Below are 121,929 nucleotides of genomic sequence, written 5' to 3'. Positions count from 1 at the left end.
CGCGTCCCTTCACCGCGGGGGCCGACGTTGACGAAGACGAGGAGGCTTTTCGACTTCTCTTCAACTCCTTCGAATTGCCGGCGTTCTCGTCCGCAACTGAGCCGCCTTTTCGGTGCGCAGGACGGGCTGCCGGGGCAGGCGTGGGCAACAGGTAGCTCGTGATGTCGCCGTCGACGAAGGAGGGGCTGAACAGAGAGACTTGCTGCAGGGCTGCCCAGTAGACGACAGTTGTGCGTGCCCTGGCGAGTGCTTCCGCACGATACGACGCCGATGTAGCAATGTGTGCATCTCGATCTGCTTCCGGCCCCTTCCCGTTCGCGGTGACGGATTCTGCAGTGCCCACCGCAGAACCGCTCGTCAAGCGAGACGTGCAACTCTGCACAGCCCCTAGCGCCTCCGCGAGCATGTCGACCAGCCACAACCCGCACAGCGCCCACACCTCGCTGGGGGTGACGGACCAGCTACACACGTCGTCGTACTTGTCAGGAATCGGCTTCGCCATAGCAGCTGCGCGCAACCGCGCCTGGCGGGCGCAGAGGCGCTGAACAAATGTGCGCATGAGGCAGTCGAATAGCTCAGAGCCGGTGCTGCCCTGCCGTGGATACTCGACGTTGCCGAAGCGCGCTGGCTTCGCTGTGCCGGCCGCCGCGCGAGTGCCGAGAGGCTTTTCCGCCCTCTGCTGTAGGCCTTTCGGCGGCGCTGTGGCCTCCGAGGATACAGTACTGCTTACATGTCCTTGTGCTTCGCTGGCGTAGTGGTGCAGTGTGTAAGCCGTGCAGGCGCGGCGCAGGTCGTGCTCCACACCACCGCCGCTCACGACGATGGCGCACAGGAAGCTGTGAGCGCGAGGTATCTCCTCATCCGGGTGTGGAGGGCCACCGTACGTCTCGACGTACTCCCTCTTGAGTCGCGCAAACATTAGCTGGTCGTCTGTTCCGTCTGCTGACGCGGGAGCAGACGCTTCGAGCGAGCGATGGACAACACCCTCCTGCACAAGAAAGCGAACCGCCTCGCGACAGCCAGTGCCCATGAGGTTGGCAGTCACACCCATGAACAGGTTCGGGTAGACATGCTCTTGCTGCAACGTCTTCCCGTCCTCGCCGACATCGGGCGGCACCAGTACGTACTTGCCATCCTTTATCTGATACACCTTCGAAGGGGGCTGCTTTCGAATCATGCGCTGGGCGATGGAGCGGGCGAGGCCGTAGTTTGTCGCCTGGAATCCCATCGTTGAGTAGGAACCGATGATGTGTTGGGCCTTGTCGAAGCCCGACGTGGGGCCCCGAACTTGTGTCAGCTTCGCGACCGCCTGCGCCGAGGAGGCCGAGGACACCAGCACGGCAGATTCCGCAATATTCGCCATGCGTCACATCTAAATATTTTCCCTTTTTGTTTTACGGCTGCTTGTCTCTCTGTCTCACCGCCTCGCTGCGTGCGTGTGAGCGTGCTGAGTGCGCCTTTGCTTGCGAGAGGCACGGGTATGACGCTGCCGCGGTGGGGCGTGTCTGCGCGGTGAAGAGGGAGGGAGGGAGGGAAGGGGGGGGCGACGGATTGGACATCAGACGAGACAGTACAAGAGGAAGGCGGCAGGGCACAACACAAATGTGGAAGCTGCAAGGTAGGGCTAGGCAGGCAAAGAGACCGAGGCGACCACCGTCGCTGCTGCCTCTATCGCATGCGTGCCACCCCCCTCCCCTACGCGTCACCCATGGCGTCGCGCATCACGACCCGCGAACGGAGGTGCCACTGAGACGAAAGATAAAAAAGAAGGCGGTCAGTCGATGAGGCAACGACATCGCTCTTTCTCTCAGCCTATCCAGTGTACTCTGGTAGCTCCCTGGCAGCGTCGACGAGGGAGAGACTGGGAGCATAGCAGACTGAGGTGAGGCACTAGCACTAGCAGCCACCACCCCTTTCCAACTCTTAAGTACTGTCGTGACACGACGCACCCACGGAGGGCAGCTGAGGCGTGGTAAGATAGACGATGGGCAGGCCTCGCTCTGTCTGCTCAGCTGCAGCCCGTCTATGTGCGCTTTCCAACTTTTTTCTTGCCTTCTGCTTGCTCTTCGGTTTCCATTGGAAGGGAGAGGCGTTGGAGACGGAAAGCGCGCTTTACAGCGCTCGTGAAACATCTTCGGCAACGCGTGCATTTCGCTACCGTGGCGCATGAACTGCACGCCACCACCGCCCCTCCCCCTCTGGCCCGTGTCACAGGCACCCATCGCGTGGCGCAAAGCAGCGGGAGACGCGCGGGTACGGCGATGCGCCGGCTCAGTCGTCGGAGCACGGCCCCTGCCTCGAACGCAGCCCACACCCCGCTTCCCACGTCGCTTCATAGCCGCTGCCCGCATTATGCCCGTCGCCCCCCTCTCTGCCGCATCCCTGCCGGGGTGGCTCAGACTCTCCGCCAAGTAGTCGGTGTGAGGGCCGGGGATGTGTGTGTGTGGTGGGGAGAGGATGCGTTGGAGTCACACTGACACGTTGCCTCCCATATGGATGACGCAAGCGTGTGCACTGTCACCGCTCACTCCGACGCCACGCCACCCAGGACCCCGCTACCGACATCAGCAGCCATACATTGCTCTGCCATTCCCACGACATGGATGCTTGCGCCGCGGTCTCCGGTGAATCCATCCGCTCCGCCGTCGATGCCGCCACTAGAATGAGCCGGCACACGCTGTTTCCGCCCTGCGGCGACGCCTTGCGTGCATGCCACGGGTCGAGCACGGAAGGGGAGAGACGGAAGCGCGGCCGCGGATCCTCCTCCGTGGGTGTGCCGGTCCGCGATGGAGCTCCTCAGAGACGGCAGCATCCATGTCCTCCCAGACCCGCCGCCACTCTCCCCACACCAGCACCCGCTTCGTCTCCCGGCAGCGGGCGCGGGCGGGGCCCTCGAGGCGATGGGTGCACTCCTCGGACACCTGCACCACCTCCCGCAGCAGCATCATGATTGGAACCATCCGCGATCAGAATCTCCACGTGCGCAGGACTTCCGCCTTTTCCCAAATCGTTGAAGCTCATGGTGTGCAAGCGAGAGCCGGCGTAATCCGCCTGCAGCGCCGCAAACGTGAGGCGGCGCGAGGCTTGGCCATACACGAAAAGCCCGTGCTCAGCGACTGCTCCAGCACCAGCCCGTCGGAACTCAACGGAAGCGGCGCTCCCTCTGCACCGTGAAGGCCGAAGCCACACACACACCAAATCCCTCTCCGACATAGTTCCTATTGCGTGAGTGAGGGACCCCTATGGGGGTGGGATCAGTGGAATATGATAATGACGGACTCGTGGGCGTCCAAAACTTTCCGCAGGTGCTGGAGCACCCACCTGCTGGTTTGTGGAGGGAGACAAGGAGGCGCGGAGGAGGGGCGAGCGAGAGTTGGCCGTCAGCGTTCTCTGTCCCAGGCACGTCTTTGGCATAGCAGACATAACGCATACTACATACTACATTCATATACATATATACACGATATACACATGCGTAGACGCATGAATTACGCACACCTGCATGATTGCACAGAGCGCACGGACGGAGAGACGAGCGTGCCATGGGCGACAGGACCAAGAGAGAGAGCGAGAGCGAGAGAGGAGAGGATCGTACGGATATCGGAGACGGGACAAGACGAAAAAAAAAGGGAGAAGGGAAGGAGAGAGAAGCATAACGAGAGACACGGATTTCTCAGGGAGGCGCCCGCATTCTTCCACACACGCATACATTCACGCACCACATAAAATTCAGGCGAGCAGGCAAGCGGGCAAACCCGCGCTTGCAGACCGCCGAGAGAGAGGGAACACTACATACATATACATGGATATATATATATATATATATGTATGTATGCGTATAGACGCCAGAAGATGAACATCGAAATCATGAGTGACAAACAAAGGAAAAAAGAAATGTTGGGAGGGGTGGGGGTGGGGAGACGAGACCGCGTGCACGTGAAGGAAGATGCTCAAGGGAAATACGGGTTACACATACACAGATCTACACATATCTATGCGGGGCGTTAAGGCTGTCGAGACAACCGCGATAACTCGCCATTCACCGGGTGGCGCCGAACCCGCAACGCGAGTGACGGCATGTTTCTATCTGCTGAGGGACGCGTTGCGTACTCGGGCCATCACGGGAAGAGCTGCCGCGGATGACCGCGCACAAACACATCAAGGGCACCGACTCAGGTGGACGAGTCTTGACGTGGAGGCGGTTGTAGTGGGATGTCGGTGGGGGATAGCATGGAAGGGGGGAGACGCGGTAGAAGCCCCCCCCTCCCCAGAAAAAAAACAACGACAACAACAGGAACGAAAAGTGCTAGAACGAGAAGCACTCATGCGGCCACAGATGGCGCGCTGCTGAGTCACGCAGTCGCTCAAACGCACACACAGAGACACTGAGGTACACCTTCGCTTGACATGCCATTCCCACCTTCCATGTCTGCTGCGTGCGCGCTTCGATACCTCGTGCTCCTTGTGCGGCACTCCATTGATCCGTTTTGGTGCATTCAGCCTGCACGGTGCTCGCCCCTTCTCCCTCCCCCTCACCCGTCCCCTAATCAGGAACGCCGCCGCCTGCCCTTTCCTTTCTTAGCTTGCGCCGTTTCTTCCCTTTCCTCGCCTGCCTTTTCCCCATCTGTGAGCTGCCTTTCACTCCTTCGCTCACTCAAACACAATGGGTTTCTCGTCCTCCAGCAGCCGCCGCTCCTCATGCTTCATGGCATCGCCGAGCTTCTGCGCGGACGACTTGGACGACGAATGATTTCTATTCGGCTTGTTCTGCCGACAAGATGTGATGGGCGCGTCGTACGTCGCCAGGGCACCCCTGACGTACTCGGAGGACGCGCCGGCGGTGTGGCAGGACGGCACATCCTGGTACAGAACTCGCCGCGCGTTTTGAAGCTCCTTTGCGATCGCGGTCTTCATCCAGCCCACAATGAAGGTCGGCGCCCAGCCGTTCGGGCTCATGCAGGACACGTACGTGCAGTACGTCTTGCGGCCGACATGTTGGAAGCGCCAGCCGAACACGACGGCGCCGCGCACGCAGTTGTCCTTCTCGATGGTGATGCCGGCCGTATCGCGGTAGTCAACGCTCGTGCCGTAGATGTAGTAACACCGCTGCTCCGGAACATAGCGCTTCTCGACAAGGTAGATGAAATCTCGGGCCGCCACAGGAGGCGGGGCGCTGTACCGGTTGTACTCCACATGCCAGTCGCGGATGCCCATGCGGCAGAGTTCCTCGAGGTGGTCGTTGTCGTTGCCGATGTACTGCGCCGGCAGTTCGGGGTTGCGGGCGATGACGTCATACTGGCAAAGGTTGTTCGAGTAGCGGTTGCGCTCCTCCAGGCTTTGGGCGTGCATGAAGGTCAACACCTTCGCCGGTGACACGCTGTCGAGCGTGAGCGTGACGCGGGCAAAGTTGTACGAGCCGACGTGGGGACGAGTAAAAAGACGGATGTCGCCCTCGCGATCGGTGAAGTCTACCAGCTTAAAGGGCTTGTGGGCCTGCACGTCTGAGATGGTGCTGTGCAGCAGCGGAAGGTCATCGCTCAGAAGGTCTTGAACAGCCGCGTACGTATCGTTCAGGACGCGCTCCGTGGTTTCCGTGTCCTCGCAGTCTTCGATCACCTGCAGAGGGAGGGCGCACGGGTAGGGAGGCTGCTCAGAGCCAGCGGCGAGGCCGGTCTTGGACGCCGCCTTGTACGCGGCGTCACCGATAGAAGAGACGAATTTGAGCATGTCAGTAGACGGCAGTCAAGAGACGACGTGGCGGATCGGTGTGCAGTGCCTGGAAGATGAGGAAATAGGAAAGGAGGGTGAAGAGGAGGGCGGAGGCGAGCGAATTGGGCAAAGGGCAAGAGACGGCGGCTTGGCGCACCACGTCGACGGAGCGGGCTGAGTAATGCCTGCAGCGGTGCGGCAGATAGAAGATACAAGGCAAGCAAAACAACAACAAAAACAGCCGAATGATAACAATGAGGGAGCGCGCGGCGCGAGAAGTCACGTCTGACTCACTCAGATGGACGCAGACGCACGCAGAGAGAGAGAGAGGGTGATGGACACGCAGGAACAGAGAAGACCAGCAAAGCAGAACCCCCTCCAAACAACAAGGAGCGAAGAACACACGATGATATGGCAGAAGACAGCAAAAAAAAAAGAAGGATGATGGGGGAGGGGAGGGGCAAGAGAAGTATCCAAAAAGGCAACCGAAAGAATTAGAAAGAGAACCTCCTAAAAAAAAAAGGGACAAGAGGGATGACGGGAGCACTGTTCTTGTCGCGACGTAGAAGAGGTTAGGAGAAAGGAGGGGGAGGGGGATGCGGTTCCTTCCGTTAACGTTCGCCGTTTCGGTGCTAACCGTTCTCGTTAAAGCCTCTCCTGTTTCTTTTTGAGTGTGTGCTGTGTGTGTTGCTCGCTGAGCCGTTTGACACCGTACGCACTTGCACACGTCACACGCGTCAGGAAAACACGCGCGACCGCAAAATCGCGCTCGGTTTCGGCCACCTTCCTTAACCAACAACAATATAGTGCTTATATATTTAGATAAAGATCGTACTGCACCCTACGCCCTCCCGTGTACAGTCGTACAGACAGTGCCGACAGGCACACACGCACACGTCCAGGCACGCGCAAGAACAAAACAGAAAGAGCAGCAGCTGTGCGTGTGTCGGCCGGAGCGGAACGTCGCGGCGGTGAGCAAGGGGAGGAGGGAGAGCAGCGAAGGGAAAAGCGAAAGAAGACCCAAGGCGCAAACACAAACGGAAACGAAGACGAAAACAGAGAGCGCGTCCGCGGCTGTTTCCTTGTGTGTGTGTGTGCGCAACCGCGTCAGGGAGATGAGGAATGAAGAAGGCTATGCTGTTGTGACAATCATCGTAGCTGAGCAGATGCGTGCATTGCATGTATGTGCATGTGTGCAGTATGTGTCGGCCACGGAGAACGGGGAGACGATGCGGAGAAGGTAGGGTGGCGGCACAAGGATGGAAGGAGAGGCCTCGCCGAGTTCGGTACGGCGCCAAAGACATGATGCGTCGGCGGGAAGAGGTGCAGTAACAAGTGCGACAAGCGAGGAAGAGCATGAGGCCCAGCCACAGCGCCCCGTGGACAGCGGCGTGCTTCGTGCTGGTACGCTCGCCGCCGAGTCTTTTTGTTCTCTTTTGGGGCGTCAACCCTGATAACGTTTCGTAGCGCACGCGAGACGACACGCCATCACACAGCTGATGAGCGTGCAGCCTGCGCTGGCGAGGGCACAAGAGAGGACGGCGTATGTGAGACATGCGTGGCTGTGTGCTTGCGTGGGGGCTGCACTTGCGAATTGATCTTGCCACACCAACGTCGTGTCCCTCATACCACCCATACAGACAAGCACAAGCGCGTTTAACAGTCAAGCACTTTCCTGTGAGCCGTTCGAGGCCTTCCTCGCTGACGGTATAAAGAGGCACTGCGCGCCATTACACCGCACGAGCAGGGGGGAGGGTAATGAGAGGATGCCGGCTCATCCACCTCGCAGATATGGACGGCTTTCGCCTCCTCCTCCACACCACAGCACAGGTTGTTGTTTTCTGTAGCCCCCCCCCTGTGATAGGGAGCCCCTTCACCATCGTTCCTGCTTAATCGAGGCTGCGCTTCCACGCCAGCCGTAGCACGTGGCGGAGAGAGCGCATCCACTTCCCCATGATGTCCTCCGCCATCTCGTTGCGCAACACCACGGCGATGATGCGGCGACGCTGCGCCTCGACCTCGTCGGCGTCCACGCCAGCCTCCACGTCGAGCGTGCCTTTGCCGGCGCCGTTGTTGCCATCATTTTGAATGCGCTCCAGTCGCCGATTGTAGCCGGAGAAGTCCAAGTACGAAAGGAAGAGACCGTTGGCTGGCGCCATCGGGATGCCTCGCCGCACGCCCTTGCGCAGCAGGACGTCGCGGATGTAGCTGTCAGGGAGGCCGCCGGCGGCAATGCAGACCACCGCGCCAATCATCTTGCGAATCTGGTTCAGCATGAAGCTCTGTCCATCCAGCTCGATGCGCACAACTTCAATGCCGCCGGCGTAGACGTCGCGAATGTGTTGACGCATGCGCTCCCGCAGCGCCGCGTCCGCACTCTTCGGGATCTGCCGCTTTCCTTGCTCGGAGACAGACGCGGCGGCGCCCTGCAGCTCCGCCGTCTCGCCTTCGGTCATCCACTCTTCATACGTCACGGCCACCCGCTCGTCGGGGGAGTAGAAGTGATTGAGAGACCAGCTATTAATGCTGTGCTGCAGCAGTTCCTCCTCTGGCGACACAACGAAAGGGTCACTCACGACGACGCTGCGGATGAAGCGGTAACACGAAGCGTCGTAGCTGCGGCCGCCCGGGGTGAAGTTGTGGTAGCAGTGCGTCCCCTCGTACTCGTGGAAGAGGTGGCGAACGTGCTGCAGCTGTTCCACGGGGAGGCGGTAGTTGGCGACGTGGCGCATCGCGTCAGCCGGTATGCTGCGGAAGAGAATCATGGACTCAAAGAGACCATCGTGGAAGTGTGTCGCGTAGTTGTCCTCGTACGGGCGGGCCTCTGCGGCGCGCTCCAGCGCGGCCTGCACCTCCGCGTCGCTGTCTTGACTCTCCACGTCGCTCTCGTCCTTCCCCTCCTCGCCATCGTTCAGCGCGACTGTGCTCGTCGGCCTGGCAGGGGTCTCAGAGTACAAGACTAGGGGCTCGGTGTGCAGTGGCGCCGTGGCCTCAGCTGCGGAGACATCACCCTTCCCTTCCAGCGGTGACGTCGAGTCTGGCGGCGCGGCCCCAGTTGTTGCCGCCGCCACAGCACGTGCAGCCACCTTGGCATTCTTGCGCTTCGGGAAGTGTCCCTTGCTCTTGCGCGCGCTGTTCTTGTGCTTGCGACGCCGCGCCTCTTCTTCCTCGTCCGTCACCGTGGCGGCGCGCGGGGGGTCGCGCTTGCCATGCTTGCCGGGCACAAAACCCACCTCCTTTAACGTTGGCTTGGAGGGCGCCAGAAAGGCTGGAAAGTACGTCTTGGTGTATTCCGCCGCTGTCATAAGCGCGAAGGTGGGCAGGTAGTACTCGTAGCGGCGCCCGCCACAGTTCAGGTAGGCGTTAAAGCTGCGAGTCACCGGCACGACGGCGTAGACGTGGATATCGCGGGGAAGGGCCTCGTTCAGCAGCCGCTTGGCCTCGTCGCAGCTGAAGACGGCGGCCTGCGCGCTGTTTGCGTCGTCTTCGACGTCGCCGTCTGCGTTGTAGACCTCACCAGCGGCCGCGCCTTCGGCGTGCTCCTGCAGGGCTGCTACACGCTTCTTGGTATACGAGGGGTCGTAGGGCAGCATGACAGCCACGGACACGACGTTGCGAAGCGCATGCACACCCTTGTCGGTGCGGCTGGCCCGCTCGAAGTTGAGCAGCTGCTGCACCTTTACGTTGGAAAAATTCACTTCGCTGATCATGTCCGTCTCGAAGAGCGCCTTCATGAGCGCTTCCTCGACTGTCGGATACTCCGGAAGGTGGTTCCACTGCAGCCCGCAGTAGCACTCACCGACATAGCCGAAGATGATGCCGACTTTCTGCTTCCTGCGCACTCGCTTGAGTCCGTCAGGGACGCGGTAGTACTTGTACGGGGTGCAGCCTGGAATAATCGGCTCGAGTGGCGGCGCCTTCGGTGTCGGCTGCCCCGCCACCTTTGCCTCCTCTGCAGTTGCAAGAGTCACAGCATCTGCGCTGGGGTTCGGCATGATAGTGCTACTGTGTGTAGGGGTGGTGGTAGGGCGGCGACGGAGGGCCAAACACGGAAAGGCGGACGCCTCAGTGCGCGCGCTCTGGTGCGTGTGCGTGTGTGTGTGTGTATGTGCACCGGCGGTGATGAGGTGGCCGCTCCGGCGACGTCGATCTTACATAGGCGAAAACGCGCAGAGTTATGCGTGTGCACGTGCACGCAGCGATACGCGACCGTCGTGCGGAGAAGGGGCGAGACGGCGGAGCACACAGAAAATGTGCACTCCATGTGTGGGGGAGGAGAAGGACGAGAGGAAGGACGGGAAGAGATGGCGGTCATGCGGTCAAAGTCGCCGATACAGTTCGCCGACAGTGTCTCCTGCTGACGGGGGAAACAGAAAACCTCCGTCGCACACAAAAAGGTAGAGTGAAGGGATTTACGAGGGAGACGGAATGCTGGGCTCATACCACATGCGCGCGCGCCCCCCCCACGCAACCGAGCACGTCGCCTCGTCCACCTTCGCTTCTGATGAGCTGTCCAGTTGGGCTTCGTTCGTTTACGCGTGCGTGGCATCTGCGTGTGCAGCGTGGGGCTGCAGATTTGAGTTGGAACGAGAAACGAGAAACGCGCATGCACAAATTCACGATCGACTGAGGCATCCAAAGATGACGCGCGAGTCTATCAGTGAGGGAGTTGTCTGCACGCGTGAAACGACGGAGCGCGGACAAGCACGGACGCAGACAGATTCGTACAAGCGAGAGCGAGCGCCCACCCACGCCCACGCGCACACGCATACGAAAGCGTAGGCGTAAAACGCAAGAAAACACTTCGGACTTATTCGACACGTTAACGGCATCACAGTTAGCGAAACAAGTGAGAGGAACCAAAGCCAAAAACAAACACACAGCACGGCTGAGAGAGAGAGATAAAGAGGGCGGGGCGGGGGCACGTCACCGCACTCTTCTCCTCCCCCACATCCCCCCGCTTGCGCACACGCACACCCGCCGACGCATACAAACACCGACCCGCAAGTATGCGCGCGCGCACAGGCCTACACAAAGTGCATGCACGCAGACACGCGACACTCCTGCACTTCACGCCTTCGCCCGCTTCATCGCCTTCTTGGTCGTTGCGAGAGCAGCGTTGGACGCATGAAGCTTCTCGCTCTTAGCCTCGACGCGCTTGGCCTTCTTTGCCGACAGCGCCTTCTTCTTGTGGCTGCCGGAGTCGCGCGCCACGGTCACGTCGGAAAGCTTCTTGCTCTGCCGAAGCACTTTGGGCATGCCGCTCTTCCCCTTTTTCCTCTTCTTCGAGGTGACCGCAGCCTCGCCAGCGAGGGACACGCCCTCTCTGAAGCGCATCATGCCGTCTGGGCCAACGTCAAACATGTCTGCGACGTCTTCTGCTTCATCGCGACCGGCGCCGTCCTCTCCGTCGCTCGCGTGCAGCTCTCCGCTGGCGTCGAGATCCGCTTTCGAGGCGTCTGCCTCGCTCACGTGCGCTTCTTCCTCCTCTTCTCCAGCGGCGTCTTCTTCGGCGGCGGCATCGTCGATGCCGAAGAGCTGCGCAGGGATGTGCTCCACTTCCCCGCGCACTCCCTGTAGTTTCTTGCGCCCTGAATCGGTGAGCGGCACCAACAAAACGCCGTTGCGCGCACTCGACTGCACGACCCACCGACCGCGCCGAGGCTCCTTCGCCGCGGCAATGAGGAGTACATCGCCGTTGCTGCAGAAGCGAAGCGAGTTGACAATGGCTCGAACAGGCAGCTCTGCGACTAGCACCAGGTGCGGCTCCGTCCCCTTCCTGGATGAGGGTGCCGCGTCGCCGTTTCGGCCGTCATCTGTGCGCTTCCCCGGCGCCGTGGCCCCGGCGCCAACGCCGACAACGTGCCACACGCGTACCACTCCGTCGTAGCTGCCGGTAGCTACTACATCGGCATATGGCACGGCGGCCACGGCGGTGATGGGATTCGGATTACGCCGCTGCGCATCGACAGTGCCGAACGACGGCGCCGTCGCGTGCTCACGTGCCACTCGATCGCCATCGTCCTCCTCCGCGAGCTGCGCCGCTGCCTTTTCCAGCCCCGTGCCGTCGCCGATGAAGCCGTAGCCGTGCGCTGCTGGAACGACGACAAGGGGCTTGCGACGGTTCACGTCGAAGACCACGACGGCGCCGTCCCTCGCACCCGCGACGATGATGCTCTCATTAAGCATCGCCACGGTGTCCATAACCACGCTGGGAGGCGGCGGCGGCGGCGAGGCGGCGGCGGCGGCCGGGGTGAAGCTCTTCTCCGGCAGCCGGGCCGGCGCGTAGTTGTACGCCTGCTGCGTGGCCGCGTCCATCTTCCAGAAGCGCATCGTGCCGTCCTCGCCAACCGTCGCCGCCGTCTCCTTGCGCAGGCAATCCAGGAAATGGGTGGGCCCTTCATGACCGAAAAGCTTGTCGACGGCGATCATCTGCGGCACGGCCCACACCCGCAGCGTGCCGTCCTCGCAGCTGGAGTAGAGGGTGGCGGTGTCCATGCGGAACTGCAGCCCGGTGATCGGCTTACGGTGCATGCAGAGAAGTCCCTTGTGTGCCTTGGTGAGAGTCTCCCACACACTGATGGACCCGTCGATGGCCCCAGCTGCCACGTACGACGGGCACGACATGTCCACCGTTGTCTTTTCGAAGACATCGCGCGCCGTGGGGCGGTTCGCTGTCGTGTCACTGACGGCTATCGAGACGATGCCGGATGGCAGTACCGGCTCTAGAAGCACCTTGCGCCGCCGCTGCAGCTCCGCCTTGTCAGAGACTGACATGCCGGCCCCGCTGGTCGCGAGGGATATGTCTACAAGATACACCTTTCCGGACTTGTCACCATACACGATGCGGTCTGTACCGAGGGCCGCCACACACGTAATGGAGTTGCAGTTGTGGGCAATCCGCACAGAGTGCAGGTCGTGCGTCTCCGCTTGGTGGCCGAGGTAGTGTCGCACGGAGGTGGACATGTCGCGCTGCTTGACGCCGGCCGCCAGCCGCGCCTCCTCCATCAACTGCGCCCGGCGCTCGTGAAAGACGTCACCGTCGAGATCGTCCTCGAACGTCACTTCCTGCAGGCGCGTGTTTATGTGGTCCCCGAGGCTGCGGATCATGGCCGCCCGGTTGCCGTTGCCGCTGCCCACCGCCTCCGCTGCATCGGCGCTGTTCAGGACTGTGCGACTCTTCTTGGGATCGACAAAGTCGTCCGCGCCTCTTGAGGACGTTGATGCCTCCGCAGCCTTCTTGCGCGACGTGTGAAGCTGCGTGTTCTGCTGACTTAGCTTCTCATGCGCCTGGTGTTCCCTGCGCACAGTGGCGCTGATGGCTGCCCGCTTGGCCGCCTTCTTCTTGGACAACATTACAGCGTCGGTGCTTTCAACGTGGAGTGAGGAGGCGGGTTCGAGGTCAGGCCGACGCGCACGGCTGCTCAGGTAGGGGAAAAATACGGAGACCGACGTATACACGCAGACGCGCTCTGATGCGCGCTCCTATCACGCTGCTCCAGCCGGTCCCGTGTGCGTGTGTGAGGGCTGTGCGGAAGAGGCGTGTGGGTAGGAGCCGATGCAGCTGTCTTTGTGGTTGAGCGTAACGCTACTCGTGGCCCACAACTGAGGAGAAAAAAAGGGGCGACGATGCAGCGCACACTTCAAAGACGACTTAACTCGTTTTTTTTTGCAGGTCGATCGCACACAAGGAGCACGGGAGAAGAGAAAGGTGGAGCCGTGGACGGCGTGTAGGCGCGTAAGTCATGCACGACACACAACGCGCTGCACAGGGAGGCATTTCTGCATGTGAATGAGCCGGTGTTATCCCGGGTCGACACGGCGTGCGGAATACACCGCATACATGCGCAAAGTACGGTTTTGTTTTGTCTTCGGCAACGCGTGCATTTCGCTACCGTGGCGCATGAACTGCACGCCACCACCGCCCCTCCCCCTCTGGCCCGTGTCACAGGCACCCATCGCGTGGCGCAAAGCAGCGGGAGACGCGCGGGTACGGCGATGCGCCGGCTCAGTCGTCGGAGCACGGCCCCTGCCTCGAACGCAGCCCACACCCCGCTTCCCACGTCGCTTCATAGCCGCTGCCCGCATTATGCCCGTCGCCCCCCTCTCTGCCGCATCCCCGCCGGGGTGGCTCAGACTCTCCGCCAAGTAGTCGGTGTGAGGGCCGGGGATGTGTGTGTGTGGTGGGGAGAGGATGCGTTGGAGTCACACTGACACGTTGCCTCCCATATGGATGACGCAAGCGTGTGCACTGTCACCGCTCACTCCGACGCCACGCCACCCAGGACCCCGCTACCGACATCAGCAGCCATACATTGCTCTGCCTTCTCTACGTTGTAGTCACTCGGCCGCGCCACTGCCAGAGCTGGCACGGCATATGCAGGGATAAGGGGGCTGCTCGGGCTCTCACAGAGGGGGTAATGGGCCCTGAGGCATTAAGCACGGAGAGGCGCGGCCGGCCATGAGCGGGGCCTCTCACCGAGACTTGAAGAAAAAAGTAAAGAAAGGAGCAGCCGAGCAACGCGGAAAAGGAAAGGAGAACGCGAGAGGAAGATGAGGGGAGCACCGCCACACACGCAGACATGCGCCCAGTCACGCATACTCAAACCTTTCACCAACGCCGTTGCCATTCTCTGATGCGCAAGCGCGCTTCTCGAGGTTGTATCATCTCACCGACGATCACCGATCAGCTGACGTACAATGAAGTGGCTGCGCCGCTGCACTGCCATGAACAAGATGTGTGCCACCCAATACCACGCCATGGCCTCCGGTGTGGAAGCCGCGAACACAACCGTGAGCTCCGCTACGCCAAGCGCACGAACGGCCTCCACCCAGGCAGTATAAGATACGCCGCGGTGAGAGGCTGCGGCCACACTGAATCGGCCCTCCTTAAACTCTTCAGCGTCGCCGCCAGCGGCAGTGCCATCAGTTGGCACATCGAACGGATTCTTCGGCGAAAAGAATTGCTCGGCCAGTGCCGCCAGCGTGGCCGGGGTCGGCTGAACCACTGCGAAGGCGAGGGCGCTGTTGTGGCGCACAAACAGCATGCAAGGAGCTGAAGAAGAGGCGGGTGCAGCACGCAGCTGCGCCTGGTAGCGCGCCGCAAGCTGCCGGAACTCCTTCACATTCTCCACGGTGGCGATGTTGAGCAACGGTGACGGCTGACTCTCAAACAGCAGCCGAATGCTCGCTGAAGGACAGTCGAGCGCGCGCGTGGCTGCTGCGGCCGCCCGCGTTGTTGCCTTGGACTCTTCGCCTTGAGCAGCGTTGAGGAAGGATGCGTCGCCGCCTTGGATGACCACGCCATACCACAGCGGCACCCCGCCAGTGCAGCCAGGCAGGTCACGCGAGGAGCAGGTGGTCACCGACATGTGGGACGAGGACAGGAGTTCCGTCAAGGGGGCCGGTGTACGGTAGTAGAGTTCTTCCTCCAACCGATAGTAAAAGCTGTCCCCCACGGCGGGCGCGTAAAGGATCTGCGCGAAGCGTCGGGTGCTGCGAGACAGCGCCGTGAAGTCATCCTGCGAGGCAGACACGTGCAGGAGCATTAAATCGAGCTCCGTGTGCTCTTCCCACACCTTTGGCCATACCGTCCTGCCTTGCTGCTGACGGAGCTCCCGCGCGTAGCGAGTGAAGTTGACGGCGTAGCACCAGAGGTAGCCGGTGCTGTTGAAGCGCGGCAGACACACCGGCACCCACGCCTCCCCCAGCTGCCGCAAGATCAGCGAGCGAGCGTAGCGGTACAGGAGAAGCGCGTCGTCGACATGAAGACAGCCGCAGAGCGCAGTGTCAGGTCCCAGTGCAAGGGGCGCGGACACAGAGACCTTCGGGTCTGCGGCGTAGGTCTCGGGAGGTCCGACGGCGGCCACGAGGTAGTTTTTAAAGTACAGAAAGCTGAACAGCTGGTGTGCCGGCGGCCCGACGGCGGCGTCGGCGCAGCTGCGGTAACAGCACAGCAGCGCTCTTTCCACAACTCGACGCTTCTCTACGCTGAGGGCCAGCGTGGCCACCGCGCCAACAGCGTATGTCAGCTCTGTCTGGTGGGACTCGATGAGCTCTCGAAGCGCCGCACGGTCGGCCGAGGTGTACGTGGCCATGACGTCCAGCCCGGGTGACCTCGCCAGCAGGGTGTTCACGGTGGGAAGCACGAGTAGGATGCAGTGGTGGACATGCCGTAGCTGCGCCAGGCAGCAGCTAGCCAGTGGCGGCGCTTCGCATTCTCCCTCCGCGCTCGACATCTCCACGGCGCCTGCTGGCAGTGAGGGGGCCACGCTGCGCACTGACATGAGGTAGATCAGCTCACCCTGAACGTAGAAGAAGAGTGTCAGGGCTTGCACTTGCGCGTTCACGTCACCTTGATGCGAGACCTGGCCGGACGTCGACCTTGAGCGGTAGTAGACCACCTGGCGCAACTCATCCCTCACGGCCGCAGAAGATACGGCGCCATCCGATCTGGGAACAGGCTGGGACGGCCCCCGGCTTTGCTCGTCGCCGCTCTCCTTGTCTTCGTGTATGTGCAGCAGCACTTGAAGGAGGGCACACAGTGGACTGAGCTGCTCTTCGCGGCCATGCTGAGAAAAGATGGGCTTGCCGGCCCGTGTCAACACCAGCACGTGCCGTTCATGCTGCCAGAGTACAGCCATCGGGTCATCCTTTTTGCCATCGTCGCTCCCGGCATGCAAGACAGCGGCTGGGCGGCTCATCGACATGGTCGGCGAGGGAGCCCTCCCGTATGGAATCCCCTCAGCGAGGCTGATGTGCGGGAAGCAACGTGAGGCGAGGTGAGATGAGGGTAGGGGCGGGGGGGGGAGGAGGAGGCGCAGGATGGAGTAGCCGGGGGTGGGGGTGCATTGAGATCATCGCAGAGAACCGAGAGACGTAAGAGCAGCAGGGACGGATGGCGCCGGCGGACTGGAGGCGCCATCGTACAGGGAGGCCAGCTCTCTTCACGCATTGCTTGGCTTATGCATAGAGAGAGAGGCGGACAGGCATGCAAGCAGGCACCCCCGCCTTTCTCCACCCTCACACCCCACACAACATACAAGGAAAGCGGCACCACTACCTCATGACTCGTAAGATGAAGTCTAGCACTGTGTGCACGTGTGACTGTCTCTGCGCTCCATGGAGCTTTTCCTGTGCATCCCTGTTTCGCTTCCACCCCTTCACTGCCATCTCCCCGCCCGCCGGCCCTCTCCCTCACGCGTCGGCGCTGCCCCCCACCAACCACCCAGTACTCCATGGATGCGCATGGATCGTGCGCGGATCGGCACCGCGTCTTGAGCGAAAGAAAAAAGAGACGCGAGTGCGTGCAGTGTGGGAAGGGGGGGGGGACGGAGTCGCAGGAGGAGGTGAGGGGAGAAGCCCCTTGCAGAGAGTGCTGCACTGATTGCTAGTGCTCCTTGTTTCGGTTCTGGGACTGTTGCACACCCATCGCGTATATGAGGGCTACTGGGAACCAGACAAAGAAACAGTACTGAGAATGGCATGGCGCGCAAGCAAGATTACACACACCCACGCAACCTCGCCCTGTCGTGCACACCACCGAGCGATACAGCTGGGCCACACACGAAAACGCAGATACGTACATATATATATATATGTGCACATATACACACACATGCCCACCTGCGGATGTGCGCAGAGGAAAAATGCAGACGAGGGAAGAAAGCAATACAGAAAGCATGATGAGGAGACGGAGTAGCAGACACGAAGCATCCATTGAACCCTAAAAAAGAAAGAACATCACCGCCTCCCTCCCTCGACGCGGTGCTAAGCTGCCGCATGAGTTGCGAGGCGTCTTGTGTTGAGGCATGCAAGCTCACGTGCACATCTCTGGGCAGGGGCATCGGTATGCATATATGGGTGTGATGACCACCCATGATTGGTGCGAAGGGGAGGAGAAGCACAGCCCCAACCGTTGGGCGTTACACACGTACACATTGCATCAACGAGTTGGCAGAACGCCGCCAGGAACGGAGCCAAACGCGGCCGCACGCTGCCTGACGAAACGGCCCGGGAAGAGGAAAAAAGGGAAAATAAAGCAACAGGGAACAGCGGATGAAAATATGCGGTGAACAGAAGAGGAGGGCAGGGGGAGGTGTGGCTGGCCTCACGTGGCGGCGGCGGTGGTGCACACAACGGCACGCATACGTACCCGGCCATGCACACACACACACACACGAGCCGAGCAGCGCCACCGACGGAGGTGGGAGGGTGGAGAAAAGGTTTCGAAAAGAATAACGCCGTATAGGGCTGTCCGGTGATCAACTTGGCGGAGTAGAACAAAGAAATGCGCCGCGGCATTGGTGGCGACAGGGAGAGGAAAGGAGATGGAAACACAGGGCGACGATACGTATGCACACACAGTCACCCCCGCCCTCCCATCGGCACATTAGTTGCGTGCGGACCTGAACCAATCGGTCGGGGAAGGGTGTGCACCTGTCTCCGTCATGCGTGGCTAACAGGGTACGCTGCGTGCATGAGGTCGCACCTCTTCGCGTCAGCGAAGACGACGGGCGACGGACATCGAATCACACGCGCACTGGACAGGGGATTCGAAAGAGCACAAACATTTTCAGCAGCACATACAAGCATGTGCATCATGCAGAGAAAAGGAAAGAAGAGGGGGAGGGGGCGATTCCGTAAGAGAACTAGTGAGAAGGCAGACGGGGATAGATGCGAAGATCAAGAGACTCGCACACCTGGACCTACAGACGTATGCATGTTGCTCTGTGAGGCGCTTCCTCCCCTTCCCCCCTCCCCACCAACACCGCCACCTGCCTTTTCCCAGCGTTGCCTACAACCACACAAACCCTTTACACATAGATAGCCCTTCACGCACACACACGCCTGCTCTTCCGCTGTGCCGTCGCCTTGCACACACCTCCTACGCTCCCTTCCTCGAGCCAGATATCCACCGTGAAAGAGAAGAGGTGACGCCATAGCGCCTACTGTGTACGTCGGGACACAGGCGCTCGGCGCTTGCAATGGTCTGCTCGCAATGCATCTGCGTCTGCACAGCTTGCGTGCTACCCTGCCCGTCGGCTGGATTTCTAGTCGGAATCAGCTCCACGACTCGACCTGGTACGCTGAGGGTGATGTCGAAGGCCAGTGCGCCTTGGTTCCCCGTCACAACGCCACGCTTCTTCCCCAGCTCCGTCGCCTTTTCGTCCGACAGGGGTTTGAAGCAAGGGATGATGATGTAGTCCCCCTCCGGCAGCGGCGGCAGGGACAGCACCGGTGCCTGCACCCCCGGCGACTCCAGACTCTGGTGCCATCTCACCCACGCCTCGATCGAGCCGCCCAGCCCCATCAGAAATGCGCGGTGACTTTCATTCTTGACCGTATGGCGGACAAATGTCATGGTGGAGAATAGGGTGCGCAGCAGCCGCAGTCGCTGTGCTGGACTCGACGTCAGCGCGGAGCGCACGACGGCGCGCAGCCGATCAACCGCGTAACTAGCGCTTGACCCTGGCGAGAACGAGGTGCTTTTCGCCGGTGCCGTGTTCTGCAGGTCCACATCGATGAACAGGTCGAGTTGCGGCACCGGCGCCGCCAGCGATCGCTGCGCGCTCTCTTGTGTGAAGGGTACGGAGTGGCCCTCGTCACCGTGCAACTCGTAGGAGAAGTTCGAGGACGTGAGGACGGCGCGCACCTCCGTGTCGTGTGGTATGAGGTTGCCCTTGATGCCGATGTTGCACGCGTGCGGCGAGATCAAAAAGCCGTCCGCGAAGGCCTGCAGAATGACGGAGCGCATTTGATCGCTCGGGTCCGGGTGAGACATGAGGAAGAAGCTCATGTTCGTCTTGTCCTTGTTTTCGCGGTCGGAGAGGGCGATGTTGAAGGAGGTGTGATAGTACTGCCGCAGCCGCCGCGGGTTCTGGACAAGAACTCCGTTCCGATCCAGCAGCACCGTGTGTGGCGATACACTGTCGATCACCGCGCCGTCCACGGACCAGGCACCGCTGCTCAGCACAACATCGCTGCCTTTCATAACGATCCCCTGCACAGACCGTGGCACGTACGCCTTGCCTCCTTTTCCCGCTGCACCGCCGCCGGTCTGCGTTTTGCGCTCGGCCGGCGGGTCCTTCTCCTTCGTGCACATGTCATCTCTGCCGGTCCGTCGCACCAGCAGTACTTTCATCTTGACCGTGGAGAGCGCCGGCCCAGCCTGCATCGACTGGCAGATGCGCAAGGCGAAGTACGAAGGCTTGTCAAGGTGGAAGTAGTACTGCGTGCCCGTGTACAACACCTCAAGCGTGGCGTCGTGCGGCAGCAGCACTGTCCGCGTGCGCGACTCGGGCACGGACCACAGCCCCTGCACCGTGCGGGAGTGAATGTTGGGGTGCTCTGGGATGGCGTGGATCGTGATCGTCTGCCTCGGTGGCTTGCGCTGCGCCTCCTCCTCGATGAGATCATTGACGTTCAGGTCTGCTGAAGCAACGTCCAGGTGTGAGAAGCCGCCGCCCATCGCCGCCTGCTTCGCCTGCTCCAGCGTGGCGTGATGAGCGTGTATGGCGAACATCGGGAGTTTGTTGGGGTTGCGCTCCAGCAGCGGATCGAGACACGTGAAGAGCGTTAGGGTGTACGGAAAAGTGCCCTTACCACGCGGCGGCCGGTGACGGTCGTGCACGTCCATGACGACCACGTACTCCCGCGTGCCCGGCAGGCAGTCGAAACCGAGTGTGATGAATTCGTTGCGGTTACCCTGCGCCATCGCCAGTGACTGCAGTCCGCGCGGCCCTTCGGTTTCGCTGACGATGCGCCGTCCTTGGCAGTCCCCGAAGCAGCACGTCACTCGACGGCCACGGCTGTCGCGCATCTTGCACTGCGTCAGAGACGGCAGCGTCGTCACCTCATACACGCGCAGCCGCACTACTGCCCCGCCCCCGGAGAGCTCATCTACAGTTTTCTTGTCAAGCATGTTGTTGTCGTGCGGCAGCGGGGACTGGTCCCCCGCGTGTGGGCAGAAAACGAGGAATAAGTGCGTGCACCGGTCGACCAGGTGCGAGCAAATGTGAAACTGCGGCTGCCGCGCCATGTGCTTCCCAGCGTTGTGCATGTCATAGATGCCGTGGCAGCACAGCCGTGTACAGTCCTCTGGCGTCTCAGATCCGCTCGGAAGGTCCCAGTACGTGAAGGGGCTCCAGTTGATGCTGCAGTGATCAAAATGTGCGAGCGCCTCCTCCCACGTGACGCAGAAGACACCGGCCTCGCGGTGGGCGTTCATGTAGCCCAGGTCGAGCAGCTGCTCCGCCGTAAGGGAGGTCTTGAAAGGTGGCTCGAACTTTCGCGTTGACGGATCCTTCGTTGTGTCCCGCAGCATGATGGCGCGAATAGTGGGTTCCCCGGTGGTGCTCAAACGCTGCGTGATCATGTCGATCACGGGATACACAACCGGTGTCACGAACCACTGCGCGCTCTGCATCACCCGCTCCGACGCCGTGAGGGGCGGCCGGCCAGCACACCAGTGCGCCGTGAGAGTCATCATGAGTCGCCCAAAGTTGTAGCCCTCCATCAGCACCGACCACATCTCCGATGGCCGCATCAGACCATCCACGGTAGGCTCCTCGACTTCGCCAGCGCTGCGGAAGCGAATCACCTCAGGTATCCACCCGCATAACTGGAACAGCACCGCGGCGCTCTCCATAAGGGCGAGGTTGATACCACAACCGTTTGCCTTGAGGAGCCCCTTCTCCAGCAGAGCCGGGTACAACTCGAACGTGGCGGACGTGAGACAACGAAAGAGCCCGCTCTCCGGCTCCACCGGCACCCGGTCGTCCACCTTCACCATCCGCGTCGCCCCATTCACGATCATCGAGAGGCAGTATATACCCCCGGTCGGGTTCACCACCGGACAGCCGAAGATGTCCTGCGGGTGGACAATGCTGCGCAGCGGACTCCAGCGGGGGAAGAGATGGTTATAGTGCGCGAGGGCCTGCACGCTCGCGTGGATGCCGGTGCGCCGGTAATCCAGCTCCCTGAGGTTGGACGGGATGCCGCACACACGGCCGTCAAAGATGTCTAAGACGCTTGCAGCGCGAATCACCGTGTGCCCGCGAATAAGCTTGCCCTCTTCAGGGAAGTGCTTCCGTGCCCCTGGTGCCAGGTGCTGCCGCATCAGCACCAGCTCTCCGAACCGCATGCCCCAGTCCCGGCCCATTTCCAAGCTGTAAATCGCGTACGTGCAGGAGTCCTTGAACTGCTTTGGGAACCCAGGCTTGCGGTCGAAGACGCCGGTGACGAGGTAGCCCTTCTCTTCATCATCCCAGAGGTGGAGCACGTATGAGTAGTCGCCCAGCTTGATGGTGCCCCGATTTTGGAGGAAACGCATCGTTGGCAGCGGGATGGCGTTATGGTGCAGAAAGGCTGGCGTTGTCTTCGCCCGCATCTGTTCCAGCATAATCTCGTATAAGCTTGGCGACTCCGCGGAGCGCTTGCTGATCGCAACCGGTTTTGACCGCTTCGGCCTGCCCACCTGCACCACTTCCCTCGGCACCTCCGCGACTTCGTCATCGGATGGGGCGGACAAGTTCTCGCCGAGGTCGTCGTCCTTTTCCATTTCGTGCACCCGCGGCTGCCGTCTGCCGCTCAGCACCTCCTTCATGAAGAGTGTGTCGAGATAGCCCTTTTCCACCCCAGCCTTCCGGTAGCACACCATCAGTTGCTCGTACAGCTCCTCTACCGTGGCACACGTCATCTTCGCCCGTCGCGTGCTAGGGGAGATGGACCCCCTTGACTTCAGCTTGAGCCTCTCGGCTTCCTCGCGTGGCGTCGCCTCCGCTACCACGCGCGCCACACGCTCGCGCTGTCGCCGCTGGCTGCTGTCTGGGGTAGCCAACTCTAGACTGTCGTCGCACTCCTTGCTCTCATGGTAGTAAAAGGCTAAGATGTACTCGTGTGCGGTGTAGCAGCGCAAATCTGCGTCGGTCTCTTGCTTAGACATGGTTCTCTTCCAGAAGGCCCTGTTGTTCGTCGACTTGTCCGAGTCAAGGCCGCAGCGCGGCTCAGCGTCGCAGCGCTGAGTGTCATTCGCATCCTCGCCCCCCTTCGACTCGGATGCATCTGACTTCACAAGGATGGAGCAGAGGGGTCGCCGCACCCTGCTGCAAGTCCGGATCCCCTGCTCACTTTGAAGTTGCAGTTTCTTGCGCACGTATTCCTGCACGGAGCCCTTCGGTCGTGTGGAGGTGCCGGCGGTCCTTTTCGCGGTCTTGTCGGCGCCGCTCGAGCCGTTCTCGCACGCGCCACTGGGGCATTGGCGCACCGGGGGCAGGAGACCCTCTCTGCGAGAGACGGGCGGCTTTGTCACGACATCATCTTCCTCACGTCCAGGTCTGCTGCGATGGACGTCGCCGCCGGTGGCGCCAAGCACGTTCAGCTCAAGTTTATGCTCGCTGTCGTCGCCACTCATCGCAGAGGAAAGCGCGCGCAGCCCACCTGTGGAGTCGATGCGCGCATGTGCTCCGCCCTCGGTAGCCATGATGAGGTCATCGCCGCTGTTCGTGTGCTCCGGCGCGTGGCGTGCATTTTTGGAGCCCTTCATCTGGCGGGTCCGTGACGCAGGTTGCCCTGCAGCATCATTCAGGATCTCCTCCGCGTTGCTGCTGTGCCTGCGGCCATCCGCGAGATCGGAAGGCGATATCACGTACCCCGGCCTACCAGAAATCGCGGACGGCAGAGAAGGCAGAATCTTGTGCTCGAAACCGAACTCTCCCACCGACGCCATTGCAGACGAGGGAAGCAGAAATGATGGAGAGGCACCCCCTCCTCACTGCCGCACCCGCGCTCTCCTCACGTGTCGGTGGGCACACGGAAGAGCAGAGGCAAGGGGGGAGGGCGGCCGTGGCGGCAAGAGAACCAGGCGAGACGAGCAGCAGCGATGCAAAATGGGAGAGCAACCAAAGGCAAGAGAGGAGGAGCACACAAGACGCAGACACCGACAGCGCCGTGGTGAGGCGATGGGAGGGAAGGCGCGTTGGAGAGAAAGCAGCGACAGGTGCGCGTACATACAAGAGTGAAGTGGAGTATACACGAGGAAGAAAAAGCGGACGAGGAAGATGCGCAGTGACGCAGGCTCCGTTGATGATGCACCTGGAACAGACAGACGGACGGATGGACGGACACGCACAATAGGCGACAGACACAGCGAGGTGAAGAGATGGTGGAAACAAAGGCCGAGAGAGGTCGCGGCGTTCGTTCAAGAATATATATATATATACCTTTATGCAAGACGCTATGTATGCGTGCGCCGCGGGTGGGGGTGGGGTGTCGGGGCTGGGCGAGGAAGGAGAAGAGAAACGAGCGAGACACACACGCCCCGAAGAGCAGGCGAACACCTTAGAGGCGGACAACAAGAGGGCGTGAGAGAGAGCACGCAAATGGGGATCGAGTACGCTCAATCAACAGCGTAGGAACGGATGGAAAACAAAAATCGACCAAGCGACAACACAAGTCTTCACCACAGCGGCGCACCAGCAGGCACACAGGCAGAGCCGAAATAACGGAGAACAACAAAGACGGAGTGCCCGGAGAGGCGGGAAGAGGAAAGGAGCGGAGATGCAGACAGTCAGCAGAAAAGGTGCAAGGGAGACGTAGAGGGGGAGGCAGGTGGTGGCGAGGAGGGGAAAGGCAAGCAGAGGCTTGCGCGGATGCGTGGCCGAGACTGAAAAGACTCAGAGACAGACACAGAAACAGGCAAAGATGCACCACACAATGGCCTGAGAAGAGCATACGATAGGGTGAGAAGAAAGGGAAGCTAGGGGTCAGAATGGAGGGTGGTGGTGGTGGTGGGGTGGGGGGGGGGAGAGGGCACACCAAAATGGAGTGCAGACCTCTCTTGTACCTCGGCAGCAGATGATGAAGCAAAACAAAATACGAAAAAAGTAAGAAGATGCGCGTCACAGTGCGCTGAGGGAGTTCCACTCTTTCTCTTACCCTCTTTCTCCCCGCGGGGCGTTGATGGGAGTGGGAGCAGGGAAGAGTTCCCTGCGCACCGTTGTCTCCGCGTATGTGCGTCAACACCCGAAGCGCGCAGCGAGCGCGCGTACCGGGCCAGATCGTGCGTTGCGACTACCCCTTTCCCTCCTCCTCCACTCCTAAGGGGCAGTGATCGCGCGGCTGAGCTGGCTGTACCGACGGTGTCGGGCGTGGACGCACAGAGAGCAACAGGAGTGTGTGTGTGTGTGTGTGTGTGTGTGTGCTGGTCCACCGAGAAGAGCAGAGCAGTGCTGGGGAGTGCGACGAGGCGGGGCAATTCGTGAGGACGGTGAGGAATGGCAGGGCTCCAGCGGCGCAGCAGAAAAAAAAAGAAGAGGGAAGGAAGGCACTGTGGACATAGGGTGAGCCGAGGCGCGATGCCCGCAGTAAAGCGGCGGCGTGCCCGAGGCGAGATGACAGACCGCATGCGTAGACGGAGGAGCGGGAGGGAGGAGAAAGGGAGAGAGCAGGAGTGTCGGGTATGCGGGTGTGGGCGGGGGCCGTCCTGCGAAGCATGTCGACGGCCATCGCGTACCGCTAGCGGAACGCCTCGATGAGCATTTGCTGCCCCCATGCACCTCCCATTGCTCATTGAGTGAGGGAAAGGGGCCGGCGCGGCCACTCAGAGGCCGGTCTCGACCGCGCACTGCACTGAGGACGTGTCTGCTGCAGAGAGAGAGAGAGGTAGAGAGCGCACATCATACAGAGCGTGAGGAGGAGACAAACAAGGGAGGAAGCGCGTGAGCCTTGGTGACCAGATGTATGGAGATGAGCCTCAGCGAGACCGCCGGCACACTCCCGGAGGTGCATGCAGACGCGCACCTTCCCCGGAGCACATAGAAGAGCACGTAGGACTTCTGGGGAGTAACCGAGCAACAAAAAACGACGACGACTTTATCGAGCCCCGGCACTTTGTGCCAGTGGAGCACACACATGCAAAAATCGTGACACACCGCTGTCCGCCGCTGCTCCCTCTCCGTCCGCTTTCCGTGACGTTTGCACCACTCAAAGGAGGTCCTTCCACGTGGGAACGCGCGGTGTGCCGTCGATCGGGGAGTACGTCGGCACGTAAAACCACGACGGCGAGTGCCACAGCCCACGGCTGAAGATGAAGAAGTACATCACCTCGTAGAGGGCAAGCTCGTGGAAGAGGCCATTCAGGAAGCCACGCAGGTCCCGCCAGGCAAGGCTGTCCCACAGGTGATGATCGCAGTGCGCGAGAGGGGCAACCACATCCAGCCCCCGTTTGGTAGCGGCCTCCGCCAAGTCGGCCGGCGACGACGATTGCGAGCAGCACCTCAGCTCCGTCTGTGGCTCATCATAGCACATCTCAGGCCACATCGCCCGCCAGGTGGTCATTACCACGTGAAACGAGGAGTAGCCCGTGTACTTGGCATTCGCCTTTGGCAGCACCGGCGCCGGTGCCACCGCAGCAGAAGTCTCGCTGCGTGGAAGCTCCACCAAGTCTCGGTCCTGCTGAGCCTGCGCTCTCTGGCTGGCCAGCACTTGTTGAACGTTATGGGCAACGACAGGAACTTGAGCAGACACTGCGCCGTAGCTCTTCAATGACGGAACACCAGCCACGTCGCCAAGCGCGAAGATCTCTGCGTAACGGCGGTGCTGCAAGGTTTCGTGGTCCACGTCCATGAACGACGCCTCGTCCGCGAAGAACGCCTCCAGCTCCTTCTTTGTTTTACGAAGAAGCGGATGCCTGCGCAGCTGCTGTGCCGCGACCTCGTCTATGCCGCGCCGCAGCGCGGGCATCACGCACTCGTCTACGTAACGCATGCGATGCAGACCGCTCTGGCGCACAAACGACGGTGCGCAGAGCGGGAGGTCGAGCACCAGTAAGTTGTACGGCACGCGCACCTCTACATTATTCCTGTAGTCGTACAGCGTCGCCACGTTGGCTGCGGTGTCTACAGCGGCCAAGTAGCTGTGAAAGAGGAGATGGAAACGCTCTGCAACACCGCCGCTGTGCTGCTGGCACGCCAGCTGCCGCTCTCGCCAGAACTTCTCGATGACCTCGTTCACCGCTCGCGGCGCCGGTCCTATCGGCTGTGGATCAGCTGTCACCGCCATGTAGTGGCAAAGGCTCAGTTTGTTGTAGTAGTGGAGGTACTTCCAGATGGTGTTGACGCTTGACACAAAAGTGCTGTCATGCTGGCGGCTGCTGTAGTGCATGCACCACTGCGCCAGTGTGTCCAACGGAGAGACCGTGGTGGCCAGGCCGGACACAGGGCGCACACGCTCGGCCACTTCGTCTGGGATGAGCGCGGCGTCTGCCGCTTCAGGTGAGGCGATCGCGGCGCGCAACGTGCCAAACCAGCGGGCCAGCGAGGTGGGCACAGAAAACGTGTGTGCTTCTGCAGGGGAGGGTCTGGTTGAAGGAGCCGCCGTCGGCGGCGGCGTACGCAGCGCTGGACTGATGGTCGTGCCCAGGTCAAGGCTCGGCACACCGCTGCCTGACGCCGCGTGTGGTGCTGTCATCAACGCACGCGCCGCCTCCATCTGCAGCACAAACGAGGCAGGTGGCACCTTCACGTGCAGCACATTGCCTGAGAAGAGGTTCACCAGGTTGTCTCGCGTTGTACCAGGGTTGACGGCGATGCGGTGGGTGTCCAGCTGACCAGGCTGCACCTGGCCCGCCAAGCTCCCGAGCGAGCGGTGCGCACCGGCGGCGACCACCAACGCATCGTACGAAAACATCGTTGTGCCGTCCGAGAGGTTGGTGCTGCCGTCGTTGTTGATGGAGACGGTCGACACCTGCAGACGAAGACTGGGCCAGCAGCGACGCAGGAGGTCGATCCCCCAACGTGGGTGGCGCTCGCTTGCGTCGTCTGAGCTGGGGACAGTTGCGGCGGCCAGCATGGCTTTGGTGGTGCGCACGAATACCTTTTTTGCGTCTGGGTCCACACGCAGCACCTCCGCAGCAACGAGGTTGGCGTCCCGGGTCACGTTCCACGCCGCAGGGGAGCGGACGATGTCCACGCCTGTCGACGTGGCGATGTCGTAGCTGCGGTGGCCGACGTGGGCGAGGGGGACATGTCCCAGGAAGACCTGCTGCTTATCCTTCTCAATCACCGTGATCTTCAAGTCTGGCGCGGAATTTGCGATGAGCGCCGCCACGGCGGACCCGCCAGCGCCACCTCCGATAATGACGACGCGCTGCCCTTTTCGCTTGCGTAGCAGCTCCTTCTCCGACAAGCGACTTCGCTGTTGCACTTGGCGGAGCGCCAAGAAGACCGACAGAATCACCGTCAATATCGCGCCGACGCCGGCCGTGCGCAGAAAATGCTGCGAGTTTTGCACCTGCAGTGGGTGCGCGTTCGGGTCCTTTTGGGGAACCTTCGGCAGGTACATTCGCGGTAGTCGCGTACGCCGCATCTTGCGGGCACGCCACCAACAGCGAGATGCGTGTGCGTGCTTGCGGGAGCGTGTGGCGTGGAAGGGAAGGGGACGGGCCGGAGGTGGACGACTTCACCGAGCCTTCTAGCGCCGTGCGCATCCGCTGTTCTTCTTCCTTGAGATGGAGTAGCGAGACGAAGAGCGTGAGAGAAGAAGAGATGATATTGGGCATGAAGTGGCTGCGATGGCGGCGCTGAGGTGGGGGAGGGAGGGAGGAGAGGGCAGCAGCGGCAGCCCTGAGATGTAGAAAGGCAGCGACACTAACCACAAAAAGACAGGGCGAGGAGATACGCCGTGGAAACACGCCATGCAGCTGTGATGAGAGGAGGGGTGGCCATCCCTTCACCAACCCCTCCCCACGAACGCCACACAGCCTCCATCCTCTGCGAAAACCCCGCGGAGCACACACTCACACACACACACAGACTTATTCTTTGGAGATGACAGGAGAGGAGTGCCAGAGAGGGGTATGGGAGGCCACCGTGCGGCACGGCCGTGAAGTGGTTTCCCTGCTCGCCTGATATCGTGAGCTTGCCCATGTAGTGGTCGTCATTGCTGACTGTTTGGTGGAGTGGAAGAGAGTAGATGCCTCTCATTGTCAAACAGTGGTGGTGGTGGCCGGTGGGGGGGGGCTACGGTACATGCTGTATAAGAAAAGAAGGCAACGGCAAACGCGGGCTGTCAAGCGATGCAGAGAAAGAAGGGAGGGAGGGAGGGAGACGAAGCGCGCCACTTTCCGAGTTGGCGAGCGGCCGACGAAGAGGTGAGGGTGCAAGGGCTGATGGAGAAAAGACGGTGCGCCATCGTCACTGGGGTCGCTGGTGCAGAAACTCCTCACTCATGAAGTATTGGGTGAGAAAGGCCACCGGGTCCTCCGGCTGGGCCTGCAGCACTCTTGCTAACGCTTCCTGCACGGCTTCGTGGATCTCTGGGTGATCGCGCAGGTACTTAGCCTGTGCTATCTGCTCTGAGCGTAGATTGGTCTTGAGCGCTGCGAGCTCCTCTTTACTGAAAACGGCTGCCGCTGCCTCCTCTAGCGTAGGCTCCGCCATGAGAGTGGTGGCTGTGGTGTCCGCCATGTTCTGCACGTTGAAACAAGAGGAACTTTCTATACGCGTGTGCTCACTGATTGGCTGCGCAGAGCGGAGCAGCCATCGAGTGTGGGGCATGCGCACGCAGTGGAAATAGGAGTTGCAATGAGAAGAGACAACGTTCAGAGAGGGCGATGACAGAGATGGAGACGTGGAGACATGGGCCGCGTTGCCTGCAAGCCGCGAAGCACAGCCCTTGGTAGATTGCCCTTCCGACCCTTTTCATTCGGAGTTTCGGTGTTGCCTCACCGTCACGTACGCTCAAGATCGAGGGCGGCTCTCGCCTGTGCCCATTTCCGTCTCGTCCTCTCCCACGCGGACACGCAAGACTCACAGGGCTAATAAAGGCTACGGTCAGAAGAAAAACAGGAGCGGCTCATGAAGGTTGGAAAGCCAGGCAGGGTGTGTGGGGGAGCAGAAGCGGGGCGCGGAAGCAAACCTGCACATCCTTTGCGCGCTTCGCGTTGTCGCCATCAGTTCCTTTGATTTGGTGAGAGGCGGCGGTGCGACGATGCAGTCGAGGGAGCCGATCGTATCTAGGGGAGGGGAGGGTGATACAGAAGGAGAACACATCAACATACCGTTTCTCGGAGAGCAGAGGGATGGGTGGGGGCATCTGCGCCCCCTCCGTGCCTCTTCCACCACCCCTCACCGGCCGCTGCTGCGTTGGATGCACCGCCCATTTTTGATGGAGTGGAGCGTCGGGGCTTTCCTCAGCCTCTGCCCTCCCCTTGCGTCTCTCTCCCTCCGCTGGCAACGAGCACATCTTCGTACAGAGGGGTGGTGGGGGGTGGGGGGGGGCGGCATCAGCGTCAGCATAGGACAAGGAAGGAAGGCAGGAGAGGCCATGAGGGGGAGGGGGTGGGGTTGGGTGAGGAGCAGGCGCAAGGAAAAGGATATGTATGAGTGTGGAGGGGGTGGAACGCGGCAGACAACGCTCGCACTTGTGGCCACATGCACCACCAAACGAAATAAGGGTACTGGCAGTGCCGTCGGTGTACTCTAAAGCAACGTGACCGTCACCCACACGAAAAGAGAAGTGCTCTAGCGAAGCGCCCACGCGCGCCCGCGGTATGCTGGACGAGGGGGGGGGGCAGCGGTGGAGAAAGGGGGCCCATTCGCAACCCTAAGAGGTGCCTGTGGGGATGGGAAGAGCGACCAGAAATTGCATGAGAGGGGTTGAGAAACCCGAATTTGGGATGGAGGTGGCCATTCCGTACGATTTTACGCACTGCAAAAGACTAGCGCAGCCGATGACCGCCTTCGCCCCCTTCCCGCCACACACCCCACACCCCACCCCACTATCAACTTCCGAACAAAAAAAATACATATATCAAACAAAAAGAAGGTGAAGAAGTACAACACACACACACACAACAAGCGGCAGCTGAGCTCACCAGCGCACGCACTCACATATGGAGCGGCTGCAATGCATCACAGGTCACAGCCATCAAGCAGCCAAGTCGCTAAGGGCTAGAGAGAGGGGGGTGGGGGCGGCACAAGCGCGGAATGCCGCGGCACTGACGTAACCGCGCGTTTAAACTCTCTACCAAAGCGAAGTAGACTGGTAGGACTGCGGGTAGAGCGCGCGGCCGGTGCGCCGCTCTTCGGCATTGCGCTCCTGCGCCTTCCAGCGCGCTTCGGTGCGGTAGCGCAGTGACGGCGGGCGAGGCTGCGGCGCTGGGCCGGGGCCGAAAATAAAGTCTGGCCGCTCCTGTGAAGCACGGGCACCGCTGCGGGCGCGTGCCCGCTTCATCGCCAACGAGTCCGCGTCCTCCACACAGTTGCGGTGACGGCGCTCGTCCACGTGAACCAGTGTGGGCTTTGCGTAGATGTTGCACCTCTCGCCAACAGCGGGCGGTGACGGGTAGGCCTGACCTGAAACAGCGGTGGTGTCATAAGGGGCCGGTCCGTCGTGCAGGTGGCGGGCACGTGGTTTCACGGACGTCTCTGGGGGAGAGGAGCTTCGGCCACGACCTGGGTACAGGCGGACGTGCGAGGTACACGGCAGCTGCGTGTCGGCGCGTGGCGGGCACTCCTCGCTGAGCGCGTACGGAACAGAACGCTTGATGACCGGCGCTGGGGAGCCCAAGTCAGGCGTGCCGCGGCATTTGGTGGAAGCCTCGATTTGCGCCATTCGCGCGTTGGTGCCGTCGGCATACTCCTCTACGGCAATGCGGCGCGAGATTTTCTGCTCAGTTGACACAATGCTGTAGTCGCCGTGCTGCTGCTGCAGGGCGCGCATCACCTCCTCCTCATACTGTGGATGTTCGCGCTTGATCTTGCGCAGGCGAGCCTCGGCGAGCTGAAAGGAGGTGCTCTGCGCGTCCGCTCGGAACCCCGTCGTCGGCCTGGGCGGCGGCGATGGAGTGTCCTGCTTCGACAGAGGCGTGTAGTAGTACGACTTAAGGTACAGGTTGCACTCCGCGCCCGGCGGTTGCGCAACTGTTGCCTGCTTTGTGGCGTAGTAAGCGTCGGCGCGCTTCTGCTGCTCTGATGAAGCCACGTGGGCCCGGCCCAGCCGCCCTTCTGCCCGCTTCGCGTCATCCGTGAGGTTCGTGAAGTGGTGAGGGTCCAGGTGCCGCCGGCCCTGGGCGTGACGTGGCGCACTCGACAAGCCAGCTCGCACGCTGCACCGCTGCTGCGACGACAGCCGCGGACTGACATCCGCAAGACCGCTGTGATACTCGCTGGGCATGAGCCCTGTGCTGCCAGCTGTGAGGCCGCCCCGAATGCGCGGCCGCACCGGCGTCTTGCACGAGGTGTGCGGACAATCGTCCCTGGAGCTGAAGAACGCCATCTACGAAAAGAGTGCAGGGGTTTTGTGAAGTTCTGTTCGAGAGTCCCGCCGTCAAATGTGTGGGTGTGCGTGTGTCTGCTGCTCACCATGAAGGTCCCTCTCCTCGTCCGAGAGGAAGTGCAGAAGGGAGTACAGGGGATGCGGCCGACTGCCGTGAGCGCGTGACAACTCCGGCCCAAAGAGCGAAACGAAAAGTTGTGGGGAGGGACGGCGACTGCGCATCTGCGTTATCCTTTCCTGTGGCACGCGCACATACGCATGCACGTGCCACGCCGAAAGAAAGCGTGTCACCGGCATACAGTGCCAGTCGCTGGCCGCACCGCAAGGGTGTACAACAGAGAGGGCGCGCGCTGGGATGGGCAAAGGAGGGGAGGGAGAGGCCCCAAGGAGATCCACCAGTCCCACGCGAGACGATTGCATGTCGTTTCGATTTTTCCTTGTTCTCATGTGCGTATCTATGACAGCAATGTGCCACACGCGTATATTTCTAGTGAAGTGTGCGCGCGTCTGCGGAGCTGGGTGGCCGCTTGCCCACCCACTTTTTGCTCAGCCCCTGCCTCATCTCCCCCCGCCACGGGTAAACATGCACGGCCCACAGCGAGAGAAGTCAGCGCATGAGAGGCACCCACCGCACGTGTGCGTACGCGACTTCCATCCCGCGCGCACAGGCACACGCGCACGCACAGAAAGCAAAGGAAAGGCGATCGTAATGTACACGCCAAGCACCGCCACCGCCAACCTGCCCTACCCACGTGGTGACATGATGCACCCGCCTGCGCCCTAGAAGCAGCACGTGTGCAGTCCCACTAAACAGATGCGGCGTCGTGGAGCCACTCCGTTTCATCAGCCTCCACTGCAGATGAGCAACACGTACGCGGGCGAGAGGGGAGGGGGCGGGGAGGGGGCCCGCGAAGAGAGAGAGCGCGAGAGTAACAGCATCGCGACAGGCGCGCACACACACATATACACATCTACGATTCTGTGAAAGAGAGAAGACTGTGCAGCTGTTCTCGCAGAGGGGCGCGATCGCCCTCCACCTCAGCGAGGCGTGCCTCCAGTGAAGCATTCACCTTCCGCAGCGCGGCCATCTCCGCCCTCTCCGTAGCGTGCAGCGTCTCCTGCATGTCGTGGTCGCGCTGAATGGACAGGAGCTGAGCCTGGAGGGAGGCCACCTGCTCCGTGAGAGTGCGCTGCTCAAACGCCTCGCCCGCCGCAACGTCTGCGCGACGCTGCAGCTGCACTCGCTTCAGCTCCTGCATCGACGCCATTGCTGTTTCCAGCTCCGCCTCTCGCGACCTCAGAGTCGCCTCGGTGCTGCTGAGGCGCTCCTCGAGCTGCGCTACGACGCTCTTCAGTCGGCTCACTGCCCTTGCAGCGTCCACTTTTTCAGAGCTCAGTTGAGTGATTTGTTGCCGCAGCTGCACCTCGGTTGCCGACGACGTCTCTCGCAACGTCTGTAGCTGCGCGCGGAGCTGCTGCAGCGCATCCGCCGACTCCTGCGCTGCCCTTTGAGTCGACTGATGCCCCGCCTCTTCCGCGGCAGCCACCTGCGCACGCAGATGTGCGCGCTCAACCTCCGCTTCCTTCTTCTCTGCCTCACGATGCCGTTGTGCCTCTTGCCACTTGGACACCCACTCTGCCCGCTCTGCCTGCACCTCGGCTTGCCGCACATCGAGGCGATGCTCCATCTCTCTCACGCGAGTGTCGCGCACGGCGACATCGTGGCGCAGCGCCTCCACTCGACTCTCCTGTGCATCTGCCCGCTTGGCAGCCTCCGAGTACTTCGCCGTCATCTCCTCTAGTGCGGCCTGCAGCGCATCACGCTGCTCTTCAGCGGTGCGAGCCGCTACCGTCAGCTGCGTCAGCTGCACCTGCTGCGCTGCCTCCTTACTCAACAGATGCGCTACCTTCGCAACCTGGGCGACATAGTCGGTCAGATGCTCCTGAGCACTCCTCAAGGCTAGCGCCCACGCTCGTAGAGCTGAGGCAAGGTCGGCGCAGAGCTTCTCCGATAATGCCCCTGCTGGGTCCTCTGTCGCCGGGGGAGCAGCGCCGACCGGTGCCGCTTCATCGCTTGTCGCGTCGGCGACGACGCACGCAGCCAACACCTTGTTTCTCACGCAGCTCCAACGGCGACGGTCGGCATCATGCAAGTGCAGCACGAGGTCGTGTATGGCGCGCATCACCGCAGCCGCCGCACACCGGCTGGCATCGATCGGCACGGACACGGCATTCGACGCCTGCTTGTCGTCAGAAACCGGGTTTCCTTCCTCTGCTTTCATCTGTCGGAGTTGCACAGGCGCCGCGGAGGTGCTGCGCGAGCAGAGCTCCTGATCACCTTCCCTCAGCAGGTCCAACAAAGTGTCCCACATGTTGTCCGCATCGGCTGTCACCTCGCCGCTAGCGTCGACTGGCATCAGACACCCCAACACTGCGCTCTGCATCCGCTGTCGCGACTGCTCCGCTGCGCATAAGGCCGCCTCACACTCGGTGAGCTGCCCTTGCAACTGCGCGAGACGCACCACTGCCGAGGCATCGCATTCACCGGAAGGGCGAAGACCAGGAGTGGTGCTGGAGCTCCGCTCCCGCTCTCCTGCGACACGCTGCAGCTCGCGCTGCGCCGCGCGGTGCTCCGCCGCTGTGCGCGCCAGCTCCTCCTCCAGCGCCCGAATGCGGCCTTTGTGGCTGGCCGCGGTGGCAAGAGAGTCGGAGAGGGCTTCCTGCAGCTGCTGCCGCTGCTCATGTAGCTGCGTCACGCGATCCTCGCTCTCCGCAAGTGACATCTGCAGCTCCTTCTGCTGCCGCTGGAGGTCCGCGACATGGGCCTCCTTTATGGCAATGAGCTTCTCCCGTTCACGATTGCTTTGCGCGTACTGTTGGCGCCAGCGTTCTCTCACGCTTTCGTCGCGGTTCGCTTGCTCCTCACGCAGCCGTTGAACCTCGGCTACGAGTGCCTCTTGAGCCTCAGCGCTCTTGCGCAGAGCCTCCTCCTTACGAGACAGCTCCTGCTGGCACACCTCCATCCGCCTAGACAGATCGCGTTGTTGGGTGCGCACGCGCTCCAGATGCTGCTGCGCCTGCGCCAAGTGGACGGCCGACGACTGTTGCTGAAGAGTGAGCTGATCGGCGGCAAAATTCGCCCGGTCCTCCGCTGTCTTCGTACCACGCTGTGCCTCGCGCACGAGCTCTTGCGACACGCGCTGTGCATCCTTCAGCACATCGATGGCCTCCTCTGCGTCCCCGAGACGGCGCCGCAACGCGGCGCGTTCAGTCTTCAGTTCCTCGGCCTCATGCTCTAGGAGCACGCACCGGTCTCGCAGCCGGGACACGGTGCCTTCGTGGGCGGCGGTGCTCTCCGACTGCTCCGCCGTGACGGTCTTGAGTGCGACCTCGATGTCTGCCGCTTGCGCCTGAAATGTCCGCAACGCGTTGAATAGCTGGCCCTTCTCCCGCTGCAGCTGCACCACGACCTGCTCCCTTTCCTGTGCTGCGGCGCTAGCGCCTTTCAGCTCCTGGGCCAGTGCGTCCTGCCTCTCCTGCGCTGCTTTGAGTTCTCGTCGAAGCTTCTCCGTCGTGACCTTCTCGGCTCGCAGAGCATCGGCTAGCGTTGTCTTCTCTTCCCGCAGAGCAGCCGTCTGCACCTCCAGCTCAGCGGCGGCCCTCTGCGCCGTCGCACCTTGTGCTTGGAGCACCTCCAACTGATCTTTGGCCTGCTGAAGCTCGCGCTGAAGGCGGCCCACCACCTCGGAGCGCAGGACGTGAGATTGAGCCTCCATCGTTTGCAGCTGCTGCTGCAGCGACAGTCGCGCCGCGTGCTCTTTATCCACGTCATCTTGCCCCCGGCGAGCCACTTCCTGCAGCCTCTGCCGCAGTCGGGCGTTCTCCTCGCGCAGCCGCTCCTGCGCCGCGGCCAGACCAGACGCATCTGCAGCATCGTCCCTGGGCTCTCGTCGGGCATCGACAAGAGAGTTGGCAAGTGTGCTGTCATACAGCACTGCACCTCGATTCGAGTCGCTTGCAAGCGCAAGCGAGCGCTGGCTATCATCTCGCCTCGCGCCGGTGCTGCTCGCTGCACAGCCGAGTTGTATCTCCGCCTCTCGTCGTTGCAGACGCTGTCGGAGGTCATGATTCGTCTCCGCCAGGGTACTTATCTGCTTCTGCAGGCTCGCCAGCTCGATGGCGGCAGTGCTGGTCAGCCCCGCTTGCAGTGCTTGAGCGCCGCTGGAGGCCTGTTGCTGCTCCGCCAGCTCTTTTTGGGTCCGCACGAGCGCGCGCTGCAGCCGCTCCAGCTCCACCATGGCCTCGGCAAGAACGGTTTCGCGGTCCACATCCGCTTGCTGGCGTACCTCGGCCAGCTGCTTTTCCAGTGCGGCTCTGTGTCGCTCCATCTCCCTCTCTTGCTGTGCGGCGTAGTGCGCTTCACAATCGGCTATAGCGTTGTGAGCTGTGCGCAGCTGCTTTTCTGCTTCGCTTAGCTGCGTCGTTGTGCGCTCCAGGGCAAGCTCTAGCTCTCGCTTTTGCGCCTGCGCCGCCTCTGTGTCCTGGAGCGCCTTCTGCACCTCGATGCGATATCGCTCGCACTCCGTTTCATGCGACCTCAGCAGACGGTGCCTCTCCTCTGCCCATGAGGTCGAACTCGAGGCGGCGCCGCCTGCTGTATGCGCGTGCTCTCTTGGTGATGCGGTCGCCGAGGCCGAAGCAGCCATCGCCTCATCACGCTCGTGCGTCAGCGCCTCACACCGCCGCTTCAGGACGTCCATCTGGCCGAGCAGCTCCTCGCCGACGCTGATGCAGCGCAGCAGCTCCGCCTCCTTGGCTTTGTACTTGCATTTGAGGTGTCGCACCGCTTTCTCGTACGCGTGCAGTGCTTCGTAGACGGCGGGGTAGTCGTGCTGCAGCTGGTCAAGGAGATTGTCCGAGAGCGCGCGTGTGGAGCTCGCGGGGGTGCCCGCAATCACCGTACTGTCGTCCCGAGAGGGGCGGTCCATTGCTGCTCTAGCACGGTCCTCGAGAATGGGGCGGTCGACGATGGCAGGCCGCTGCAACCCTCTCTGGTTGCCGCGGACGGCGTCACTCGGGTGCGCCGCGCCTGTGGCTGCGGCCATTTGATCAAGCGCGGCGCTGGGCACCTTTCGGGGCTAAGGGGGGCGTAGTCTAGCCACGCCCGTGGAGGCAACACCGGGAGCAACGCTGCTGTCTGGCAGCGTGCATGCTAGCTGTGTCGCGGGTGGGCAGCAGCGCACCGAAGAACGAAAAGAAAGAGGCAAGGAGGAGGAGGAGAGAGAGAGAGGGCACCAGGTGGCGAAGAGGACGAGCCGAGGAACGGCGCCGTCGGGGGGAGGAGGAGGAGGATGGGGGCGTGCAGACGAAACACGCTGGCCTCCCTGCCACGCACACGCACACATGCGTTGGGTGAGGGCGGCACTGGCGAGCAGTTATGGGGGGGGGGATGAGCGACGGTACTGAAGATACGCGGCGCCAGTGCCGTCCACGATCTTACTCGTCCAGAGGCACATACGGCAGGCCAGAAAGCGGAGCCAAAGACGCTGCGCGGACAAGGGAGAGAGAGGGGTGGTGAGAAGCGCGAGAAAGGAAGACCAGGGACGAGGATGGTGAAGGTAAAGAGCAAGACGTGAGTGCATTTTGTTGAGCTACCGAGTTGCACAACCGCGGCTGCGCTCGATAGAATACGGCGCGTGATCCACCAAGCGCGGCACCGAGGACGCAACGCGACACCATTGCCCTGCACCTTTCCCATCTTCGTGATCTCCCGCTCCACGTCCGATGGCGCCGCTTCAGCACCCCGCCGCAGACCATTGTCCATTTCTTAAGCGCGCCGGGCGTGAGGCTTCCGTGCCCCACTCGAACAGAGACTTCAGAAACATGAGCACAACAACAACAGCAAGATCGGCAGCACAAAACAGGAGGACAGGAGAGGGAGGGGGAGGGGCACAAAAAGAACACAAAGAAGACAAACCGAAACGCACACGCACACGTTCGCCTCCATGTGGAGGCTCACCCATCCGTCACGGGCGACAACGCGGGGCCAAAGTCACGGCCATTGAGTGCAGGGGCACGGGCTCTGTCCACCGTTGGCGCACGTACGCACGACCAGGCACACACCCGCGTAACACACACCACTCGCGGCGTGTACGGTGCATGTCCGTGTACGCCCTTTGCCATCCACACACCGCCATTCGGCACTGAAGCGCCACCGTGTCGGCGCTTCCTTTCGCTATCTCGCCCGCAAGGCAGGCCATATCCCACCCCGGGAGCGCGTTTACGCATCTTTTCCCTTCTTTGTATAGTGTACATCTGAGCAACCTCCCTGACCAGCGGGGTGAAGGTCATGGGGGGGAGGGGGGGCAGGAGCGCTGCCATCGGCTTAGTTGCTGTTCAGCACAAGCATATTGGTCCCACCGGCACGCCCCATGACTTGCTGAATGTCGTCATCGATGGTGTTGTCGCGAGTCCTCGCGCCTGCAGACGGCGCCTCTGCCTGGATGCTCTTCAGCTTGGCCTGAAGAATCGTGCGGAGCGCGTTGAACCACTCCACCTGCCGCACGCTGGTGTCGTGCGTCTCCTCGAGGTCGCGCCGCTTGCCTTGCATCTCCTTCGTCCGCGCCTCCAACGTGCGTGTCACTTCGGCGAGGTAGTCACCGTACGTCTTGTGCTGCGGGTCTAGTGAGGCGTTGCGGTCAGTCCGGTACGTCTGCTCCTCCTCTGCCCGCTTCGCCTGTGCAGCGAGGAGGAGGCCCTGGGTGCGAACGCGGTGGTAGAGGGACTCACTCGTCGTCGTCTCCTCCTTGAGGCGCGTGACGTCCTCGTCGATCTTCTGGATGTCCTCAGTCAAGAGGCTCTCCTGGTACTCGTACTGAGACTTCCTCGCCGACCACTCTTGATCAACCTCCGCCGCCGTCTGCCGAACAGCGCGCAGCTCGTTAATGAGCGGTGCAAGGCGAGTGCGACCCTCTCGAATGGCGAGCGTGAACTCTTGCACGACGCGCGACAGCTCCTCGAGCGTTTTGCCCTTCACCTCCTCTATGGCGTCCTTCTCGTGTGCCAGCTTGGAAAGAGCCTCTACCGTACGGCTGTACCCCTGCAGGCCTAACTTGCTCTCTAGATCGCCAATGGCAGCGTCCAGGGCGTTGTACTGCTCCTGAAGCGTCGCCTCGGTGAAGGTCAGCGTGCCCCACTCCGTGCGCAGCTCAGCGAGACGGGTGCGCATACCCTCCGTTGCTGCCTTCTTCGCGCGTACCTGGTTTGAAAAGTCGCGGAAGTCATCGCTGCGTAGCATGTTTGTGGCGGACTGCAGCTGCGTAATGCGCAACTGACGTTCTCGGATGTCGTTGAGGGCTTTGTTGTTGTCGGCCTGCAGCGAGCTGAGTTCGTTCAGCACCTCCTGCTTGCGCGCCATGACGCGCTGCACCTGGTCTCGGAAGCGCAGGATGGAGGCCCCGTCAGCGCCAGGCTGCTGCCGCTGTGCGATTTTCGCGTGCAGCGCCTTCAGCTCGTCGTCCAGCTTGCGATCTCTTGCGGTGAGTGCGACCATGTCCAGCGGCTCCGAGACGAGCTTCTGCAGCTCGGCGTTCTCGTTCTTGACAGACTCAAGCTCGTGCGGCAGCTGGTCCTGCAGCTTCATCCAGTTTGTGTCCATTTCGTCCTTCATGCGCCGGATCATCATCTCGACGCGACCGTCCGCTGCGTCGCGGCGGAGGTTCTGCAGACGGGTGCTGATTTCCGTGCGGCGTGCCTCGGAAGACACCTTGGCCTGCTGCTGTTCCACCTCTCGCTCGGCCAGCTTGGTGCTCTCCTCACGCGCCATGCGGAGAGACTTGCTGGCTGCCAGCAACATCTCCTTCTCCGGCACGGCCGCCAGCTTCTTGAGGGCGGCTTCAACGTACCCCTGTAGGCGGTCTCGCTCATCCTCCAAGACGCCGACCTGGCGGCGTGTCTCCACTGGATCTGCGAAGGCGGAGCGGAGCTTTTCGACCCTCTGATGGGTCTGAATGAAGGCGCCGCGCAGCGCCTGATACTGCATGAAGAGGGTACGAACATCCTCATCCTGGGCACGAATGTCGTCCGGGATGTCCAACGGCTGCAGAAAGCGGGCGAGATAGACGCGCTTCTCGTTCAGCTCCATATGCGTGAGGATCCAGTACATGGTTGGGTACACCACGAGGGGCTCGCCGTCAGCGAAGCTCTGCGGGAAACTTCCTTGGACGAAGACCGGCACGCGGTAGCCAAGAATCTTCAAGAGGAATTCCAGCATGCGCGGCATGGCCTCCTCGGGCGGTGCCGCGTGCATGTCCATCTTCATGCTGGGCTGCAGCTTTGCAAAGATGTCGTTCACCACCTGCAGCAGCTCAATGCGGCCGAGGGCGTCGAATTCGACGAGGGAGTAGCGGCGATCCAGCTCCCTGTTCACCAGCTCGACGATTTGCTGCAGGAGGTCATCAGCCGACAGCTGCGACGCATCCTCCGGCGGCGCCGCGACAGTGGAGGTGGCAGTGCCGCCCTGCGGTGGTGGGGACGAGGCGGACATGTTATCAGCACTGAGCAAAACGGCTATAGCGACGCAAGACGACAGAGTGCTCGATGTCTTGAACCAGTGCTGCTGTGGGAGTAGATGGATCGAAAAGCTGCGCCACCCGCGACTAGCTAAGATGCTTGCTTGACTTTTAAAATATAAACAACCGCGCACGCAAATCGGCTCGTCGATGCGCAGCCAGCGGTTGGTGACACGGGCAGGCGGAAGTGGGAAGGGGGAGGGGCGCCAGAGATTGATTCGGGCCACCCCAAAATAATAGAAAGGGAGGAAGACGACAGAGAGAGAGAGATGAGATGGGTGTGAGGTCCAAAAAGCATGAGTGCGCACACACGGGCACCGGGTGTAATCGAGCGCCGTCGCAACAGCCGCGCAACCTGCGACAAACTCTCCACGAGCGTGCAGTCTGGGGAAGTAAGGGTGGGGGAGACGTAGAGAGGGAGAAGGGAGAAGGGAGCCACTGATGTCCATGAGAGTGCACGACCACTGCTGTGGCACCGACACTCCTGGGTCCGACATGCAGCTCATGCCCGAGTACCGGGAGTTCCAAAGCCAACGTACACACACGCGCACACACGCATTTCGCTAGACGAGCATAGACGCATACATGCACAAAAAGATGTGCAAGGAAATGGACATGCAGATCCAAGCGACACGCGCGCAGCAAACCCCATACAAGCCCTTGAAAGAGTGAGAGAGTCTGGGTGTGCGTGGTCCTCTCCCTCCTCTACGGCCGTCTGTAGACGAACACGAAGACCTGTCGACGTGCGCTGCACTGGCTTCGATACACACACGCACACGCACTTTCACGCACCCAGGTCCGCTTTCCAAACAAAACGAAAACCGAGAAAGCCGAGGCGCATGTGCGTGTGCCGCAGAGCATCGAGAGGGAGAGAAGAGGAATCAAAGATGCGGAGGAGGACGGTGGCGCACACGTGTGTCCGAGTAGTGGCCTGCGTCTGCTTCTCCCCAGCCCCATCTTCGTCTCTCTCTTTCTGCATGACTCGCCCATCCCCTGCGGATGTGCACAGACATGCACCCACACATACGCACCCAGCAAGCACGGAGAGCGAAAGGGGAAAGGCGGTGGGGTTGCGCCGTCACCGGTACCTCCGCCGATTAGATCAATTTTTTCTTTATGATGATGCTCTTCGTGTAGTGAAAGGTGAACCACACCGTGCCGCCCATGACCGCCAAGGTGAAGAGCGTGCAAAGCCAAATGCGGCTGAAGGTTGTCTCGGCGGTGGCACGCATGCGCCGGAAGCGACTCTCCAGGTACTCGAAGTTGTTATAGAGTCCGAAAAGTTGTTTCTGCAGGGCCCTGATTTCCTCAAGCCGACTCTTCACTTCCTCTGATGACACTGGCTCTTCCTCGTCAAGAAGCTTGCGCAGATCGGCGGAGCTGCTCGAGCGGAAGAGGGACCGAATCATCTTTGCATATTCACGGTTCACCTCTGCCATGGTGCCCCCTGCTGCCCCATTGCCATTCTGCGAGTTCGCGGCGGCGTCGTTAAGCCTCGAGATGTACGTGGAGGTGGAGTGGCGCGTGGAGGCTACCTCGAAAAGCTGAACCTTCACCTCTTCGTACTGCGTCGACGACGGCTTTTGTGCTGCTGCCTTGGAGCGTATGAGGCGGAAGCAGACGGCATAGTTGCCATCAATGAACTTTGCCGCAGGGCCGGTGCCGTCCTGCGCCGGCCGAATGCTCACCGCGGTGGTCCGAGACTGCTGCACCGCCCCACCCGCCCTGTTCCGTCGCTCCAACTCCTCCGCGCTGTAGAGCTTTGTTTGGATGACGGCGTCGGCCTTGTCCAGAATCGCTACGGATGGATGCGAGGCACTCGGCTGGTGGGTCGACACGAGCACATCGGAGCGCCAGTGCAGGTTCGACACGTTTGACGAGTAGGCGAAGCGCACGACACCGCCCAGTCCGTTGTCCAGGGACAACAGCAAGCATGCGCTGCCGCCTCCCGGAAGAACGGCGTACTCCTTCGCCGACATCTTCTCGTCAACATACACAGGGTAATCGACGCTGTTAAGGTTGAAGGAGATGGCCGCCTGCACACCTGACACGAGCCACAGGAGGCTCGCGAGGAGCGCCAGGCGCTGTGTAGTTGTGCACCACATGGTCGCTTCGAGTATGGAGGCGGCCTCGACACCCCTTCCCTCGCGTCGTGATGAGGTCGCGCCCTCCGCGTTGCTGTCAAAGCCGAAAAACGAAGGGTGAAGTCAAGCGTGCAAACGTTAGTCGAATGCACATGCATATATGCCGTAAGCGAGTGAAAAGAAGGGCAGGAATTCAAGGGTAGGGGACGGCAAAGGCGAGAGGGTCCACCGGCAGAGCCCCACGCAGGTGCTTGAGTGACGAGGGCGTCAGCAGAGCGGCCAATGAGAGAGGAGGGGGAGGGGGGGTCAACTCGCGCTCCATGAGGCTCCGTACACCACAAAAGTGGAAGGGCGAAAACCCCAAGACGCGAACTGCATCAACACAGATACATATATATGTGCGTGTGTCGGTGCATCCTTATCCCTGTGGCGTTCATGCTGGGGGAAGGGCGCAGAACTGGGCCACGCGCTCCAGCCGGCGGCGGCGCGGTCGACAGTCCCCCGGCTTGCCCTTTCTCAACGAGTCCTGGTGCAAGGTGGCTTATGAGAGCTGCAGGCCTTCCTTTGCGCGCCGCTTCGCCTCTTCTGCGTGCATGGGCGGGGTCGGGTGGTAATAGGGGGTGACGACGCATTACAGAAACATTCTTTTCTTATAAGCTGTGCACCTCGCGCAGGCTGCGTTGCTGCCCACGACACTACACGTGCACATGAAGGGGGGGGTCAGCGAGAAACGACTTGGTATGGGGTGGCGTCGATGCAGCGGCACAGCGCCGCCACAGGTCGATTGAGCAGGCGCTCCGCCCCTGTTCACGTGTCCTCCTCGAGCGGCGGCATATCGCCGTCGTCATCTCCGGCCACCGCACATGCGCCATGAGTGGCCTCCTGCCCTCGTGCCGAGCCAAATCCAGGAATGGTGCCGGGTGGAAGACCTGCCGACTCCTCCGCATCCTTCTGGCCCTGCGCCTGCATCAGCTGACTGAGCATCTCCGAGTACTGCCCGTCCATTGCGTCGCCGCCGCTGAGGCCAAAGTCCCCCAAGTCATCTGCAGCGCATTCGTCGTCGTTCTCGTCTTTCCACTTAGACCAGTCGATGCTGATGTTGGGGTACTTGGCCTTTTCCTTGGTCAGCCGCGGCCACTCCACTTCGTCGTCGCTGGCATCTTCAAGTGACTTGGAGAACTTCTTCCGAAGCTTCAGCTCGATCTGACGCGGCCGCACCACGTGCTGACTCTCCTCGGAGGATATCACACCGTAAAAGTGGATCGTGCACGCGTACTGCTTGTGCTCGGGCGAGCTGCAGGCAAAGCATAGCTCCCTCCCCTCATCCTTGATCTCCACACTAACACCCGTGGTGTCCTGGAGCGGGATCGTGATGAGGACGTACTCGGGGCGCTGTGCCCAGCTGATCGGGGGCACCAATGGGCCGCTGGTGGACATGTTCGCCAAGTGAAACGCCGAGCGTCAATGCCAGAGAGAGGCTGCACCAAAACGCGTGGGCGTATGCGGGTCGGAGAGGGCCAAAGTGGGCGACGGTTGCGCGTGGGAGGGTGACAGGTAGGAAAGGGGGGGGCCAACAGGGAAGGCGACGCCTCAGCGAAGAAGACAAAAACGCGTTTAATGCTCTACCTTTGGTGAGGATATGTTTTTTTGTGCGAAGGCCAGAGCTTAGAAGTTGTTTGCGCTCCTGCGAGAAGCGGTGAGACCAGCAGCGCTCGCACCGGTTTCGTGGTGGGGGGGGAGGGAAGAGCGAGTCGCGCAAAGACACAGCGACGATGGCACGTGGGTTGAGAAGGCAGGAGAATGGGGAGAGAAGCAAAACGAGTCGCGCCAAGCACAAACGGCCGCGGACAGCTTCCTAGGCAAACACCCGAAGATGCACCATATCTGTATGCGCACCATCGTGCCGAGATGGCTTTGCAGTTTCCCTTTGCCTATCCCTACCAGCTGAGCGCGCGCTGGCGTGGACTGTGACCAAGGGAAGAAGAGATGGCGCGGCGTTGGAGACGTGTGCGCGCGCAGGAGGCATTGTCCACCACGTGCGCAGAGCACGTACACCGGCGCACGCGTGCGTGAGGTAGAGCTGTGATGATTAGACAAAGGTGGAAGCAACAACGAGAGAAGAGCGGCTGCCACAGCGCATTCACCACTGCTACAGCGGAAGGGAGGGAGGATTGGGGGCGCGCACGACCAAACGAAGAGGCAAGGCTGGGACACAACGCCACCCGCATTTAAGCGTCAGTGACGGGCCCATCGCTTCTTTGGAGGGAGGCGGAGGCACCTCGACAGCGCCACAGGGAGGGGGGAGCGTCCATAAGCGTGAGAGTGGAAGTCTTCAACGCTACAGCAATGCGCGTGTATCACTTCACCCAGTTCCCATGAGGAAGCAATCCTGCTGCGCACGCGCCGCGAATGTCGGGGCTGCGCTGCAGCGCAGCCCTCATCTCCCACCCCCACACATACCTTCTGGGATGTGCCCTCCCCGCCACCACGGTCACGCACGTCTAGTCACCCCAAAAACACACACTGCTGCTTCCCACACTCATTCTCACCCAGTTTTGCACCCTCTCCGATTGAGGCGGGAAGAGCAGCATCAGTAATACTTGTACAAAAAGGAAAGCACAGCCAAACAGAAAATGAGAGAGGAGGGGCGAGGACGCAGAAACGCCTCATCACAGGATGGCACACACATTTTTGGCCGGAGTCGGCGGTGGCGAGGTGCGCCGCCGCACGGAAGAGCCCAAAAGGGTTCGCGGCGCAGCTACGCAGCCACACAGACAAACGTTTACATCGATTCGGAAAAGGGGAGAATGGCAGCCGACCGAGACGCCTGGCCATGAAGAGGTACACAAGACGTAGAGGCTCATGCAACTCCTCCGTTGCGGGGCACATGGTTAAAGAACGAATTCAACACCAAAGTGGGCAAGTAGACACGTATGGAGGGGGGAGAGAACAGCTCCCAGAAATACAGACAGAGAAGGTACACCGCTGCCGAGGAAGGAGGAAGGGAGGGGGGGGGGGTGGAGGCTATCTGTGGAATGAGAGGGACGTCCGAGAGACACGCATGATCACCCTTACAGTCCCACATCCCGCTAACGAATTCACACGACAACGAGAAGAAGACAACACAAAGCGGAATAGACGCATGGTGTTATCAAGCGAGACGACAGCCGACTCTTCTGCATGTGTGCGCGATCGCGCGTTCTCTGCATTTTCAGTTTTTTTTTTTGGCCACAGAAAGCATCTATGTTCCCTTCCGCTACACACACTGCCGCACACCCCATCACCAATCAGCAGCCTGCCGTAGCCTGGACACTCACACGAGTGACCGCTACTCAGTGGCAAGGTAGAAGATGCTGTCTGCGCGATGATGCGTTGTTTCGTTTATGCTTCAGCGGCACCGCGTGGCGACTCCTCATCTACAAAAAGGTAAGACACAAGGGGGAGAGGAGGTGTTGAGGCGGCATCAGCGGTAGCGGGGGAGGTGAGGCACCGACACACAAGCCACGACTGCCACGCACACGCGTAAGACAAAGGAAAGAGGGCAAAAAAAAAACATTAAGGAGAGCGAGAGGACCGGCAAGGACGACAGAGGTATTCGCGGCCAAGACGATACCGCTGTCTTCATCGTGAAGGGCAATACACACCAACATTAGATGTCGTGCAAGGAATATGCTTGTGAGAGCGAGGGGTGTGGGAGGGAGAAAGAAAGAGAAAGCGTCCAACACAGCAGTGTGTCACCGTGCGTGTGCATGTCTGGCAGATGTGGACGATGGTTGCCTAGCGCGGGGGGGGTGCAGCGAAACCTCGCACCGTCTCTACCTCGACAGGGGAGCACTAAGGAACAATGTTCTCTCGCTCTCTCGCTCGCTCGAGTCCCCACCGCGGGCGACGATGTGGCAGGAAGCCGTCAGGTCTGTATTTGCTCAGCCACGAACTTTGTGGTGAAGATGTCGACATCCCCTTCCACAAAGAGGGCCGTCTCGAGCGGATTCACGCGGAGCTCGTGAAGGACGCTACCGCTCTCTAGGTCGCAGCCCAGCACTGTATGCCCCAGCGGCTGAATGCGCGCTCCGGGGGAAAACTGCACCCTCACCAAGGCTACAACGTCGGTGGTGTCATTGTAGAAAGCCCAGCGGCGTTGAACCTTGTCCACGAGGCGGAATACAAGCCCGTTCCCGTAGTCCTTGAAGCACTTGTAGACTTCATCGATGTTTGGCATCACGGTGAGGTCCGGTCCGCTGTTGCAGTACACGGGTGCCTCTTCGGGTACCGGCAGCGCCGGAGGCACCGTCGTAGCCGTATCCGCTGCGGCGGCAAGTTGAGGTGGGGGGCTCGGCTCCGCTGGAGTGGTTGGCAACGGCGTCAGAGGGACGACAGGGGTGGCTGCGAAGGCCAACTCGTACTGCTCCGGCGCGCCGACGAGGAACGGCACTGTCGCGAGGGGCAGCACCTCGACCGCTGCAACAAAACCGCCCTCGCGCTCGCTATCGGCGATAACCTGCACCCCCGGAGCAAGGCGTATGTCGCTCGTGCCCGGGTAGCGCATATTAGCTGTCATCACGTAATCTGGCGTGTCGTTGTAGAAGGCCCAAATTGTGTTTACATCGTCAACGACACGGAACAGCAGTCCGTTGCCGTGCTCCTTGAAGCACTTGAACACGTGCGTCTGGTGTGGAATGACGGCGACGTCGGGGCACCCGTGCAGATACTGCACCGGCTCCTCCAAGGCAGGCGTGACTGGAGCATCAAGCGGCTCGGCGGCAAACTCCAGCGTGTATGTCACTGGATTTCCCTCAATGAACGGCTCGGTGCAACCAGGCGCGATGAGGAGGGTGTAGACGACGCTCTCAGGTGCGGTGTCGGCGTGCGGCACCCCAAGGGCGGTGCATCCCAGTGGGCGCACCTCTGCGCTATTCGCAAACGCCACGCTCACCTTCATCATCAAGTCACGAGTGTCGTTGTAGAAGAACCACTGACGTACGCGCTCGTCCACCAGGCGGAACAGCAGCCCATTGCCGTTCTTGAAGCAGCGGTAGATCTTATCGTATGGCACCGTCGGCCGTCTGTACTCGAAGACGACCTCCTTTGTCGGCGCGGTCTCGGTCCGAAATTCAAGGTGAAAGCCCTTGTGCTCTCCCTCGATGAACGACTCCGTAAACCCCGGCTGGATGTCCAGCGTCACCTCGATCGAGCATGTCTCGTCTGCTACGCCGGTGGGGCCAGGGATGACGTGCATATCTGCTCGCTGCAGCGGTCGGATCACACTTCCGGGATAAAACACGGCACACACATGCGCGATCGTGTCTGTGGTGTCGTTGTAGAAGAACCACTGCTTCTTCTCCACGTTCACCAGGCGGAAGAGAATGTCGCGGCCGTCGAAGCACCGGTAGCACTCCTGATACGCGCAAAGGGGTTCGCCGTTGGCGAATCGTATCGCCTCTGGTGGCACGAGCTCGGTCATCGTCCAGTCCGCTGTCGAATTGAGCACAGCGCAGCTGCAGAGGCACGCGCCCCCCTTGGAAATAAATAATACAACAAAGCTAATGAGCCGGGGAGCGGCTGGAGTGCTGCGTCTCGTCTCCCTCTCCCTTCCAGTCGCCAAGCGCGTCTATGTGTGCGCGGCGCACCAGAAGTAGCCGATATTGCCTCTGCCCCGCTCAAGTGCACTGGCAAGCGGAGGGAAAATCTGTAGGAGACAACGAAACTGTGCGAGATCTGCGGCGAGTCGGGTCGTACTGTGACTGAGCGATGCGGCTCTGTCTACCCTGTCGCTGGAGATGATCAAAATGCTAGTCTGTGAACACCTTCTCAAGAGAGGAGGAGAGATAGAGAGTGGAAAAAAAAAGGAGGGATGAGCCGTTGAGTTCCTCCTCGCTGTGTGCTGCGGACCTTGATCTGCGCGCGTGTGAGTGCGTGTAGGACAGTGTGTGTGCACGTCGGTGGGCAGCTTGTCCCTCCGTTCAGCGCTGCTTGTCTATCTGTTTGCTTGTTTCTTGCCTCTAGGAAGATAAGCTTTCGGTTCCTACTCAGCAGAGAGACACACATACACACACACAAACATACAGGCTCGCAACCGCGGCACTGGGGCAGGCGAGTTCGTGGGCTTCGCCTCACTGCTGCTGCAGTTGCATGGGCGCCCTACGCACCTCGACTGTGCGACTAGGGGATACAATACAAGCGGCAAAAAAATGCCCTAAGAGAGTGCGCGGGAGGAGAGGAGGAGGAGGGTGTTGGGCGGCGAAGCGCCTGGCGGTGCCTCTCGCGTCGCGCGTGTGCGTGTGTGATGATCCTCTGCTTCTTAGCTTTCGTGGACTCTTGTGCCGAAAAGAGCCCTCTTTTTGTTGTTCTTGTTGTTTCGGTCCGATTCGCACTGGCCAACGGCAGACGTCGAAGGTGAGCTTGATGAGCTCCGGTGCGCGCGGACAGGAGCAGTGAAGGGAGCGAGAGACGAGTAGGTGGAGAAGGGGCGAGAGGGGGATGGGGTACCTACGCCGTGGATGCGCGTGTTTGCAATGGGCCGTCCCGTACACATGGAGGGGGTGAGAACGCGGATGGGAGAGGGCGCGACTTGCGAAAGCAACCGGACGGAACACTTGTAGGCGGATGACAGAGCGCCAGACGCCGGCTCGAGTGTCTTTTTGGGAGCTGACCGCCTTCTTCTTGATGTTCACAGCCACGTTTCAGGCTGCCGCCCACCAAAACACACACACACACACCTCACCCCTCTCACCATGCCTGCACCGGGTCGTTTTCTTCCTTTCGCTTTTTGCGTGAGTGTGTGTGTGTGTGCGCGCCTCGCTTATGTCTACACGTGTGCGAGAGCGGATCGCCGATCCGTGATTTACCTTTCCCTCCTCAGCTCTTTCTGCGAGCCGTCGCGCTGTGATGGCATCCGCTTGACACAAAGACGGAGAAAGTGGAGAGGAGATGGGCGGGGGGGATATAGGTGGGTGAAATGAGGAGGGAAGAAGGGCGGCAACACCGGCACACAGACACACACAGAGACAGACAGACACACTCCTCGCCCCCTTCTCGCGCATGAAATACCCCGCGCGCGCGCACGCTCACGCAACAGCCAGAGCAGCATAATATCAAGGCACGCTGAACACAATCAAAGGAAGGAGAAGTGGGAGGGTCAGCTACGGTTTCGTGGGCGTACACTGTGTGCCAGGGAGTTGGGGGAGGGGGTTTAGTCACGCCGTAGTGTGCCCAGCTTACAAGGCAAGCCGTGCATGCGCATTATGCGGATCCGGCAGAACACGAGAAATCGCCGAAGGCAAGAGGAACAGAGCGCGAGAAGACCAGCAAGGCGGACGCCTCCAGAGAAAGACGAAGAGCCCGGCCACACGCACCGACACACCCACGCACGCACGCACGCACACCGAGAGAGGGGGGGGGGACATTTCAGGAGAAGAAAGCAAAAATAGATAAAACGAACAGGAGAAACGAATAGCACACACACGCAAGTGGGTGGGTGAAGGGGAGGGAAAAAGGGAGGGGGAAGGGGGCAGCGATACACCGGAGGCCAGCGAAAAAAAATGCGCGCTTGCATGTCAGATCGGTGTAGCTGGGCATGTGTGTGTATACCTGCGTGTATGTCTGTTCCGCTGTACAGGGGTGGGGAGGGAAAGGGTGAGACCCAATCTTGATGCGTCACAACTATGAGGTGGAGAAGAGAAACGCAGAACGAAAACGGAAAATACAAAGACAAATAATGCACAAGTATCCTGTTGTGTGTGGTATTCAGCAAGTGCGTGTGGTAGGCGTGTCTGGTGTGTGCAGCTGCATGCTTGCCTGCCGATACGTGCGCTCACCTCCGCACGTATCGGTGTGCATGAGTGTGAGAGAGCCGCGGGTGCTACAGCGAGAGAGATGCAGAGAGGGTAAGCTGCAGCAGCAACAGGAAGAAACAGAGATGAGATTCACATATAAGGGCACACACACACATACATGTATATATATATATATATATGCATACGCACGGAATATTATACTTCGATAACGGTGGGCGCGGCACATGAGAAGAAGAAGTATCAAGATGAAAGAAGCGAATACATGAATGATGGGGGCACGAGAGGCTCGAGATCCGGATGACATCAGTGTGTATGTCGTCCGCCGTCTGCCTCAGCCCCATCCGTGTAGCCTTGTCGTCGACGAGGAGGCGAAGCGAACATCTACTTCTGCAGGCATCGACTTCAAAGGCCCGCGCACTGTCACAAAAGCATGCGTACAGACACACACACACACACGAACACGAGCACGCCCTCTCGTCATCGCATCCCTGCCATGCCTAACTGTTCTACCACATTGGTCGCGCTGATCAGAGTGAGTGAGTGTCTGTCTGTGCGTGCGATCTGCCCCTGGGCCCTCCGTCCTATCGGCTAGTTCGCGACCCCGCCGCGTTTGCAGGGGGAGGGGGCACGGCGGACGCTCAAGCCTGCAAGCTCAGGCGCACATGCGGGCCTGCCAAAGACAAGGAGAGAGAAGACACCAGCAAAGAACAAACAGAAAAGAGCGAGAAGAGGAGGGGGCGGCGGACCTGAGCGTTTGCATGTGTCAACGCGGTAGGAGGTGGGAGAGAGGGAGAGCTGGGCGGGAAAAGCACCGAAGCCAGAGATGTGTGGGAAGCGCCACATCCGCGGCCGACACCCCCCTCTCCTTCCCTTCCCCCCCGTCTGCTCACCTTCCCTCTCCTCCCCTCCTCTACTTCGCAACGCACAGTCACTCTCCGCACGACGCCGCAACTACGCTCACTTCCGTCGCGCGTATGGGAGGTGGAAAGTGCAAAGGGCTGTGCTGTACACGAGCTCCCTTAGACCACGAGTGCGCATCTCTACGCAGGTGTCGGCACGGACGTCCTACGCTTGCCAGTGAACTGCGACTTGAAGCCCCTCACGTCGCCCTGAACAAACGCCACCGTCTCCATTGGTGGGATGGAGACAAGGTACTCGGTCTCGTTGTCGCTGTTCTGCTCCTTCTCCGTGTCACCCAGGGCGCGGACCTTGCCCTCGGCGTCGAAGGTGAAGCGCGCGACGAAGAAGACGTCGGCCGTGTCATTGTAGAAGCCCCATTGCTGGCGGTTGGAGTCGACGAGGCGGAAGAGTCGGGCCTCCGGCTTGTCCTTGAAGCATTGGTAGACGGCGTCGTAGTTCACGACTTTGCGGTCGGGCTCACCATTAACGAACTCCGGGCTCTCCTCCGGCGCGGTCTTGTGGATGCTGTCGGCGACCACGGACACCTCGTACTTTGCGGGGCGGCCCTCGATAAACAAGCGCGTCTCGCATGGGGGGATCTCCACCGTGATCACAGCCGTGTCCTCTTCCTCCGGGTCGGGCGAAACCTGCGCGTCCGGTCCGGGCACCACGGCCGCTCCGCCAAAGAAGCGGACCTTGGGCTTCATCAGATACTCATGCGTGTCGTTGTAGAAGGCCCAGCGACCGGCCTTCTCGTCCACAAGGCGGAAAAGCAGCCCGTTGCCGTTTTCCTTGAAGCACTTGTACACCTTGCACTGGCTGGGGTCGATGATGTTGCTGTCCGGCTCGCCGTTGATGTACTGGACATCCTTCGGGTCCAGGCAGTTCTCGTCGATCGGGTTCGCGTTGAACGTCTGGTGGTACGAGGCGGGTACGCCCTCAATGAACGGCTCCGCATTGCCCGGCTCCACCGTGATCTGGTAGGCCACCTCGCTTTCATCGTCCTGCACCGGCACCGTCTCCGTGTTGCCGAGCGGCTTCACCTCGTCCGCGCTGGGGAAGCTGACCGTGGCCGTCATACGGAACTCGTGCGTGTCGTTGTAGTAGTACCACTTGTTGTCCTTCTCATCCACAAGGCGGAAGAACAGACCGTTGCCCTCGCTCTTGAAGCACTTGTACACCTTGTCGTAACGCGGCAAGATGCGGTGGCGGTTCATGAACTTCACGTCGTTCACCGGAATCTGCTCCGTGTGAAACTCCAGCTCGAACCCGTTCACATCACCCTTGATGAACGGCTCAGTCGCGAAGGGGTGCACCTCCAGTGTTACAACCGTCTCGAACAGGTCTGGGTGTTCCTCCGTGCCGATCGGCACTTGTGTCGCGCGGGCGCGGTTGAGCTTCTCCACCTTGCAATCCGGGCTGAAACGAGCTCTGACCTGCATGATGGTGTCCGCCGTGTCGTTGTAGAAGGCCCACTTCTTCTGCTTCGTGTTGACCATCCGAAAGAGCAGGCCGTTGCCCCTCCCCTTGAAGCAACGGAAGATGTGGTCGTATTCGAAGCTGGGCTCGCCGTTCTCGAATTGCGGCACGGCAGGGGCGACAATCTCCTCCGTCATGGCTGCGATGTGTACGTGCAAAATAGAAATGATGAATGTGTGTGTGTGTGTGTGTGTTCGTGTGCAGAAAGAGATATATAAAACGTCTGAGAGTGTGTGTGGGGGGAGGCTTAGATGCTTGATTGAGCAGTGCTGCTGGGAGTGGTGGAGGGGATAGGCGGTGAAGGCGAGGGAGTGGGGTAGGGCACAGATTGAAAGGCGGTGATAATATGTTGCTGAAAGGGGCGTAGATGGGGAAGGGATGGCACGGGCGGTGGCGCGCACGAAGACAGGGAAGGTCGGAGCGTGAGGAGTGGTGCAATCAACCGAGGCATGGGCAATGGTACAAGTAGAGGCAGAGGCGAGCAACGAAGGCAAAGACGCGCGGCACGATGACACGCATGCCAACTGAAGTGTTCTCGTTGCACCACAAACCACGCTAATATATTCTTTTCCTTCTCTGGTCCTTTGCGCATGTGTGTCAGGGTGGCAGAGGCTTAGAGCCGGCACACAAGGAAATGCGGACGGTGTGGTGGAGACGGCGGAGAGGAGCGAAGAGGTGGCGGCGTGGACTCCTGCTGCGGTGTTCAACCCCCCTCCTCCTATCCATCCGCACATCCGCCTTCCGCAGCACCGCCGTTGCAGACTGCCCGCACACATGGGCACGAGCAAGCAAGACAAAACATTGCCTGAACTCTGTGAAGACGACGCGCACAATTGGCATTAAGGAAGTGACCGAAGAGGCTATCAACCCCCTCCGCGCACGCACACACACAAACAGGCACACTGGCATGCACGGGATCCATCCAACGCGCTCGTGCGTCACTCATCCGTAACTCTCCCTTTCACTTATCGTAGTCCTTCAGATCCCACTTGGAGAGTTCGTTGAGCAGCTCCAGCTTGGCAGCACTCGATTTCACCAGCTTCTCATCGATATACCACTCCTGCTGCTCCAGTGGACTCAGGGCCAGCTTGCGCAGCTTCGAGCGGCGCCGCGTGCGCAGCTCCTGCGCAAAGACGGTGTGGAAGTTCGCAGACGCCAGATGCGAAGCTTCTTTCACACCATCGGTTGCTGGATTGTGCTCCCCCGCTGCGGCGGCTCTTGGGGTCGCGCCGACCGGCACGCCATAGCCGGCGGTCACTGCTGAGTTGGCTGAGACGGGGTAGCCCACCGCCAAGAAGTTGCGCGCGGCACTCGGAGACTCGTAGAAGTCCTCCTCGAGATACGAGTAGGTGGGCACCAGGGCGGTCCAGTGGTGGCTTGTGTGTGGAACCGTACCGCGAGGGTAGTACTCGTTGTACTCGAAAGAGTCCTCCCACTGTACCGTGCCGGCGGCCGCCGCCCTGTCCTGCCCCAAGCCCTCCGTATGCGGAGCGGCGCACCGACGGGCCATTGTCCGGCTCTTGCGCAGCACTAGCACATCATGCCACATCTCCTCCCGGGAGATGCGCTGCAACTCCGCAGCCCACTGTGCAGACGCGCCACTCGAGGCTCTCTCGAATCGGCGTTGCGCATTACGAAAGGCCCCTAAGAGCATGCCATCCACCCCGTTCGACGACTGCGCTGCGTTGCTCGCCGACGGGGGAGCGTGCGCGCCACAGCGTCGGCGGAGGATCAGATCGTAGTAGCCGTCCAGCTGCGGCACCGCCCAGTCCGCCAACGAAGGTGCCCCAAGCATCTCGCCGCGCAGCAGGAGGTCGGTGTCATAGGTTCGAGGTAGTACTAGCACTACGTACCCTTCATCGGCTAGGAGGGCGCCGCTACGCAGTGCCTCGTCACCAGACGGGGACGCAGCCGCGCTGCGCTCCGTCACATCCGCACGAAGCGCATCAAGCGCCCGCTCCAGGCCGGAGCGCGTGGCGAGAGGGTTGTGCCGTGCGAGTGCTGGCGCCGCAGTGCAAGGGAGATACGGAAGGAGAAGAGTTGCGTCCAGCCCCTCGGCTTCCACACTGTGATTCAGCTTGTGCCACCACATCGTTCTGCGCAGGTTGAACTGCTCCGTCGTTGCGACCGGCCAGATGGATACTGCGCTAGGAGGGTGGATGTACAGCACATCAAATGGACCAGCGGAAGCGTCCGCGTCGGCGCTCTCGGCGCCCGAGATGGATCTCTCCTCGCTGGGCCAGGTCAATCCGCTGTAGCCTCGTCCCTCTTCCCTGGCCCGCCGGCGCCGGCGCTCAGCCGCGGACGCGCTCGTCGACTGCACTCCAGCTCCAACGTCAGCACCGGCACCACCTCTCTTTGGCGCGGACGGGCTGCGGCGGCTGGCGCGCGCCGCCGTTGGCCGAGGCAACCCTTCACAGCGGCGGGTGTACAGCACAGCATTCCGGCTTCTGCCTCCGCCCTCACGCACGCACTCATGATACGTAGACTCTGCGTTGGCGAGTGCGGTGGGGTCGGCATCGGCTGCCACCACGACGCCGGCCCCAGCGCGAATGAGCAAGTCCGACACGTAGCCGCTCTGGCAGCACACATCCAAGGCCTTGAAAGAAGACGAAGATGGTTGAAATGGTTCCAGTGCGCGGTGGCGCTCCCACAGCTCTGCCGCGGTTGGCGACGCCTCGACACTGCTTCCCTTCCGCGCCAACATCCATTGCAGAACATGCACGTAAGGCATTTGCTCGGCCGCGCCGGCGGGGCAGTGCATACCATGCCACGGGTGGAGGAAGTAACGTCGGCGGTAGTAGGCAGCGGCAGCGACGGCCCCTCCACGTGACGCCCAGTCTCCACTGGGGCGGGACGCACCCCAGCGGACCCCGAGACGATAGCGATCGTAAGAGTGCAGAAGGTCCGCAAACTGCGTAAAGGAGAGGATGTCGGGAGGAGAAACAGGCAAAGCATCTTCGCTTACAGCGGCCTCGCGCGCAGCAGGGGCAGGCACCGTGCGGGGAACACTGGTCCAGACCCACTCCTCCCACTGCGCAATAGCCTTTTCCTCGAGCCCAGCGCTGCCATGATCACGCTGGACCTCTTCCGCGTGTGCGGTTTCCACCAGCAGCTGGCCCAGATCGGCAGCAACCACCGGCAGTTGCACCAGCCGCTCGACTAACCCCCACCACTCTTCCGTCAGCGACACCAACGCTTCCAGAGAGGATGGCATCTGCTCGCTCACGAGCTGCGCCAGGAGGCAGCTGGCGTGCATGTGAGCAGATGCGACGCTTGGGTGCAGAGTTGGCCCGTCCACGGCTGAGACGGACAGAGGCGAAGAGGAGGAGGTGGAGGCGCAGCAGCGACGAGGCATCACATATGCGCTCATGACTGGCAACTGCGTGAGTCGGGTGCACCTTCGCGCAGCATGCAGCGCTATCGCAGACCTCATTCCCACTGTCCAGCCTTACCTATCAGATAGGGTACACGTGCGCAAGTCTGTGCGTATGCGGCAGTGAGCGCTGACAGCTGCGAGCGCTACCGCGGCAGAGCTCTCTCTCTCTCCCTCCTTCCTCCGCTTGCTGCTGCTGGTGCGTAGCTACTGCCGTCTCTATCTCTCCAGCGAAACAACTGCAAAGCCAGCGCCAGTAGAGAACACACTGACGCTCGCTCGCACAAGCGTCAGCAGTGTGTGTGTGTGTGTGTGTCTGTGTAAATTGTCCTGGGATTGTGCTCGACAGTGCCGATGTCCGTCAGTGCGGCCGAATAAATGACGTGCCAAGCGAGAGAGAGGGGAAGGTGGTGAGAGAGTGTGTGCCGTGATGAACAAATGAGCTGCGCAGTGCAACACGAGGCCGTGGGAGTGGAGGGGGGAGGCCAAAGGGAGGGGAAGCGAGGGGGTCCACAGGTGATGCACGGGCCACCGTATCGAGTCCGTGTGTACGTCACCCATCCCGCACCTCGGTGTTGTACCGATTCTTTTCGTTTCTGTGGGGGGTGGGTGGGAGATGAATAGGAGAAGGAGAGGTGGGGTGGGCGCCTTTGGGGGAACAACCTCCCACAAACACACGCATCCAGCAGATGACCACCCCACGCAGCGCCGCCTCCCTCTGCATCATCTCCTACCCACCCCCTCCGCTCCCTGGCCCTTGAACTGATCAGGCCTTCACAAAGGTGCCACCTCCACACATGCGCCCGTGTACACCGTCGCAGTAAGGAGAGCGATGCGAGGGCGCTGAGAGTAAGGGATAGAGGGAGGTGAGGGCACCTGCAAGCAGGCGCCGTGCTTACGAAGCCCGTTCCGAGGAACACCGGGCTCACGATGGCATCAGTACTTTGTTGCGCGACCGACGCAAAGACGCGAAGAGAGAGCGGAACGCAGCAAACGGGGGGAGAGCAAGACAAGGCGAGACTCAAGCATGCAAAATTGAAGAAATGAGAAGAGAAGACGTGCAGCGGGAGCGCATGCCGATAGCGAGAGGAGGAGAGAGCAACGCAACGCAACACAATACAATACACACGCACAAACTCGAAAAGGAAACGTTTAAAATCCCAAAAAAAACTCAGACATCAAGTCGTCTCTATCAGCACCTCGCCCCCCATCACCCCCGCCCCCTTCGCGAGCACATGACACACGCACACTGGCAGACAGACAGGAATGAAGAGGAAGGGAGGGGGTGAAGCTCGCACATGTGCGCGCGGGGTGCAGGGGAGACGAAGGAGGAGGATCTGGAGAGAGGCGGCATATTAGCGAGCGAAAGTCGAGACGCTAATGGGAGAGCACAGAGTTGTGACATGTGGCGGCGCAGAGAGAGAGGGGACAAGGCAGGGGTCCGTAGAAGCGTGCGAGCAAAGTCGGGGGGGGGGGAAGAAAAAAAAGGAAGAAAAGAGAAAGGCACAGGGCCGCATCTGTGAGAGGTGGATACGTTCGACTTGTGAGCTGCGTCTAATGGCAGAGGGTGGCGTGAGACAAGAGAAAAAAGCGGTCGCACGGCATCAGCTCAAGCGCAAACGCCCCAAAACGCCCACGTGAAACGAGACCTTTCCGACATACGGAAGCAAAGGTTGCCGCGTCGGTTTCGGAAGACATCGGAGCGCACGTCTTCGCTGTTGCTCCCCCCCCGCCGCGTTACCCGCTCCCTCTCTTTTGCGAGCGAGATCCGCAGGTCGCACCTCTCCATCTGGCACGCGTCGTTTCTTTTTTTTTTAATTTTATGTTTGGATTTAAGCCCCTCGTGATCCACACGAGCGGAACGTGTGGGGTTACCGTGTGATCTCCCATACGGAAAACGATCCACCCACAGACAAACGCGAAAGGGAGCCATACACAGCGGGCGCGCACACGCGCTGCCACGTAAAGCGCACAACGCAACAAAAAAAGAGGGACACACACGCACACAGAGGGCGAGCAGACGTGCGCCGGTGATGAGGAAAGACCCACACGCAAGGAGGCGACAATAAGCAACGAAGTAAACAGAAGCGATACAGGCACACACACACACGCACACGCACAAAGCAAAACAAAAAAGCACCACAGGAGAAATTAAGCAAAAAGAGCGACAGCAGAGGCGCGCGTGGCCGCATCTCAATACCTGGAGCGCGCACCGTGACGCGTGTGCACCTCTGAAGAACCTCAGCTGACGCTTCGTTTCTTCAATTTCATGCGTGTGCCACTGCGTTGGTAAGCTGTGTGAGTCTGTGTGGACTCTTGTGCTCGCCTGAGAAGGGGGAGGGGGGCTGCCGTTGTAACAGGGTGCGACTCCCTCACCTCCAATCTCTCTCTACCACCTGCTTACATACATAAGCACCGCGTTGATTGAGCGCGTTAGAAAACAAAACAAAAACGCAAAATAAACTCGAGAGAAACGAAAAGCCGCGCAGCGGAAAAACGCGGACCAAATCGGAGGAGCTGACGAAGTGAAAGCACGCATAGTAGAGGTGAAAAGGCCCATACAGCACGCAGCACACATTTTCGGGGAGAAGCGGCACACACGTACATGAGTAGATATCCCAGGAGGGGCGGCCAAGCGAAGAGAAGAACAACGAAAACAAACACAAAAAGAGGCGACATACACAGGGCGACTCAACGGCGATGAGTGAAAAAACGCGACCAGCCGAGGAGACACGAGGTTATCCACGACGATGTACACCACCAGCACTATCATCCGCCAGCGAACCTCCCCATCGTCCGAGACCCAAAAAGTCACGCGAAGGCCGAAAAGGAACACACAGAGCTGCTTGTTCGTTGACGCAGACACACGCAAAGTAAACCGAGGCACCCCTGCAATCCTTGCTTATATGCCGCGCACGCACACGCAGACACGCGGACAGACAAACCATGAAAACAAAGGAAAGCGCAACGCTTCAGAGAAAAACAAAGCAAGAAAGAGCGAAGGAGAGTGAGAAAAAGCGGTGTTGCGAATCCGCGACTGCTGCTGCTGCGTCAAGCAGAGGCATTTCTTTTGCGTTGTGGTTTTCTCCGTTGATGTCTCCCCCTTTTTTCCGAAGGGGCGAGGGGGTGTCGCTGCACGCCACATGTGCGCAACACACGCCTGCACTCCTCTGCCTCTTAACAGAAAGAGGAGGTGCTGGCGACGACCAAGTAGAGAAGCTCTGCGGCAGTGACGGCTCCGTGTACATCTCGACTCATGTGCAACACAAGAAGCGAGAACAGCGAAAAAACGGGAAGAGAAAGCCGTGTGAGGTCATCGGTTCTCGTCAAGCCAAGATAAACAGTAGCCGAGAAACACAACAAAGGGATGATGCTGAAGAGCAAACAAACGCCTTCGAGAGGAGCGCGGCCACACCGCAACCAGCAAGAAAAACGTGTTGGGGAGGAGAGGAAAGGAGAGGGAGGGAGGGGGGCGACATCTATGTCGCTCGGCACCGTCTGCCCGTCACGTCCTTGCTCCCATACCCCCATACACCCACTTCTCATCTGCGCATACACCGGGAGAGAGAGGCGCACCTGACGGAGGAAGTGGATGCAGAGGGAAGGAGAGAGCTATTCAACAGGAGCGACAGGTCGCGTTTCCAGCACATGCACACACGAAAGGCGCTATATGAAAGGGAGGGAAAAGGGTGGTGGACGCGAAACCACAGACGCCAGAGGAGAGCAAAGAAAACGCTCAGGTGTGCCAACGGGTAAAGCAAACAACGCAAAAGGGAAGAGGCCAAAAAAAAAAAACAGAAAAGAAACTCGCGTAAGGCAGTCAAAGACAGGGAAGAGGGGAGGAGGAGGGGGGGGGGCCAGTGAATAGAGCAGCGCTGCGGGGCACACGTGCTTTCACGCGTAGCCCCTTCGCTTGATTTCAATGCTGTCCTCCTGTTGCAGGGAGAAACGTCGCTGGCGTTGCTGCAGCGTCATCGCCTTGCTTGCCGTACGCTGCGTATCGACGGATCTGTTAACTGAGTTGCGCTGCTGTGCCGCTGAGGGTCGATGCGCTATGGTACTGCGATGCCTCTCCATGAAAAAACAGGAAAGGCGGTTGCTCTGGTTGAGCTCTTCGCTTGGATGGTTGTCTTTCTCATGGGCCTCTGACGCGAAGGCAGTGACGCTGTGGAACGCAGACCCCGTTTCGAACGGCGCTGATGATGTCGTGATGTGAGGCGGCATCTCTGTGACGCTGCTGCCCCACTGCGCTGCAGGCAAAATATCCCTGAAGGCTTCAAAAGGGTCATCCGTGGTGTCAGGAGCAAGGGCGGCGGCAACGCCTTCTTCCGCTTCCGTGTCTTTGGATGAACAGACGCGGGGAAGAGTGGCGCTGGTGGCTCGATGCGCCGCATCCTCTTCGCTCGCCTGGGCCATCGAAAGGTTAGCGTGGAGCCCTGCATCGTACACTGCGAAGAACGACGAGAGCGATGCCTCATTCGAGCTGGGCAGTGGGCAGCGATAGCTGCGCCGCGCGGGTGAGACGAGACGATCATTGAGTGTTTCATGATTACTGTTTACGGACGGCACAGCAGCGGACGGCGGCGACGCAACCGCGGATCCGCGCGATCGCATCTCGGTGCTCGTTCTCACAGGAAGCTGTTCGGACCCGGCTGAAGCTGCTAGACGATGGCGCGAGAGTCGACTTTGCGTCTGCTCAGTCCCCATAATGCAGCCAAACCCCGGTGAGAGAGGTGCACTGGGTGAGATGGATAGCGGTGTCAACGAGTGGAGTATCGGAGACCGCAACAGCGAATACTGCTCCAACGACTCCGACGGCAAGCACGAGGACTGAGTTGGCGTGGCGCCGGCCCCCCTCGCCGCCCCCGTCCGCGGCGCCCTGATGCTTGGCGGTGTCGTAAGAGAAACCTCGAAGACAGGCGAGCCGGTGAATTTCGTCGCAAAAGGCTCCGGCGACTGCACGGGGCAGACCGGCACGAAAGCTTTGGGTGCCGGCAAGAGGCTCACAGAGTGGTTGGGGGAATACATGGCGCCGCAGCTGTGCGGCATGTCTTCGGCGTCGTCGCCTTCAGCCCCAGCGCTGATGAGGGATTGCCCCGGCGTACCCACGAAGGAGGGTGGCGTGCCTTGTGCCGCTGCCGAGACGCTCTGCTGCGACCAGCCAGACGAAAAGAGGAATGGCGATTGCAGACCTGTTTGCGGGGATATAGTGCTAACTTTAGACGTCGTGTCCGCGTCGAATGCGATGCCGTCGCGTAGGGTGCCCGACTGCCAAGCCTTTGAAGTGAGGGGGCAGAAGACTGCTAGAACAGAGCCAGATGGCTGCGGAGAAAAGGGCGGAGATGCGTCACCGCGGCCGCTCATCAGCACGGCGGCACGCGAGAGGCCGCTGCTGCTGCCGCTCGCGACACCATCTTCAACAGCGGAGGCTGGCCTGCCTCTTGGAGCCTCAGAGTCGAATGATGCAAGCGTTCCTATCAACACTGCTCCGTTGCCGGTTACACTGTTGCTGAAAGGAAGCTTGCTGGACGGCACGGTGCTGTTTGTGTGCGACATGGTATGCGTGCATGGCACAGGGCACTTTGGCGACGGCGGGGCGGATGAAAAGGTGGGGCTCTTCGATAAGGATGGCGCTGCCCTGTCGGCTTCCACGTACTGCGCGTGACGTGGCGGGGATGCAGCATGGCGAGGCAGCGAGTCGCAGGAGCTGTACGATCTATTGTGAAGTGTCTTTCGCAGTTCGCCAAAGAACGGCGACGACATGATGACGCACGCCGCGGAAGACGAGTGCGTGTGCTAACGGAAACTGTGCGTATCGGGCCCGATGGTGACGACGACAGATACACAGCGATGGGTAAGGGGGAGGGGAGCAGTGAAACTAGTTTGCCAAAAGAACTCGTGATGATAGCACGTAGATGACGCGTGGGGGGGGGGGCTGCGCACGGAGCACTGGAAAGAAGCACATAGAAAAGTAAGCAAGGACGGAGGGAAAGGGCGAGGGGTTAAGAGAGTCGGCGCGTCCGAGTAACAGGACACCGACCTGCACCTGTGGCGTCGATGGTGCACATTCATCCCCGTCACAGTGCGATGAGCACGGAGAAGCAAATGTGCGCAACGAAGGAGCAGGAAGGCAGGGGAGAAGAGGAGGGAGGCGCCATACCTCGTGGCGTAGAACGCAGTAGACATTCTCCTCTTCTCGCCTCCGCATAGTTCGTTTTTTTTTTTAGCAGACGCGCAGCATCCTGTTGTGCGGCTCCTCGCTGCTCTCGAGAGGCGCGTCGTCTGCGAGACGAGGGGCACACATGCACTTTTCTTTTGGTTGCTGCGGCTCAAGAGCCACGATACCCTTTTCGCTGTACGTCGCCGTTGCACCACAGCCGATTCAAGAGAGAGGGAGGGAGTCGGAGACAGAGGAACGGGGCCGTGCGGGGGAGAAAACACGGCGGCGGCACTGATGTTGCGCTTTCCGATGCCACCGTCTGTGGTGCGCAAATTATTTGTGAATTACAGCCATTACACAACGTCACATGCGAAGTCGAGGCATCGCGACCACGCAGTAGCAGCGGCAGACCGCAGAAGAACGGATGGCAGGAGAGTCACCCCACAAGAGGCAGGTGCCTCGTAGGAAAGGGAGATGCCAGGGACCCTCGGAATGGCGCACACATCGCCCACTGGCCACGAATTCATTGCCTACTTTTTGCGATTCTTACGCTTGCCAGAGGCTTTGCGCTTGCCGTGGCCCTTGCGTGAGTGCTTGCGGATCTTGCGAATCTTCTCCAGCTCCTTCATCATGCGCATCCGCGGTTTCGTCTTTGCGGGGCCCTTCGTCTCTTGCCGCAAGCGGTGAAGTTCCTGCCGGACGACAAGAGGGAGGTCATCGAAGTTGTTGCAAGGCAGCGTCTTCGTGGACGCGGCACCGCCTTTGCGGGTGCTCGCTGCGTCACCGCCTTTGCGGGTGCTCGCTGCGTCACCGCTGGATGTGCTAAAGAGCGGCTTCACGTCGACCGTCACGTACTCGCTGTCCAACTTGCTGGAGGAGGACGGGCCGACAGGGAGGTGCGTGTCCGCAGCGGTGCCTGCCTCTTGGCCCAGCATAGCGCCGGGCATCGCGTGCGCGCTGTGCGGAAGAGTTGCCAGCCGCTTTTCGCGCCGGCGCCTCTGCGATGCCTCCGGATCGTCGATACTTATCCACGGCATGTCGGCGTCTTCCTCCCCGTCCTCCGCGCTCTGGCTACTGTAGCCGTCCTCTCCCTCTCTCTCCTCGTTCTCCTCGTCGTCGGCAAACATGTCGTCCTGTTGCCTTGGCAGGCGGTACGTATAGTCAGGTAAAATTGGCACACGGGCGTAGTTGTTGTACGCCCGTCGCGCCTCCTCGCGCTGCTCTCGCCGGGTCTTGGCACTGTCCTTGCGCTGCTTGCGCTTCGCATCCACGAAAGCCTGCACACGTCGTTCGTTCTTCTTTTTGTGCAGCGTAAGCAGATAGTCCCTGCGCGAGGAATCGTCGAACGTGAGTGCCTTGGGTCGCGCCGTGCACGTCGGGGCATCTCTGACTGTCTTGCCGTTCTTCTTGGCCAGCATGCGCTTGTAGTTCTCTAGGCGGTCTGACTTGAAGCCTTTGCGCATCTTTTTGTTGCCGCCGGCGGCGGTGTCGGCGCCGGTGTCGACGTATTTCACCATGGCCGCTTCTCCGCCGCTGCCGCAACGAGGAGGGGAGGATATCCAAAAACAGCAATGAAGTGTGCGTTCATGCACAAGAGAGAGGGAAGGAATGATATACGTAATTTCTGTGCTCCGTGTGTGTACGCAGGGCGGCACGGGCGCACACGTCGCCGAGCAAGCGGAGAAGAGATGCGGGAGAGCGAGCGAGAAGAGGTTGGGCAATCGTTTCATCGTCGGTAGCAGCCCCGTCACTGCGCCGCCAATCCCCCCACGCCTTCGCACGCCCTACCCGGTTTCCCTGGCGATGGCGAATACTGCGTATGGAATGGAGGGGGGAGGGGTGTAGAGGGAGGGGGAGGAGGCGTCAGCAGCCGGCACGGCAGCACACCTCATCACCACCGCCACAGTGTCACCACGAAGCATGAGCGATGTGCCGCGACGTGCGGCGTGCGCATCGCCCCTGACCCCTCACTTGAAGCTAAAAGGAGGGAGAGTAAGGAGGGGGTGGGGCCCTGGCGTGCGGAAGAGCAAAAACACAACGGCTCACCGTTCCCGGAGAAAAATTCTCTATGCGTAGGATTACGTGGGACCACAGGCTGCGGCATCTGTCACCACCCGGTGGTGCCCCAATACCTTGCGTGAGCTACCCCACACCCTCTCAAAACGTCCGTCAACGCCATTTTCGGTTGTGTTGCACGACTGAGCAACCGTCACGATAGTAGCCGCGGCAACACATCACTGCTTCCCTTCGCCCTTTTCGCCGCACTGCCACTGCCATCAAGAGCCCGCTTATCACGGAGGCCCAGGCTCCGCGGCGTTTGTGAACGGCGTGCCACGTACGGCAGTCCTTCGGTACCCTCCCTGGTCCTGGGTCCTCGGGCACGAGCGCCATTGCAGCGCCTTATGCCATGCAGGCGTCGCACTGTGGGTAGGGCAGCCCCGTAACGCGGAGGTCATATTTGGCGCGGGATCGGCGATGGCTGGGGCTGCTGTGAGGCGTGTGCATGCAGTGCGGCAATCTCAGCTCGCACCCCTCGCAAGATGAAGCGGCATTCCTGAGCCGGCACAACCTCGCTGGCCAGCTTCTTACACGCAGCAGAGAGGAGACGCTGATGAGAATCCCCACGTTGTCTTCGGCTCACTGGAGCTCCGAGTTCGGGGCTCGTGGAAGGCGATGTGGAACTGGGGCTTCCTCAGCGCCTTAAGCTAGCTCCAAGACGAGCGGGCAGTTCTCGCCCCTCGTCTTTCCCTCCTCCCGCCAGGTAGAGCAAACCCTGAAGCGCCTCTCGCAGGCGCCTCCTGTGCTCGCCCCTTTTCAAGCTGCGTAGTGCGCGCCTCGGGGAGATCTACGTTATTTCGCGAGAAGTGTGTATGACGGTTGCGTTGGGGTGCAGTAAGGCGCCCCATTGGAGTCTTCCCGATGGGGGTCCCCCAATGATACCTCTTGTGATGGCGCACAGATAAAAGGCGATGCAGTCCTCACATCAAACGCGGCGACCGACAGAGCGGAGGCGTTTCCTATTCAGGACGACGAGCTCATGCGCAAGTGGAGAACGCATGCATGTTCGCACTACAACGCCATCGTGACCGGTTCAGCATGCGTGTGTGTGAGTGGAATGCCAGCGTGGCATACACGCTGTGGTGTGCCAACTGGCCAGTTTTGCAGATGTCGCCCAATGATGAGCTTTCCCTTTCAGGGGAGGGCGGTGCTCATCTCACTGACCAAATGCGCGAGAGAAGAGGGGGTATAAGAGAGGCGCGATAAGACATCACTATTTCTTGGGTACACCTATACCCGTGGCACAAGTCAATGCGATGGCGTTGTGTGGTGGGGCGGGGTGGGAGGGAGGGGAGCGAACGAAGAAGAAAAGGCAGACAAGCACCTCACCCCCTTCCTCACATTCTCTCCCCCCTCAGTAGTGCACGTCGGAACAAATAGCGCAAAAGCAACGGAAAACATCTGAGGGCGAGGGAGTCAAGCAAAACGGAGCAACGGAGGGCGGCGCCGGTGCGTGTGTGTGGGGCATGCATTTGCAGCTCAACTATCCTGTGAGAGGTGCGGCTTGACGGCAAAGTCGACCCCCTTGCGGAACTCAGCGCTGAGTGCAGGAAGGCACGCGTCCAGCAACTGCTGTTCGTAGGCGTTCAGCTTCGGCATCGGCAGCACACGCTCTACGCCGTTTGTGCCAAGTTCCACTGCACATCCAAAGAAGCGAGAATGTGGCCGCTGCATGTCACTTTCCACAAGAGCGTACTCGATAATGCCCCTATCACCACGAAGAGCCTTGAGCATCGAGATGGACCATTCCGAGGCCGCGTACGCCATGGACAGCGTCGCCGAGCCCGCACCATTCTTGGCCTTCACCACCTCATCACCACCAAACTGGATGCGGTGCGTCAGCTGCCGCACCTGCTCCTCCGACAGCGACGGGAAGCCTGATAGCAACGGCACAATCGTCTCACCGCTGTGGCCGCCAACAACGGGGACGTCAACGTCGTACGGGCTGGCACCGAGCGCCTCTCCAACGAAGGTGCGGGCACGGACAACGTCGAGTGTGGTGACGCCAAAGAGGCGCGCAGGGTCGTACACGCCGACCTTCTTCAGCGCCTCAGCAGCCACTGGCACAGTGCTGTTGACGGGGTTCGTGATAATACCAACAATTGCCTTCGGCGCGTGCGTGCCAACGGCGATGGCGAGATCGCGCACGATGCTGGCGTTCGTGTGGAAGAGGTCGTCGCGCGTCATCCCCGGTTTGCGGGGGATGCCAGCCACCACCAGCGCCAAGTCCGCTCCCTTCACGGCTTTCTCCAGCTCACCTGAGGAAAACCCGGTCACCTCTGCCGGTGACGGAATGTGGGAGAGGTCCGCAGCCACGCCTGGTCCGCCGCGAATGTCGTAGAGCGAAAGACTCGTCACTAGAGGGCTGCACTTTAGGAGGAGCGACAAGGGCTGGCCGATGCCGCCAGCCGCTCCCAGGACGGCAACGCGGAACAGCCGAGCCGCAGAGGAGCGCATGACTCTCGATGACGAAATGGTACTTGGCGGCACTTGCGCGGTAGTGCCTGCGTCTTTGTGGAAGATGGGTAGCGGCCCCGAACGCAGTTGCGTATGCACGCCGCCCTTCGCGTAGAGAGCCTGTAGCCCACCTCCTCTCTCGTAAGGGCACCTCTGGAGACACCGGAGTGAGTGTGCGGGCGCTTGCACGTCGTGAGACTGGGAAATCGAGGCAGAGGAAAGGCGGGGCGTGTGTGTGTGGGTGCGGGAGGGGGGGGGGGTCGGTTGCGTTACGCCAGAGACCGCTTGAAGATGAGAAACACGTTCTCGACGGTCAGCGATACGAGCACTGCTCCCTCCGTGTCTTTGTGTCGTTGACTGTACGCGCGTGAAGATCCTGTCGCGGGGAGATGGCCCCACACCAAAGGAGAGAAGCAGAAGGGCATGTGCAGAAGAGAAAGTCTAAAAGAGCAAGACAGCAAACACAACAGAGAAAACTTGGCTGCCCCACGAAACGGCTCACAATGCACCGGGGGACTTCAGAGCCTCGCCGCCCCAGCAGGAGTAGCAAGGAAAGGAACGACGAGCAACATATGCGTCGGCACGGATGAACTCTCCCAAGGTCTTGCCTTTGTGCGCACCATGGCGTACCCGCGATTTTCCTTCGTTGCCCTCCACGCTTACCGTTGCGATGGACTGACACGAGTGCCCAGCTCGCCCTATTTCTACGCCGCTTTAGTGTTGGCTGCTCTCGGCGTGATGGCCCACATGTACTTCTCTTTGCCGGCTTATTCATGCTTTCGCCACCCGTGCTTAATGGTGTTGCAGAGCTCGGCTCGCTTGGAAGAGCGCGCGCGCCCGTGTGTGGCATGACTTCTGCGCCTTCGCGGTTTCAAATATCGTGTCGCCCTCGGTGGGGGCTGAGCACGTTGAGCCTCGAGGGAGCGATGAAGGGAAGGCGAAAACGCGGAACAAAAGGGGCGAGAGAGAGAGTGATGTCAAAACAGAAGCTTGATACACGGCAGCACATGCTCCCCACTCGGCCTAACGGGCATCGGCCCTGTTTCCGTGGAAGGGCATACCAATCCCGTATCCCTCCGCTCGCGCTCTCGATACCTCTAGCGATGCCAATGCCATCCATGAGAACTCTGTTGTTGTCAAGGCAGCATCGGGGGAGGCTGCCCGCAAATAGCTGGACTTACATATACCCCCTTTCCCGTCGCACAAGGGATCCCTGTGGTGGTGGGTAAGCAAGAGGGGGGGGGGGCAAACGGGTAAAATGACTCGATTCCTCGAAGTCTCAGACGGCAGGAACATAATGGCTGTAAAGAGAAGATAAATGGCAGGTGAAGCATATCATCAGAATGGCGGAGAGCACGTTGACGCACTCCTCATTACCACGTCGTTTTGCGGACATCCCTCCCCCTCCTCCGTTCTTGCCTCAGGCACTCGAAGCGCCACACAAAAAAAAACACGTAAGCGCACCCATGCGGGGGAGTGTATCTGTGTGTGTATCTGTGTGCGTGCGTGTGTGAGTGTGTGTGCTCATATGCAAAGGTACGAGCGACGTGGATGCCCGCAGAGAGAGAGAGGCGAGGACATCATCACCAACAGCGAATTCGTGCATGCGCGCGCAGAGAAAGGTAGCGAGGGAGAGGCGTGCTGGAAACTGCGGGTTGAGGAAAACGAGGAGGGGGTGGGGAAGGACGTCAAGGGCACACGCGCGCACACGAAATGGAGAGAAGGCAAAAGCCTATCCTTCAAGCGGGGACGAAGTGATTCGCTGAGTACAGTCCCAGCGAGGGCGGCGCACACAAATACGCATACACACATGGACGCCCACGGGAGCAAAGAGAACAAGCGCAAAAAGGCCGGCTGGCTGTGTGTAAGCAGGCAGGGAGGGGGAGGGGCACCGAGGGAGGTGCGACCGATTCCGACACCGAGCGTCCGAGTACGTCAGTCGCAGTCGTCCTACACTTCTCTAGAGCTGTCGCACACCCATTGGCGACAGATCCACACACGGACACATCCGTTCCTTCTGCATTGTCTTTTTTGCTATTGGCGCGGTCCTGAGCATGCACTGGTGTTCTTGTGCGTTTTGAGAGAGGTTGGGAGGGGGAAGGGAGCAGCAAAGAGGAGCGAGGGTCATGCGGCACGTGCTCATGCTCTATCACGCACCTCACGTGGCACCTCCAACTCTTCTAAGGCGAGGCGGTCGAGGGTGTCGACGTGGCCGCGTTTTCCGCCACGAATACTAATCCTTTGCGGATGTTTTTCTCCAGGTCCGGGAGGCAGCGGTCCAGCTGCTGCTCCTCATACTCGTTCAGCGAAGGCAGTGGCAGCACCCGCTCGATTCCCTCCTTGCCCACCTCCACGGTGCTGCCGAAGAAGCGGCACTTGTCAGCGAACAGCGGGCTTTCGACAAAAGAGCAGTGCAATAAAGTCTTTTCGCCGTCCATCGCACGCAGCACCCCGTCCGCCCACTCGGCAGCCGCAAACGCCATCGACAGCGACGAAGACCCACGGCCCTCCTTCGCCTTCACCACCTCGTCGCCACCCACGCGTACGCGATGCGTCAGGTACTCCACCTGCTCTTGCCTCAACTCCACTCCAGAGTGCGAGAAAAGAGGAACTATGGTTTGCCCGCTATGCCCGCCAATGACGGGCACGTCCAGCATCTCCGGGTCCTGACCAGTAAAATCGCCCAGCATCTTGCGGGCCCGCATCATGTTCAGAGAAATGATGCCAAAGAGCTTGCGAGGGTCATACACTCCAGCCCGCTGCAGCGTCTCTGCGGCGACAGGCACCATGCTATTCAGTGGATTGCTAATAATGGCTAAAACGGATTTGGGGGCGTACCTCGCCACCGCCGCGCTCAGCTCGTTCACAGTAAGAGCATTTGTATTGAAGAGGTCATCGTGGGTCATGCCGGGTCGGCGGGGCATGCCAGCCGACATCAGAACGAGATCCGCTCCATCTAGAGCCTTGTGAATCCACTTTGTCGGGTACCCCGTTACCTTGACCTTGCGTGGAAAATGGGAGAGGTCGACGGCGACGCCGCGCGGCTGCACAATGTCGTAGAGTGCCAGCTCACTGACTCGCTTGTTCTGTACGAGCGCCAGAGCGAGCGGCTGGCCGATGGCCCCGCTGGCGCCCAAGACGGTGACTTTGAAGCGACTTAAGGTCGATGGTTTCATTGGCTGTGGCGACGTGCTGCGATGGGCAAGTGGAGAAGGCTAAGGAAGGGAAAAGAGGGGAAGATGAAGCGCACGCGTTGTCGCCGGCGACAAAGGACGGCAGCGTCGCGGGCCGACAACAGAAAAAGAGCAGAAGAGAGACAGTGAGGCAGCAGGCAAACCTGTCCGATGGTCGGCGGCGGTGGAAGCGCGGACGCTGTCCCCACGTAAAGTCCCGCACGACCTCGTCGCGAAACCCTCGTCGTGAGATCTTCGAATGGGCTTTGCACCCAAGCCACACGGCTCACGCGTCATCGCGCAAGGCACGAGGTGCCAGCGAATCCACGACGAAGCAAGCAAATGTGCGCGCATGCCGCGCTGGGGACCACGACCGGGCAGGCCACCATCACGGCTAGCTCTGCCCGCACACATGTAGAAGAGCGCGGGCGTAGAGCAGAAGGAGGGGGGAGGGGGACATGCAGACGGTTCTTTTATACATGTATAAATTATGTGTGCCATTGCGAATCATCATGACCTTCCAGTTTGCGTTTTCTCCGCCTTCTACTACGCGATTGGCACTCCAAAGAACGAGACAAACCCACGCACGCACACCCGGTGTTGAGTCACAAGAAGGTGCTGACGCGCCCGATATAGTCGAAAAACAAAGGAATGAGGGCAGGAAAGCGCTCAAGTACACAGCGCGCAATGCCATACCTTTTCGCTACTACTTTTCTAACGCACTTGCTCGGTGCCGTTTAGTCAAGAGCACCGGTGGCGACGCGTCCATATAAACGGCTGGTTCAAGGGGTACTGTGGACTGGGGTCAGAAGCTGCGCGGTGGTGGAGGTCATCTGCGAGGACAGGAGGCGTTCAGCATGCCAGACGCGAGGCTGATAAATACAAAGCAAAGAGCGCTTGTGTAAAAATATGCAAGAAAATGATAGGAAAGAGTTATCGAGATGCGCTGACGGATGGCTTGCAGAAAGCGAGACAGACCGATAGTGAGAACAGGAAGAGGTGGCGGCTGAGAAGACGACAAGGGGGAAGGACGGCCACGCAGCAAGTAGAAGAGCACATGACGCAGTCTGTGTGTCTTCTGTCGCACAGGTCATTGTCGATCCCCTTTTACTTCTCTTCGCGCTTCTTTCTCTTTATACAGCCTCAACGCGGGAAAAAAAAAGAAAAACAGACGTGTACGCGAACCTAAGCAAGCACAAGCACGCGCAAGCGAAAGCAGGAGTGTCTTACAACGGATCGGTCAGGCACAAAAATGGGAAACGAAGACACCAGCGGGGGTAAGTCAGTGCGGGAATAGGTGCTAGAGATACAGGAGATGGAGGGGCAAGCCCTCCTCACACACACACACACACACAAGAAGGAAGCGTGACAGGAAGAAAACAATAGGGAGAAGGTGTAAACCGCTGTGCATCATTGTCACGGCACGTACAGCTGCTCTCGTGCAGAGGCACACTGTGCCTAAGTGAGGGCCGGGATACAGTACACGACTGCGCTGGATCTGTGCGCCATGGCCTGCACAAGCACCGAGGTGACAACCATTGCGAAGTGCTCGGCGCCAGACCCTCACGCGCTCCCCCTCATCATTGGCGTCGCTCTCTGTCCACATGCGGCAAGCCGTGATGAGGAACAGCACTTGATGAAGCACCGCACATTTCTGAGGCACGCGTGCGTGTCTGTTTTCACCGGTGCAGACGCCGAAAGAGAGAGAGTGAGAGAGAGAGGCGAGGGCGAGGGCGAGGGCGAGGGGGGGGCGCTGGCACTTGCACATTCTTATATGTGTGTATTGATCACCTCCCCGACTCCTACCCTCCCGTAAACACGCACGCGCGCACCTTGCGCACAAACGCGTCGGCCGCAGGCAAACGAGTGCATGTGAACACACGCACAGCGCTCACATTGGGCACAGCACAACTCCCTTGTGTGCCAGGGGAGGGGGAAGACGATTACATGTCGAAGTGCACAGCTCTGCGCATCGCAGCACGGGTGCGTCTCCGACTTCCGCTGAAAAAGTTTGCTGATTCTTCTTGCCTTTCTCCTTCTTGCGCGGAGTCACTGGTTCGTATTGCTTCGGCTTTCAGTGCCCCTGCGTGGCGCTTCTCTAACCTCTTGTCTCCCACGCAGCTGATCGACCATATTCCCGTTTTATCGCCCACTCTCGCACTCTCCCTCTGCACCCCCGCGCTGTGGCCGCCTTGTTCAGAGGTGACATACAAGATGATGTGGCGGCAGCGAAGGCGTGTGGAGGATAGAAGAGAAATGGGAGGGACAATGAGACGGTTCAGGGACTCGCCTATAGCCATTCTATGGAGGGATGATCAAAATAAAGGGAGAGAGAGGGGGGACATCATGCCCGCATCACAAGCGCTCCCGCATAAAACATGCTGAAGCACAGGCGCTTACACCGATGGACGGAGGCAGCGGAAAGCATCTGTGTGCTTCCGAAGGACAGCATCTTCTTAGCGCTCTCTTGGGTGGCTATGCACAGCGTTCGTGAGGTGTGGAGCAAGCATCCATCCTCATCCGTTTTCCGCCGCCGGCCTTCACACGTCTACACCGACTCCCTCGCATCAGCGTCGTGGCGACATTTGTGCGCGAGTCTTTCCAAAGCGTTGCGCGTGTGTGTGTGTGTGGCGGCCGCTTCGCGTCGCACTCCGGCTCTCCTCCAACGGATGAGCGAACGGCAAATCAACAACAAATCGAAAACGCTTGGCGAAGAGACGACCAGTGTCCGCACGCAGGCACGCGCACGGGCGGAGAGAGAGACACCCAAACAGCACATGGGCGCAGGAGCTGCACACCGCACACACACACACATATGTGTGTGTGTACGCCGAGACCAGAAAAGAAGGGGCTACGAAGTGCTCGGGGGAGGAGAGACAGGAGTGAGGGTGGGGGAGCGAGAATGCGGGGCAGGAAGGCGCACATGAGGCTGTTTCCACGGTGCAAATAGTTGCTGGACGTCAGCCAAAGGGGAGTGAGAAAATGAGGGAGAGGGGACGTTGCCGCACAAGGGCGCGAGGGGGTGGGTTAGAGGGCGGTAGAGGAGTGGCAGCGGCATGGCCCGGCGCTGAGCGGGGGAGCAACCAAACGCCAAAAAGGGCCGCATCAACGACGCCGCGTCAGTGTGCCGATCCGCTGCTGGGCCCTCTAGCCATCGTAGCGGCAAACGTCACCGCATCATTGCAGTTGTGTGCCTGCAAAATACCGTCGCATCGTCGGATAGCTGCGAAGCAGGCGTCGAGCTTACTTGTTGCCAAACGCGATGCCCTTCTTAATGTTGCCCTGCAGACCCTCCAAGCACTTGGCCATCAGCTTCTCTTCGTATGAGTTCAGCATCGGCACAGGGTAGATCTTTTCCACACCACTGTTGCCCAGCAACACCGGCGAGCTGAAGAAGGCGCACGACGGCTCCACGGTGCTCTGCACGTACGTGCACACCACAACACCCTTCTCGCCACTGAGGGCGCGCAGCACCGCCGTCGTCCACTCGTTGCCTGCGAAGGCCATGGACAGCGTCGCCGAGCCCGCACCATCCTTGGCCTTCACCACCTCATCACCACCAAACTGGATGCGGTGCGTCAGCTGCCGCACCTGCTCCTCCGACAGCGACGGGAAGCCTGAGAGCAACGGCACAATCGTCTCACCGCTGTGGCCGCCAACAACGGGGATGTCGAACTCCAGGGGGGACTTGCCAAGCGCCTCTCCGACGAAGGTGCGGGCACGGACAACGTCGAGTGTGGTGACGCCAAAGAGGCGCGCAGGGTCGTACACGCCGACCTTCTTCAGCGCCTCAGCAGCCACTGGCACAGTGCTGTTGACGGGGTTCGTGATAATACCAACAATTGCCTTCGGCGCGTGCGTGCCAACGGCGATGGCGAGATCGCGCACGATGCTGGCGTTCGTGTTGAAAAGGTCGTCGCGCGTCATCCCCGGTTTGCGGGGGATGCCAGCGGGGATCACCACAACGTCAACGCCCTCGACAGCCCTTGAGAGCTCATCCTTCGTGTAGCCAGTCACCTTCGCTGGAGCGCAGATGTGGGAGAGGTCCGCAGCCACACCAGGGGCGCCCTTGACATCGTACAGCTTCAGCTCCTTCACGTACTTGTTATTTTTGAGGAGGAGCGACAAGGGCTGGCCGATGCCACCGGCAGCACCGAGCACAGCGACACGGAAGAAGCACGCCTGGGAGCGGCGCATTATGAAGAGTCACAGAAACAGGCGTCGGAATGAGGGTATATGTGTTCAGAGTGGGTAGGCGAGGCAGATTGTACGGTACAAGGAGGACTGCGATGTAGCTGCGCTGGTGAACTGTGTTTTCGCTTAAGCTCTCGAAAGAAACCTGTAGAGGCGGAGGGGCACAGATGAAAGCGGAGAGAAAGGGGGGATCGGCAGAGAGAGTCGTGTTTTGGCCGCGCCGTGCGGATGCGATGAGGCTTATGATACGTCATGTCCCCCCTGGTGTCCGCGCGTGCCCCTTGTCTCCGGCGCTATGACGGTCTTAGCGCCGCAACACCTTGCACCAAACAAGCGTCGTGGAGCCGCAGATAGCACACACCGGAACGTACTCACGTATAGGCGGGGAAAGGGGGGACGGCAGAGACAATCACCAACGTAACGGCTTCGTGTTTGTCAGAGAAACCACGTCGGGCACGCAGCAACGGCGCTTCTCTATGAAGGATTTAAGAACAGCAACACTCCGCCCTGTTCCCTTCGGTCGTGCGCGCTCTGTGAGGCTTGTGAAAAGGAACCAATACAATCAAAGAGAGGCATACACACTCAACGGCGATCGTGGGCTTCGAGCGGGGACAGCGGGGGTGGAGAAGACCTCACAACAGACGGATACAACCGCCTACCGAGCCCCACTCGTCCTCTCGCGTCCACCGCCGTTTCTTCGGCAGACACACTCAGGGATGTCAAAACTTCGTGGAAGCCTCGATCCCTGCCTGCACATCCCTCATCAACTCGGGCACTGCTGCCTCAATGAGATCGTGCTCATAGGACGTCAGTGCGCCCATAGGAAAAATGCGCTGTACACCCTCACGGCCCAACTCCACTCGTGAGCTGAAGAACGGCGTCTCGGACCTTATCGTGGACTCCACGAGAGCACACTCGACGATTCCGACATCGCCGCGAAGCGCCTTGAGCAGCGACGTGGAGAAGTCGCAGGCGGCGTAAGCGAGGCCGAGAGCCACCGGCGGTGCAACCTCCATGCTCAATGCGTCGTGCGAGCCCGCACCCGCTGCGGCCTCAAAAGGTACCCCGTAGCTCTGCACCTCGCCGGATATGCGAACGATGTCCTCAAGAGGGATACGAAGTCCAGTCTGGGCAATCAGCGGGCACGCCGTCACGCCGCCGCGCCCTCCCACAACGGGCACGTTCACGTCGTATGGGTTCATGTGCAGCGCCCCTGCCACCAGCTTCCGAGTCCGTATCACGTCGAGCGTGGTAACGCCGAACAGCTTTCGGGGGTCAAACTTTCCAGACGCCTTCAGAAGCTCTGCGCAGAGCGGGGTAAGGGCGTTCACAGGACTCGACACGACAGCCACGTTTCCCGTTGTGTCAGAGGACGCGACGGCAGCCATGACGCGGCGCATCGTCGGAGCCGCTGCTTTGAGGGCTATGTCTCTGTCTTGGCGTAGAAGGTCGAAGCTGCTGCCGAAGCAGAGAAGGATAAGCTGTGCATCGCGCAGCAACGCCGGCCACTGCCCCTCGTCGGTAGCGTAATGCACTTTCGGCAATGTGTCTATGTGAGAGAGGTCTGCGGCGATGCCGGAGCCTGGCACGTCGCCGTCAGCGGCGGTGTTGCAGCACACAAGCTCCTCTACGTGCGGGTTCATCTTGAGTAGGAGCGACAGCGGCTGGCCTACCGCATTGCTGCAGCCGAAGAGCACCACCTTGCCCTTCTTCAGAGCCGTCGGAGATCGGCGAAAGAAGAGGCCCATTTCAAAATGGGCCAGGTTTGTGTGTGTCCTTGTGTCTGTGTACGCGCAGTGAGTTCTGCGCGCGGCTTCTCTTTTCTTTCGGCGTCCGCGCGGAAGTCGCTGTCCAGGCAACCCGGACGACTGAAATGCAGCAGCGGTGTGCAAAAATGTGTGGAGCCGTCCTTGGCAAGATGGCGGGCCAAAGCCCTGTCCTGTGGGGGTGGGCTGGCCAGAGTGCGGGAGAGGGAAAGGCGTGCGCAGGACGAGGGAGGAGAAAGAGAACGCGTTGATGCACCCGAAGCAGCAACAAGAAGAAAGCAAAGAGAGAAGCGAGAACATACAACGATCACGTAGTGCGGCGCCTGGTCACGCGAAACGAAAGTGACAACATGGAGGCCCGAACCAAAATAAGCTCTACGCGGCGCATGACGCGCGACCCGTGCAGTAGTCCCGGGGGGCTTTGCAGGCGATGCGCTGTGTGGACGCGCTCGTGCCGCTGCTGTCTTCTTTTCACCGCCTCCTGTCGCCGGCGGTAGCACACACCCTCTCTCCCTCATCAGCGGTGTCACAGCATGGTAGCGCGGTCAGAGGCCACCGAAGAACGAATAGGCATTCGTTAGGTCTAGCCCTCCACCGCCACCCTCCTTTCACACTTCCTCTTCCGTTGCCAGGAGTCGACCCTCGAGACGCCCCTCACGCACGCACACACCAAAGGGCAGTCTACAGAAGCGCCAGCAACCAAAATGCACACGCTGTTTTCCGCACGTCTGTGTGTGTGTGTGTGTGTATCGTTGCGCCCACCAACGGTCGCACGGGTACAGCAGCACACGCATGTGGAAGGAAAGGACGTCGATTCGATAACAAGAGAACGGAGAAATAGACACGCATGCACATACGTCCATCTGTCTGCGCGTGCGTGCGTACAGCGGTACGAACAAAAGCCGCGACACTAAGGCGCAGCCACTGAGGTCCGCTCCGTCGCATTTCCACTGTCCATCTCTCCTATGGCGAGCTTGTGTTCGCACTCTTCTGGGAGCACCACCTCCCTCTTCTGCCTTTTCTACGTTTCTCATCCACCACCTTTACCTCCACCGTCAGCCGGCTTGCGGTACTCGTGCTTTCACCAGAATTTCCACCACGGCTTCGGCACCTTCTTGGAGGTTTGGGCAAAGTACAAAGGGTCGAGCACCGCGAAGACGTTGTTCCGCACAGACTCCACATTGCCGCTTGCCTCTACAGTCACCCACGCATTACCTACAAAGGTGCTCCGCACCTCGCTCAGCTGCTGGCGATACTGGGACATGCGCTGCCGGATCCTCTCCGGCGTGTCCTCTGAGTGCTGCACCAGGGGCTCGCCGGTGTAGTCGTCCTTGCCTGCATTCAGGGGCGGGTTGTAGAAGGTGTGATAGATGCGTCCCGACTTGGGGTGGTACCAGCGACCGCCGAAGCGAGTCTGTAGCTCTTTGTCCGAAATCTCCAACTCGACCACAATGTCGACTTTCACGTTCTCCAAATCTTGCATCATCCTCGACTGCTTGCGGGTGCGCGGAAAACCGTCCAGCACGAAGCCATTGACGCAGTCCGGTCGTCTCGTGGCCTCGCAGACAACCTTCACTTCCAGCGAATCGGGAATGAGCTCGTCGTTGTCGATCAGCTGCTTCAGCTGTGAGCTGTAAGCGCTATTGCCAAGGCGCACCGCATTTCGCACGGCCTCGCTCGTGGACACATAGCACAGGCCGTAGCGCTCCTTCACCACAGACGCGACGGTCGTCTTGCCCCCTTGCGGGGGCCCTTCCATCACGATCTTCATCGCGCAAGAACGCAGCCGGAACTCAGCTGACCGCCTAAGCAGTGTACACTGCCGTCACAGAGAACACGACAGGCGCCGCCGAAGGAAAACAAGGAAGACCTGGCACTTTGAGCTCAAAAAAAAAAGAAGACCACCCCGCTTGTGTCGACTCTGCACGACCCCCTTCAGCAGCGCCTCCGCGAGATCCAGAGAGGGGCGATAGTGAACGACGGCGCTCACGGCTAAACGCAAAACAACCCCTTTCGCGCTTGTGAGGCACCAGCCCTCGAATCAACGCTGCGCCAGATTCCGACACCAACGTCGAGCACCGAGAGGCGCAGGAATATCCTGGATTTCACAGATGCAAGGCGGGCCTTGTCTGGTGCGGAGGGTCGCGCAGTATTGTTTTTATGTCTCTCTTTCCTACGCAACGGCGGCACTAGCTACTTGCACGCTTCCCTCACCACCCCACAGTAGAGGGATCTTGCCGGGTGTCCAACGGCGGTGTCGCGAAGCACATTGCAGAATGTGGGAAAGAGTACATGAAAGCAGGAGGATGGTGGAGAAAACAAACGGCACAAGTAAAGCTCAGATCACGAAGCACATTCTGGAATGGGCAGAGAGAGAGAGAGAGAGCGGCATCAGTGAGTCTTGCAACGTTGAGCGCCGCGGCCGAGAGCAAGGGCGACACCGGCTATCTGCACCGACTGTGCGTTCACCACAATGTAGTGTAGAATTCTCGTTGTTGAGTCGAGAAGTCACCGAAACGGGCTCCGCATTGTGCGGCGTTTCACACCAGGCAACTCTGCGCAGAGTAAAGAAAGCCGTCAGATGCGACTCCCAGTCTTCTAGCACAGAGTACCTCCACTGCATAGCTGATGGCACGCCCTCAACTCGACCTCATGCGAGACGAAAAGGTCGACACTCTTACACACGGACTTCTCTTGTCCTCTCCCTCTCTCCGTTTACACCTCGCTCCAGCACGCGAGTGCTGCATCCTTCGTTTTGGTTTCTGTGCTTCCATCTTATTCGTTTCTTCTTGTGGAAATATCGCTAAAGGAGGAAGAGGGGTGGCGGCATCTCTTCTTCGACTTCACCATCTCTTCTTGGGCGTCACATGAGAGGCGGGAAAGCTAGAGACCAGCCCACGGTACACACATGATATCGCCATTCAAACAAACACCAAAAGGCACACAGACGTGCGCCTGCTAACAACTGAGCGTGAGCCCCACCCACCCACCCCAGGCAACCAAAACACGAAAGCACATACTCAAACACGCTATGCATACAGCCACACCATACGACGTACTACTGCGGACACCTTTTACGGTACACGCAAGGGCGAAGAGGGGGTGGAGGGGTAAGCGGAAGACACTCATTCTTCCAGATTTCGGCGATTCTGGGGGCGATTGAACGCAAACAATCAAGCAAGCACACACCATCAGCACCGAGAACAACAGCAAAAAGGTAGATGCATGCAAGATACGCGACAGCCCGATGTCGACTCTTTGTGCTCACCTTGCCCCTTCAGCCTAGCCGGGGCGCGCACGAGGAGGGGGAGGAGTAGGAATGCAGAAAATCAGGGAGAGTGCGAGCAAGAGCGAGACGGTAAGTGGTAAGGAGAGCAAAGCAGATGCGCAAGAAGTAGTTGACGTGCGTTTTGTTGTCGTCGTTTTCGTTGCCTAAGTGAGTAAAGAAAGTGGTGAGGAGGGAGGTAGCGACACGGAGCAACAATGAGTGCACTGGTGTGTGTGTGTGTGTGTGTGTGATGGCGGCTGTGGTAGGGAAGACACGGAGAGAGGATGAGGCAGATGGCAATGAGTCAGAGAAATAGAAGGCCGAAGGACCATTGCACGCAGAGAGAGGAGTGAGCAACAACAGCACAGAAAACAGAAAGAAAAGGGAACGAAAAGCGAAAGAGTCACAGATAGAAAACGAAAAGTGAGAAGGGGAGAAGATACCCAATAATAACTCCGAGAGGCAAAAACTTCCATCCTAGTCACGCGAAATTCACCCAAGCTTCGATGTGGAGAAGAGACGGGGGAGGAGAGTGCACGAGCTGGCGGGCGGGGGCGCAGGGGGGAGGGCAGGGGGTGAAAATGACGACGCACGTACACAAAAAAAGAGGCAAAAGAGATAACAATGGGCATCGCCAACTCGGTGCTCCACACGGATCGTATCGATGATCGCAAACAAAGATGTGTCAGAGGTGAAAGCCGAGGCGGCCTGGGGCAAAGAACAGGGAGCGAGAGAGAAGGCACGCCTCTCCCATTCGAAAAATCAGCAACACAGATACCGAAATCAGGCGAAGGGTGGTGTCGTTGGACAAGCACCCACACACATACAAGCAGCTCTCCTAGTAAATACGATGCATGGGCGCAAGTATGAGCGGCTGCAAAAACACGAAAACTGCTCGAAAGAGAATTACAAAAAGGAAAGCTATCAAGGCGAGCAGGGCTGCGTGCACATGCGTTTGGGGGCCGCGCTATAGACGCCCCGATTTTGTTGCACTATGTCTGTATGTGTGTCACTCCAACTTGCCAACTGGCCGTCCGCCGCTTGACAGCTCATGTTCTCTTGCACATGTCCCTCTTGTTTTCACCTCTCCGTTTCACGCGTGACCGCATGAGGCTCTTCACCACCGCGGGAGACTTCGAATGTACACTCTCTCACTCTTCCCACAGAGAACAACAACTACCGAAGACACGTCACACATACAAAAACACGCTGACGTGTGTGATGATGATGTGAGCAAAGGCGGAAAAAAAAACAGACGGAAAGTAAAGCCGAAAAAAAAATTCTATCAAACAAAACGATGAAGAAAACGCTGCTCGTACGCCGTCGCTTCTTCCACCGTCCCCAGCCCTTCTTCCCCGACCTCCGATTCCTAGCATACCCACATGCGGCGAAACGAGCTGTTCCAACGAAACACAGAATCGGAAGGCGGAAGAAGGACGCGGGGAGGGCGGGAAGGGGGGGGGGGCTGCCGCAGATGACGGCAACCATCAGGTAAGTCTTCTCATTCGCGAAACGCAGCGCTTTTTCGTTCATATTCTTCGTGGGTTCTGTGAAGTTCGCCACCACCATCACCCCGCACGCCGTCTGAGCACCAACGATCTATGTGCGCTCACAAGCCCCTGTGTGGGCGTCTTTGTGGGTGCGTCTATGGTGCTTCTACAGTTTGTGCGCCACCCACTTCGTCATCTGAGAGGAATGAGAGACTCCACAGATTTCGAGAACGGCAACAAAGGCCACAGGACGGGGATGCTGGCCGAGACACGGTACGCAGACACAGACAAGCAAACGCACACGCCCTCAGCTCCCCACCTCAGGCGCATGATGTCACAAGGAAGAACGCATTAAAGTCGAAAGCAAAGATATGCTCTTACCTCCGTCCGGCAGCACACCGCCAACATACAAACCCGGAAAGTAGCACGGAAGGCAACGTAAATAAGAAACACCAAGACGCGAGCAAAGGCGGTACTCGACTCCCCGCTCGCAAGCTTCTTTTCTCCACCGCATCCATTCAGGCCTGAAACTGGAGCTCAGCAGCAATCTACCTGCCCTGTCACAGGTCCCTATTGCGCGGTGCGAAGCAGCCGTAGACGCACGCGTAGCAACAATGCGCTGGACTCCGTCACCTGCGAGCACAGCCTCCACTTCCAACTCTGCCTCCCCCCTCTCAACTCGCTTCGCAGATCGCCTCACAACCGCTCCTCCATCATGCCGGTCGCCACCCCTGGTGCATTCCTCGGCGTAGCCCAGGCTTCCCGCCAGTGGGCGGTGTGAGGGCCGGGTGGGATACGCCTTTGAGTCACGCCATCACTTTCTCCCTTATCCCGTTCTCATTGACGCTTGCCGATTTGATGTGGGCTCCGCGAAAATGGGAAACGAACTCGACAGCGACAGTCAAAAAAGGCACGCACACCAAAAAAAAGCGGAAGCAACGCAACCCTCAATACCCGCCATTTGCCCAGCGCGCGCGAAGGCATACGCGTGAGCAAAGACGTGCAGCATCAGTGCATTTCATACAAGAAAACCCGATCCACTACTACTCCTAGAGTGCGCCTGTGAACTACAGCGCCAACAAAGCCGCAGAAGAGAAATGGCCACTCATCAATATCGACCCCCTTTTGCGAAGCATCTGCGGGGAACGTGCGGGTCTACCCAAGATCGAGAAACTACGACGACACTTCCTCGCCTACTTTTCTGGTGCTACTTGAGACCCGTTGCAATGCCAATGGGGTCCAGCAAAGCGGCGATGGCCTTTCGAACTTCGTCGATCGTTTGGTTGGCGTTGATCATCGAGTACACGCCCTCCTTGATAAAGTAGTCGGCGAGAGGACGAGTCTCATTCTTATAGATGTCTAGGCGCTTCTCGCACACCTCGCGGCGATCGTCGGGACGTTGGTAGAGGTCCTCACCCGTTATGTCATCCTTGCCGGGCGTCTTCGGAGGGCGGAACACCTCGTGGTACGTGCGCCCGCTCGGCTTGTGAATCCACCGGCCACTCGTCCGCTCCAGGATGACCTCGTCCGGAACGCTGAACTCGATTACCTTGTCTATCTTCTCCCCGGCGTCCTCCATCATTTGTGCCTGCTTCAGCGTGCGCGGGTAGCCGTCTAGGATGTAGCCGTAGCGGCACTCGGGGTTCTTAATACTATCCTTCACAATCCCAAAAACAATGTCGTCACTGACAAGCTTGCCCGAATCCATGGCGTCCTTGGCCAGTTTTCCGTTCGCAGTCTTCCGCGCCACCGCGTCGCGCAGCATATCACCCGTCGACAGATGGCACAGACCGTACCGGTCCTGTATGTACGGGCTCTGCGTACCTTTGCCGCAGCCGGGGGCGCCCATGAGCACAATCTTCATGATTGAAAAAGGACGGGGGTGGGGGAGATGGTAGGTTGAGAGCGCAGGAACGAAATCCTTTCGCGGTCATTAAGACTCGGACACACACAGGAGGCGGCAGCGAGCACGTTTGGCAGCGTGAGATACAACAGCGGACCAGCAGGAGTATGGGGATGGGGAGAGGGCAACGCCAGAGGGTCAGGACAAAGCAGAACAGGAGAGGAGGGCACAAAGGGTGAGACGTCGCGAGAGAAAGACGATCAGTGCAGCATGTAAAGCGTGGGCTGCAATCGACGCAGCAGCGCAGGCACTACGTCGAAGAGCGCTTCCGTTGTCCTGCACTGCAGCGTGGCCGTCGATTTGCATAGCGTGCGCTTCCATTGCTAGTGGTGCGGCGCAAAGAGCGGCGAAGCTTCTAAGAGTTGAACGCCATCCTCTCGACGGGCGAAAAGGATTACGAAGGTGAAGAGAGAAAGGGTGCGGTGCACATGCGCGTGGCAGTGTTGTGTTAAACCTGCAGCAAGCATGGCTGTCACAGTTCGCACACGCATACGCGAGCAGCGCAAGGGTCAAAGAGATCAGCGAGGAAAAAAAAAGATAAAAGTACGACAAGCCCTCCCCCATCCTCCCCACTTCTCGCCGACGCATTGGAGGATGCGCTCGCCGACGCGTGCGTCTGTGTGCGCGCGGTGAGGAGAGGGAGAAGCGGAAGATTCGAAACGGGCAGCCGGAGCCGGAGGTCCTGGATCTACTCTAATACGAGAGAAAAAACAAAGGTGTGAGATGCGCAGTTGATTTAAGAGGTCAGCGCGTGTCGCGCTGCGTCTTCTTGTTCATGTAAGTACGCTTCTTCAACAGACATCTTATCTCCCCTCGACTGCACTTCACGCGCTGCTACACGTAATGCAAGACACCTGTGCCGTAGCGGCGAACCAGCTCCTCCGTCGACAGGGGCGGAAAAAGCGCATTGCGAATTGCCACGAGACGCTCATACCTGGGATACCCGGCATGGTATTGCGGCCCCGACTTCGGGTTATCTGGGGCTTCCCATGGAATAACGCAGCACCGGTCACAGCAGTCGTTTGCGTAGCAACGAATCTTGATGGATCCGAATGTCAAGTACAGCTGCGCGAAGGTTGCCTTGTGATTTCGATGCAGGCGGATGCAGTACTTGTTCTGCTTCTGGAAGACGTAGTATGCTCGAATCGAGTCCTCGTAGTGAGCGTTGATACGCTCCGAAGTGATGGGGTTCGGCGCTGAGAGTGCGTTCCGTGCATCCGTCGCCGGTGAGGCTCGCACGACAGTGCCTGGGCCGCCGTACTCCGGCGCTATGCACCAAAACACCTCTGCGAGAAGTCTCTTCATCTCGGCGTCCTCGACTCGAACCCGCACACTACGTGGCATTGGAGGTAGCGGAACGTCGAAGGGGCTGCTGGTGGCCTGCGCAGACGCCTTTGCGGCGGCAGAAGTGATCGCTCCCTCGTCAAGAAGTAGTCGGAAGGATGAACTTGTCGGCGACTCCTGCACGGCGCCGTCGTCGCGCGAGTGCGGCAGCGTTGAGGCATCTCGTACGATGCAGGCGAGCTCCATAGCCCACGCGCTCACCACGTCCCTCGCTGATGAACTGGGAGAGGAGGGCCCGCTCACCTCTGCCGCCGCCGCTCTCACCTGCGGAGGCACAAGCGGGGAGAGAAACTCTGCCAATGTAGCCGACCTCAGCTCCGTAGCTCCCGGCAACACCGGCAAAAGAAAGCGAAAATGCGGCTCCAAGCGCTTGAGCAAGTAGCGCTGCGCTTTGTAAGTCGCAACGTCTGCGGCAAGGAAGAGGCTCTGCAGCACGCTCGGCGCTGCTCTGCCCACTCCGTTGTCTGGGAGTGCAATGCCCAGCTGCTGGAGCTGCTCCTCCAGCAAGTCATCCCCAGCGCCGCTCACCAGCGCACTTGACCGCGCAGCCTCGGATGCCTTGACGTTGTACGGTAGACGAAAAGCGCGCCACCGCGTGTACACACCAAAGTCCACACACCGCAGCAGTAGGGCGGAGGCCTGTCGAGCTTCCTCCCTCTTCTCTCTCGTGGGGCTGCCCAGCGAGGGCGATGTTGTTGCTGCCGCCTCTTCGTCTTGAAGTCTGGAACGAAGCCGAGTCATGAAGTTGTGCATCTCTCGCACTGACGCCAGCACTGCTCTGTCAGCCAAACGGAAGTGCACGTGAAAGCTGAGCTTCAGCTGCTCCAAGGAAGCCAGCTCTGAGGGCGTATCCGGGCGCCGCCCTGTTTGAAGGCTGCTCGTCAGCACCAGGCACTCCGCCACAGTGGTTTTGAGCTCCGTCTCCACTTCCCGACGAAGAGCCGTGAGCATTGTGAGCAGCACCTTCTCCACTGCCTCGGCGGAGAAGGCGGTCACCGCCGCCACCTCCTTGCCCTCGCCGTGGCTCTGCACGAGCAAAGCATCACTCGGGTCGTCCTGGTCCGGGTCGTACGAGAAATCCAGATCAAAGTAAGGATCTACCGGACATGACTCATCCACCAGCGCGTACAAGTTGCGATCTTGCATGTGGGGTATGGCGCTCACGAAATCGGCGACGGCGCTTCCATGCCAAATGCCCGCTGAGGCCTCCACCGCTGATTCACCGATGCCGACTACGTTGGTGCTCCATCGTGGAAGAACGTTGAAGAGTTTACTACCCGATCCACTTCTGCGGTCAAGTGCGAGAGGAAGAAGCCCACGGTGGGCGCCGTAGCCGCGCGCCGCCAGCGCCTCAACGCGTGTAGGGTAGAAGGACGAGTGAAGGTGAAGGGGGTTCGGCACACGCAGCCCTAGCAAGCTGAGTGGCGACGAGGGTGTCTTCTTCGGCAGCATTGCTGCTGAACTTCCGCCACGCAGATGTTGGGAACTGAGCCAGTATCGATCCGCTGGCACACCAACAGCGGCCCACGCGTCACTCAGCACTTGAAAGACTGAGCCATCGACCACGTTCATCAGGGAGTTGAGTTGATGGTCGCTGCTGCGCGGGTCGATGGCGCTTCCGCGGGGGCCGGAGAGTATGAACAGCGGATTGATAGAGTTGTCGAGCCCGCTGTCGTCAAGACCGCTGTCATCACGACTTGCTCTGCGCACGCTAACGGTAGAGAGCGCAGCCGCAGGCGCTCTCGCCTCAACGCGAGCAGCCTTTTGCACAGGCATGGCAGGCTCACTGAGGCACTACCGCGAGAGGACGAGCGCACGCAGAGCCCAACGAAAAACGAGGACGATACAAAAACGCAGTGACCGTGACACACCTGTCACAGCTTACAGCGCCGGGTCAGTAAGTGTAGCCGGATGAACCGGGTGGTACCGTCTGGGTGGTCGAGGTAGCCTTTAAAGACAAGGAGCCATGCAGTGAGGAGCGGCCAAGCGCGGGCAACCACACACAATCACAAGCAGCTGCCTCGGTTCAAGGAGACAGCTCGAAGGCGAGGAAGGTGGAGATCAGAAAGGAGAGCGAGTAAACACGTGAGGGCTTCGGCTAGTAGCCTCTGTACATAGCGCATTCTACGATAAGCACTCCGGGAGGCTTCGCTTGGGACACTGGAACGCCAGGCACACCTGCCGGTTCGCTTCACGCGCCCGTGCGTCCTGCGCTGCCCATCTCCACACGCTGTGATTCGTGTGCTCTTTGCGTGTGCTTGGTGGAACTTTCGGAGAAATTCAGCTCTGATTCTCCGAGAAGACGGTGCAGAAGGGAAGAGGCGCGAGCCAGCTAAAACGAAAAATGTCGAACGCAGATGAACCACGCACGCGCAGACGGAGACACACAGAGCATGAAAGATGATGAGAGAGGGAAAGAGACACAACACTATTCTGTCGGTGGCGAACAGTTGAGACAAGTCCATGCCGGCACCGCCGAAGCCATCGAGCTACTGCAGCCTGCTCAGTTGCAAAGGGAATGCCCAGGCCACCAATGGGTACAACAGAAGCAGCGACACGCAAAGAAAAAACAGACGAGGCAGGAGCAGAACAGCAGCCATGAAAGATGACACCACAGCAACTGAAGACAACATTTTGTCGGGGGGGGGGTAACGAATAAGCTGGCTGAGGAGGTGCATCGCCCGCGCACATCAGCGCACTTCTCCAAGGTCCCCGTCCTGCCCACCCGTGATCCCAACTACGCTGCCCAGCAAAGACGGTCAACCATCACCTGGAAAAGCGATCAGGTTCCGCTCCGCTGACAAGCACGCAAGCCGCACCTTCAGCGCCGAAAAGCTCAGCTTGGCAAGCGCGGTTGCCTCGGCCTTGACCTCCATCATCACCTCACTCCTCTCGTCTAGCTCATTGCTGCAAATCGCCCCTTTGACCAAGTCAATGCGTGCGTCAATGTAGTTGCAGGAGATGAGGGCAGTCGCCGTCTCCACGACTTCCTCGGATGATTCGAACCCTAAATCCACTGCCGCGTCGCTTATGAGTGCTGTTCGCCGCACACGCAGGTAATGGAAGCAGACACTACGCCTCACATATTGGAGCAGCTTCTTCGCGACAGAGTCTTGCACGTGCGGTTCACGATTCAAGTAGCGAGCTGCTGCTTCTTTAGCGCACCTCCAGGCAACTCCCAGTTGCCCGCGCCAAAGGGCGTCGAGGAGGCTGGTGAGCTCACTGCAGCCCTCGTAGACTTCCCGCAACTCTACACACGTGCGCAACTGTGTGAGTGCCACGTGAAGCGGAAGAGTGCCAACGGCCGACAGTACGACAAGAGTGCTGAAGGACGAAGCAGGAGCAATTACGCGCGTGACCAACGGCGCGAACTCATCCAGATAGTGATCCGAGGCGCTGGCGCGGACGTGGCTGGAAGAGTAGGGAAACAGAACCGGCATCACGGTGCACGCGCCCGACTGTGTCTTGGGTCCGCCTGGCTGAGCGTCGGGCTGCCTAACGCGAGAAGTGGAATGTGGCAAGCAGAAGTGTATGTTAGGATACCGTGCGGCTCCCCAGAGGCAAGCGCCCGTTTCTGTACCGTCCCCTAGAAGCGCCTTGGCACAGCTTTCGAACCTCCCCAATGAGCCGTCCACGTAGGCGGCGACAGTGTTGAAGAATGTGCTGTACGACAGTATCAAGCGCCAGTATGCCTGCACTTTGGAAACCGAGGCCGCCGACGCATTGGGTGGCGAGTGCAGCTCCGCAGTGCCTCTCTCCCTCGCGCCAAGCCCGTCAAGCAGTGCCGCAGCTCGTCGCATATCGTCGTTTACCCGCACCTGCTGTAGCGCTTTCTCTACTGAAGCGACACCGCCGCGGCTGGCAAAAGTTAGAGCGAGGTGCAACCGCGACAGCTCTAGAGACCCGAAGATGGCCGCCGGATCGTCCCTGAAGGAGACGCGGTTGACGTAGCTCGTCGCCTCGATGAAGAGGCGCGAGACGCTTTCCCAGTCGCCCGTGGCGGCAGCCTGCCGCATTAGGTCGAGGTAGGGCCCCACTAACGTGAGCGCCTCCTTCAGGCAAACAAATCGGTATCCGTCGCTCCAGCCCCGCGTAGCCTGTGAGCAGGACGCGGACGCGGTGAAGTTCCACGGGTCATCGTCGCTGAGGTGCCACCACTGCACCAGTGTCGCTGTCCCGCTACGCCCACTGTCATGTGCGCCAGCGGAGCATACAACGGCGGGCACCCCGGTGCTTCGCGCATCTGTCACGAGCATATCCTGCCTGTTAGCCACGGCCTCGGAGAGCACGCGAGCCCGCTGCGTAACACGTCGCTTCACCACTGCCGTGACCTCACCGCCGCACTTCTTCAACCGTTCTTCGTTCCCTTGCTTGCGACACCACTGCTCGAGCGCTTCGACCTCGCTGGTGTTGCAACTCTGAAGTGACAGGTACTGGAGCAAAGGTGAAAGCGCTGCTTGGGTCTCGGCGTCATCGGGGCTAGCAAAGACGCTAGCGCTGAGGCGCGCGTACCTCTGCAGGCACGGTATCACAGCGGCGTGGGCCGTCATGGCGTCAGCAATGAGCCGCTCTCGCTTAAATAACTCAGAGAGACGCCGCCAGGTTGCGCGGTGCTTGTTGCCGATCACGGCGGCCGAGGGAACCAATTACCAGACGCTCAAAGAAGCTGGGCAGCTGTGTGGCAACGGTGTCGCGGGAGTGCGTAATGTCGTACCCTCTCCCACTTCGAGTACGAAATAAGGTCCTGTAAGCGGTGCACTATCGCCCACCGCAACCCTCACAAACTTGAAAGCAGGAAGGGCCAACGTTGCTGCTAGCGATAGCGAGAGTGCCGCCTCTGATTGTTCTCACGCGCGCACTCACAAACGAAGGAGCGGGCGTGAGACAAGAAACAGGAGGAGGAGAGCGAGGAAGCCATGAGCGCATGAGGAGGGTCTGCAGGAAGGTAAATAAGTCTCTTCCGCCGTTATACGCGACGTCTGTGACACCATCGAGAAGGCCGCTTGTTCTCCCTTCTACTGGAGAGCAACACAACAGCCAACGCTGAAGTGGAAAGGGAGACACGGGAGAGGGGCGATCGTCCCTCTTGTCAAGCGGCTTTGTGCGTGCGCGCACGCACCTGCACATATGTCTGTAAGCCTTTCTGCAGATGATGAGGCGCAAAAGCCCCCTTCGCCACTGTGTTCGCATGTACTCGATGTGGGAAGTGAGCCTGTCTCTCGGAGAGCGTACCCAACACGCTCTGCTGCGAAGGAGTCCGGTGACAGCGCAAAGGGCTGCAGCGGTGTCAAAAGGCCGTCACATCCGCCGACAGGCCGCCATCCTCCATGCCACACGTTGGGTGAGACGGCGACCCTTCCCTTCTGTTACTGACAATGCTAAGCACAGCTGCTCCGTCTCAGCTTCCCTTACCAGCACAAAACCAACAAAATAGCGAAAGGATGAGCTGCGACACCTGAGAAGAGCGAGAACGGAGTGAGTTGTGAGCGTTGGCAAGCGATGCTGCGTGAGAATCTCAACGCGAAGGCGTCCAACACACCTCCCTCGCATCTCCCTCGTGACTTGCTCTCCGCCCAGGTTGTGTCTTGTCGTTCTCACGTGCCACACTGCATGCATACCTACCTCGGCATATGGCGTGCATCAATATGTGCAGGCCTACGTGTAAGCATGTGCTCGAGTATGTCCATGCGTGATCCAGCGACAAGCTTAAGACAAACTGGCGGGAAGAGGAGGAGGAGGGGGGGGGTAATCAAACCAAACTGGGCAGAAAAAAAGGCAGCGCCCGATGTGCCGTCGCACAAGAGTTACGCTTCATGAGGGTAGGGAGGCCGTGAAGGCCCCAGGTTTTCAAGTGCCTACACACACCTACAGTTGTGAGCAGGGCGCCCAACAGCACGGGGGCAATGACGAACGGGGACCCTTCGCCGTGATAGGACGCACTGATATTCCCGGTAGCGACGGTCATGGCCGTCGCGCTGGCGGGTCGGTGCACTGCGTTTGTGAGCCTATCCCATAAAAAGTGAGGCGCCACGCCGAGTTCGCTGGCTCCCTGTTGTTCAAAGGACTCCACGGGTGAAACGCGCTTGTGAGCGCAGTTCCTCCATCACCGCGGTGTCGTGTGCCGCGATGACAACCTGTGGCTGCGCAACAGGCGCCTTGGTGGGAGGGGTGGGGGCGTGTCGGAGGGCAAGATGTCACCGCGCAAAGAAAAAGAGGGAAAAAAGCAAGACGGCCTGCCAGGCGACAGGAGCTGCTCGTCTGCCCCTCACATAGGGGTCGCTGAATGAAGAGGGGAGGGGCGGAATAGAGTGAATCACTCCCTTTCTCAGAGCTTAAACAAAATGGGAAATGAAGATACTGTGATGAGGCTGAGTATTGGGGCCAGAGTGACGGAAGGGAGCAAAAGAAGCGCACGCAGGCACACACGCACAGGTAAACAACACCAACAAAGGACAGGGCGCTTTCCACATGGTCTGTCAACCTCAGCGGCGGTGCGTGACCTGGCTTTCTTGCCACCTCGTCACCCCCGTACCGGATAGTAATGACGCCAAGGCACGAGATTGTTGAAGGCAAAGTCGAGAAGCACAATCAAGCAACGGCCCACCGTGGCTGGCGTCGCCATGCACATTAAGCCTTAGTCTTTCATCCAGCTGTCGATATGAAACGCGGCTAGGCACATAGTAGCTGAGGCAGAGGGCTGCAGCGAACCCGTCAGTATCAAGGGAGCTGCCATAATGCCAACCGCAAAGCCGTACGCCGGTTGTCGGCTTAGCGGCTTCGGCAACGAGTTGGTACCGTGAGGCCCCGTCACACCAAGAAAAGCACTGACGGTGTGAGAGAAAATGAGTGCGCGCGGCTGCGCACTCGGAAAGGAGGTACATTAACAGGCAGCAGGAGACGCCAAAGGATGACACGCACGAATCCAGACCTACTTCGCACGGCTGCAGGCCAGAAGCCTCAATGAAAGCGAGCACGATGAGCGTGATGTCTGTGAAAAAGGAGGCCATAATGCAGTTCCATGACGTCGAAAACCACGTTCAATCTGGATGGTCGACACACTTCAACAGGCGCACATAAATCAGCAAAAAGCTGTCGTGCCTTTGCTGCACCTCTACGACGGATCCTACACGGATTTCTGTCACAGTATCCTCCGCCGCGGCCCCCCCCCCCGTCCACACGGTCCCCGCTGCCCACCACGGGGTGCAGCTCCTGCACATTGTTCACCGTCTCGCCGTTGTAATCGCCCCTCTCTGCAGGTGGAGGGCCGTGCGAGCCAAAGCCAACTTGTGAGCTCGCCGTTCCCGCACTTGTGCTGATGGAGTGCAGCAACAGCAACAGCACTCTTGTTTTTACGACGATCGTGGAAAGAGGAGAAAGTGATAAGGCCAAAGGTACTCCTCTGCGCTCTGCGTATCATTGCGCATGCTCTGAGCACTCTACGAGTCTTGCTGGAGCAATGAGAAGCGGAGTACGTCCGAGTTTGCCGCAAGCCAGACAACAACAATGGAGGGAGAAACGAGCAGTACAACGGTGAGTGAAGGGAGGGGGTGTGCAGAGAACAATACTCGATGCAGGAATGCCAGAAAGAGAGTGAGCAGTGCCAACTGCAAGATCGGCTTTAGCCTCGAAATGACAACAGAGAGTCAGAGAGGAGAGGCATGCGAAGTTATCTGGCAGTGGCATAGAAAAACGGAAGAGGTGCACCTACGCACGCTCTTCTCCCCCATCACAGATGCGTGCTTAGTTGCGGCTGCTCTGGCACATTGCCCTACGATACGTACAGGGTACCCGACGACCTTCGACAAACATCCCTGGCACGAGCCCCGGACGCTTTCGGGAGAGTTACTCCTCTTATTCGGGTTTTCTCGCTTGTTCCTTTTCGAGCACATTCCATATTCGCGAAGTCAATCAGGAATGCTTGTCACTCCTATACGCGTCTGTATTGCTGCTGCTTAAACGAGGCCTACCCTTCGTTTTCAATCCTTTCGCATGCCTCTTCTCGATCCTTTCCGGATAGCTGGGCACCTCGCTGCGCCACGCTCATGGTACGTGTGAATGTACCCCTAAGTGACTATGATAGCAAATAAGGAAAGCAAAAATGTAATTTACGTACGCAGAATGGGAGGGAGAACGGTCGGAAATGCGTACGGGGAGGGAGCGGAACGTCCGAGGGGCGGTGTGTGTTTTTTTTTTCGGGGGGGGGTGGAGAGGGGGGGGGAGGGCGGCGAGAGGCAACTCCAGAGCCGACACAAGCAAAGTAAATATCTGCATACAAAAGTAGCTGCACAAGAGGAAAAAAAAACAGGCCGACCAAAGCAAATAACAAAAAAAAGGCAAAGGAAAAATAAACGTGAGAACAGCATTCGCATCGTCTGCGTGCCTCCGTGTTGGGTGCCCGCGCATTCTCCTCAGAATCCAGCGATCTATCTCTCATCCGTTTTCCTGTCTCTCCTCTTGTGCTTCCGCACATTTTACGACTTCCGCTAGCACCCTGGGCACCCATCCTTTCCCTTGCCAACCCTCCACCCTTTGATCACCAGTAGCGAAGTCTCAATCAACGTGGAGTCTCCCTTTTGGCATCCACAGCAGAGGCGTCAGAAATGGTGCCGCAGCGAAGCTTACGCCGCGTGCTGCAAGTGAGCCGGAGGAGGGTAGTGGGAGAGGTACCACCGGTACAGAAATAGGCAGGAACAAAGTCAACCAGAGCCGAAGAAAGGCGTAAGGCGCTGTCTGTAAGGTGAAACGGCTCACACATCCTCTAGCTGTCCGGGCCACAGTGCGCACGCATGGGGGAGGGGGAGAACAAGGGAGAACGAGAAAAAGAGGTGCGTAGACAGTAGAGGTACGGGATGCAAATTGGCAGCTCACGGGGCCGCCTTGACAGCCGCTGACTATCCCTCTCTCCTCTCTTCTCCGTGTTGTATCCGCAGCGTTGGTCGGTGTGTACCGCAGAGCGCGACCACGTGATTTCTGGGGGCGGATAGGCACGCATCCAGTGTATAACACCCTGACTCTCTCGCTGTCGTCGACAGGGTACTGTGAAACAGACTGCAATGTCTGCCTTCATCACAGCTTGTTCGACGGAAGCCAGTGGTAGCCTTTCTGGTGCTTGAAGCCGTTGTTGGCGATGAATTCATCCGCTTCCTTAGGCCCGCGCGTGCCGGCCTGGTACGGGATCGGTTTGATCTCTCCAGAGTCAATCTGGTGCAGGAGCGGCGTGAAGATGCGCCATGCCACATCGAGCTCGTCCTTACGCACAAAGTTTGTCGAGTTGCCCAGCAGTGCGTCGTTGATGAGGCTCTCGTAGGCGTCTGGAAGGCGCACATCGTACCGAGTGTGGTATGTGAGGTCCAGCTCTGTCTGGTGCGTCTGCCGCAAATCTCCACTAAGGCCAGGAACCTTTGTGGTGATCTTGACATACATAGCCTCGGACGGCTGGGCACGGATGACGAGCTCGTTGCGTTGTGTCGCCTCGCCGTAGGGGTGGACCTCATCCCTGAACTGAATGCGAATCGCCACGTACTTCTGTTCCACAGCCTTGCCGGCCTTGAGAATAAAAGGGACGCCGGCCCACCGGTCGTTGTTGATGTTGAGTCGCATCACGGCAAATGTGGGGCAAGTGCTGCCCTCGGGTACGGTCACGTCCTCAAGGTAACCAGGGATGGAACCATCGGCGGAGGCAGTGTACTGACCCAGAACACAATTCTCCTTGGTTATCGGCTCAATGCACTTCAGTACCGACACCTTCTCGTCACGGATGCACTCAGCGTCCAGCGACCGCGGCTTCTCCATGGCCAGCAGGGCAAGAATCTGGGTGAGGTGGTTTTGCATGACATCGCGAATAATGCCGATGCTGTCGAAGTATCCGCCGCGGCCCTCAGTGCCGATGGTCTCCTTGAACGTGATCTGCACGCACGCGATGTTGCTCGCATTCCACACAGCGCTGAAGATACGATTGGCGAAGCGTGTCGTGATGATGTTCTGCACCATCTCCTTCCCGAGGTAGTGGTCAATGCGGTACAGCTGCGACTCGTCGAAGAACGGCTCCAGCGCTTGGGACAGCTCGGCAGAGCTCTTGGTATCGCGGCCAAAGGGCTTCTCGATGATCACCCGCACCCATCCCCCCACTTCCTGCGGCATTGCACCCTTGTGAATGCTCTCGCAGACACTTGCAAATACCGATGGGGGAAGAGCAAGGTAGAAGAGACGGTTTCCACCCTTCTCAGGGCCCTTAAAGGCATTCTCCTTCTCGCGAATCACTGCGTCAAGACGCTTGAAGTCGTCCACACTATCGTACGCTCCGCAAAAGTAGCTGATGTGTTTCAAGAAGTCCTCGGCGTGGCATCCGCGCTCCGACAAGTTCGAAAAATACTTCATGAGCGTCTCATGCTTCCACTTCTCGACATCATCCACCTTGGTGCGAGCATAGCCGATAATGTTGACCTCCGGGGGGAGGAGCCCACCGCAGTACAGATCGAAGAGGGCAGGAAATGTCTTCTTCTTGGCCAGATCCCCGCTGGCACCGAACACGATAATAGTCAACGCACGACTCTTCTGTTCATCCTTGACCTTACAGTTGATGCGATCGCACGATTCTGCGCCCCTATCCTTCTGCAGACTAAGCGCTGACTTGGAGATGAACTGGAAAATGTCATCTGGCTTCCGCTCCAGCACTTGCGCGCGGAGCACGTCCAGAATGCCGTCGACGTCAGCCACGTAGGCATCCTGATCAGCATGAGACTGCTCTTCCGACATGGTGCCTACTTGATTTGTATAACACCAATCAATATATGGTAGCCGGAGGCAACAAGGAATGAGATCAAAACGGTTGTACAGAGAGGGGGGGGGACGGAATAAGATGGCCAAATTCTATTGCTTGAGCCCTCCGCTCTTTTCGAGTTCGTTTTGTTGTTTGTCGCTTTATTCTACCTCGCTGAACCGTCGGTGGACGAGGTGCAGAATATGACAAGGAAAAAGTGGGAGAGTGAGGGAAGCACGTATGAGTGGATAGCAGAGCAACACTGCGGGTGCCGCGCGCTGAAAACATATCGCGAACTACACGTCCGTTTTCTTCCCTTGGAGAAGGTAGCTAGACACATGAGCCATAGACTCGGAAAGCGCAACAAGAGGAGCATCAAGGGCTGTACCTTCTCACCCGCCCCATCGTGCGCTCTTGGTTCTGCGAAGCAGTGTTTGTGCAGAGGGCCTGATTGAACAGCCCGTGAGGTAGCGTCACGGCAAGAAAAAGTGGTTTGGCGCGCGCACATTCGTGTGCATCTTTTCGATTTGTCACTGGCTTTCTCAGAGCATCCCCTCAATCATCAAAGTAAAGGGTGGAGAACGGCATTTGACAAGAAATAATAAGTGCTAACGATGTCTCTGAAGTAAGGGTCTTTTACAAGTTCCTCGTACTCTCTCCGCCAACGCCCTTACAGAGGTGCGTATGTGGGTGTGCTTTTGTCTCCTATTCCTCGCTCTTCTCGCTTTGCAGGGCTGCACGTGTGCATCAACGGTGCTCGTACAAGGGGTGAGGTGGCCACATGCACTACATGAGAATCCATTTACGCTCGTGGCGCTGCGCATTAGCGCGCAAAGGGAGAAGAGAGAGCGCACCTCTGTGCAATGCGCGTCTTTCGCTACACGTGGAGGGGGACAGATGAAAATTTGATCAGGGGCGGCGTACACGCCGAGACACTCAGAGAACAAAAGAGCATTGGAAGGAACAAAGTAGAAGCAAGAGAAGTGCATAAGTCGAAATATCGCAAATTAAAAAAAAAGATGCAGGAGAGACGAAAGAGGGAAGGGGTAGGGTAGGGTGTGTTTTGCTTGTTTTTTTCTGCCATTTGGTCGGTATGTCAGAGGGAGAGGGTAGCCCAGGCAATAAAAGGAAAAGTCACACAAAAAGAACGGTCGAAAGAGCAGACGCATCACAGCGAGCGCAATGATAAAACTCAAAGGAGGCAGGAACAAAAAAGTCAAAAAAAGAAGTGAGAGGGGGGAGTGAGGGAGACGGGGTGTTGCTGCCAGCTCTCCAGCAACAAAGAAGTCATAATCGCAATTTCCAGGGCTGGCACGACAAGTAATGCAGCCCTATACACGACAAAAGGAAGATAGCACTCCTGTGTTCGCCTTCAAGTTTCCGCCACGCACCCCCACAACGGCGCGCCACGAAGCATATTAGCAGGCTTTTCGCTTTTCACCGCTCTCTGCTTCGTCCAGAGCACGGCAAGGGAAAAAATGCAGGCACCATGCACACCTGGCCCACTGCACAGCTTTCGTGCAGCAGGAATGAGATAGGCTGTGTTGCAGCAATAACGAACAACAACAGAAAACAGAAAAGCGAAAGAAAAGTGCGTTTCGCGCATACAAGAGCGTTTCTTTGTATTTGTTGTTGTTCGTGCCTGTCCGACCATGCAACATGAGCTCAACTCCAGTCTGCTTGCGCTGGCACGGCCCTGTTGCGTGGTGCGATGCAGTCATAGGCACGCGGCACAGCAATGCACCGACTCCGTCATCTGAGCACGGCCTCCACCCGCAACTCTGCACCCCACTCGCTTCGCTGGCGGCTCCGACGCAACGCCATCCAGGAGCTGACCGCCGGCATCAGCAGCGTTGAATTGCTCTGGCTCGCCCATGTCTTAGGTGCCTGACCCTGTCACCGCCTCCAGTGGCCGTGCATTGGCAGGAGCAGGGGCTGCCTGGCTTCCCCACACGGAGTGGGGGTGCCGGACCTAGGTGCCCCGCGCTGAGGTCTTCCCCATCACCAGAGCGGGACAGTGGGCGGAAAAAAGAGGAAGAAAGAATGCGTGCAAGGAGATACCAACGGTGTCTTCTTCACTTTCTCACCGCATCCGCACGCCAAAGAGAGAGAGGCGTACACCTCATCTGTGCCCCTCAGCACACTGTCCACAGTTCGCCTTCACGCCTACTGCTGCTTCGTGCTACGCGCCTAGAGACACACCGATGGTGTCAGTCACCCTTCCATTATCGGTGCTGAGCTTTCACTCAGGCACATGCACAGAGACGCGCAAGAGGAAACGTGTGTCGACGACCTCTACAGTCCCAGACTCGCCCGAGGAAGAAGAGCGAAAACGGAAGAGAGTGCCAAAGGTCGCTGGCTTCGGCCATCACATTGCGAGTATAATGCAACAACGGAGAGACCCCAGCAGCTGCACAACGTGCCTCCGTCAACGGCGTGCTTCTCCTGTAGAGGGCGGGGGAGAGTAGGAAAGCAGCCAAAGCACGCTTCTTTCACTTTTAGCTCCCCGAAGCGGGGGCTCTGTGAAGGTTCTTGGTGCCGAGCTCGGTCAGCTTTTTGAACGCATTCGCAAAGTCTTTGTTGAAGCGGTCGTTGTCCTTTGCGTACAGCTCCACGTACTTGCGGTAGCCGGGATCGAGGAGGAGGGAAACGTCACTGGGAAGCATCATCAGCTTCGTCGTCGCGCGGTCCATCAGCTGCATCTTCTCAACCTTCGGATTCAAGACCCAATCCTCATCGAGCAACTGCGTAAAGAAGGAGTTGTCGAAACCGTTCTTGTCGTGCGTCCACGGTCCATGGTAGCCGGAGAATTTGATGTGGCACTCACCGCACGTGTGCGCGCCGATGAGCGCCACTGTCTCCTGGTCATTGAACCCGAGACGCGTGAACACCTCGCGCACGTGACTTTGCGTCTTTGAGCCGTCCGGCAGGCGCCCGTCAGGTCCACACACAGAGCCATCCTTGGCATCCACCCGACCCCAGCAGAACGGAATCGTGGGACCACCCATGTACTCGATGGCCACGTAGGCGGCGAGCACCCACAAATCCGCGTAAGATATTTGCGGGTACTTCTTCTTCAACGGCTCCAGCGCCTTGCGAGGGATGTCGAGACCTTTGTTACCCTCGTACAGGCACTCCGGTTTGAAGCGCATCGACGCTGAGTTCGGAGAGCCATCCTTCTTGAAGCAGTCGTACGAAGCGGCCTCGTGCCATGCGAGGCGAATCAGCGAAGGTCCGAGTTCCAGCTTGTCAGAGATCATGCTCTCAATGTCGGCGCGGAGAGCCCGGATGTCGAACGGCGGCTCCTCCACGCGTGCGCTGGCGCAGGAAACAAACATGGCACCACTCACGAAGGTGCCAACAGCGATGCCGGTAAAGAGGCCTTTCGCTCGCCGAGAGGTGCCGGACATGCGTGGCACGTAACTAGGCAGCACGCGCTGCCCAAGGCGGACACAAGCACAGCGGAACATGATTGGTCAGCAGGAGTGCTCCTCGCAGAGTTCTTCTTTGCGTGCTGTCGTCTTTGAGTCTCTTTTTCTCTTGTAGCTAAGCGCGGGGGAAACACGTTGCAGTAGAGCAGCAGTCGATCTACATGGCGTGAACGGTGGGAGAGAGATCATGAGAAGGCTGTGATGGAGCTGGCGAGAACGTCATGCGGATCCGTTCATCGGACGCAACGAGCGAAGACCCAGACGCAGGTGCCGGGAACGCAGCACTTCAGTAGGATTGTTTTCGGCTTGAGAGCCAACTGTAAAGAGAGACCTCGGCTTGACGCGCTGGTCAGTAGAGAGAGTCCGTAGCACGCAATGGTGGCTTGCATACCGAAGCTCCACGGCTGCATGTCCTTTCGCCGAGAGATCCTAGTCTAGTGCGATTTGACAGCGCAGCAATGCAGTACGTAGAGAGGACGACGCAGTAGAGTGCACTCGCATACGAGTCACCCTCTAATGGCCAGACAGAAGCAGGCTTCTTTCTCTTGTGGGCCTTTTCCGGCTGCATATCGACGCTACGCAGCCATTCCCCAAAAGGCGGGGGAGAGAGACGACACAAACATAAGCAGTGTACAGCAAAGCTTGCCGGTATGAGTGCACGACTGACGTGAAGAGGAAAGAAGACAAAGATGCGCCCGACTCTTCTCGCCGCGCGTCACACAAAGTTCAGCTTCCGCAGATTGGCAGGTAAGGGCGGAATCGGGAGAGAAAAAAAAGTTACGCACTGACCCGCTGACGCTCTATCAAGGACGTGCAAGAAAGCCGTGAAAGGGCACTCGCAGCGGCAGTGCACCGCCGCCCACACAAAGCAAATAATAGTAGGAAGTACGCCGTGAAGTGTGGCAACTCTCGGTGACGGCCGAGGTCGCACTTGACAGGAGAGGGAAAAAGAAGCAAAAGGCGAGGTCCCGTGTCCTCAAGCACGCATCGTCTTTTTCTTCCGATGTTCTCTTGTGAGGAGGGCCAAGAGGGAGGCGGCTCAGAGGGGGGCGGGGAGGGAGGTGCGCGAGAGTCTGACGCGGCCATTCTCTGGTGCTTAGAAGAGCAGTCAAGCACACACAGACAGCCACGTCGACACGGCGGACACCTCACTAGGAGAACACGACAGGCAACTCATAGCGCGGCATCGCACTGAAGCTACACAAAAGGCATCACCTCTTCGATTTCGACAACCTCTCCGCTGAGTTCCCCTTTCCGGCACCCGTTTGGGAGCCGCTACAATTCGGGTCAGAATTCGTCGCCCTCTCATGGTCGGCTAGTTGTCGCCCATTCACATTGCGATTGCAGGTTGCATCAAGCACGGGCGGATCACTCAGCGCTTTGTTTGAAATTGAATTGGCCTTAGCAGAGGAGGAAAAAGATATCTCGCAGCCTGCATTTGTCGTGTACGGCTCAGCCATCGCTGCGGGAAGAAGGGGCAGCGCGGCGAGCCCAGCATTGACGTCGCGTGTGCTGCTAGCGGGATTGGGACTGATGTCACCTCGAGGCTGTCCTGCACTGCCGGCCGCGCCGGCGAGCCCTGTCAGCGCTGTGGTCAGCTGGCGCGGAGAGCGTGTGAGGGACGTCGTGGCACTCAGCGGTGCTGTCTGTTGACGGGGCACCGGCGACGCAGAGACGAGAGCGCCCCGAATCGAACTTCGCATTAGCGTGTTGCCGAAGTGGTTCTCGCCGGCTGCACTGCTTTCGAGGCGCACCGAGGATCGCGTCGTTGCCAAGTTCGCGCCGCCTTCCCAGTAGTCTTTGTACACAGTGATGATTTGCAGCACGGCATCTGCATTGAAGTACACCTCCTCCCCTTTCCCTGCCGTGTCACTCGTCTCCCCGCGCCACACCGAGTCCAGCGTATTCAAAAGATCCGCCGGGCAGGGATTGGGTTGCGGAAACCGCTCCATACAATTTCCCGGGGCACGCAGCGGTAGCACGGTGGCGCATCCACTGGAGGACGTGTACACTGAAAGACGTGCGCCTTGCAGCAAATACGCTGCGTAGAGTGCCATTACTCGCCCACTCACCTCGACAGAATTGCTGCTGTTAAACATGCCTACCATCGGCGGGTTCGACATTGAGTTGCGCCTCGCCATGAGCGCCTTGGTGACTCCGTCGTCTTCGCCAACATCGATAAGGCCCTGCGGCTGGGCCAGCACGCTCACGCTGCGCAAGCTGTCTGGCATGCACTTTGTCGTGCTGGACTGCGTGACGTAGGGATGAAATGTCCACTGCTGCCGCAGATAGAATAGAAGGTTCAGGGTGCTGTTGAAGTAGCTCTGAAAGGCCTCCTGTATCTCCTTGGACACTGCCAACGGCTTCGCATCACCGACGACGGACCCGCCTTGCTGACTAATCGTAGCCAAGCCACCACCCGTTGAGATGTTGGTCGGCTGCGGTAAAGCTGACGGCAGCAGATCACTTACCATTCGCGCCTGTCTCAGCTGATAGCACAGGCGACGCTGAAGAACCGCGTTGGAAGACGCCTTTCGCAAGCCACTGGTCGTGCTAGCCAGTTCCGGTGTTTCCATTACGTTTGAAGAGAAGCACAGAGCCACAAAATAGCGCATGACGTGAGTGACCTGAAACCGATCGAGGGTAGATGCAAAGTTAACAGCGTTGCTGGGAAGGACGTCGAAATCCACGGTTCGCGTTCGGCGGCCCACCGTGAGATTGTTTTTCTCCCTCGTTTTCAGTGAGATCTCTGATCTCTCCGTCGGCGACCGCACCCCATTCGACTCGGCTTGCTGGCGAATGCAGTTGAGGAACTGCTGCTGAAGGCTCTCTGCCCCAGACCCGGCAATGGAGTCGTTGCGAGACGACAGCGATGTGGTTTTTGCGCGGGCCACTGCCACTCGGATGACACGTACCACTTTGTATCTCCGTGGCACGCGTATTGCGCTGGCAGCATACCTAATGAGCGCCAAAGCCGACCCTTTCCTCCTGCGGGTGCGTCGAAGTGTGTTGGGCAGGTTGAGAAAAACCGGGTACGCTGTAAAGGCGCCCAGTGTAAGGAGAATGACCACGGTCCCCATGGAGAGGAAGGCAAAGCTGCAGCACACAGCTAAACCGAACCCGACCAGCCGTCGGCGGTTGCGCCGGGCTATGTGGGCAGCCAACGCAAGCTCATAGTACGTGTCCTCCATCAGACCACGCGAGAAAAAGACGCGCGCGCGCAGCAGACTGTTCAGGAAGGCGTTCTCGCGACTGTAGAGAAACGGCTGAAACTTGGTGACACCGCTGCCCCCCACAGGTGCAGCAGCGACACGAGCGGCAGTGCTGTCACTCGCAGGAACGTAGCAGAACAGCGAAATGTTACGAAGGACGCTTAAGACACCAAGTGCCACAGTCAGCACGAACAACATGTCGAAGAGGTCCGAGTAGAGCGCTATGACAACCGCTGCGAGCGCCATCCCTGTCTTCCGAGGCACGCGCCAGGAAGTCACGTCAACCATGCGCAGGAGTACGTCGACAAGTGCAACGTACGGAAGTAGTACAAAGCGGATGGCTGGCGAATTGAGAGTCTCTTCCATCCCGATAGCAGCCTCCTCGGCTGCTCCACTCGAAGCACTTGGCAATGGCGCGTCGGAATCCATGGCAGCGGTGATGCGCTTCGTCGTATCCGTGGGGCTGTGACTCCGTATGGACTTCCCCCTCGGAACGCGTCCGAAAGTGTAGCCGTTAAACTGCACAGAGAGAACGGCGCTCCCGTTCCTCTCTCCTCGGCCGAACATAGCATTCGTGATCAACGTGTCTAGGTTGTGAGCCTCCACGGTACTCACAACGGCCCGCTTCGCCTGCATCGCAATGCTGACTGTTCTCCTGGCCAACATCAGCTCCCGCAGGCTTATCTTTGCAACACCAATGCACAGGGGAGTGTCGTGTCTGTGCCTGTTGACGGTGGCGTTGCCGATCGCTCTCTTCACAACTTGCTGTGCGTCGTAATCAAGTGGTGGGGGGAGCTGCAGCAGACGAATTTTCACGACGCTGTCGGCGGCAGCCGTAGGAAGGGCTGCCAGAATCACCTCGTCCACGTCTGCGCTGTGATAGGCTGTTCCGACAGCACTGTTGTTCCAGTTACTCTTGATGCGCGCCTCATGCTGCTTCTTGTCCATCACGGCACTGAAACATCTGCTCTCCATCTCAATGAGACTCTCCACCACGACCTGCAGCTTCAGCTCGGGGGTGAAAGGCGTCGTGTGCCGAAGACGCAACAGCGAGCCGCCGTTCCAGGCGCGCCTGGCAGTTTCCTCAGCGCCGCTGCCTTGCCCATTGTATGAGGACAGGAGCTGCTTTACGCGGTAAAAGCTCTGTGGGTCGAAAGCGCAGGCCTGCTCCACCCCACATAGCCGAATTTCGACATGCATGTTTTGCTTTTGCTTCAACTACTTCGGTTTTCAAAGCCGAGCTGGATGTGAAGCGCCGCACGCACAACAGGTAATCCGTCTGCGTGCGCCGCCGAGTTCACTATACGCTTTTTCTTTGTTCCCGCGGCAGCGCAGCGTCGAATATGACGATACAAGAAGCCTACATAATAAATAGACGAGAAAAAGGAAGGATAGGAGGGAGAGACATATATGAAGACTGGCACAACCGGGAAAGGGGAAGAACAGAACAATTAGGAGGGACAGAGCAGAAGGTGCAGCGATAGACGAGGCCGTAGCGTGTGAAGAACGTTGTCGAACACTCTCGATAATCCATGATCACATCGCCGTACCTTACGAAGAGCTCCCCGTTATCTCTCATACGAGGAATGGCGTCACTCCTTCTTGTGCGTGGTCACCGTGTGCTGAGCAGCGTAGAGGGTCTCATCTTATATCTGTTTGTGTGCATTTTGGATGGGGGTTGAGGTCGTCTCTCTTCCTTTGCGCGTGCACCACGGTCGCGCCATCCGTGCCGGTGCATCGCCTTTGCCCTTCACTCAAGAGCGACACTTGCTGCTGCTGTTGCATTCCTCTCTCTCCTGCGGCTGTGAGCGGTGCAGACAGCATCTCCACACTGGCCACAGGCGCCAGCTGCATTCGCGCAACTATATCACAGAGGAGGCGATGTCATTGTCACACGGCAAACAAATCGTGACACAAGTTCGGTGACCTCGGTAAACTCGCCAAAGACGATGCTCTGGCGCCCCTCAAACTCGCTAGCAACGATATGTGTGGCCTTTAGGAAAAAATGTGCAGTGTAGGCCGTCTCCCGATGGTGCTGTCCTACGTCCGACGCGATCGTGCCTCCAGGCGACTCACTTCGCGAGTGCACCTTGGAACTTGAAGCGGCAGCACCTCGTGTCGACGTAAAACCCTGCCCAACCTGCGTGGCCGACCCGTCACCATCGCTAGACCAGGATGAGGTGGAGAGCGCTTCAACAAGGGCCTCGACCACCTTGGAGGTCTCTCTTGCTGTCGACTGCGAGTGGCTCCCGATGCTGGCTCCCACCTTGTTGGCGGGCCCACTTTGGCAGACGTTAGCTAGCGGTGAGCCGTTGTCGCGCAAGGCTCTCGCTTTTTGTCGCTCTGGACTAGGAGAAATGATTGCTCTGGTGCCGGTTGATCGCGCAGAGGCTCGCCTGCTCGACCAGCGGGGGGCGCAGACGTTTGGAGAAGGCGCAGAGAAACCGACTGATGTGTCTCGCCTGTTATCTCTCGATTCTGGCGCTGCGTGTAAAAGGGATTCTATCAGGTTCTGCTGAACGGTAACCTCCGCGAGGATGTCCCGCCATGGGCTTTTCTTGGCGCTCTGACAATTCATCGATGGCGCTCACTGTTTACATCATTCACAGTCCTCAGAGCAGGTTGACCCCGATTCTTGGGGAGCGAGGTGGGCAGGGAGTGAGGTGGAGAAAAATGTGAAACGAAAACATCCGCTTTAAGTTCGCTGTGCAATCTCCAGCTGAAGAGCATGCTCAATAGTACTCACGGGTGCTTCTGGCTTCTCGCATTTGAGATCTGCGCCCCAACTGCGTTCAGGCGAGCCACCTTTCTGTAAACGACAACGGAGCAGTCTGGTAGCGTACATGTCGAATGTGTATCAGGGAGAGGACAGGAGAAGGATGAGTGGAATCAAGTGACAAGGATGCCCCAGGTGTATGCCGTCTTGGCACACTGCCATACGACTGCCGGAACCAGAGTTTGAAATGTAGTGGTGCACCATGACACGCTCAGCGCCTCTCCCCCTTTCCTCTTAGATGGCCCCGCATCCGTATACAGCAGTCTTTATCAAACAGTGTGGCGATAGGCGGGTGGGGGAGGGTGAAGCGCGGCCCGAGCGAGTGTGCCAGCGCTTCTCTCCAATGCATCCAAGAAAGTGTGCTGCTCTTTCTCTCGATGCCTTACAATTCCCATAGCCTCGTTAAGCACAGTAACAAGGAACGGTTCCAACTCGTAAGTTGTGGAGGACAGACATACACACACAAAGCGAGGCGAAGGGGAAGGAAAAAAATGAGAAGCTGATCAGGAGACGATGTCCGCCCCGTATAAGCTGGTCATCTGCGACTCGTGCACCGCTGATAATAAAGTTTGCGCACGTCATCAAGTGTCAAGCATCCACACAAAAAGCTGGAAAACGTTACAAGTCACCAAGCAGCGAAGACGCAGACCTGAGTAGCAGCACATAATGAGATTACTGATTCTTTTTATCTGACTCAGCCGCCTCTGCTGCCGGGGCGCCTTCCTCTGCCGCATCTGCGCCGCTATCTCCGTCGAAGCGGGACATGTCAACAGGGTAGATCCAGCGCTGATAGAGGAGAATGGCAAACACTATATCGTCTTGAAAGCAGGCAAGTCGATGAAGCCAAGGCATCTTAATGACAAAGGCGAAGAGGTCGTCGATGACGGTGTTGAGGGATTTGTAGATGAATGTCCGCCACGGAAGCTGGCCGACACTCTTCATTTTGTAGTTGATGAAAATCTGTGGGGTCATCTGCGCAAAGCCAAAGCTGTAGATGAATTGAACTTGCGTGGAGATAAGGAAAGAGTACCAGTTCCGATGCGTTTTATACAGAGCCGAGTACACAGTGTAGCCCGTCAGAGGCAGAATCATCGCGTAGATAAGATACCGCACCGCCACGTCGTCGTGCTTCTGCGTCCGGGAATCGTACGAGTCGTTAAAACCGATGTCGTACCCGGCAATCCTCCACTTTCCCTTCTTTTCAGCCGACTCCCTCGCCGCCCCCTGTCCCTCCACGGCGGTTGTGGATTCGGCCTCGACTTTTACTATCTTGAGCGTCTTTGCAAGCTTCCAAAACTCCATGAAAGCGCCCATTCCAGATGGCACGAGCACGGCCCACGAAGTTTCTTGGCTGTCAAGGAGATAGAGGAAAATTACGGACTGAAAGTAGCAGCTGATGATAATGCTGCGGACGGAGAGACCTCGAAAGTCCTTACGGCCCTTCCAGAATTTCACATCGTTCGAGAAGGCGAGGAACTCAAACACGGAGTGCAGCACCGTCACAATCGCCGTGACCACGAGAAGGACCGGATTCCTGGTGCTTACGTCTAGCAGCATCCTCTTTGTTTCCTCCGCTTCTGAGGCTTTCGAGAAGCCGGCGGTTGCTTGCGTCGCCATAGTCTTTTCGAACTGGGTGTACAGAAGCACCTTCCATCGCGGAAGTGGGGTGAGGCGCACAGTGAAGTTGAGTGGCTGTGATGTGCTGCTTGCATTCAACTGCACATGATGCTCGCGCAGCATCCAAAAGTTGTTGATGTAGAGGGACGGGCCGTAAAAGCCGGGCCGCGACTCTACCACGGGGGTGAACTCGAAGCAAGGGTCCGGAAGAGGGTAATCGAAGAAGACGACAGGGCTCAGCGTCACCTCGGGCTGGAAGTATTGCTTGTACGCAGTGCTGACTGCCGCCTCCACGTTGGCGCTCTCACCCTCGCTGTTTTTGCCGAAGAGGTACTTCTTTTGCACAGTGGAATCGCGGAAAAAGCGCACAAGCGGCTCTGTTAATGAAAATGTGTAGTTGCGCACAGACCACTGCACGCGCAGCGTTACCGTGCAGTTGGCGGCCGCGCACGGCTTCAGGTCGACGGGAATCGTTACGCTCAGGTTGGCCGCCGCCAATGCGGCGTGGTTGAGCAAGAGGTTCTCGAATTTAAGTGGCTCAAACAGGGGCGGCTGCGTTTCAACTACGACGCTGAAGCGCTCCCCTTGTCGAGCAAGCGGACGCAAACTTGACAGTGTGGACGGCGGCGCTGGCGACTGAGGCTGCACTGACTTCGTGTTTGGCACGGAGACCATCGGTGCCTTTCCAAAGATGTTCATGAGCACGAGCGACAGAAACGCGTAGAGCAGCGCCTTGGACAAGAACGACCGCAAATCTCTCTGATTGCCGTCGTTGCCGTCACGAATCTGTCGAGTGTTCGTGTTGGTCATTGCCCCTGTGAAGAAGTTCGAAGGTGGCCGGACGTGCTCGCTGCAGCGCTCCTGTCAGGGAAGGATGCCTTCGCCTTCACTGACGCAATATACACTGCAAAGGCGTTTGCTCTAGTTCCGTAGCGAAGCCTTAAAGATAGGTTTAAAAAAAAAAGAACAAACGGACAGGTGCTTTAAGAAAGATTCAGAGTGAAGAAAAGAGTTATGGAGCATGCATGTGTTTGGATTTGAACCGCAGTCGAGAACAGCCTTTCTCCCACCCTCCTCCGTTCTCACAAAACGCTAGCTGGCTCGTCATAAGGCCCCTCACTGGGGAACTTGGCACTAGAGTGCTATTTGCGCTGCAGGCAATTATTCAGCAGGTTTTTGCCCTTTTAGGCAGTGGAACCTGGCTGCCCAACGGATGCCACAGGACGGCGGGCCATGCCGACGCGCATGTGCAGAGCCCTCACGCAGTCGTGCCACTCATCTACGGTCTGCACCTTTTTTTTTCCTGTCGATGCTTGTCTTGCCGCTAACGTACAAACCCAAGTGTGGCCCCCGCGTCCCACCAGTCCAGCGTGCAGAAGGGAATTTGCGCCACGGTCAGTAGACCTCCCGACAAAGCGTTCACGAAATGGGTTGGCGGAAGTGCCCCTAAAAAGCGGGCAAACAGCTGTGGACGAAGAGAGCTGTCGATGCCTTTGGAGCTCCGTACAGCGTCGTGTGGGGAGGGACCAGCAACAGCGCAAGCAACGGCAAACACAATCCACACGCACATCATCGTCGCTAGTACTTTCCACCCCGCAGACGGACTCCCTGGTGCCCGCTTTCGCCACACCTGTGCACTCGTCAGCGGGGCAACAGAGCCGAGGACCTTGCGGTACTCCATGCGTGCGAGATCCAGGTTCCACGGAGATTTGGGGCGCGCAGGCACCATCATCTTTGGTCCGCGTTCCATCGCCACAAGTCGACTCATCTCCGGGTCACGCACCTGACAAAGAACGTCGAGCCTCTGTTGAGATGCAGCCGGCCCGGTACCGGCGCCTCGGGAGAACGCGACGACTAAAACATTCTGCAAGTCAGAACTTGGCGCAATATCGACGACGTCTGCCGACTGGCCGTGCTGCTGGGCGTGCTTGCGGCCAAGCGCAAAGACGAGAGCCTTGTATTTCAGGCTCGCAATATCTATCCACGACACCGCCTCGCTGTCGAGATCGGTGACGACGTCTTCTTCTTCCTTTGTTATGTAGGACTGGGCAAAGGTGCTTTTCTCAGCCGTCTCCATGACATCGCTGTTGGTCGATTGAGCTACTCTGGTCCTCGCACTTGCTGACGCCGGAGCTTTCGGCTCTTCTATTCCAGCAGCTCTTCCTTTCGCGCTGGACCTCCCATTGATGATTGGGGTATCCCATGGTAACATGAAAAACTGGCAGAGAGCAACGAAATGCGCGATGTACACCACCACTCGGTAAGGGCTGGAGATGCGACACGTGAAGACGAACAGATCGTCGACGAGAAACATCAGCTCGCTTGTCGCAAACCGCGTCCACGTGAACCTTGCACTCGTCATGTCCAAGTACGTGAGCGGCAGTGAGCACTTGCGCATTAAAAAGTTGTCGTACGCGTTCGGTGAGAATCTGTACAGGAACGAGAGAACGTAGACACTACCATAAAACATGCGGGAGGCCTCTTCCATCGGCATCGCGGCATTCTCCCTCATACGCACGGCAATGCTTGCAACACTCGCGCAGCCCAGCAAGACGAACGCGTCGCGTAACACATCAAAATAGGAGTTTCGCCGCACCTCCTCCATCGACTGCTGCTGCGCAGAGGCTTTTGCCATCGACAGAGAGTAGTAAAAGAGCTCGACAACCGTCACAATGCTGAAGCCGCTGACAAAGAGGGTCTCATGCACAGTGCAAAAGACCAAAATGACAATGCTGCACGCGAGCCTGAGCGTGGCACTCTTCCTCGCACTGGCGGGGTACAGCCGCAGTAAGATCATGAAGACATTCATCGCCGCGTCGCCGGATATCTGGAACCCGCGGAACGACAGCAATGAACGCAGCGCCATGAGACTTTTGTGATACTGGTTTGCGAGAGTCAAGTGATGGTTACTGCGAGACAGCAGCATGTCGTATGCCTCTTTGATGCGCTCTGTCTTTTCCCGGCAATATTGTCCACAGGTCGGATTGTTATCTGGATGCCAACGCTTCATCATAGCGCGATACCCTCGCGTGATCTCGCTGGGCGTCGCCGTTGGGGGGACCTCCAAAGCCTTGTAGTAAGCATCCGTCTCAACGTCAATCAGCACCCGCCAAATGGGCCATATGCTCCACAGCACAGCGAGGAAAGGCACAAGGAGTGCCAAAACGCGAGCCATCAGTTGTGCTCGGCTGCGAAAGCGATTTTCAAAGAGACGCTTTCTCTCGAGATACTCCCGTAGGCAGCAGTCCAGCCACTCTCTCGAGAGATCCCCTTCCGCGGCCTCATCATCACGCGGCGGAATGATGACGCGAAGGGCGGTGTCTGATTTCGACTTCACCGCAAACACTCGCCCCATTCCCTTCATCCGCTCCGCAAATCGCCGAAAGTCACTGTTTTTCCCGAGCGCCTCGGTCGAAAGGCCACGAGGCTCTCCGATCGCATCGATTTCCATGCTTTTAACAGTGCCGCGTTTTTTTTTTGCATGAAAAGCTTGGCAATATCAGCGGTAAGCCAAACCAAAAATAGACCTCGAGAACTCTATTGATTACAAACGGCTAACAGCTCTGAAAGCCAAGAGCAGCAGAGAGAAAGACAGGAAGTCCATGAAGACATTTATCGTAGGTATTTATTCTCGGCTTCCATTTGACCTCCCTCAGCACGCAGTATTACGCAAAGAAACCTTGAAAAACCCATCCAGTCCCGTGTTTCTGTGCAATGGCCTGTTGTGCCCACTCTCATGACAGGAGAGACCTCAGCGCGGGGCACCTAGGTCCGGCACCCCCACTCTGTGTGAGGAAGCCAGGCAGCCCCTGCTCCTGCCAATGCACGGCCACTGGAGGCGGTGACAGGGTCAGGCACCTAAGACATGGGCGAGCCAGAGCAATTCAACGCTGCTGATGCCGGCGGTCAGCTCCTGGATGGCGTTGCGTCGGAGCCGCCAGCGAAGCGAGTGGGGTGCAGAGTTGCGGGTGGAGGCCGTGCTCAGATGACGGAGTCGGTGCATTGCTGTGCCGCGTGCCTACGACTGCATCGCACCACGCAACAGGGCCGTGCCAGCGCAAGCAGACTGGAGTTGAGCTCATGTTGCATGGCCGGATAGGCACGTTGAACAGTAAAAAAAAAAAAAACTGTGGCATCCACTTGAGTCGTTCAAGTCCGACTGCGGCATTTTAAGCTCCACCTGTTCACACACTATCATCAACTGTTGCTCAAGTCCGTCAGCCTTTTCGTCTACCATGTCAAAGTAGACTTCAGCCAAAAAAGTACATAGCAAGCAATAAAAACAGCATTTTTACCCTTTCACGTATAAGGGCAAAAGCAGATCGAAAAGCAATGAAGGTAGCGACTTCCCTTTGATACATTTACGCACAGCACAGTAACTCGAAGGGCGCCCACTACGGTTTTCGAATGTCCAAGCTCACGCAAACTTTTGGGATTCAAGCGAACCGCGGTCGCTGCGCGCTCTGGAACCCGGGCCGCGGGCGCGAAAGCGGCGGCAGGTGCGTGATGCCTTCCAGCTCTTCAGAAATGGCAAATATGTCAGCACGATCCGCAGGCTTTTTAGTTAGCATTTTCGTGCGCACAATGTCCATGAGAGCCCTAAACTCCTCGGGGCAGCCCTCCTGTGTTTTGCCCTTGTATCGCTTCGGCACTGCCGCCATGACCTCCATCGGGTTTGCGTCAAACGGCATCTCGCGAAACACCAGCACATAAATGATGACACCAAGTGCCCAGATGTCAGCTTTGGTGTCGACGCGATCCTTCGACCACAGGTCCAGTGATTCAGGCGGTCGGTAGAGAAGCGTCATCCTTGACCCCAACTCTGACTCAGCAGCAGATACCTCTTCCGCTGACGTGGGTGCGTAGAACTGCCGCGTTGCGCTTCCAAAATCGCATAGCTTCAGCCGGCCTGTATCGGTAAACAAGAAATTTTCAGGCTTAATGTCCCAATGAGAAACAGGCGGTGATTGTGAGTGCAAGTGGCCGATTGCATGTACAATATTGTCGACGATTTCGAACACCTCACGCACCGAGAAAGGCTGAGGGGACCGCAGTCGATTGTTAATGTACTCCTGCAAGGAAGGACCGTCACAGAACTCCATCACTACCCACATCTCTGGCAACGGCACTCCATGCCGATAAACTACTTCAGAATCGAGGTACGTTACTATATAGTCATTGGGGCAGACATCGCGGTAAATGCTCATCTCTTCAACAGCTCCCTGCTGCTGTTGCGTTTCTGAAAACACATACCGCTTCAACGCGACCCGTTGTCCACTGGCGTTGTTGTATCCTTCATACACGAAAGAGTATCCGCCCTCCCCGACCAGCTTCACTGCGGAATATTCCTGGCCTTTCACCGCCACTCCAGACGGATGTGTGCTTGACGTCGATCCTATACCGTATGAGCTGATGAGGCCATGGAAGGGCTCAGGACAAAGTGAAAAGTAATTGCCCATTTTCGCACACGACACGCGTTCCGCGGATTCTCACGAAAAAATGCGAAAATTCTCACAAGCATACTTCCGGACATGTACCACAAGAAATGCAGGCAGAGGAGACAAATCAGTATAGAGAATTGCGTAAGGGAAACAAAAAGCTCAACACAATGATGACATCTGTCCTCCAGCTCTGAGAGTAACTAAGTTACAGGCAGCAGCGCAAGAGGAGGTCACTACCGAGGATAAAAAGTGGGGAAAAGCAGCGCATACGCGCCTTTCTTCACGGTTGCAACTATCCGAGAGGGTAACACACTTTCCCTGAAGCAGTACGACAAAGGGCACTTTTTATCTCTTTTCTTGCGGACTCATCAGCAAATATTCATGAGCAGGCTCGTCGCGAGGCAGTCAAAGGAAAGAAAAAAAAAGGAAGTGAACAGTAAGGAGCTCTGTTCATACCTAGTTCTAGGGGCCGACATCGAGGCTTACAGGCGCCAATTTAGCACTTTCACCGTAGCGGCGGCCCAGTGCGATCACTAGCCCCTGCTTCTTCAGCGCATAAAACGTACTCCACTGCATCAGAAGCTCGCTTCACATTTCACTGAGAAAACTCCACAGCAGCCGTCGATTTCACTACTACTTATTTTTTTTCTTCTTGTGAGCAGTACTCCTCAACATGATGGATTGACAATCAGAAGCAGGTGGCTCCTTCCCCTCCGCCCCTGGCCGCACCTATCAGGTAAGATTTCCGAGATATTCAACAATAGCCTCGTGTCTCCACAGCTTCGGTGGATGAGCAATTCGCGTTCCACCAAGAGCCAAAGTCTCTAATTTCTCACAATGAATCAGTCCCTTGACGCCCGGGGCATCGACCTCTGTGCCAATCAGTGAGAGCCATCGAATCGACTGCAAGCAGCCAAGTGGTAAAACATCTGTAATTCGGACGCAGTCGTCCAAGACAAGCTCCACTAGTGAACAGCACGAGGCCAGACCCTCTATACCTGAATTCGTCACCTTCGTACTCCAAAGATGCAGCTCCAAAAGATTAGCCAATCTCCCGAGATGGTTGACGTTGGAAACATGAACGCAGCCACCTAAATTGAGCTTTTCGAGTCGTTTGCAATTGGCAAGCGCTGCGATACCAGCATTGGTTACAGATGTTTCGTGCAAGAAAAGCTCGCGAAGCTGTTTCAATGCCCCAAGCACGTTGACATCAACAACCTCTTGGCACCCTCCCAGATTCACAATCTGAAGATGATGACATTTTTCAACACCTTCCAGCGATTCACTTGCTACGGGAGTGCGGCACAGTAGTAGACGTCGCAACTGTGGGAAAGCACCTACTTGCAAAGTGTCGATCTTGCGGCAGTCCATCAAGCTCAGTGTCCGCACCGAATGCCTGCATTTCAGGTGCTCCAGAAAAGAGGCAGCCACATTTGTGTTGTCGAGAACCAGACGGTCCACTGAGGTCGTTGGCATAGATTTAAACGTTGCGTCTGAGAGAGAAAAGCAATCCGATATTTCGACTATCTCCGCTGCCGTGCTAAGTGCGCTGAGCCATTTCTCGATTCTACCATCACAGCCATAAAGAGAAAGGGAGTTCAGCGATGGTAGACAAGGTGCCAAGTCAGCGTTTTTCATTCGCAGTTTGCCCAGACATAATGAGATGACTTCGTTTTGAAGAAGGCCAAGAATGTATAGTATTTGCCGCTGCACTACAGTGTCAACCCCATCGTCACTAGTGAGCTCAACGCGTGTTACTCTGCACACTGACCACGCATTTTTAACTGTGCTAATAACACCGCAAGCACCCAAGGGGGCATTGTGTCCTGCAACTGTAACAGTGCCCGAGTAGCGCCACCAGCCGACAGGAGGAGGCGGTCCATCGTTAGCGATGGTGATATTCATCTCAGTTCCTCCGTTCCTAAATGAAACTGATCCGATCGTGAGTCCTTCACCCGTCAACGCTAATTTTCGCGTAGCAGGAGAAAGAGAAGCCAACATAAGTCGCCGCCGCGTTGACAATGGGGAACGTTCCCCGCCTTCATGAAACTGGCATACCTCTGTGAGCAACAGGAGTGCCATGAGACAGTAGAATAAGTCCGCGCCTTCTGTGACTATGCACGGCGAAGAGGAACCGCAAGCAAAAGATGAAGAAGCAGTAAACAGATATCTTTTTCATCAGATAACAAACTTCACAAAAAATTCACATGTGGCCGCGCACGTCCATAACTACGAACCACGCATGTGCCAAAACGTACCGCTTTCCAGTGACTGTCAAGTCGGTTTTCCAGGGTCGACCTCCAAACAGATGCACCAGTCGCCGACCCACAGCTTCCAACTGTGTCGATTTCCTTGCCGAAAGTAATTCGGCAAGAATTAAGATTGCAGGTGCGCGGTTCTTTTCAGCTCTCTTTGTGTTCTTGTGACTAAGTCTCTGCGTCCACTGCATCGATAATTCACCTACCACACCATCGATTTTCCCTTTGGTTTGATCACTCTGTCAACGGGTGTCACCGCAGAGGCATCGCTTCCCCAGTGGGAGCCTGGTACCCCGTGTGGAAGTAGGGGGCCGTCTCCAGTATATTTGCACCTTTTAAAACTACCCATGAAAAACTGCTTTCCACATGTCCCCCTCCCCCCCCCCCCACACACACAAATATTCCCACAACAGTTGTTCATCTCGAGTCGCATCTTTACGACGCTAACCTCAATCCAGCGAGTTCTACAGGTTGTTCGCAACTTTATCGATGGCATCATTGAAAGCCTCAAGGAGCGGGGGAGAATACCTCCCAGCTCCGAATCCCGTACTGCTACTGCTACCTCCTTTGCTTCTCAGCACGCAAAGCCAACGAGCATATTGTGCAGCTGTTCTTTGCACTGATACCGTAAATCCTCTTTTCGTACTCGATTTGCAACGCCACTCTCATGACAGGGGAGACCTCAGCGCGGGGCACCTAGGTCCGGCACCCCCACTCTGTGTGGGGAAGCCAGGCAGCCCCTGTTCCTGCCAATGCACGGCCACTGGGGGCGGTGACAGGGTCAGGCACCTAAGACATGGGCGAGCCAGAGCAATTCAACGCTGCTGATGCCGGCGGTCAGCTCCTGGATGGCGTTGCGTCGGAGCCGCCAGCGAAGCGAGTGGGGTGCAGAGTTGCGGGTGGAGGCCGTGCTCAGATGACGGAGTCGGTGCATTGCTGTGCCGCGTGTCTACGACTGCATCGCACCACGCAACAGGGCCGTGCCAGCGCAAGCAGACTGGAGTTGAGCTCATGTTGCATGGTAGGACAGGCACGAACAACGACAACGACACAGGAGTTGTTCAACAGCCCAACAGGTGCGGAAGACATACCTCGCAGGCATATATATATATATATATATAATCTCAAAACACGGAAAATGATGATATTCTCCACACGGACAATGCGATTGTACTGTTACTTGAGTTGAGAACGCATATGTGTTCACTTGCCATGTATCGTCTCTCTCTATAACCCCAGAGGTGCTACTTTATCACACTTTCCGTTTCTCCCGCATCTTTCTCTCTGTTCTCACCTACACCTTGCCCTATTTCATTATCGAGGATTTAGCGTATCCTGTCAAAGGGCCCTTTCTCGCCATCATAGCTCCTTGCTTTCTCAGCGGACAAGTCTTTTTCCCCTCCTTCTGCGATGCCGTGCTTTCTCTCAGTTCTGGGCGCCGTTGCCCTGGGTGCGATTTTTTTCAAGGTTATCGGCTTTGTCAAGATCAACTACCTGACATCCCTTAACATGAAGAAGCGTTACGGCCACGCCGGCGACTGGGCAGTTGTAACGGGCGCTAGCGAGGGTATTGGCTACGCCATGGCCCTCGACCTTGGCCGCCGTGGATTCAACGTGTGTGTCATTGCACGCACCTTGTCGAAGCTGGAAAGCGTTGTGGCGGATCTGAAGCAGCTCGGCGTGCAGGGCAAGGCCATTTCGTTTGATTTCGCCTCGGCGACCCCTAAGCAGTACGATGATATGTTCGCAGAGCTCGACAAGATTGAGATTGCCGTGCTCGTCAATAACGTTGGCGTTAACTACACCTACACCAACAATTTCGACGAGGTAGATCTTGAGACGGACCTCCGCCTGCTCAAAGTAAACTGTGAGTCCAGTGTCCGCATGACCAAGTATGTGGTGCCGAAGATGAAGGCGAAGCGCTGTGGTGCCATCCTTATGCTCGGCTCCGTCTCCGCCGTTACTCCTGCCCCGCTTCTGTGCACGTACGCCGGAACGAAGGCCTTCAACTTGTCTTTTGGCTCTGGTCTCCACTACGAATTGAAGGAGTTTGGCATTGATGTTCTTGCAGTGTCGCCAAACATGGTAGTGAGCAAGATGACACAAGGTCTTAGCTCCCGTAAGCCACGTGAGACCTTCCTGATGGTGAACGCTGACAACATGGCGCATCAGACGCTTGACAAGCTCGGATCTGTACCTCAGACTCCCGGTCACCGCAATCACGCCGTTCTGGAGGCAATCGTGAGGGCACTACCCACCGATTATGTGTCGAACAAGATCTTGCAGACGCATAAGTCTATCAAGTGTAAGGCTGAGCGAAAACGCGAATAGTCTCCTCTGCGCGCTCTGCAGGGTGCTACCTGATTTTTTCTTTTTTTTTTGCCGTAAAGCAAGCTTTACTTGACAGCTCCATTTTTTGTCCTCTTTGTGGTTTCGCTTTCATCACACCGTGATACGCATGTTCTTTTTTATCTTTTCAATGAACTGTCTGTTGGCCCGTTTATTTGCTGAGCAGTTTATGGACGAACAACGCACTGGAAAAAAAAACAGCTCTTTTCTTCTCTCTGTGTGACTGCTGCTTTTGACCTTGTAGACCTTGGGGTACGGGTGAGATCGTCCTGAGCCCTCGTAGTGACTAGTGCACGACCTGAAGGGCTCGCTGATTCCTCAGCACAGATTCATGTGCTGTACACATTTGAGTTGTGTAGAAGTTGTTTTCCTCAAGCACACTACGGGTAGGTCTTACTAGGGAAATGCGAACGCCGGACACACCATAAAGTTCACAGAATGCAGCGAAAAACTGCTTTTTCAGGAAAAATACAGAAAGAAAGTCACACACATTCTTTTTCATTTTTCTCTGATGCAATAATAGGCTACAAACGTTCTCCATAGGGAAAGCCATCACATCGAATGATATGTTCTAAGCGTTTGTGCTCGTACATCGAACCTCATGCAACCAACCACCCCCAAAAAAAATGAACAGCCGACCACCGCCTTTGCGACCCTTTAACCTCACGAGAACTGCTGTCTTCAAATTTCTCAGCAAGTAAATTGGTACGAATCAGACCTGCAAGGAAAGGTGAAAGCACTTCGATTCTTTTTTCTCCCTATTGAAACCTAGTGGCAGGAAAAAACGGCAGGATGATTGAATAGAATATGATTATGAGAATTGAAGTCAAAAGTCATACGACATTTGAATGAGGTGCTTTTCATTTTTTTCTACTCTTCTCTATTTCAGGCCTCAAGAAGCTGAGTGAATGTTTCACTTCCCCCATCTCGTCTCCTCGGCTACCGACAACGGCAGGAGTTCCTCAGGAGGTATGGCACTTCCCGTCTCGCTCTTCGCCTCATGTGTGTGTTGATGAGCACATGAAAATGAAGGATATTTCCAACACAGTACAGCCTGTACTAAGAGGCGGGGGGGGGACAAACATAGAGAAGAACGAAAAATAAACGAAAACATACAATGTCCGTATAGTCTGCCTCATGAGCCGGAGGATTTCCTCTTAGTAGATATGGACATGTGTTGGAGCGCATGTTTTTATATTTCCAGATAAGTAACTCAACTTTTATTTATTCTGGCAGCCAAATCTAAAGTAGTACTTGCTTTCTGACAAGGAGTAGCTTCCGTTGACATGCACAGCGTGTTCTTTCTCTCGCGAGATGCAACATTTCCTTCCACTCCAGAGCATTTGTACTCAAGCAGCTTTATTTCTCATTGCGTTAGCGCATCCTGTTTTTCTCAACTCCCTCTGCTCTCCCTTCACCGCTTACACGGCTTTTGCCGGTGGCGAAAACCGTTCCGGCTTCACACTAGTCATAAGGTTCCACTCCTGCAGTTAGTCATGCGCATTTCGACCGTCTCCTTTGCACGACGTACATATGATGAGGTGTGATGTGCCAGAAATAAAAACATCAAAATTCCCTTTTCACCCAAACCCGCAACACAACTACATTGCTGTAATCGTTTGTTTCCACCACAGCAGCGCTTGACTGTGTGAATTCAAAGCTTATCCTTGATACGCGTTGTACTCTTCTCCAACCAAATCGTCGTAGTAGCTATCATCTATAGTTTCCCTTTTTTTCAGGCGCCCATCCGACCATGCAACATGAGCTCAACTCCAGTCTGCTTGCGCTGGCACGGCCCTGTTGCGTAGTGCGATGCAGTCGTAGACACGCGGCACAGCAATGCACCGACTCCGTCATCTGAGCACGGCCTCCACCCGCAACTCTGCACCCCACTCGCTTCGCTGGCGGCTCCGACGCAACGCCATCCAGGAGCTGACCGCCGGCATCAGCAGCGTTGAATTGCTCTGGCTCGCCCATGTCTTAGGTGCCTGACCCTGTCACCGCCTCCAGTGGCCGTGCATTGGCAGGAGCAGGGGCTGCCTGGCTTCCCCACACGGAGTGGGGGTGCCGGACCTAGGTGCCCCGCGCTGAGGCATTTTCCCATCGTCAAGGAACTGTTTTCTTCACAAAGAAAAATAGAAGCTTTCTGTTCTTCGGTACTCCATTCAAAATTACGTCGCACTGTCTGTCGCTGTATATCTGAAACGTCGACAGCTCTATCCGCACACAAATTTTGGCCACAACGCCTCGTCTACGCAGCGATTGGAGCTGGCAACTTGTGGAGGTCGATTTGCCAGCAAAACGACGTTGCATCGCGGTACCCATCGCGGTACCAGTGGTGTCAAAAAAAAAACCGTTCCTCTAGTGCTTAAGAACCACCCCGTTTTTTTGTGAAAGGTAAATCCTGCGAATGATTGCGCTTTGCGGTCTGTCTGCAACCCACTGTCCGAGTGCACTGTGCTACCCTCTGAAGTTTATTAGCCCCTTGCGGCTGTAAAAGTGTGTGTAGAAGACCCTAATCTAAGACCATAAACGCTTCTGTCCCGGTGTGCAACCGTTACTGCGAGGCTGACCCCGGAAAAAATAGCAGTAGCAGCATAAACACTCGTGGTTCACAACACAGCATACGACTCTAAAAACGGGCGATGCCGGTGCTCTCCAGAGTAGCAGGCTCACCGCACGACCACGGAACATTCGAACCGTTATTTTCCTTTCTCAGACTGCGCCACATTCGATGACGGGAAAATGCCTCAGCGGGGTATCTAGGTCCGGCACCCCCACTCCGTGTGAGGAAGCCAGGCAGCCCCTGCTCCTGCCAATGCACGGCCACTGGAGGCGGTGACAGGGTCAGGCACCTAAGACATGGGCGAGCCAGAGCAATTCAACGCTGCTGATGCCGGCGGTCAGCTCCTGGATGGCGTTGCGTCGGAGCCGCCAGCGAAGCGAGTGGGGTGCAGAGTTGCGGGTGGAGGCCGTGCTCAGATGACGGAGTCGGTGCATTGCTGTGCCGCGTGCCTATGACTGCATCGCACCACGCAACAGGGCCGTGCCAGCGCAAGCAGACTGGAGTTGAGCTCATGTTGCACGGCCGGATATGAACGGTGAAACAAAAAATATTGTTGTAGAAACCCCCTCACTTCGGTGCGCTGATAGCGAATGAGGTAGACCACCCTGACCACCTTACCACTCTTTCCCCCCGGCCCGGGAGCCCCTTCGCTGGCGACCGCCAGAGGTGCTCACCGCGGTGTAGACTTCTATGACTTAGAGGACTGCTCTCAGTCGCACACAGCAGCCCTTGACACTGCAGCCGGCTGTGACGTCTTCTGCCGCAAAGATGATGCTGGTGGCTAGTGCTCCTTGGCGCGTGCTGCAGCAGAGTAGTGGATGGAGCAAGACTCAGTGCATGCCATGCATTTTTGGACGTGAACTACCGCAACCATCTCGGCAGCTTGACTTTGTTGTCCGGGGACTGCTGCTGGGGCCCATCAAAGCCAGCCACTGGTGTGCGCGAAGTCTGCGGCTTTTGTTCGTGCTCAGCATTGCAGCCGATCCTTAGGGAGCACTGTGAGCTCTTAGCATCGCTGTCCTCGTTGGCGCGTGCTGTCCAGCACATGTCCGTGAGGGCCAACAGAAGCGGCGTCAGAGATGTAGAAAGTCATAGCAGGTGTCCTCCAGTGGAGAAAATGTTGATGGCGCGGTGCACGAGGCTCCCGCCACCTGCAGCGTAGACAGGGTGCACAACATCCCTGAAACTGATTGAGGTTCACAAAACGCAGCTGTGTAGGAGCATGTGCCGGAAGTCGTTGAAGCCGGTGCTGCTTGTTGTGATTCAAAGCGATATATCCTTATCCTGCGCAGGAGTGTTTGACTACTTTGGCTGACATGGGCACTGTGTTGCACTCTCTGCTCCTCTTTTCTCTTTCCCATCCACGGCATCCTTCCCGTCTCTCTTTTCATAACCATCTGCTTTGCACTGCCTTCACTGTAATAGTCACCTGAGGTGAACGTCGTGGTGTGTTTTTGATTCCCTGGTATCGCCTTCACAGTATTATCGCTTCGCGCCATTCAGGCGGTCTCTGCAGCATACCCATCAACTGTTGCTCTTCCCTCCCTGCTCCAATGCTCCTTCAGCGATGTTATCCCAAATATCGCCATCAACGCGTCTACCGCATTTCTAAATCCCCACAAAACGTAACCGGAGACATAGAAAACGTATGCCAAGGATAAGACCGTACGCCTGCGTGCTGAGGTGCACACGCACACCCGAATAAGCCCATTTCTTCTCTCAATATCTCTCCCTTGCGCGATTTGTGCATCATAATCTCTCTTCCCTGGGTGCTCTTGGAATTCTTAACTATCTCTTTCTCTCTCTGGCGTGATCGTGTCCTTTTGTCTGCATGCTCTGCAGTCAAACCGCGCCTTTATAAAACTGATCCGCACGCTCTCCTCGTCACTCTCAGCTTCTGCACTTTCTCCAAGAACGACGGACGTTTCTGCCCTCATAGTCTTGTACACTTCATCCAGTGCGCCTCGCGCGCCAGTAAAGACGGTAAGCACCACCGAGGACACCATCCTTCTTCACAACACCGCGCCAGTGACGCCTGGCCTCACCACCGGTAAGACTCTTGCAGGACTCTTACTGCATCCATCGTCGGGAACCCACGCCTATGCGAACTGCCGAACCACGAGCACTGCCCTGCATGTGCAGTACAAGATGGCCACACCGGTACTAGTTGGCGTTGAGAGAATGACGGCCACCAAGGCCGCTGGCAGGGGGAAGGGCTACGGTGCGTTTGCGATTACGGGTCAGGGTGAGGGTTTTTCTCTCCACTGATTCCTTGCACAGCGACACCCTCTCCAACAGGACGGGGGCGTGACGGTGTACTGGTGTACTGGTGTACTGGTGTACTGGTGTACTGGTGTACTGGTGTACTGGTGTACTGGTGTACTGGTGTACTGGTGTACTGGTGTACTGGTGTACTGGTGTACTGGTGTACTGGTGTACTGGTGTACTGGTGTACTGGTGTACTGGTGTACTGGTGTACTGGTGTACTGGTGTACTGGTGTACTGGTGTACTGGTGTACTGGTGTACTGGTGTACTGGTGTACTGGTGTACTGGTGTACTGGTGTACTGGTGTACTGGTGTACTGGTGTACTGGTGTACTGGTGTACTGGTGTACTGGTGTACTGGTGTACTGGTGTACTGGTGTACTGGTGTACTGGTGTACTGGTGTACTGGTGTACTGGTGTACTGGTGTACTGGTGTACTGGTGTACTGGTGTACTGGTGTACTGGTGTACTGGTGTACTGGTGTACTGGTGTACTGGTGTACTGGTGTACGGGTGTACGGGTGTACGGGTGTACGGGTGTACGGGTGTACGGGTGTACGGGTGTACGGGTGTACGGGTGTACGGGTGTACGGGTGTACGGGTGTACGGGTGTACGGGTGTACGGGTGTACGGGTGTACGGGTGTACGGGTGTACGGGTGTACGGGTGTACGGGTTAAGGTTAGGGTTAGGGTTAGGGTTACAGTTAGGCTTAGGGTAAGGGTTATGGTTATGGTTAGGGTTAGGGTTAGGGTTAGGGTTAGGGTTTTTTTCTCCAGGTATTCCGTGCACAGGGACACCCTGTCCAACAGGACAGGGGCGTAACGGTGTACTGGTGTACTGGTGTACTGGTGTACTGGTGTACTGGTGTACTGGTGTACTGGTGTACTGGTGTACTGGTGTACTGGTGTACTGGTGTACTGGTGTACTGGTGTACTGGTGTACTGGTGTACTGGTGTACTGGTGTACTGGTGTACTGGTGTACTGGTGTACTGGTGTACTGGTGTACTGGTGTACTGGTGTACTGGTGTACTGGTGTACTGGTGTACTGGTGTACTGGTGTACTGGTTAGGGTTAGGGTTAGGGTTAGGGTTAGGGTTAGGGTTAGGGTTAGGGTTAGGGTTAGGGTTAGGGTGAGGGTGTACTGGTGTACTGGTGTACTGGTGTACTGGTGTACTGGTGTACTGGTGTACTGGTGTACTGGTGTACTGGTTAGGGTGAGGGTTAGGGTGAGGGTTAGGGTTAGGGTTAGGGTGA

General features: G+C 58.4%; 35 protein-coding genes across 35 annotated transcripts; 1 reads left to right on the top strand and 34 right to left on the bottom strand.

Annotated features, from left to right (window-relative positions):
• Positions 1–1,363, bottom strand: DHS34 (deoxyhypusine synthase; the record flags this gene model as incomplete). The annotated part of the gene is made up of 1 exon (XM_001468385.2): positions 1–1,363. A coding segment is annotated over one exon (1,363 nt), but the record flags the coding sequence as incomplete, so codon positions are not given.
• Positions 1,364–4,650: 3,287 nt separating this feature from the next.
• On the bottom strand, positions 4,651–5,727 carry LINJ_34_0340 (conserved hypothetical protein; the record flags this gene model as incomplete). The annotated part of the gene is made up of 1 exon (XM_001468384.1): positions 4,651–5,727. The coding sequence occupies one exon, from the start codon at positions 5,725–5,727 to the stop codon at positions 4,651–4,653; it is 1,077 nt and encodes a 358-aa protein (XP_001468421.1).
• A 1,871-nt stretch (positions 5,728–7,598) lies between these two features.
• LINJ_34_0330 (conserved hypothetical protein) lies at positions 7,599–9,704 on the bottom strand (the record flags this gene model as incomplete). The annotated part of the gene is made up of 1 exon (XM_001468383.1): positions 7,599–9,704. One exon carries the CDS (start codon positions 9,702–9,704, stop codon positions 7,599–7,601), a length of 2,106 nt encoding a protein of 701 aa, XP_001468420.1.
• A 1,075-nt stretch (positions 9,705–10,779) lies between these two features.
• Positions 10,780–13,065, bottom strand: LINJ_34_0320 (conserved hypothetical protein; the record flags this gene model as incomplete). The annotated part of the gene is made up of 1 exon (XM_001468382.1): positions 10,780–13,065. The coding sequence occupies one exon, from the start codon at positions 13,063–13,065 to the stop codon at positions 10,780–10,782; it is 2,286 nt and encodes a 761-aa protein (XP_001468419.1).
• Positions 13,066–14,378: 1,313 nt separating this feature from the next.
• Positions 14,379–16,418, bottom strand: LINJ_34_0310 (conserved hypothetical protein; the record flags this gene model as incomplete). The annotated part of the gene is made up of 1 exon (XM_001468381.1): positions 14,379–16,418. One exon carries the CDS (start codon positions 16,416–16,418, stop codon positions 14,379–14,381), a length of 2,040 nt encoding a protein of 679 aa, XP_001468418.1.
• Positions 16,419–18,595: 2,177 nt separating this feature from the next.
• On the bottom strand, positions 18,596–23,254 carry LINJ_34_0300 (putative calpain-like cysteine peptidase; the record flags this gene model as incomplete). The annotated part of the gene is made up of 1 exon (XM_001468380.1): positions 18,596–23,254. The coding sequence occupies one exon, from the start codon at positions 23,252–23,254 to the stop codon at positions 18,596–18,598; it is 4,659 nt and encodes a 1,552-aa protein (XP_001468417.1).
• Positions 23,255–25,692: 2,438 nt separating this feature from the next.
• On the bottom strand, positions 25,693–28,074 carry LINJ_34_0290 (conserved hypothetical protein; the record flags this gene model as incomplete). Its single annotated transcript, XM_001468379.1, has 1 exon — positions 25,693–28,074. One exon carries the CDS (start codon positions 28,072–28,074, stop codon positions 25,693–25,695), a length of 2,382 nt encoding a protein of 793 aa, XP_001468416.1.
• Positions 28,075–28,901: 827 nt separating this feature from the next.
• On the bottom strand, positions 28,902–29,264 carry LINJ_34_0280 (conserved hypothetical protein; the record flags this gene model as incomplete). The annotated part of the gene is made up of 1 exon (XM_001468378.1): positions 28,902–29,264. The coding sequence occupies one exon, from the start codon at positions 29,262–29,264 to the stop codon at positions 28,902–28,904; it is 363 nt and encodes a 120-aa protein (XP_001468415.1).
• Positions 29,265–30,732: 1,468 nt separating this feature from the next.
• LINJ_34_0270 (conserved hypothetical protein) lies at positions 30,733–31,884 on the bottom strand (the record flags this gene model as incomplete). Its single annotated transcript, XM_001468377.1, has 1 exon — positions 30,733–31,884. The coding sequence occupies one exon, from the start codon at positions 31,882–31,884 to the stop codon at positions 30,733–30,735; it is 1,152 nt and encodes a 383-aa protein (XP_001468414.1).
• Positions 31,885–32,957: 1,073 nt separating this feature from the next.
• LINJ_34_0260 (conserved hypothetical protein) lies at positions 32,958–36,974 on the bottom strand (the record flags this gene model as incomplete). Its single annotated transcript, XM_001468376.1, has 1 exon — positions 32,958–36,974. One exon carries the CDS (start codon positions 36,972–36,974, stop codon positions 32,958–32,960), a length of 4,017 nt encoding a protein of 1,338 aa, XP_001468413.1.
• A 1,397-nt stretch (positions 36,975–38,371) lies between these two features.
• Positions 38,372–40,531, bottom strand: LINJ_34_0250 (conserved hypothetical protein; the record flags this gene model as incomplete). The annotated part of the gene is made up of 1 exon (XM_001468375.1): positions 38,372–40,531. One exon carries the CDS (start codon positions 40,529–40,531, stop codon positions 38,372–38,374), a length of 2,160 nt encoding a protein of 719 aa, XP_001468412.1.
• A 1,122-nt stretch (positions 40,532–41,653) lies between these two features.
• On the bottom strand, positions 41,654–42,661 carry LINJ_34_0240 (hypothetical protein, unknown function; the record flags this gene model as incomplete). The annotated part of the gene is made up of 1 exon (XM_001468374.1): positions 41,654–42,661. One exon carries the CDS (start codon positions 42,659–42,661, stop codon positions 41,654–41,656), a length of 1,008 nt encoding a protein of 335 aa, XP_001468411.1.
• Positions 42,662–43,447: 786 nt separating this feature from the next.
• LINJ_34_0230 (conserved hypothetical protein) lies at positions 43,448–44,077 on the bottom strand (the record flags this gene model as incomplete). The annotated part of the gene is made up of 1 exon (XM_001468373.1): positions 43,448–44,077. One exon carries the CDS (start codon positions 44,075–44,077, stop codon positions 43,448–43,450), a length of 630 nt encoding a protein of 209 aa, XP_001468410.1.
• A 2,470-nt stretch (positions 44,078–46,547) lies between these two features.
• On the bottom strand, positions 46,548–48,101 carry LINJ_34_0220 (conserved hypothetical protein; the record flags this gene model as incomplete). Its single annotated transcript, XM_001468372.1, has 1 exon — positions 46,548–48,101. One exon carries the CDS (start codon positions 48,099–48,101, stop codon positions 46,548–46,550), a length of 1,554 nt encoding a protein of 517 aa, XP_001468409.1.
• Positions 48,102–51,473: 3,372 nt separating this feature from the next.
• LINJ_34_0210 (conserved hypothetical protein) lies at positions 51,474–52,949 on the bottom strand (the record flags this gene model as incomplete). The annotated part of the gene is made up of 1 exon (XM_001468371.1): positions 51,474–52,949. One exon carries the CDS (start codon positions 52,947–52,949, stop codon positions 51,474–51,476), a length of 1,476 nt encoding a protein of 491 aa, XP_001468408.1.
• Positions 52,950–53,773: 824 nt separating this feature from the next.
• LINJ_34_0200 (conserved hypothetical protein) lies at positions 53,774–56,071 on the bottom strand (the record flags this gene model as incomplete). The annotated part of the gene is made up of 1 exon (XM_001468370.1): positions 53,774–56,071. The coding sequence occupies one exon, from the start codon at positions 56,069–56,071 to the stop codon at positions 53,774–53,776; it is 2,298 nt and encodes a 765-aa protein (XP_001468407.1).
• Positions 56,072–60,082: 4,011 nt separating this feature from the next.
• Positions 60,083–61,951, bottom strand: LINJ_34_0190 (hypothetical protein; the record flags this gene model as incomplete). The annotated part of the gene is made up of 1 exon (XM_001468369.1): positions 60,083–61,951. The coding sequence occupies one exon, from the start codon at positions 61,949–61,951 to the stop codon at positions 60,083–60,085; it is 1,869 nt and encodes a 622-aa protein (XP_001468406.1).
• Positions 61,952–62,878: 927 nt separating this feature from the next.
• LINJ_34_0180 (conserved hypothetical protein) lies at positions 62,879–63,865 on the bottom strand (the record flags this gene model as incomplete). The annotated part of the gene is made up of 1 exon (XM_001468368.1): positions 62,879–63,865. One exon carries the CDS (start codon positions 63,863–63,865, stop codon positions 62,879–62,881), a length of 987 nt encoding a protein of 328 aa, XP_001468405.1.
• A 2,020-nt stretch (positions 63,866–65,885) lies between these two features.
• Positions 65,886–66,863, bottom strand: mMDH (mitochondrial malate dehydrogenase; the record flags this gene model as incomplete). The annotated part of the gene is made up of 1 exon (XM_001468367.1): positions 65,886–66,863. The coding sequence occupies one exon, from the start codon at positions 66,861–66,863 to the stop codon at positions 65,886–65,888; it is 978 nt and encodes a 325-aa protein (XP_001468404.1).
• Positions 66,864–69,043: 2,180 nt separating this feature from the next.
• On the bottom strand, positions 69,044–70,039 carry LINJ_34_0160 (putative malate dehydrogenase; the record flags this gene model as incomplete). Its single annotated transcript, XM_001468366.1, has 1 exon — positions 69,044–70,039. The coding sequence occupies one exon, from the start codon at positions 70,037–70,039 to the stop codon at positions 69,044–69,046; it is 996 nt and encodes a 331-aa protein (XP_001468403.1).
• A 3,240-nt stretch (positions 70,040–73,279) lies between these two features.
• Positions 73,280–74,233, bottom strand: LINJ_34_0150 (malate dehydrogenase; the record flags this gene model as incomplete). Its single annotated transcript, XM_001468365.1, has 1 exon — positions 73,280–74,233. The coding sequence occupies one exon, from the start codon at positions 74,231–74,233 to the stop codon at positions 73,280–73,282; it is 954 nt and encodes a 317-aa protein (XP_001468402.1).
• Positions 74,234–74,949: 716 nt separating this feature from the next.
• On the bottom strand, positions 74,950–75,978 carry LINJ_34_0140 (putative malate dehydrogenase; the record flags this gene model as incomplete). The annotated part of the gene is made up of 1 exon (XM_001468364.2): positions 74,950–75,978. One exon carries the CDS (start codon positions 75,976–75,978, stop codon positions 74,950–74,952), a length of 1,029 nt encoding a protein of 342 aa, XP_001468401.2.
• Positions 75,979–77,077: 1,099 nt separating this feature from the next.
• LINJ_34_0130 (adenylate kinase 2) lies at positions 77,078–77,767 on the bottom strand (the record flags this gene model as incomplete). Its single annotated transcript, XM_001468363.1, has 1 exon — positions 77,078–77,767. The coding sequence occupies one exon, from the start codon at positions 77,765–77,767 to the stop codon at positions 77,078–77,080; it is 690 nt and encodes a 229-aa protein (XP_001468400.1).
• Positions 77,768–81,961: 4,194 nt separating this feature from the next.
• LINJ_34_0120 (putative adenylate kinase) lies at positions 81,962–82,618 on the bottom strand (the record flags this gene model as incomplete). Its single annotated transcript, XM_001468362.1, has 1 exon — positions 81,962–82,618. The coding sequence occupies one exon, from the start codon at positions 82,616–82,618 to the stop codon at positions 81,962–81,964; it is 657 nt and encodes a 218-aa protein (XP_001468399.1).
• An 873-nt stretch (positions 82,619–83,491) lies between these two features.
• On the bottom strand, positions 83,492–85,573 carry LINJ_34_0110 (conserved hypothetical protein; the record flags this gene model as incomplete). Its single annotated transcript, XM_001468361.1, has 1 exon — positions 83,492–85,573. One exon carries the CDS (start codon positions 85,571–85,573, stop codon positions 83,492–83,494), a length of 2,082 nt encoding a protein of 693 aa, XP_001468398.1.
• A 1,187-nt stretch (positions 85,574–86,760) lies between these two features.
• Positions 86,761–88,551, bottom strand: LINJ_34_0100 (conserved hypothetical protein; the record flags this gene model as incomplete). The annotated part of the gene is made up of 1 exon (XM_001468360.1): positions 86,761–88,551. The coding sequence occupies one exon, from the start codon at positions 88,549–88,551 to the stop codon at positions 86,761–86,763; it is 1,791 nt and encodes a 596-aa protein (XP_001468397.1).
• A 1,932-nt stretch (positions 88,552–90,483) lies between these two features.
• LINJ_34_0090 (conserved hypothetical protein) lies at positions 90,484–91,008 on the bottom strand (the record flags this gene model as incomplete). The annotated part of the gene is made up of 1 exon (XM_001468359.1): positions 90,484–91,008. The coding sequence occupies one exon, from the start codon at positions 91,006–91,008 to the stop codon at positions 90,484–90,486; it is 525 nt and encodes a 174-aa protein (XP_001468396.1).
• A 2,059-nt stretch (positions 91,009–93,067) lies between these two features.
• Positions 93,068–94,756, bottom strand: G6PD (putative glucose-6-phosphate 1-dehydrogenase; the record flags this gene model as incomplete). Its single annotated transcript, XM_001468358.1, has 1 exon — positions 93,068–94,756. One exon carries the CDS (start codon positions 94,754–94,756, stop codon positions 93,068–93,070), a length of 1,689 nt encoding a protein of 562 aa, XP_001468395.1.
• Positions 94,757–97,258: 2,502 nt separating this feature from the next.
• On the bottom strand, positions 97,259–98,170 carry APX (putative ascorbate-dependent peroxidase; the record flags this gene model as incomplete). Its single annotated transcript, XM_001468357.1, has 1 exon — positions 97,259–98,170. The coding sequence occupies one exon, from the start codon at positions 98,168–98,170 to the stop codon at positions 97,259–97,261; it is 912 nt and encodes a 303-aa protein (XP_001468394.1).
• A 1,232-nt stretch (positions 98,171–99,402) lies between these two features.
• Positions 99,403–102,603, bottom strand: LINJ_34_0060 (conserved hypothetical protein; the record flags this gene model as incomplete). Its single annotated transcript, XM_001468356.1, has 1 exon — positions 99,403–102,603. One exon carries the CDS (start codon positions 102,601–102,603, stop codon positions 99,403–99,405), a length of 3,201 nt encoding a protein of 1,066 aa, XP_001468393.1.
• A 2,248-nt stretch (positions 102,604–104,851) lies between these two features.
• LINJ_34_0050 (conserved hypothetical protein) lies at positions 104,852–106,606 on the bottom strand (the record flags this gene model as incomplete). The annotated part of the gene is made up of 1 exon (XM_001468355.1): positions 104,852–106,606. The coding sequence occupies one exon, from the start codon at positions 106,604–106,606 to the stop codon at positions 104,852–104,854; it is 1,755 nt and encodes a 584-aa protein (XP_001468392.1).
• A 514-nt stretch (positions 106,607–107,120) lies between these two features.
• LINJ_34_0040 (conserved hypothetical protein) lies at positions 107,121–109,160 on the bottom strand (the record flags this gene model as incomplete). Its single annotated transcript, XM_001468354.1, has 1 exon — positions 107,121–109,160. The coding sequence occupies one exon, from the start codon at positions 109,158–109,160 to the stop codon at positions 107,121–107,123; it is 2,040 nt and encodes a 679-aa protein (XP_001468391.1).
• A 1,072-nt stretch (positions 109,161–110,232) lies between these two features.
• Positions 110,233–111,255, bottom strand: LINJ_34_0030 (putative protein kinase; the record flags this gene model as incomplete). The annotated part of the gene is made up of 1 exon (XM_001468353.1): positions 110,233–111,255. The coding sequence occupies one exon, from the start codon at positions 111,253–111,255 to the stop codon at positions 110,233–110,235; it is 1,023 nt and encodes a 340-aa protein (XP_001468390.1).
• Positions 111,256–111,969: 714 nt separating this feature from the next.
• LINJ_34_0020 (hypothetical protein, unknown function) lies at positions 111,970–113,319 on the bottom strand (the record flags this gene model as incomplete). Its single annotated transcript, XM_001468352.1, has 1 exon — positions 111,970–113,319. One exon carries the CDS (start codon positions 113,317–113,319, stop codon positions 111,970–111,972), a length of 1,350 nt encoding a protein of 449 aa, XP_001468389.1.
• Positions 113,320–114,905: 1,586 nt separating this feature from the next.
• LINJ_34_0010 (conserved hypothetical protein) lies at positions 114,906–115,826 on the top strand (the record flags this gene model as incomplete). Its single annotated transcript, XM_001468351.1, has 1 exon — positions 114,906–115,826. One exon carries the CDS (start codon positions 114,906–114,908, stop codon positions 115,824–115,826), a length of 921 nt encoding a protein of 306 aa, XP_001468388.1.
• Between the last annotated feature and the right edge of the window lie 6,103 nt (positions 115,827–121,929).

The sequence above is a fragment of the Leishmania infantum genome, chromosome 34, assembly GCF_000002875.2.
Source record: "Leishmania infantum JPCM5 genome chromosome 34".
In the NCBI taxonomy this organism is placed as follows: Eukaryota; Euglenozoa; class Kinetoplastea; order Trypanosomatida; family Trypanosomatidae; genus Leishmania; species Leishmania infantum.
This window is presented reverse-complemented; position numbering and strand designations above follow the sequence as displayed.